The sequence below is a fragment of the Penicillium antarcticum genome (genome assembly GCF_028974205.1).
Source record: "Penicillium antarcticum strain IBT 31339 chromosome Unknown utg000005l_segment0_segment0, whole genome shotgun sequence".
Classification (NCBI taxonomy): Eukaryota; Fungi; Ascomycota; class Eurotiomycetes; order Eurotiales; family Aspergillaceae; genus Penicillium; species Penicillium antarcticum.
In genome coordinates, this window is record NW_026695303.1 from 1,671,189 (window position 1) to 1,793,084 (window position 121,896).

A 121,896-nucleotide genomic window follows, 5' to 3' on the forward strand; every position below is an offset into this window, starting at 1 on the left:
AGCCATAGATATAGACAAATAAGGATACGGACAAATATTAGACGACCTAGACGAAGTAGATATACAAAACGGGGGACGTCCGTATTAGCTTGCCAACCTTGCCTCACGGATCTACTAGGCCATCAACCAAGAGACGGAGAACTATACTGCCATAGTATATCCGCGTTAGGGAAGATCATTCTACCCTAGACACGCCTAAATCTGGCACTTAGGAAGAAGTCTCTGCGGCCCATAGAGATCTAGTGTAGGCGGCTAGAACACCTTTAGGGTTCACTAGCAGCAAGTATAGTCGTCTACCCTATATATTCCCTGCAGCAGTTCGATTCCACGGATTAGGTCTAATATCCGACTACTTAGTTGGCCGCTCTCGGTGGACAGAACCCGGTGTTTCCACAGAACTAGACATCCTTTTCGGCGAAGATAAGCAATCCGCTGCTATATATATTGCTTCATAGAGAGCTAAGGCCTAGCAAACCTATGCTCGTCTATTCCGTGAAGTAGTGAAAATAGAGAAGAAAGCCTTCGGGAAAGATTCCTTCTTCCGCCGAAAGGAATTGGGTCTCACTGTCGATCCGCCCTCTTGATATCCTGCTGCAGGAGCATTATGGTCATGTTTTGGAAGATATCCTGTTGTCTAGGCCCGCTACTAATCAACCAAGGGACGGTTGATTCAAGAGGGGGGGTAGTATGTAGTGGTGAATCCCGTGACAGTAGTATTTTAATGGCCTGAGGCATCTATGATGTGTCGGAACTTGCTGTCTTCCGTAACTTGCTCAGCCAATGAGGGCATTGAAATCTCTGTCATTTATTACTTGCTATTTCTTGCTATTTATGCTATGCTCATCCTTAGTAATCCGCTCATTCGGAGTTACTATAATTCCGGTTCTCAATCCGTATTCATGAATGCAGCACTGACATTATGTTGGTACCTGAGGCACGAGTGGTGCCTCAGGAATCGTGGCAGTATAGTACTGCTCACCGCCCGGAAGCTGGGCCAGCCTGTATTTAGTTCATCCCCGCTGACCCTGGGAAGGGTCAGCGTTCAGTCTCTTCTACAATAGAACCATATTGTACTACACGTCAGCTGAGGCTTCTACTTCGCTTACCTAACTAAACCGGAGACTCTGCGTGGTCTCACACTTAGCCGCTGCAAATAATAGAGATACGTGTGATACCTAAGTGGCTTTATGGGGTGAGTAGCTATTTTAGAATAATATAAGTCTGGCTAGCGGCAAATTGGCATATTGAGTTTGTCTTTCTTGAATTTCAGTCTAACGGAACGACGTGGTAAGGAGACACGAGCCATGAATATATCTTCGACAGAATATATATTTGCCGAAAATACGTCGTTAAGTATTGCTATTGTGAGCACAAGAACAATGACGTCGAAGATAGGTTGTTTGACTTTAGACATTAGGAAGATTTTCCTTTTAGAAGAATTAGCCTAGCGTAGAACAGAGCCTTGCCAATTACTAACCTCTTTGGTTTGGTATAATAACCCTTAGTATACTTTAAATCAATTTCTATCACAAGATAGTCCCGGAGTCCTCTAGGATTTGGGAGCAGAATCAAACTAATCTGACCGTAGTATAGTGTTTTTAGGTCATCTTCTCTAAGGTCCCAATCTTTATTATCTTCCTTATTTTTATCTACGCCACCGAAGAAATGCTAGATATTAGTCCGCTCGTTTTGTTTAATATAAACTAGTGCTCCTAGTCGACTAGCGGTATATGCTAACACTAAAAGGAGGAAAGCGAGTTGAATTATTTGACGACTATCGGGATAGGGAGTTGTGTCTCTTGTCCAATAGTGGTGGAGAACGATATACAAATCATTAACGTTTATTACGGGCTTCTCCCTAATAGATATATCGAGGTTATAACGTGCGACTAGATACTCTTTTATATACTATTATATTTTAGTTAGAAAAGTCACAAAGCGAACAAGTGGAAAGGCAAAATCATACTTACGTCGTTGATATCCTAATAACTCTTCGTATAAAGACTTCGCCCTATAGCTTTGCGGTATAGCTAGCACTATTGCCTCTAGTTCTTATGTAAACTACTAAACTTCTTGATCTTGGAGTTGTTAAGAATCCACTCTAGAAAAACTATAACGTCGCCCTTCTATACTACAATAAGAGATTAGAGTGGGTCTTCCCCTAGATATTCACAGTGCCTAGTTAGGTTAGTCTTATATTAGGACAAAGAGTTAGGCAAATAATTACCTAATCTATCGTCTTTTAATTTTATCAATATTGTTCTTGGTTAAGATAGCATATCGTTTTTGGATAATGCCTTTCTCAAGCTATTGACGACGTCGCCGGTAATAATTAGGACTATAGGCCTACTTCTTTCCCTTCGTAGTAATATCAAGAACAGACATAGCATAAATTAGAGTAGGAACTAGGTAGTGAGAAACCAAGAATAGTAAGAGAAAAGAAGGAAAGAGAAAGAAAACCGTAATGACTAAGAAACAGAAGAGGCCTAGGAATTGGAAATTGACGATATACTTGCAAGTCTTGGACGAAGTACTCTGAGCAAGCCCATGGGTTGACGGAGGGCAGAGTCTCTTTAAATATTAGAACGGAATGCTTGGAGTGTGGGGAGCGTTCAGCATTTAACAAAAGGACCTTTCTATTTTTGCAAATAGCGGCTACAATCGGTCAACCTAGTGGGCAAAACAATATGACGTCCCTGATTGTCTACCATAAGTACCCTGAGTGAAGGGTGAGCTGATCCCTGAGCAACCATGAGTGCTCAGGGAGCGCTCTCTGAGCACTCAGTGAACAAATAGTAAGAGTGGGCAGAAATGAGTCACGTGGTTGATTAATGACTAAGAACTTGGTAAATAGGACGCTTAAAATGGCGTCAAAACTAGCCGTTTTCGGCGCCCAATTTACCATCACCTAGCGTTGTGGTGTATTTAATAGAATTGTTATCTCCTGATTTACAGAACCGGAGCCCGAAAAAGTGCGTTCTGGCGGCGTATTAAAGAGTCGAAACCAAGTAAAACGCTTGGAAAAATGTGTTTTAAGGTTTCATATTCTCGGCATCAATCATATACTCACTCTTACTTCAGTCGTCAGTCCCATGTAGGGTGTTAAGAGTTTCATGAGGCGTAGTGGCTGGAGAAGCGTCTTGACACGGGGCCAGGATTTTCCCTTCGAAACATCATGTCAAATAACAACATGATCTATGGAAACTTTCCAATAATCAGGCTCCTCTTGAGTGGTCGGCAGAAACCACAATCGAACGGATCCATGCCAGGCTTCTATGGTCCGGTACAGCTATGCAATTTGAATGCTCGACAATAGAGCCAACATATGACACGGCTATAAGTGCATGGCCAAATGCGACGTGCCTCCTGTCCTCCAGTAAAGATAAAGTTAACCCGACTCTTTCAGATATAGGCATCAGTTTGAAAGCCAGCGGCACACCGAGGCGGTTTGCGCTGGCCCAGGCCGCGAGTACTGTGTAATTTTTGGAGTTTGTCACAAAACCTCTGACCTTAATCAACTTTCAGCGTGGGCCAAACTCCTTTCCAATGCCACTAGAACGATTGCTATAGCTTCTTCGCAACTAAAGGACTTCTGAAGCGCCATGTTGATACCCAGCATGTCTCGCCGGGCTCTTTATTTGTTCTGAATGTGGCCAACGGGTCTACCGTCGAGGCAACAGGACTGACCATATGGGAAATGTTCATGGCATATACACATCGCGAAGACGTTGAGCTTGCGGTGTATTTTAAGTTGGGTGTTTGGCGGAACCGTGTTCTTATGGAACCTGAGCCATGCTTAGCTTTTGTTGTACGATGGAAGGCGCCTCGTGTAGTACTTCTCACTTCTCACGCGTCGGGGATAGCACATTTGAACATGTTTTCTGTCTTCGATGAAATAATTTGCTGCAAGCTATACCTGATTCAAACCAAGGCTCACGAGAGGATTTTGGCTGGCAAGGCTACCCACTGGTAGTTGCCCTAGTCTTTTCTGGTCCCCACAGTGAATACTGCAAGGGCAAGTAACAAACATGCCGAGAATGGTGGAAGTTCTCCTAAAATAAGGGATTCTTTTGCAGCAAGTCAGATAATTGAAAAGAAATCTCGGCTCCGATCAGTCATGGCTCCGGCCCTCAGCTGAGCCGCGCATGCTTAACGCACTGCACGTACTTTTGTACTGCTTCCCCTTCCGGTCAACGCATACAGGCGAGCACCAATCATGATGGTCATCTTTTAGCTCGATAATCCGGAAATCAACCCCTATCTGGTTTATCTGGGGTAAGAACTGTTCGGCGCTCTGCCTCGTCATCCCGTTTCAGAATATCTCAGTCGGGACTAAAATGTAAGATGTTAAAGTATTTCAAATTGTCATTACTTAACTATGGCTGTGGGTCAGGCACCTGTAAGACTTAGGCGACGTCACCAACAGTTCACTCTTAATTGAGAGATCCCATTTGATGCAATACAACCCTAATCCCTGTCTCAACGATGCATGTTCTCGGCCTTATTCGGACAAGGCATTTTTGTTCCCCGGGTCTCTCTCGGCGAAGCAGGAGAGAAGCGCTACTGTACAGTACACTGCCTACAAGAGGAAGGTAGATTAGTGGGCTTTGTCGATCTCCGGTAAGGTTGACATTCCCGGCCCCCGGGGCCAGCCACCTTTGCCCTCCGGAGTGTACTTTGATCAGCAATTTTGATGGGTTTCTCGTAGTCGCTCATTCTAGTACGCACAGGAACGGCAGTTAGATCTATCCGTCCTTGTCCATGTCCATGGTCCTGGTACATAGTGGGGTATGCAGGGAAATTTATGATGTATATGATAGCACCCGGGTGCAAATGAGGGCCCAAAATGAATCAATGATGACATGCCGACCCTCCTTCTGCTTGCTTTTTCAGGTGTCTATCAGTCCGCTATATTGCCTGAAAATGACTATAAAATTCTGTATATATCGTCCAATAAGACTTTCTTTAATTCTGTAGGGGTCCCTTTTAGTCCACAATCAATGCGCCTAGTCGCAATTTCCGGTTACGAGTCTTGCATGAGCAGTAACCGGGAGGGGGGCCGTGCATGCAGTAGTTAATTTTTGCGGGACAATTTGTCCAAGGAGAAAGAAACATTGAACTGTCGGAAGCAGCGGGGTAGCACTAGAGCCAGAAGTAAGATTATATTGAGGAAAATCCCGTGCAGTTTCTAGAAGCCAAATCGAGGCTCCCAAATCCCAAGAACCATTGCATCGGGACACTGAGCTCTTATTTAAGTCGCTGGGGGGAAAGCTAGATGAGGTAAACTGGGGTGGACAGTGACTGACATCTGTTTTTCACCTGGATTTCACTCACCTCTGGTGTACGAATGGTACCAGGTGTGTACTTGGACTTTGTCAAGTCCTGAAGCCCGCCCTTTGCCCGCCGATCTTTGGGGCTTTTAATTCGTTCTCTGCAGTCCATCCCCTTAATCTTTCTAGACTCTAGGCCACTCTTGGGCCATCATAGTGGTCTACATTATGTCAGTCTATAAATACAGAGTGCCCTCGCCCCAAAAGGCTTTCCCCATACGATTATTCAACAACTAAACTAGCCATTTCTGTCTATCTTTCACAACATTCTTCTCACTAGGGGTGTCCAAGCTGTTTATCTTCATTATGGACCGCCCAACACCTAACAATAACTTGGAAGACACTCCGTGGCCAAACACAGGGTTGGAGAGCTGGAGAAGCGATGTGCTCAGGGAATCTGCATCTTTCTTCGTGACCCCATCCCCCGAGCCCTTGGCCGCCCCGAGAAGCATACCAGCTGTTGGAGGCCCCTCGTATAACTATCAAGTTCAGTATCCAGCTATTCCAGTTGCCCAACCTTTTGTTCCACCTCCTATCTCGGTTCCATCCGTCTACCTGAACCAGAACATCTTCCCTAAGCCCATCGACCAAGGTAACCCAAACCACGTCCCCACTCATAGCAACATTACAGCTTTTGCTCCAGAAAGTCCCTACCCCGATGGCTATCCAAGTCCTTGGTCTGAGTTCCCTCCATCCCCGTCGACGCCGAAAATTGGGGGCCCTCACAAAGATACGAGCCACACACCTATGGCAAAATATCTATGCCCGAATATGAGACCTACCAGCAAGAGGAGCTTGAGCTTAACGTCTGTCCATAGTGGAAGCACTGCTCTCTCTGCCACAAGCACCTGCGATCCCGACTATCTAAGCCCTCGGACCGACGTCACTCCATCGCCTTCGACGTCAAACCAAGATAATCCTCTGGACGAGGTTGACAAGGGGCCTAGCAGGGCTAAGAGACCCTGTCTTACTCGTGGGACATCCAAAAAGAAGTAAGACCCACCCTAGCCGGGCTCCACTGTATCTCAGTCATCACATTTTGACCATATCCATCCTATAGTGACGGCAATGTTGGCGGCACCTTCCAGTGTTGGTGGGTAGGTTGTACCTACGATCGACTCTTCTCACGCAAGGGAACCCTGATGCGGCATATTGAGACACAGCATGTGTCTCCGCGCGCTTATAAATGTCCATCGTGCCCTCACGCTGCCAGTCGGAAGGAGAATTTGAGAGCACACCGACAGTCGATTCACAAGGAAGATTTTTGAGATGAATACTACGTTAGATGTTGGCGTTGGGTTTGGGATGTGGGATATAAATGGCTTGCTTTACGATTTACGTTGTTCATGCTTCTATACTTCGGGATATGTGGAGTTCAGGTCCAGTTATATGTTTCATGCATTTTTCTCGATCGACACAAACAAGACGTCGCAATTTTTCAAAGGAGTGCTGTGGCTGTAGTTGGTTATCACCCTCATCGTATACCGCAACCTTATAGAACCAGTGCAATTCAATCATCGGGGTGGAATATGGCCGCCCCGCCGTTTTCCCACACACAATCCCCACAACAATATCCATATGAGGCATGTCAGCACTGAGAATATCTTGAGTTTCAATGAACCATATTATATATCCCACAGATCGGCAGGTTCTTCAACGATTTGATAGACAACGTGCAGCCTTTTGTTACATTGGCCAATCGCACGAATAGGCTTCCAACTGCAGTTCAGGTGAAAGACTGCTCTGGTTGGATTAAACTTCAATTTAGCATGTGTTGTCGATCACAGATCTGCTGCATACTTTAGGACCGGAGTTATTTTCCCAGGCCTACCACAAATACCCCGAACAGCGCCCCTTCTTTTGTCAACACACTCGGATACATACTCAAGAGAAATCTTCTTGCATCACAACATTTACCTCAATTTTCTACAAATGCAGTAAAAATTAAACATATTCCCAGCGTAGTTCAAGTTTCTTGGTCCGTCCCATATGGTCTATGAAGTTAGAAGGACCCCCCATACCCCGCTTGAATCGTCCCTCTTAGATCATCGTGTGTGTCAAGGCAAGAAACATACACTGAAATGATCAACCTGAAGACCTTGCCAGCGAAGGAACCCGGCACAAACACTGTTCCTCAGAGGCCGCAACAACTTGAGGCTTCTTTTGTCCCCGGCTTAGGGAGTCTGGTATCGGTGCGGTGAATCCAAATACTGACTTTGCCGTAGCAGCGTAAAACCAAGGCTCCTGTACCGCAGATCACACAGCTCCCGCTCTTGATAACCCTGTTGGAACTGTGGCTAAACGTGGCCTTTGTACTTCGAAGATAAATAGTCCTCCTGGTCTTAACGATGACCTGTCGGCCGTGGCGGATGGGACAAGTACCAATGGGATCTGGTGGATTCTGTTGAGGTCAACATATGAATGGGAGTTGTTTTTAACCCTCGGATACAGCCGAGAAAGGATATATGACGGTCAAATGGGGGATCTGTCTTTGAAATAAATTGTCTTGCAATCGCAGGAGAGCTGGTACATGAAAATTTGATCAGAAGCACTTAACCATTGCTCGGGACGCTAGAGAAGAACCCCATGGGGATACAATTGCCAGTATGAACTAACATGCAAAAGTGTGGCAAAGGTTGAAGGGTTGCATGGGATTACGGCCCGGGACCATGTCAAGAGGCCGAGACCGAGACCCCTGAGAACGCACTAGTCACCATATATCAAGCGTTTGAGGCGTGCGATCATAGATCCACCATAGCTACGAGTGGTGCAATCTACATTTCAGGGTCATACGGGTCGCAAAACATGTAGTTGCCAGAGCAAGAAAATACAATTCCTCTAAAACCAAGACGAACACAAAGATGCGGATCGATTGACCGGTTGAAATTGAAATGGTATGGAATTTGGTGCGTATTAGCGTCAGATACACAGTGGGAGAAAGTGACGCTGCGCGACCAGACACATCATGCTCGCCAATTTGTAGGAACAAGGAGAAATATCGAGACTAAGCTCTTCCCGGTGCCTCGGGGCCGACACAGCTATGAAAGTGTAAATTTTTTGATTCGTAGGGCATGGTGGCCCTGCCTTCTCCCACGAATAAAACGTTATCAACCCATCAACTCCATCACCTCAAATCAACATCGGCTCGTTCCGTCGACTTTTCCTTGCCTGACCGACCGTCTGCGCGTAAAGGGAATCGCCCACAAAAACAACACAAAGAAGCCGTTTAGATGTTGGAGGGGTAGAGCATAACGCGGACGGTAGCGCCGAAGGACTTGGGGGGGAGGTTGTTGCGGAACTTAGCGCGGACAACACCGGAGTTGCCTGTAACAAAGTTAGATATGCATTTTCGATGGATTTTGAGCAGCTCGTCGGTTGCAGACTGCGGCTTTTGAGACTGCTCGATCATTCACGTACCGTGCGGGCGGGTGACCTTGCCCCAGATCACCCGAATGTTGGAGCCGCGGACCTCACGCTTGGCCCGGTAGACGAAAGCGACCTTCTTGCCAAGGTAGAAGTTGGCGGACTTGGTGTCATCAACACCCTCGATCTTGACCAAGCTGTAAAACCATGTATCAGATTTCCATTCTTCCATTTCACATTTTTGGGCGCAGGGTGTAAGTACCTCGTGTTGGGGTTGAGAGCGTGCTTGGAACGCTGGTAGCTCAGGTGGCGACCCCTGCAAAAAAAATCGTATTAATGCTCTGTTCTGATCGGTGATGATTCGAGTTGGTTGCGATGGGTTTTTGGATCCTCCAAAATCGGTCCTCCATGTCTCCATTTTCGAACTGATGTCTCTCGTGTGCGATGATGGGAATTTGCGATAGTAACTTACTTGACGTAGACTAGAGGAGAAGAGAGTGTTAGCATATCAGGTCATTTGTGTCATCGCACACAGGGTCTTCGTGCGCCATCGCGAATTCGAGACCGCCATAACGACGATCCAGTATTCGAAGGGATTCACTCACGGCGGTGTCCTTGTTCCGAAGGCATTGTGTCGGCTTTTTTCTGGGAGCGGGCAAGGAAAGAAAGTCGAAGGAATGACCCGCAAGATCGTTTGTCGTGTTGTCGTCGGATCGAGATAGTCTAGCGATAGAGCGCACAACCAATGTGCGCCGTGTATCAGGTGACAGGGCTTAGGGCTAAGCGAGCCCCTCGGCTCTGGGTTGTTCCTGCCCGCCACACCGCCCTGTGTTTTTCTGTCAGATTAGGTCAGGTCATTAGGTCAGCAGCCCTGGAGATTAACGTGATAACGTATTGCCCGAGCGACCGAATTGACCGAGCGGCCCCACCAAAAAGCCATCTCAAAAATTAACATCTCTTGTTTACCACAATGATAATGCCCCCCCAACGGTCTGATCGAAGGAGAAAATTATTAGAACAGGAGGGTCGTCTTTTATTAGCTATAAAAGCTATAAAAGATGGTAAATATCCCTCTGCTGCAGCTGCTGCGCGGTCTTTTGATTTACCAGTCTCAACTTTGAAGGCCCGCCTTAAGGGGCGTGAAGCTGCTTCTGAAAAACGACACAATCGCTTTATTTTCTCTGAGGTTGAAGAGCAATCGATTGAAAAATGGCTCTTGGATATGGATACGAGGGGTGCTGCTCTTACATTGCCTATGTTGAGAGATATGGCCAATTTACTCCGTCATGCCCAAAAAGCAATCCCCTCTACTGTTGGTAGAGATTGGGCATCTCACTTTGTCAAACGACATCCAAATTTGTCCACACGATTATCTCGAAAATACGACTATCAAAGGGCTCTTTCAGAGGACCCTCGAATTATCAAACCATGGTTTGATTTGGTCCAAAATACCATTGAAAAATGGGGTATCACTTCGGATGATATTTTCAACTTTGATGAGTCTGGTTTTGCCATGGGAGTTGGTACCACACAAAGGATTATTACCTCAGCTGAGTACCATGGGAAAAGAACCCTCTTACAAGCTGGGAATCGCGAGTGGGTGACTTCAATTGAGTGCATTAGAGCTGATGGAAGTGTTCATCCTCCACTCTTCGTTTTCAAGGGGAAACTTTTTCCTGAACATCTACGCATCCCCCTTGATTCAAATCAACCTGGATCTCGATTGACTGTGAGCAAAAATGGCTGGACTACAAATGAAATTGGTTTATGGTGGTTGAAATCTCAGTTTATTCCAAATATTGGGAAAAGAGTTGGAAAATACTGCCTCTTAGTCCTTGATGGTCATGGGAGTCATTTAACTCCTGAATTCGATCGAATTTGTGAAGAAAATGATATTATTGCTATCTGTATGCCTTCTCATGCCTCGCATCTTTTACAACCTTTGGATGTGGGTTGTTTTTCGGTTTTGAAGAGGCTTTATGGAGGAGCGGTTTCAACCATGATGCGGAATGGAGTCAATTCTATTGATAAGGAAGATTTCCTTGAATTGATTGCAGATGCAAGAAAGGGAGCTTTTAAGACCTCTACTATCCAGAATAGCTTTTTAGCTACTGGATTAGCACCATTCAATGCTAGTAGAGTCTTGGAAAAGCTTAATGTATGCCTGGATGAACTTCCTCCTCTTGATATTCTTCCTAAGCGACCACTATCTTCTGGCAGTGATAGTGATCCAAATACTCTCTGGACTCTCTCAAAGTTCTCAAAATCGCAATCTCGGATCAAAAAAGGTCTGGAATCCTCTTCGTCCATCCTTTCTTCACCAACCAAACGGGAGATTGAGAGGACCTATGAAATGACCATAAAAGTGGTCCATCATCATATTTTTCTTCAGAATCGCTGCGACCAATTGGAGGCTTCAAATAAGAAACAGATCAAAAAACGAGCCATCAAACATAAGTTCACTAGCCAGAGGGGTATTTTCGGGAGTCGGGAGGATGGTCAGGATGATGTAGTTGTTGAGGATGATGGTATCAGTGAAGATATATCTTTGCAAGAGTTGCCTGAAGAACCACCTGCAGAACCTGCTTTACCGTCTATGCCTACGGTTAGGCGGCAGGTCACCTGCTCTGGATGTGGGATTAAAGGTCATACCTATGTTAAATGCCCTACACGTATTAAATAGCAAAATTTGAGTCAATTTTGTGGCATTAGTCGTGGTTAAAAATTGAAGGTTTTTTGATTTTTGGTAGGGCCGCTCGGTCAATTCGGTCGCTCGGGCAATACGTTATCACGTTAGTTAGGTCAGCTTAGATAAGAATACTTTGATAAGCAGGCTTTCCGGAACTCTTGTTTCTCCGTTCCGACTATCCCACCTCGGGGAACAGTAGTCCGAACCGGTTTGCCCGCAGTCTCAGCTGACAAACCTCAGCATGACGACAACTCTTCATTCAACAATGTTATACACGGTCTTTGGGTCTTTTGAATTGGGGGAAGTGAAATTAATTGTGCTGGAATAGAGTTCAAATTGAACATATTGCTCTGACAATACAGTAGCTTGACAATGCACCACTCGCCCGCGATATCTACACCTGCACATCTACATACATCAGACCGAGACCACTTATTGGGAAATCTAGAAAATCCCCTGCCCCACCATGTTGGGATTACACTCAAGATGTAATCCCAGATTCGGGGAAATTCCTAAGCGGTCGCTTTTCTCACTCACCGAACCGGACTAGGACATATACCGAGGGGCAGGTCACACTCAACGGTTAATATGCTCCGGATTCGGACGTATAGATTGAAAGCCTCACACCTCAACCGGACTTAACAGTCGGGAAAATAGAATCCGTCTGGTATGAGAGATGACAAATGCGCCGATCGCTCCCCACGATTTCGGTCACCGGTATTCCGTAGAGCTCTCTTATCACGTTGCGTGCTCGGTATTTGAGTGTTTCTTGATACATAGGCTCAGTGGAGATGTCACACTTCAAGGTGGCTTGCCTATCATGCAGTAGCTCCACTTCATACACCCCTTGTACGTAGATGTACGTAGTTGACCGCAAAGCTGTTCAATACGCTCCGCTCCACCCTCGAATTCAGCCTGTTCGGACAATGTGATCCGCGCCTAGTGAGTTGACTTACCAGATGACCACCCTGGAGTTGAGGACTTGAGGAACTGTCTGAATAATTTGAATTGGTCCGGCATAAGCAACGTCACGTTGCACACCCTCGAGGTGAGGTAGGCCGAGTCTAAAGTAAGCTACGCGGGGTCAGTGGTATTTAGATAGACCGGGTAAGATCCCGTGGGATCTTAAAGTGGCCCTCCTAGACCAGAGTGGCAATGGGTCATCCTGAAGACCGGAGTTAAGCAACAGAAAGGCATATAAGTCGGCAGACCGGCAATTTCCTTGAGAGGGTCAGGCCAGGAGTAGGGCCGAGACTAAATAGTTTAAAGACCAAAAAAAGCAAAGGATCAGTCATAGGCTATCGTCATAGAGAAAAAGGGCAGTAATTACCCTGAAGTCATAAAACACATAAAATACCCCCCCCCCCCAAGCCCCACCAGCCGAAGCTGTGAGAGACCGTAGAAAAAGTACTCCGCCGGATTCTGTCTTCCTCTTCCTTTCCTTTTCATCTTTCCCATCAATTTTTCATTCCTATAGCGATTTCAATATGTCTGGCATGGTCGCCCAAGCCGATGATCGCCAGAGTGCTGGGTGAGTTGTTCCCCCTCCTGTCTCTGACATCACTCCCCCCTCCGGAAGCCCACCGGATACCTCATCTCAAACACCTGGTCCATTGCACTTGTGAGAGGACACTTTGCCTCCATCTTGAATTTCTCCGATTTCTGCCCTGGGTACTTTCGCAAGCATTGTCTACTCCGAGAGCTCCCTGCTGAGCCCCTCTACTGCCGCCGTGCACCGCAAATTCTTCCTCGGTCGATTCGACGCAACACCGCTAACAATGGATATCGCATTAAGCACCATCGAACTCAAAGATGATACCATCATTGTCGTACTAGGCGCGTCTGGTGATCTGGCGAAGAAGAAGACCGTTCGTACCCCTCCCCCGAGGATATGACGAGCATTGGCTAACTTCGTTCCAGTTCCCTGCACTCTTCGGCCTTGTATGTGATGTTTCTACTGATCAAAATAGTTCCAGTCGACTGACGCTACGAAATAGTTCCGCAACAAATTCCTTCCTAAGGACATTAAGATCGTCGGATATGCGCGGACGAAGATGGAGCACGATGAATACCTCAAGCGCGTTCGCTCTTACATCAAGGTTCCCACCAAGGAGATCGAAGAGCAATTAGACCAATTCTGCAAGCTTTGCACCTACGTTTCCGGCCAATACGACCAGGATGACTCCTTTATCAACCTGAACAAGCACCTCGAAGAGATCGAGAAGGGCCGCCAAGGAAAGGAGTCCAACCGTGTCTTCTATATGGCTCTTCCTCCCAGTGTCTTCATTACTGTTTCTGAGCAGCTCAAGCGCAACTGCTACCCCAAGAGCGGTCTTGCCCGTATTATTGTCCGTCACCCAGGTGCTTTTTGTTGGATCACATATTGATACGATTGTTCTACAGGTCGAGAAGCCCTTCGGTAAGGACCTTCAGAGCTCACGCGACCTCCAGAAGGCCCTGGACCCCAACTGGAAGGAGGAGGAGATCTTCCGTATCGATCACTACCTCGGTAAGGAGATGGTTAAGAACATCCTGATCCTGCGATTCGGCAACGAGTTCTTCAACGCTACATGGAACCGCCACCACATCGACAACGTTCAGGTATGTTGATGGGTATGTCGGTCTTGATTTCGACTTCTGACCTCGACTACAGATCACATTCAAGGAGCCTTTCGGCACTGAGGGCCGTGGCGGTTACTTCGATGAGTTCGGTATTATCCGTGATGTCATGCAGAACCGTAAGTTCCAATTCGCATTAATGAAACAGGGTGAAACAGGGCCACGCTAAACAGTTTTTAGATCTTTTGCAGGTCCTCACATTGCTCGCTATGGAGCGCCCCATCTCCTTCTCTTCCGAGGACATCCGTGACGAGAAGGTCCGTGTTCTCCGCGCTATGGATGCCATCGAGCCCAAGAACGTCATCATTGGCCAGTACGGCCGCTCCCTCGACGGCAGCAAGCCCGGTTACCTCGAGGACGACACCGTCCCCAAGGACTCGCGCTGCCCCACCTTCTGCGCGCTGGTCGCATATATTAAGAACGAGCGTTGGGACGGTGTTCCATTCATCCTCAAGGCCGGAAAGGGTAAGAACTGATTCCTCTGGATATTTGGAATAATAGCTAACACTCAGCAGCCCTGAACGAGCAGAAGACCGAAGTGCGCATCCAGTTCAAGGATGTCACCTCCGGTATCTTCAAGGACATTCCCCGTAACGAGCTTGTCATCCGTGTCCAGCCTAATGAGTCCGTCTACATTAAGATGAACTCCAAGCTCCCCGGTCTGTCCATGCAGACGGTGGTTACCGAGCTGGACTTGACCTACCGCCGCCGCTTCTCCGACCTCAAGATCCCCGAGGCCTACGAGTCCCTGATCTTGGACGCCTTCAAGGGCGACCACTCCAACTTCGTCCGTGATGACGAGTTGGATGCCAGCTGGCGCATGTTCACTCCCCTCCTCCACTACCTGGATGACAACAAGGAAATCATCCCCATGGAATACCCCTACGGTACGCATCTCTCCTTTGACCTGTCCTGGCAAATAACTAATTGATATGTAGGCTCCCGCGGTCCTGCCGTCCTCGATGACTTCACTGCCTCGTACGGCTACAAGTTCAGCGACGCCGCTGGCTACCAGTGGCCTGTTACGAACTCTGCCCCCAACCGGTTGTAGATCAGTGGGGTATAAGCTGTTTACGACGATTATGGGAAGCGGATTTGGGATATGAAGGAATTAAAATCTCTTTTTTCTCCTGTTGGGTCGGCCGGCCCTAACAGGTGGCGCTTCACACTGTGATACTTAAATTCGGTTTACAGATCCAATTTACATTGGATGCGACGCACGCAATGAAAGAACTTACGCTTGTTATATGCTCTCTTCATACTTCGATACTTAGACTGTATCCCTTTTAGTCCCACGTTCATCCCGTGTGTTTCTATAATTGGCATCCAGGGACCAAGATTATGTCATCCGATCTCATCTCAGCCAATGAAGTGACAACTGACATGTTCATGTACAGCTCTGCAAACAGACAATAGCCAGCTCCAGACAATAGAGCTGAAGCAAGTGCCCTAATGTAAATCAACAGAAACAAATGTAGACCCTGAAACAGATCGGCAGATGCCCGTGGGGTTAAAATAAATTAATAATAAATCGATAAGGGCCCGCTCAGGCCATGCCGATTTTCTCTCCTTCTTTCTCTTCTCAGCTTGACAGCTACAGGCAGCAGTCCAGCCTCCCTCCTATCGTCAACTCGCCCATAGCCAACAACACAACTTCCGCTACCGCCACCTCCAATCCAAATTCCAGTGGACACGCGCCAATTGCTGTCATTAGCCCCCCACGAACAAGCCCCATCCTCACGCGACACACCCCAGACGCCAAAACGAACGCCACACCATATCCTACACCACGGAAGACCCGGTCCATACCTCAGTCTCTGAATTCAATTCCGAATAGCGCCTATCCAGCCGACGACATCACTGGCGACATTCTCGTTTGCGCTCGCATCCGCATACGAATCCGCATACGGACACTGTTTCCTCGGATACCTAGGTAGAGGTGGAGGACGCTGAGCGCATGCCAACCCGTGGATAATCAGAATGCCGCAGACTGCGAGGTGGGCGGGGACGCCCTCTATTAAGGGACGGTCTGAGGCGACCCGGATGGCTTTGTTGACGTTTAGTTTGGTTGGGTTGCAGTGCGTATCTTTCTTCCCATCCCCCGCCCCCGTGGACTGCTAGGGTCTTGCGTTATGCTAGTTCACAGGTCCTGGAGGATAATTGATTGGGAAGAATGGTTTTGCTGACTGTTGTGTTTGGAATAGGTTTACTTGGGGTACTGAGATGACTTGTAAGATCCACCATACCTTATTTGAGGTTGATCCTGTGGATTGTCACTTTTCGCTAACTCGTTTGTCTGAGTAGATTGTACACCTTATCTTCTACAGCTTGGTTTGACCAAGTCTAAGACTTCGTTGGTGTGGATTGCTGGCCCTCTATCTGGGTTGATCATCCAGCCTCTTATTGGTGTTATTGCCGATCGGTCGCGGTCGAAATGGGGTCGTCGGAGACCTTTCATGGTCTTTGGATCTTTTGTTGTGGCTTTTTGTCTGTTCATCTTGGGATGGACGGCGGAGATCGTTGGGTTGTTTGTTAAGGATCCTGAGAAGGTACATTTCCATACCGTCTCCACTGGATGAAGTATGTTTTAGAAGCTAACATGTGTTTCATTAGGCTAAGAATGGCACAATTGCCTTGGCCATCATCAGTATCTATGCGGTGGATTTCTCCATCAATGTTGGTAAGTGGCAGACTTCATTTGTCAAATTATGTACAATAGCTTACAATTGTATAGTTCAGGCGTGTTGTCGCAGTTTGATTGTGGATACGCTACCGATTCCATTGCAGCAAGCTGGATCCGCATGGGGTATGGTCTTTCCCCATATGTCTCAGTCTAAAACACTGACAGTTATATTAGCCGGCAGAATGTGCGCCATTGGCCAACTCTTTGCTTATGTGGTCGGCTCCATTGATACTGTCAGTATCTTTGGCAGTCTCCTTGGAGATACGCAATTTAAGCAGATGACCGTCATCGCTGCTTTGTCCTTGGTGGGCGCCGTCGCTGTCACTTCTTATTCGGTGAAAGAGCGTGTTCTCATCTCAGCAAGGTGGGTTTGCTCGAAAATTTCAAATTGCCTCAACTAACTGGACATAATAGGGATGGTGATGGAAAGGCTGGTGCTTTCCAGGTCCTTTCCCAGTTGTTCAAGACGACCTTCGAACTGCCGCCTCGTATTCAAGCAATTTGCTGGGCTCAATTCTGGGCTTGGATCGGTATGAAACTCTTGTGCTACGTGAGAATCACATTCTAACATTATTAAGGCTGGTTCCCCTTCCTTTTCTACAGCACGACCTGGGTTGGCGAGACTTACTTCCGCTATGAAGTCCCTAAAGACGACATGGCCAAGGCAACCGATATGCTCGGCGAAGTCGGCCGTGTAGGCAGTCTGTCATTGACCGTCTTTTCATCCATCACCTTCTTAAGCTCCGTTCTTCTACCATTCTGTATCCAGCCGCCTGACACTAAGCGGACGCGATTCACCCCACGACCTCCTCCGGGCATTGCAGCTGCTCTAAAAGCTATGACTGCATTCCGACCCGATCTCCAAACAGCCTGGTTAATCTCACAGATCATGTTTGCTGCAACAATGATCTTCGCTCCCCTGGCCCATTCCCGAGCCTTCGCAACCTCCCTGGTAGCAGTGTGTGGTATCCCTTGGGCGATTAGTGGCTGGGCTCCCTTCGCCTTCATGGGCGTAGAAATAAACAAACTAACCATGGGTGCTGCAGCCGCAATGCCCAGCTCGCACTCTGGCGTGACAATGATCACATCGGCCAGTCTACGCGCCAACTCATCGGCCGACACGGAGCTGGATGTGCTCAGACTCAACCACCGCGATTCATTCGACAGTGACACCGACGAGGAGGACCCATCATCCAACACTCCCTCAACAGGCGAACTGGCCGGTATCTATCTAGGCGTTCTCAACGTGTACACAACCCTCCCCCAATTCGTCGGCACGATGATCAGTTGGATCGTCTTCAGCATCCTCGAACCTGGCCCCGGGGCTGCAACAGACAACACCTCTGATACACAGTGGATGAACCTGGACAAAGACAGGCCCAACGCCATCGCCATCTGTCTCTTCATCGGCGCGATCAGCGCGCTGGTAGCTGCCGAGGCGACCCGACGACTGCGGTACATACTATGATGTGAGCCAGCAAATCAAAGGTGGCATTTCTTCCCACCCCCTCCAAAATTACGATCCGTTGCGACGATAGCCATTGGTTTTTGATCGATACCCGATGCATTTGCATACGAGTCTATCCCGACTGCGGGTTGGAATGCTCGTTTGTGTACTTTTATCTAGATGTACAGTGGATTGAGTTTCTGACCTTTTGACATGACCAGTTTCCCAAATGACTTTTCTGTTCTGGCAAGTTTTATGCCTGACATCTGCACATACACTGATGATATACATTACAATTTAATTATTAATGACTGAAGATTCGAAATATTCAATTTGCAAGGTCCCCTCGGAGACTTTCATGTCTAGTTCTAGTATGACATCATCTTATAGTTGAGTCGGAGGAACATTCGAGTAAGCTACACAGAGCCTAGCCCACCGCATTTCTGTAGAGGTAGAGAGATGTCCTCTATACATCTTTCAATTGGCTCGAGTCTGCATGGTTCACTTAGCGGTGGGGCAGTGACGATATAGTGATATATGGTCGCCCCCAGACTCCCCGCAAGCGGGCAATCCAAAACCCATAAAGTTCTTAGCTACTCCGTATTGCCTTCTAAATCCTATTTCTTCTCTCAAACAGATATACTAGTCACAATCTTCAGCTCCCATCCAAGTTCATCCCCAGAACATCCACCAAAATGACCCCCAAAGTCCTCGTCGTCCTCACGTCCCACGGCAAGATCGACGCCACTGGTAACCCAACCGGCTGGTTCTTGGTATGTAACCACTAAACACTACATAGCTATACACACAGTGTATCAAAAAAGAAGAAAACTAACACAAATACGAGCCCGAATTCGCCCACCCCCACGAAGTCCTCAAAAACAAAGTCTCCCTAACAATCGCCTCGCCAAAAGGCGGCGAAGCACCCCTAGACCCAGCCTCGGTAAAGATGTTTGAATCAGACGAGCTATCGCAAAAATTCCTAAAAGAACAAAAAGCTCTCTGGCAGAACACACACAAGCTGGAAGATATGATCCCGCGCGTCGGCGAGTTCGATGCTATTTTCTATGTTGGTGGTCATGGACGTATGTATTCAACACCATCCCCCCCCCCCCACACATCAAAAAAAGGAAAGAGAAAAGAAATGGATATACTAACGACGACATCAAATCAATAGCAATGTTCGACCTGACAACCTCCAAGACTTCCCTCAGTCTAATCCAGTCCTTCGCTGCCGCAAACAAACCCGTCGCAGCAGTCTGCCACGCACCCTGCGTCCTGCTTAACGCAACGGCACCCTCGGGTGAGCGTCTCATCTCTGGCGTGACGGTTACTGGATTCTCGAATGATGAGGAGGATGCTGTGGCGTTGTCGTCTGTTATGCCGTTTATGTTGGAGACGGAGCTTGGGAAGGTCTCTGGTGGGAAATATGTCAAGGCTGCTGAGCCTTGGGGGGAGAAGGTCGTTGTTGGGAAGGCTGCTGGGACGGGCAGTGTGTTGATCACTGGTCAGAATCCTGCTTCGGCTGGGAAGGTTGGGGAGGAGATTTTGAAGGCTTTGGGACTTTAGGGTAATCTTGAATATGTATGTTCTTGATTGAGTTAGCTACTTTTGACTACTCAACTTGACTTGACTTAGGGTTAGGATTGGGTTATAAAGTAACATTACGCCAAATATGACTTGTTTATGAATTATCCTAGTATTATTATCCAGGCTTTTGATTGTATCCCTCCAAGTAGGATACAATCCAAATTAAAGGTGTTGTGTGTGCCAGATTTCAATCCGAAAAAAAAAAAGAAATTAGAAAATAAACCAAAGACAAAAACAGAAACGATTCATATTGGTAGCAACTAGCAACCTGAACCCCATAGTAACATGGTAGTATGAACAAAGCAAAAGGGGAATAGAACAAAGTGACAGACAGTAATAACCAAATAAGAAAACAAAAATTCGGTAGGTTGGGAGGGGAAATCAATCGAGATCAAAATCAAGTTCAAGGATCAAGTTTCAAGGTAGGGTGAGAAAGGGGGATATCTGACCAGATTAGGGCTGGAGAAGATTTGAAGAGAAAGGAAAAGTGTAGAAGGACAACTGTCACAACCAAATAGTATCCGTTAATCGTTTAGCGAGATTCGTTAGTCTGCCCATTGCTGTAAATGGGTCTTGCGGTCGTTTAGCAGACTAGGGTCGAAAAGCACAGACGACCAAGATGGCCTGGTTGGGAGAAGGGTATATGCTGGAAGGGGGGCTGATAAGACGGGTTTGTCTTGTCGGTGGGATTGCAGTGACTGGAGGTAACATAGGTTGGTACAAGTAGCGTCTAAGAGCGCTGCTGCTCGACCTCCATGTTGCCTCCGGTCAACTCAGCCACACGGGCCTTGATGCGGGCGACACGGGACTCGATGGCTAGATAGAATGGTTAGTATTGCGCGCTTAATTGACAGAAGTACTGGATACTCACTCTCTTCTCCGCTAGTATCTCCCTCGTCAGTACGCTCTGACTGACTAGTCCGGGTCGTAGTCTCAGTCTGCTGTTCTTGCTCCTGCTCCTGCTCTTCCTGAGCAGCGGCAGCCCGCTGGGCAGCAGCCTCACGGATCGACCTCCACCGGTCCTGTTCGGGGTGAGCGGCTTCAGACGAAGTACTAGTCTCAGGTCTGGTGGTGTGGCCATTGGACGGGGCCTGGGGGAGCTCGGTCTTCTCTTCTGCGTGGGTGGGATGCTCATGCGACACAGGTGACTGCGGGACAAAGGCAGGCTGGTCAAGAAGAGGGCCCTGGTCGAACTTGGAGAACTCTTGGTCGGCGGCAGCGCGTTCGTGGGTGCCAACGCGAGACAGGGCATCGTATTCGACAGCACGTCTGGTCTTTGGCGGCGCACCGTTCCCATCCTGGGAGATGGAAGGTCGGGTAGGGGTCGGCGGCTCAACCACAGATTCCGCCTTAGCTTCCTCGACATGATGGGGAGTTGAGGGCTTGGACTCAGCCGCTACGGGCTCGACCACGACGGCAGCTTCCTTTGGGAGGGGCTTCTTCACCACAGGTGTTTCCTGGGCTGCCTTGGTCTTGGCTTCGAGGGCTGCACGGGCTGCTGCCACGGCTGAGGTCGCACCAGTGTCCTTCATAGGAGGTTGGTCGGCCTTTTTCTTGGCAGTGAACATGCTCTTGAAGCCAGAGTTGCCGGTCTTCTTCTTTATCTTCTTGCTTGAATCCTCTGATGACTCCTTGGCTTCGACGGGCTTTTCAGCGACAGCGGGCGTTGCGTTAGCCGTTTCCTCTTCGGGGCTGGTGACCTTGACAGTCTTCTTGGCTGGCTCAGGGGATGGAGGAAGAGGGGTGGCAACAGGTGCAGCTGTGTCTTTGGGAGGTGGTGCTGGTGCATCCTTGGTAGTGCTCTCTACAGGAGCAAGAGTGCTAGGCTTCTCAACGGGAGCTTCAGGGGTAGCAGGCTCAGTGGGAGGGTCAATTTCATCCTGGGCGCCGGTACCAGCGTGGGTGTTACTGAGGTATGCCGCTCTGAAGGCACCCTTATCGTAGTTGGTAGTCCACTTCATGGCCTGGGAAGCCTCGTTCATAATGCCCGGCTGGAGCGTCATGACCGAGTTAGTCTTAGTTGAATAACGATTGTTAACGGCGTTGGCAGGGTTCTGGTTCGCCTCTGCCTCCTGTTCACGGTGCTTTTTTTGAAGAGCGGCCGCAGCTGCTTGAATGCGCTTGTGCTGATCAGGACCAATGCTGGTCTTGCTCTGAGGGGCTTGGTTGTTAGATCGCTTGTAAGAGTCCTCAATGGAAGAGACCTTCTTGGCAGATGACTTGCGTCGGTTGAGCTTTCCCTTGCGGCTGCCGAAGCTGAAGAATCGCTTCTTTTCGACAATCTGCGCACCAGCTTCAGGCTCGGGGGCAGCGCCCTTCACCTGCTCCTCGAGGATCAACCATTTGGTGTTGCGGATGACGGTCTCGAGAAGGGCACATCGGCCGAATACTGCCTTACGGGCCGAGGGCTCATCGCCAGACAGACTGCTGATCCACACCCACCAGAAAGAGTCGTCCAGATCCAGGGTATTGATACTGGCCAATTCAGCGGGCTCAAGATCGGGCTCAATGTCCAAGCTGCGCTTGTGGGATTGAGAGCTCTGGCCACGAACAGCAGCAATTGGAGGCAGCTGCTTATCAGGAGGCAAGAGCAGGGGGGCCACATTGTTCTTGAGGTTGCCGTTCTCATCCGCAAATCCAGAGGACATAAAGTCGGCCCACGAAGGAGTGGTAGGACGGCCAAGATCACCTGCTCCAGACTTAGGAACGGTGTTCATTGAGGTAGCTGCACTCTTGGCAGTAGCGGGTGCGCGGTTCTCCTTAGTTTCCTCCTCGTCTCCGTCAGACTCGATCGATCCACCAAATCCAATATCCTCGAAACGAGACCAGGATGCGTCGCGCAGACTGGTCGACTGCTTGGAGCTGGAGACACTGGATTCGTTCGCAGACGAGATACACTTCAGAACACGGAGACACTCGTCGGTCAATGCGCGGATAGGGTCCTCGTAGTTTGCGAATTCCTGCAGGTGCCAGTCATCGTCGCGGTATTCAAAGTTCTTTGCGCGTCGCAGCAGAGAGAATGGTGTCGGGGAAACATTCTCGACAATCATCACCACCTTTGTGGTTGTGACCTGCAACAAGGTAGGTGTCTCTGGGGGGTATTCGGTAGCTTCGACGAGGGATTGGAGAGAGATAGGGAGCGAAGAGATGCCGGTCACGCCGCGAGGCACATCCGGGGAGAGCGAACGAAGGTAGGCGAAGAATAGGTGACTTGTAGCATCAGCAGCCCTGAAGATATGAATATTAGTATATCCTCTAGAATCATCTGTAGGAGTCCATACGCGGCCCAGTTCTTGTAAGCAGCTTCGAATCCATTGCCCGTGTCGACATGCTCGAACGCCCACCATCCAGCGTAACGAGACAGCTTGCGACCTCCCAAGCCATTGGACTTTCCGTGAGCAGCAATGGCAGCTAAAAGATCGAAGAAGTCGAAGATGATCTTGGTGCGCGCATCCGAGTCGACACTGATGGGGATGAAAGTCGAGAAAGCATCGCGGGCCATATCCGAATCTGATCGCATCAGCTCAGCTCCTCCCCGCATTTCAATCGCACTCACCTTGTTCGCCAACCTTGAAGAGTTCATATGCCTCCCAAGTGACAACTCCGCCGGGAAGCCTGCTCCAGCACCATTTCATCACACTGCACAGAACCTATCCACATTGTTAGTGGTTGTTGGCATTCCCTTGGCTTGTAATCCTCACCATGGGCTCCGTGAGCCGAAGCTCCTGTGCCAAGTCATCGCCGCTAACAGGCGAACCCTTCTCGAACGACTGGTTGAAGTAATTGCGAATGAACGTGCGAGCCGCACTCGGATCGGAGCTGGGACGGAATGGCAGGAGAAGGAACGGGGTGTCGAGGGCTGCAACAAATTATCAGCAATCCGAAGAATATGTACGTGTGGCAGCTAGCATTCCACGCGGTCAAGATATAAATTCACCCACCTCGAGCCTTTAGTTCATGCACGCAACCTCGTACGAGGTCTTGCACTTCCTCCGGCGCGACATCTGTCCGCTGCCACGCATCGGTCCATTTGGGCTTTGCAGGGCCCAAATCTACAGCTGCGGTGGGCTTTGCCTGTTTCTTCGTCGCATTGGAGTCCTTGCTTCGGAAGACTCGCGAGAAGAACGACATATTGAGGGCGTCGACTTCGGCGTGTCAATAAACGTGGGGGAGACGTGAGTTCCGCTTTTTTTTTTTTTTTTTTGCTTCTGCGCAGACAAAAAAAAATTAGTGGACGCTTCAATTGTGCGAAGATGCAGACCGACACGTAATTGAACCAAGCAGGTAGATAAAAAAAAAAAAAGTCTAGGCGTGTCCGGGATGTCCTGCAGCCCCGGGAACAGGCTCAGAATAAGTTCAGGATCCCTCTAGAATCCGATGTTTCTAGCAAGAGCGAAAACCAGAGAGTCCCAAGAGATAGGAAAAAGGAGAGAAAAGACGTTGGGAGAAGAAAAGAAAAAATGAGGAACACGAAGTCGCGATGCTCAGGGGTAAACGATAAACGGTAGACTAACTTACCCGGTCTCGACTTAGCCACACAAAGAAGGAATTCACGTTTAATTTCCCCCAAGATCTCAAGATTATGGAAATGATCGGAGACCGTGCGAGAGAGAAAATGGATGATACCGACGTTGATCATACATGCAGTCGAGGATCCGGGTTTGTAGACCCAAGGTACTATATTTCACGCCTAACCGTTGATTTCTTCAGGTCAACTTGTATTTTCTAGACCTATGAGATTTCTATAGCCAATCTCCGGGCGACGATCGCGACGACTGGTCAAACAGTTGTGCCGCGCTGGAACCAATCAATGGTTTCAGATGAGTGACTGTGTACAGCAGGTATAGTGTTTATTGGTACCTAACGAGAGCATGTTCTCTGGCAGCACATTGTACTCATGATGCAATCATTCTCATATCAACATTGTACCATCGCAGATTCGAAAGCAGGCAATATATGTAGGGCTGGGTATATCACGCGGCATTTGTCAGTCTCAGGAGAAGGAAATCAGGAGTCTACAGTATGGACTTTGTAACAAGGCCTGCCATATACAGTAAAGTCACATAGTGGAACATAGTAGAATTCCAAATTATATTCGAGAGCATCTACTAATTCATATAGAGATTATATAGATCTAATCTGTGAACTTATGATAGTCTAATACCATAGTGTCTATATCTCCTGACATCATGGACCCATGCCTGTGACCTTGTCGAGCTCCAGAAGGCCAGCGACAAACATACCAATAGGAAACGAAAGGGTCGACTCCACTGTGACAAGCCACTGCAGGGCCAGGGACTGAGACTTGAGATAATTATAGCTCGGCGCCTAAGGCCACGGGGCTGAGTCAGCACGAATCTTCTTTTCTCTTTCTCCCTCGATTCTATCTTTAGAACCCTGCCCTGCATCGTCAATCTCTCCCCATACTTTGTGTTTGGATCTTCCTTCTTTTTTGGTTCTCCTCGGGTTCGCTTTGTTAAGAACTCCGAGGGGCCTTGTTCTTCCATCCTCACTCGAGTCGCGTTGTCCAACCGCCGACCGAGTCTCTAGTGTGTTTCATCCGTTCTTCAAAGACATACCTTTGACGTTCAGGGTTCTTTGTTGGCCGATCTGATACTCTCAATTCAATCGGCGCGAAAGGGCGAAACCTCTCTAGCTTTTTGCGCTGTTCGCCATCGCGCGATCACGATCGCCATCGCGTCGGGTTTGCATCAACTGTGAACAAAAAATAAGCGCGCAAAGTAGTTCACAAGTCGCTCCGCAGCTGTCTGGGCTGTTTCCTCTCAATTTTTCTAGTGGTGCGCAGTTTGTGCGCCCATAGCCCTCCATCATGGGTCGGAGAAAGATTGAGATCAAGGCCATCAAGGATGACCGCAACCGCTCAGTGTAAGTTGAGCTATCGAGTATGCGACTGGACTCATAACTGACTAGAGCTTTCTCATTCAGCACATTCTTGAAGCGAAAGGGTGGTCTTTTTAAGAAGGCGCATGAGCTCGCTGTTCTCTGTTCCGTCGACGTAGCCGTTATTATCTTCGGTCACAACAAGAAACTATACGAGTACTCCTCGTGTGATATGCACGATGCTCTTGGTCGCTACCAATATGTGGGTTATCATACTGCGCTCATTTTGACTCTTCTGACCGAGTGTGATATTTTAGTATGGCCCTCCCCATGAGCACAAAGGACGGGAAGACTTTGCGGGCAAGAGAGACGACGATGACGAAGAAGACGAGGCGTCGCCAGCTCCCGAGGATATCCAAGCCGTTCAACAGAACCACCCCGCCATCCCCCCTCATCTCCAGAACCAGCCTGCTTTCCAACATATGAACCACGCCCCGTCCGCATCTCCTCCGATCCGTGGCATGCCACTAACGCGACATGGTACACCTCAATCACAAGCATCCCGTCCCTCTTCCCGGAATCACGTTCGTCGAGTCAGTTCAAACTTGGGCCCGCAACAGCATGGCACCCCACCGCCACCCCCTGCTCCCCAGAACGGAAACTTTACTTACATATCCAATCCACCGATGTACAATCAGAATGTTCATCCGATGAATCAACAGCCTCGACCTGGACAATACGCACACTTTGGACATCCACCAGGACCGCATCAAGGAACACCTCCCATGCACGCACACGGCCTGCCACAACAAATGCCACCTCAACATCAGCCGCCGCAGCATTTCCCACAGCATGCTCACGCTGTAGGAATGCCTCCGGGGTCTCATGCACAGGTGCAGCAGGTGCAGCAGGCTTATATGCAAGAACATGGTCGAGGTTCAATGCCCCCTGGATTTGCACCCGATGGCCAACAAGAACGACCTTCGATTTCTCAACCCCAGGATGATTCAGGTGGTATGAAAACAGAACACAGCCAGTCGCCACCACAAGTGAAATCTCTATCCAAATCGCGAAGCATTTTCACGCCTATTGATGATCGAGGCTCCGTGCTTGCCCGCCATTTTGGAGCCGGAGCATCGTCATATGAGCTCCCTCACAATAGCCACTCCCTTCGGTCTGAAGCATCGCCTGGGACAAGATCGATGCCCGTTAGGGCTGCTACGGAGACACCACGTCCACCCTCGGTCGCTTCTTCGTCGGATATCAAGCCACCATCCAGAACAAATAGTAGTACACTGCCTTCGAAGAGACCACAGCTGAAGGTTCAAATCCCGAGCGAAAACTCCGATGGAGGCAGTGCTACAGCCGAATCATCGCGTGATTCTGCTGGTAACAAGTCTTCTACTCCGGCGAAAGGAAGTGCAGAGAATGGTCCCTCAGGTGTGGTGTTGCCCCCTCCGTCGCCCTCAGCCGGTGCAATATTAAGCGCGGGGGCTTCGGGCCCTCCAAATCCATTTGCACGCCCACCTCCGCCCGTGGTAGCAACTCGAAATGATTCCTATGGAAGCAATAGCGGAAATCCAAACAACAACGGGAACTCAAATAATATAGAGACCCCTATATCTGCGCTTCCGAGCCGCTTTGTGTCCGATGCCCTACTTCCCTCGCCATCCAGCTTCTTCCCCGAATGGGGCTTTGGTCGTTCCGGTCCCGACTCCAACATGCTGCCGAGTCCTCTCACTTTCCCAACTCCGGCAGTACCCAGTGGACCCAGCTTTTCTCGAGAAGACGAACAAGACAAGAAAAGGAAAAGCCCAGACAGTGGGTCCACAAGTGATGGTACACATAAAAAACCAAAAACCTAAGGCCTGATCTTCTCTGGGTATCAACCACTTGTCAAGTGCCAGTGTTTTGAGCAAGAGACATAACACTTAATTTCTTGTCAATACTCATATTCTTCTGAGAACTTTGAAATGTCTTTCCTCCTCCGGCCATCTCTCTATACCCTCGTCCTTATTCGTTCCTTGATCCCCTTCTCTCTTGTCTACTCTTTATGACGTTTCTCACATGGATTTATTTTGAAGTGATATACCAGTGCTGTCTTGTGTCAACTTGCCTTTTTTTCCTATCTCTGATTTTTGCGTTGTTGTGGTAGAAACCGGCGTTGGACCATTCTTCTACTGCTTTTATCGTTGTACATAAAGCAGGATCTTATTTTTCGAAATGATGCCAATCTTTACCCGCCTGCTCATTTAATCTCCCGCATAGCATCAAGTAGGCACATAACGTACCTTGGCTTTTCCACGTCCTTGACAGGTCCATACCAAGGCAATAAAGCTGTGCAACCCTAACCTCCCAGAACGCAGTCCCATTGTCAACTAGCCCGACTCAAACCTCCTATTTCCCACCCAGACTCAACAATCCGGTCCCAATCTCGGGGTTCGGTGATTGAAGCGCGGGGAGAACAGGAACAAACACCGAGTGGAACACGGCAAGTATATAAGGGCACTCTCCCCGCTTTTCTGCTTTGATTCCCCTAAGGTATTCCTCCAAGGTACATCCCCAAGCCCAATCAAACCATGACTCTTGCCGGAAGCTGCCTGTGCGGCGGCGTTACGTACGCTGCTGATGGTAAGTCTGGATATAGTTGCTGGCCACAACTGGGTTAAGTTTAACGTTTCTAGTCGACAAGTACCTGTCCGCTCTTTGCCACTGCACTGATTGTCAGAAGGTATGTCAATCTCCACCCCGGGATACTACCGAAGAGACTCTAATACACATATCTTGTTATAGTGGACGGGCGGTGCCTTTACCTCCAATGCGGTCGTTCCCCGCACCAGTGTGAAAGTGACCAAGGGTAAAGCCTCCCTTTCCAGGCCATCTCACCCACAATAATGTATATCTGACATGATTTCTTTTGATCTCACATAGGAACAACAAGCTCCTACGACGCCATCGGCGCCAGCGGCAAAATCAACAAGCACTTCTTCTGCCCCACCTGCGGCTCAAGCCTCTACACCGAAATCGAGATCATGCCCGAGATGACCTGTATCAAGGCGGGCACTTTGGATGGTGGCGAGGCTAACCTGGGCGGAAAGATCGATATCGAGTTCTATGTTAAGGATCGCCCTAGTTATCTGGCTCCTGTTGCTGGTGCTAAGCAGGAGCAGACTTTTGGTTAACCCTGGTTTGATGTATTTGGTGAGGCACACAGCTCCAAGAGGTAGAAATCAAAGGAACAATAGCCAATTGAGGTGTTCAAAGTAATCGTAGTACAAATATCCTCCGTACTGTATAGAAAATTGAAGAAATGCAGGATTCTGATCTATTCTCCACAGCAACATTTGCGGGGTAAAACTTTGTTAGAACCTTCCACTTCCGGGATACCCTGACGAAATTACAAAAACGACAATAGATATACTCATTCCACATACTTATCCATCCCCAACCTTCCATACAAGGATAAACCAACCCCCAAAAATGCCCCTCTCAACTCTCTCAACACGCGCCCAAACAGTCGTCACAAACGAATCAAGCAACCCATTCCACGAAATCATCAAAGACACATGGAACCCAGAAACCAACCCAAACGGCTACATAAACGTCGGCGTAGCCGAAAACACCCTAATGCACCCCTCGTTCCTGGAGCACATCAACAAGCCCCTGACTCTACCAGCAAAATACCTAACCTACAACGAAGGCGGGTCAGGCTCGACACGACTAAAGAAGTCCATGGCGGCATTCCTGAATAGACACCTGAAACCAGTCGTCCCACTACAGGCAGAGCACCTCCTCCCAACGAACGGTCTCTCCTCGGCTCTTGAGCATGTTTCTTGGGCATTTGCGGATCCCGGTGAAGGGATTCTTCTTGGAAGACCGTATTACGGGATGTTCATTCCTGATTTGTCGTTGCGGACTGGGTCCGTGGTTGTTCCTGTCAAATTCGACGATGTGGATCCATTGGCCATTGACGCCGTGGGGAAATATGAAGAGGCGATTCTTGATTTCCAGAGGACGGGGAAGAGGGTTAAAGTGCTGATGCTGTGTCATCCGCATAACCCACTCGGACGATGCTATCCTCGGGATGTTCTTGTTGGGTTGATGCAGTTGTGTCAGCGGTATCAGATCCATTTCGTTAGTGATGAGATCTATGCGCTGTCGACGTTTGAGAATACCGTGGATAATGGGGTGCCGCCGGCTGTGCCGTTTGAGTCTGCTTTGTCTGTTGATTTGACGGGCGTTATTGATGCTAGTTTTGTTCATGTGCTTTGGGGCATGAGTAAGGATTTTGGCGCGAATGGGATTCGAATTGGGGTTATTATTTCGCAGGGGAATCCTGATGTGCATTTGGCTTTGGCGGGGAGTACGCTTTATTCTTCTGTTTCTGGGCCTACGGATCATCTTGCTTCGGTTATGCTGGAGGATATTGAGTTTACGGATTGGTACATCATGCGGAATCAGGAGTTGTTGGCTGAAGGGTATGCTTATGCGACGAGGTACTTGAGGGATCATGGAATTGAGTATGCCACTGGGTGTAATGCTGCGTTCTTTGTTTGGATGAATCTTGGGAAGAGGTTCTGTGACTTGCATCCTGGGGAGAGGGGTGGAGATGTTGGGGAGAAGGTTATGCAGCGGCTGTTGGGGAAGAAGGTGTTTTTGGCTAGTGGGGCGCTTTTTGGGTCGGAGCAGGATGGGTGGTTCCGGATTGTTTTTACACAGGGCTATGAGGTCTTGAGCCTGGCTTTAGAGAGGATCGTTGCTGCTATTGAGGGGTGATTTGCGTCTGTACTGGTATGGACTTGGGTTGACTTGGTTAATTACTTGAAGATCTGACATGCACTTTTTGGTGTGAGATGGCCGCGGGTATCAGAAAGAAGTAGATCCATGGTATACATAGAAAGAAATGACATTGAGTCAGTGACTTGTCAAAGATATGCCTCTTACTTTTGAACAGAGAATTCTACAGGTGTTCTCAATCGTAATCCGTCTCACTCTATCCCTGCGATGATTAGGGAGCGAAAGACCTTTTTCTTGATATATCCTTTTAGTTTAAATCTTGGACGGCACAGATCTAGAGGTGTATGGCTGTGGATCGCAGTTTGGGTCGATACCGTGATGCCTGATGATCTACTTAGGGTTGGCCTAACACGTGACCGTTTTCCAGAACGCACCTGGAAGCCAAACGAGCCATCGACCCTCCAAACATGTATTAAAATGTACAAAAATAGAACAGGAAATTTGATTTATGAATGTGGAATAGAATATTGATCATCAAGTTTCATTATCATGTCTCAAAAAATCCCAAATATGGGTCCGAGATCTAAGTACCAACTCCGTGTATGTACAGGAAGGTGAAGTTGGGGAATGCAAGTAAGTACATTAATACTTTTCGGGGGATTGAATCACCCACAAACAGCCAAGGAAAACAAATCGCTAGGTCATGAGAGGTAGAGGTATCACAAGAACGCCCAGGGTATGCAATGGAGAAAAAAAAATGCAAGGCAATAAGCAATTAAACAGGAGCCACTTGGGACTGCAGAGCCTGAGATAGGGCTTCTTCCTGGCGCTTGCGTTCCATCTCCATCAGGTACTGGGCATACTTGGAGCGAGGGTTGTGGATACCACACTCGGTCTTCTGCTGACCCTTCCAGCGACCGGACCGCTCGTCCTCGTTATCGGCAACGGGCTGGGTGGAGTGCCAGTCACCAATGCTCTTGTAGCCACGGTCGAGTAGCTCGTTGTATGGAACGTCGTGCTCCTTGACGTATGCCTTGACTTGGTCGAAAGACCAGTTGGCCATGGGATTGATCTTGATAAGGCCAGCCTCGTCAACTTCGATGATGTCGAGGTCACCACGCTTGCCACCCTGGCTACGGCGGCGGCCAGTGAGGACAGCGTGGACATTCATTTCACGGTAGGCACGCTGGGCAGGCTCGACCTTGGCAACCCAGTCGTAGAGAGCATCGTCAGTTTCCCAGAGGCGGTCACTGTACTTGGCCTTGAACTCTTCGGCGGTCTCAGCACCAGCAGGCTTGTACACGTGGATGTTGTTGTTGGGGTAGCGTCTGCGGACACGGTCGACCAGAGACAGGGTCTCGTCAAAGTGGTGAAGAGTGTCAAGGAAGATGAGGTCGACCATCTGGGGGCGGGGCACCTCCAACTTGGATAGCATATCCAGGGTAACAAGACCAGTGAGACCGAAAGCAGTGGTCTGGAAAAGGTGGGGCAGAGAAGTAATGCACCATCTCAGGATCTCTATATAATGAGTCAGATACAAGGAACTAAAGAGGGGGTATGAACATAAACGAACCTTGTGGCTCAAGGAATTGTAACTGGCGGTTGAGGAACTGAAGATGAGGCTTGGTAAAGACAATCTCGGGGACGTAGTCCTCGCTGGAGCCAGAGCCAGCACTAACATAGCCAGACTCAGTCATGGCATCGTGAGAATCAATGCCCTCCATCTCAGAGGGGTAGCTAACAGGCGTCTTGGCCGGCATTGTGATGTATGTGTATGAAGTGTAAGGAAGTATGCAAAAGGGTATGTAAAGAACAAGAGATGAAGCAGCAAGTTCAAAGAAGATGGTAGGAAGAAGGATGACAAGAGGGAATATAAGAGCCGGGGGGCAATCACGACATCATCTCGGGGTTCAGTGCCTGGCATTCTCTCCATCCGATAGTTCCAGCATCATTCTGCCGCAATCACGACATTGCTGACTACCGCCTGCCCAAAACGGCCGAAATTGCTGAAAAATTTGGCCGTTGATGAGCACGCAATACTTGCGTCTTGGGTCCGAGTGGCTGTCCGTACAGCAATTTGTATGGGATTCCAGCTGATAAATCTATCGACTTGCCCGGTCGAATGCCGATATCTTCGAGACAGCTGTAGAATCATGCAGTCCTTGCATATATTTGACTTTTTGAGCCCCGTTGGTAATGGACGCTGACCAATATGGGGTGTAATCATTCCGATCACCATCTCCCTAGTCTATGATGTGTTAGCCGGTTTCTAGAAGCTCGGAGCAAAACATACCCGGACTTATGATGGCCCATGCTGTAATATGAGGCAAAGCCTGTTCATACATTATTCGATATGTCATGGTGGACCTGGACGAGCTCTCTCCATCGCTGGAGTTTGGTTCCTCATCACCTCATAATTCTGCCCGGCGGTGGATCGGAGGACATCACGTGCAATAGCATCACGTTTGTCTGGATCACGTGTATACTCACCGGTCCTCGTTCTGCCAGGCGGTGGGCTTAGTGGGACCGAATCCACGTGCCCGATCGACAAAGGACGTTTTTGATCTTCCAAAGTGCGGGATCACGGTTCACTGTAACTTGCGATATTTACCTACTTTCCAGACCTCGCTCCTTGTAGGCCATCATGGCAGAATCCAACCGTCCCACGCGGCCATCCCTCGGCCAGATGCGCAGCAGCTCCTTCCTACAGGACCATCAGCAGTATAAGCCCATGGCCCCAATCAACCCAATCAACCAAAACATTGGTGAGGTTTTGGCAGGCCAGGTGGACGAGAACCTGACAATCAACTCGAACCCAATCAAGCCAGACCCCGAACGTGTCACCGACAGCGGCGTCATTCACAGCATCTTCAACCATCAATCAAACCCGCTCCCTAGCGGTACATCGCAAATCGTCGCGACTATCTACTATAAGTCCTCTCACCCCGTCCACCCCAACATTCATCCCGATGTGCCGTCTACTTCCAACCCGCTCCCACCGCCCATCATCCCTGAGGGCTCGGCTCCAACAGAAGATATGGACAAGATGCCCCGTGAACCTCCCGTCCCGGAGCCGGAACCTCTGGATCACCTATACGGGCCTTACGTGTCGCAGCTGTGCTTGACCAACTTCCTTCAGGTTCTGGAAAGCCTGCCCACTCCCTATCAGCGTATGAACACCTCGCACCGCTGTCTGGACCGCGACGAGCACCCGCGCGTCGTGGAGGTTACTTTCTCTCCCCCGCCAAACCCGGACTATCTTTCGTTCCCCGATCTGCGCAAGCACGAGAGCATCTGGCGCTTCGAGCGCGAGTGGAATGTTGAGGTTGTCCTGCAGAAGGAGAGCGTGTTCCGCCGCCATAAGCGTCTGGCTGTGTTTGATATGGATAGCACTTTAATTGACAATGAGTGCATCGATGAAATCGCCAAGTTCATTGGTGTCGAGAAGCAGGTTTCTGTACGTTCTCTTGAGCTTGTGTGCTTGTATCAGTGACTAACATAGACATAGGAGATCACCGAACGCGCCATGAACGGCGAATTGGACTTCTCCGCCTCGCTCAAGGAGCGCGTTGGTCTTCTCAACGGGGTCCCCGCTGATGTCTTCGAGAAGCTCAAGTCCGTTCTGAAGATTGCCAAGGGTGCCCGTGAGCTCTGCCGCGCATTGAAGGCTCTAGGTTACAAGATTGCTGTGCTGAGCGGTGGTTTCCAACCCTTGGCAGAGTGGCTTGCTGAACAGCTCGGCATCGACATTGCCGTGGCCAACCACGTAAGTAAAACTCCTTTTTTTTTTCAACTTCGGCCTTGATCTGACCTGTCACAGCTTGAAATCGATGAGGCCACCCAGACCCTCACCGGCAAGCTCGTGCCCTCGTACCCCATCGTCGACGCCGCACACAAGCGCACCCTCCTCAAGTCCATCGCCGCTGAACACAACATCCCGCTCTCACAAACCATGGCCGTCGGCGATGGCGCAAACGACCTCCTCATGCTTCACGCCGCAGGCCTCGGCGTCGCCTGGCGCGCCAAGTCCAAGGTGCAGCTCGAAGCCCCAACCCGCATCAACGGCGAGAGCCTCGTAGACATCCTCTACCTCCTCGGCTTGGACAACGAGGACATCGCAGAGCTGACCTCCGAAAGCCAATGAAGCTTATAAATGGGCACGGATGAAACTCATTCCAGTAGACCATCAGTATACCATATGCGAGAAACTGTGCCCTTTCGTTCATGCAATTCCCATGGACAAATTATACCCCCACCCCCACCATGATCCGGTTGAGCCCAATGCAGCACCCCACAGAGCTGTAGTCAAGGCTGGACCTGAACTTCTTCTCATATAGTGTTATTCGAGATTTTGTCTGTCCTTTACCTTTATATTCCACCGTGAGCGGAGCAGAGAGAAGAGTCTGGAGCAAAGAAGGGTAGTGCGTGACATCTGTCCCTTATAGAGCGTCTGTGTCTATGCCAAGGATGTAGGCTACCTTGGTGGCTAGTACATCCACTGGCGGGTCCCGTTGATAGAGTTGACTTGAGAATTGAAGGTTTGGAGCAGGACTGGAATAATGATTCTATGATATTGATACACCCACGGACTGTAAGTCCTTTCGCGTCTCCCTGTTTTATGACAATGATAAGTGAAGTGAAGGTAAAATAAGTGAAGTGAAAGTAAAACACGGCACCAAGTTGATTTCTAGTGCAGCATGATATTGAAATTAGATAACAAGACAGGAACAACCCACAAATGACTGCAATGATACAGTAGTTTCCTGTGAAGTGTTGAAAAGTTGAAATGACAGAGCCAGCAAAGAAGAACAGAAAAAGTCCCCTATATGAAAACCCCAAACCTACAACCCAAAAGATGCAAGATTGCTAGCGCCAGCAGGTAAGATGATATGAGCACGAAGTCGAAACAAAACAGGATGGGACAGGATAGGATAGGCCAGGTGGAAGTGTATAGGTAGTTTGGATACCAAAGACGGAAGTTTGTTCAGAGTGAATGGGAAAGAAAAGCACTTAGCGGGTAGCATCGGCAGTAGCAGTGCTCTCGCTGACAGTACCCTCAGCAGCACCGGAACCAGAACGACGCTTCTTGAGAACATTCTCAATGAACGACTCACCAGCCTTGTAACTGCTGCGCACCAGAGGACCAGAAGCACAGTACAAGAATCCCATGTCGAGAGCGCGCTGGCGCCACATCTCAAAGCGGTCCGGAGTTACATACTCGTGAACGGCCATGTGACGCTTAGTAGGACGCATGTACTGACCGAAAGTCACGACATCAACATTCACAGCACGGAGCTGGCGGAGAGCATCCCAGAGCTGCTCGTCCGTCTCACCAAGACCAAGCATGAGCGAAGTCTTAGTGATAAGATCAGGACTAGCCTTCTTAGCAGCGTCGAGCACGCGAATCGACTGTTGGAAGGTAGCACGGCGATCTCGCACGAAAGGCGTCAGTTCCTCGACCGTCTCGACATTGTGCGCATACACATCCAACCCAGAGCGCGCGACCAATGCCGCCATCTCCAGGTCTCCGCGGTAATCACCAGTCAGACACTCGACCAGCATGGAAGGCTTCTTCTGCTTGATCTTGATGACTGTCTCGGCGAAGTGGCGCGCACCACCGTCGACTAAGTCGTCTCTGTCGACGCTGGTCAGGACCACGTAGCCGAGACTCCAGCGGGAGATAGCTTCAGCTGTGTTCTCGGGTTCGTGTGGGTCGAGCGGGGGAGGGGCGCGGGAGGTCTTGACGCTGCAGAAGCGGCATCCGCGCGTGCAGGTGTCGCCCATAAGCATGATTGTTGCTGTGGCGGAGGATTTGTCGCTGCCGCCCCAGCAGTCGGAGATGTTGGGGCAACGCGCTTCCTCACAAACTGTGTGTAGGTTCAATCCACGCAGATCCTTCTTTAGGCGCTGGTAGTTCTTTGAGTCTGGGATGGGGGTTTTGAGCCACTCCGGCAGCCGGGTCATTTCCTTCTTGCGGCCGGCTGGGCCGACCATTGCGGTCTTGAGAGCGTAGGCTTCGGCTGGGTCGAGGATCTCATCTTGGCCTCCGGATACAAAGTCTGCGAAGGAGGGTCCGGCGTTCAGCTTATCTTGGAACTTTGTTGCTCGCCGCCGCGTGGTTCCCGGTGTGCTGGATGTGGCGGATGGGGAATCCGTTGTGGCATAGGTGCGGCGGGCGAAGGGGGCAATTGAGGTTGAGGCGGGGGATACAGTGGTTCGCAGGTATGACAGGTGTCGTAGGCTTCTTGTAGGGGCTGCCATGGTGTGTAGGTGTGAGTCTCTGCTATCGAAGATCGCAGGTGGAAAGTTGAGGCACGCAATTCAATTCATGCAATTCTGCCCGGCGGTGAGTGTTTCCCGCGGAATGACAAAGCATTTTTGCCTCCCGGTTCCGAGTGACGCGGGCAACTATGGAGCTTCCGTGGGTACAGATAGGGGACTACAGGTGTGATATGAATCTGCTGGTTGAGAACGCCATTATGATTATTGTTTCTATGCTACTTGAGTAATTATACAAATCTGTTTCCACAACGCGAAATTACCAGGACCAGTTCCAAAGAGCGAATCGCAATGCAAGGGTATGAAGTAGAGGAAAAGAGACGAACAAGATAGAGAAAGGAGAAGGTTATCATGAGCGAGGGTTTCGGTATAGTACCGATGGGACAAGGATGTTAGGATCCAGGATGAGAAAAGGAGATAAGATCAAGCATAGTAGAGATGCGGTTAAGGATAGTAAAAGGAGATGATTATCAAGGAAGGAGATGAAAGGAGAGTGGAAGGAGATTGGAAGAAGACGAAAGGAGATAATGTAGGAAAGTCTCGAGAGAAGGACTGATAGAGGCAAGGAAAGGTAGATGCAAGGAGCTATCAATTCTATGCATTGGTTTCAAGAACCTGTACAAGAACTTCGACGGCCGATTTGAGGGTAGGGTCGGACCGTCCACATATGGCGAAGAGAAGGTTGTCAATGATTCGCTCCAGCTCACGGCGGAGGGCAGTACTGCGAGATCCAAGGACACGGTTATTCATTTTGGCAGGAGACCCAGAGGGAATCTGAATCCCTAATGTGCTGTAGGCTTTTGTTGGTACGGCATCGACAGCGTAGGACTCGTTCCTGTTCGAAACGGAGGGTTTGCGGCGGTGGATAGATGATAGAGAAAGAAGATAGTTGCGTGCTAGGAGAGCAGCGCAGAGACAGTCGAGGAGATTTTCGGTGACATCGGGGAAAATAGTGCGGAACGGTCTTAGTAGAGCCTTCTCGTCGTTTTTGCGAAGGAATACAATGACAGGCGAGGTGAGGCGAAGCATGTGTCGAGGGAAGTCTTTCACGGAATGATCCAGCTCATCAAGAGTCCATTCGTGATCGTCCAAGGTCCACTCGTGGTGCCATAATCGTTGCTTCTCGTCCTCTTTGTCAGACATGTTGGATGATCCCACCGGTGAATGGAGTGACCGTTGGGATGACGCTTTGGGGCTTACACTGCCCGACCTAATTTCGGGATGTGGGAATGCTTCTCGTTCTTCGTGCGAAGATTCGGGTCTTTCGCAGACGACGGTAGACGTAACGCTGTCCGAGGTCAGTGACCCTGGATCTGTATAGGCGTCGTCATAATCTTTGTTGTCATCGTAACTCTCTATTGAATAACCAGAATCACGGGTACCATATCCACTGTCAGACATGTCGAGTGGAGTGTCTGGGCTAAAGGCAGACACTTCCTCTTGGCGTTGATCTGGTGTTGTGGGTACAGGCTGTGGCAGCAGAGATGGAGGTGGAGGTAACGGTATTGATGGTGAAGATTGTCGAGCGATGTCAACAAGTTTTGGTTTCGTTTTGCTAGCAACAACGAAGCGCTATAATAAGGTTAGCTATGATTCAGGCAGGAGCGGAGGATTACAGTAACCTACCACAGGCTCTTCTAGAGCTTTAGCACCTGGGATGATATCCAGCTTTGGCATCGGTGGATCATTTTCAACAATTTGGACCTTTCGCCGGTTGACAACGCGTGGAGGTGTATCCTTGTCATCTACCCTATCAACGGGCACGTTTTGTAACCAGCGCTCACAGTAAGAGAAGTTACTCGGCACCCAGCTGGCTTCACTTGAAACTGTTGCAGTTCTGGGACGTTGAGGTCGCGGTGAGCTCCCTGGCGGGAAGTTCTTCTCACTGTAGACTGATTTCGGAGACGTGATCGGAATCGATGAATTATCCGGTCCTTTCAATTCCACTTCCTCGTTGGACTCACACTGTCGGACAAACTCCGAATGTGCTTCGTGAACATTCATCACGTCTGTTCGCGGCTGTTCCTTCCAGTCATGAGGTCGATAGGCTTGGTAGCTAGTCTTTTTCTCGTCAGATAAGGCAGCCGGGGCTGTTTCCTCATCTCGCGAGGTCTTGGCCTTGGTCTCAGTCACATTTTTAGGCTCAGTTTCTGTCTCGACCTCATCCTTGGAGTCGTCTGATTCGGAGGATGACCTGGAGTCAAAGTATGAAGACTCGGGCCCCGCGCTGGCGGGTCTTGACTCTGATATCGGTGGACTTGGGAGAAGACCAAATGCTTCCATACTTGCGCAGGTCAAGTTTTGATCTGAACGCCATGTTCGCAGACTGTGGCCGGCCGGCGGCTTTGATGTCTTGGTTGGCTTTTCAGGAAAACAGGGTGCACTATCAACCGACGCTGGAGATGTCGGTAACATTAACTGAAATGGTTCTTTCATTCTTCGAACCGATCGGAATGGCGACATGTAAGCTGGGCCTCGTTCTAACGGGCGTCGTTGTAACGAGCTTGAGTAGTCATGCGATTCTATACGAGGCATGACTGGCGACGGGACAAATGATAAAGAAGGTATTTGTCTGCTGCGCCTCCGGGGCTGATAGGTTGGCGACCATCGGCGTGGTGATGGGATAGGCTCCGCAAATGTTGACATTGCATCGTGGCTCATACAAGACGAGTTCGAATTCTGATTCTTTATATGAGTTTGAATGGGCGGTAGAAAGCATGCATTGTTAGGCATATTTCTAACACCATAGTCCATAGTGGACAAAGGTGCACGCGGTTGGAAGAGGCAGTCGTGTTGGAAATGCAAAAAGCAAAATAGGTTGCACAAGAGTTACCCAGATGAGAATGAGATCCAGAAAGAGTCTAATATCAGCCAAAACAAACAGAATCTCCGACACATGCAGGGGCTGGATATGTCCTTATACAGAGACTGTGGCGCTAGTCAGGTAGCTCAAGGTGGGTAGGGTCAGGCCCAAGTGGACATCCCTTGACAGGACCAAACCCTGCCATTAAGAACCCCGAAAATGTTCAGCACCATTCCCCCTTCAGGCTGTAAAGAGGGTCCGTCGTCAAGCACAACCCGAACTTCAGTTGTACTAGGCACGGGCCAGGGTAATAATAGTGAGAATGTCGCGTCGTCCTTGCATTCCAAAGAAAGATGATGAACCAGCGAGGAACGGACAACCATTGGATACAGAGTTCGATCTTTGTCCTGCAGGAGCCCGTCAACGTGGAGAGACCCTCATCCGTCCCCTAATATCGTCATCGCTAGGTGTCGGGTGGGCACTAGGAATGAGACAAATGGGATGCGGGAGGGGGCAAAAGGAAGCCGGAGCGAATCAAGTCCCTGGACAAGGGGAACAGGATCGGCCAGAGGGTGTACTGAAGTGGGTCTTCATTGGATGTTGTGTCTCGTTGCAACGGCAATCCATCCCTTCTTCTCGTTGGGGTCTATCCCTTGCAGTCACCTGGTTCATACCGATGTTATTGTTCATCTAGAGCTTGGATATAAATGCTTGAACCAGGCTCACATTCGTCAGACTTCATTCTGGGTGGCAAGAATAAGATGACAGACCGAATCCGTTTGATTGATATGTAGCAAAAGCAAGTTGATACCTCATACCTGAGAGGGTTCTAGGGCTTTATCGCTGACTAAGGAGGATAGGTCCAGCTTTCAGCTCTTGTAAGGACCGCCCATTAGCAGGTGAAACATTAGCTACATTAGCGTTGTGGGCTCTGAATTAGATATCGGAGAAATCTTAAAAGGTTGCGTTAGCAGAATCCAATGCCCACAGTCGATATATCACATACTGCACTCCAAACTCGGTATAGATCGTGGTCAAACAGTGCAAACATCCCGTTATCGATTAGAAAAAAAAAGCTCGGCAGGAATGAAACTTGAAACTCCTCTACAGCCTCATTCTCCAATTTAGAATTCCTCATGCTTTCCGAATCATTTGTGGCGTCGGTGCTGTCATCTGCCAAATCTCCGACAGCCTCGCTCAGAGATGTAGGGATATGCGTCCACGAATTGCAGCCTACGTCCATACTGCGATCGACTTTCAAGAAGAGCTCGACCTCGCCCAACTGTCTCGCTGTCAGCCCCTCGCATATTTTCACGGCCCAAGCCGACAAAGCGGTGGTGCACGTGTACAGCCGCGAAAAGGGAAACCAAGAGGCCATCGTTCCATTTCCGGAGCGTATCCGCAGCATTGCTGTCGCGGGGGGCAAGTATGGTGATGTCTTGGTTTTGGGCACTGAGGGTGGCCGATTGATCCTATGGGAGGTATGCTTGATCCGATTTATTCGTTCCACCATGTCATCATGCGTCTGACAACTTTTCTAGACGTGTACAGGTCGTCAAGTCGCCTCGACAGCTTCCCATCTACAACCAGTGACTTCACTCGTTGTCGACCCTACGTCCAACTTTATTCTTTCCGGCTCGGCTGATGCTAGTATACATGTCTGGTCCTTGCCTAGTATTTTGTCATTCTCAAAGCCCGCTCTTAGCGCCACTCGTCAACCCACGAATTCGCCTATCCGAACCTTCTCAAACCACCGCGCAGCTATTACCTCCCTTGCTGTAGGACATAGCAATGGCCGACACAACATTGTGGTTTCAACCGCAAAGGATAATACCGCATTTGCGTGGGACTATCAGACTGGCCGTGCGATGAGAACCTTCCTCCTGCCTTTCTCCGCAACATCTGTGGCTCTGGACCCCGTTGACCGCGCATTCTACGTTGGATATGAAGACGGCAGCGTGCAATCAGTAGACTTCTACCGTGGCCAGTCAGTTCAGCATCCTCTTCACGATCCCTCAGTACAATCTACGCCTGCGCAGATATCCACCGAAGACAGATGGCTTCCTCCTTCAGCCGAGTCTGGCTCGGTTAAGACTCTCTCCCTTACATATGACGGCACCACACTACTCTCCGGCCACGAGAGTGGCAAGGTGTTATCATGGAATATTGCGCGACACAAGTATACTTCATCGGTTGCCGACTACACCCACCCGATCACAAACCTTGTTATGCTTCCCCCAGGTGGCATTCCCCACCCTTCCTCAGACTTGAAGCGAACTGCACACAACATTGTCAAACCCCGCCATGACAATGGCCTTTCGGCTCCGACGCATGCCCCTGGCGCCGTGCCAGCAGAGTACATGTTCCATACTCACATCATCGCACCCACTGAAACCAAATTTCGCAACCCAACTCAATTCTCCCAGGCGCTCACCCACGCCTTCTTCCCCGACTCCATGATCGAAGACGGTCTCGCCGAACTGGCAGCATTCCGCCAGCCCGGCGCAGACGTTCGCGTCTCCTCAAGCGCTCCAGTCGCCAGAGAAAGCGCCGAGGTTTCAGCTGCTCGCGAGTCGCAAGTCACCGAGCTGGAAAGCGAGTTGTCCGTGCTCAAGAAAAAGGTTGTAGTGAATGAGACAGCTCGCCATAGTGCAGATGATGAGGTCGTCAAGCTGCGCTCAGACCTTGCCAATCTACAGGATTACATCAACGAGCTCCATGAGAAGCAGGAAGCTGCCCAGCAAGACAAGGTCGTGCGTCAAGCAAAGAAGCAGGAGCACGCGACCAAGAGACGGGAAGCATGGCTCGCTGCAGAGAAGAAGGGTTGCAATGGTGATGCGGCTATCAAGAAGATGGAGATCGATGATGGCGCTTTGACCAGTGACTCGGATGATCAGAGTGATGAATAAAAGTTCGGCTTTGGTTTTTGGGCATGATTTGCAGGATCGGCGCTGTTTTCGTACATATATCATCTTGGCTTCAGGCAAGTAATAAGATGCTACGTTCATTCCATGAATAAGCAATTCAATTACACATCTCCTTACCTTTGGCAGTAACACTTAGTTCTTTGGCTAATAAAATACCTCGACGAAGAGTCATTGATGTATAGATCACTATATCGACATCTACACATACTTCGTGCCCATCATATCTCAACACTACAGTCAAAGTATAGAAAAGATCAATGCCATTATGCCTCAACTATAAACCACACCCCACACCACGCCCCACAACCCAATCCGGGGTAAATCAACCCAAGATCAATAAGTAGCATGACTAGTCCCCTGCTCCAAAACCTCCTCGTCATTGACCTCATGCATAATTTTAACGCCAGCACTCGTCCCAATCCGATGCGCCCCAGCCTCCAACATCCTACCAACATCACCAGCACTCCTAATCCCCCCACTAGCCTTGATCATACAAGACCGGTCACACATATCAGCCGCAGTCCTCATAAGCGTAACATGCTGAATAGTAGCACCCCCATTCCACCCAGTACTAGTCTTAATGAAATCCACTCCAGCCATACAAGCCACGATCGTAGCATCAATTAACTGCTCCTTGTCAAGCACAGACGCCTCAAGAATTGCCTTCAGTACAATCGGCGACGGGGCCGCCTTCCGCACAGCCAGGATATCATCATAGACTTCCGTATACCGGCCCTCCTTGAGCAGTTCATACCGAATGACCATGTCCAGCTCGCGCGCGCCTTGCGCTACGGCTTCTTTTGCTTCGCGCACTTTCTCGACTGTTTCGTGCGTCCCCTCTGGGAAGGCGATTACGCATGCTACTAGTGTGTTGGAGTCTTTGACCAGTGCTGCGGCCCGGGAGACGTGCTCGAGTCGGACGCAGACGGCTGCAAAGTCTTGTTCTAGGGCTTCTTGGCAGAGGGTGTCGATTTGGGAGGCGTCGATTGGTGTTTTCAGGAGGGTGTGGTCTATGGTTCGGTTGATTCGGAGGGGTATTGCTGGTTGGCTGAGGCTTCGTGCTGGGAGCTGCTGTTTCATGTTTGATATCTTTTGCGCCCATTCGGCGTCTGTTGTTGGTATGGCGCTCATTTTGGTGGTTTCAATGTCAATGGAGTGGCAATGTCGGTTTCAATGGGTGTTGAATGGGTCCTTGGGTATATTGAAGTAACCACGCCAGAGATTAGGGATTTAGTGCCCTGTTAGCTCGCTATTTCCCCTCTTCTAGATGAGGGGATGTCACGTGTATAGCATGCTTCTCATATTGACGGCCCGTGATTCAAGATAATGAGAGGCGGTGTGGCGGTTGGCTGTGTTTATACTGGGCTATACTAGGTATGTAGTAGACATAACTTCCCATAACTGTACATCTATGGAATATCCGAGGCAAGGTCAAGACCCCTTTTAATCTCCAATGCATTGCAGCAGCATTGCAGCATTGCATATGATGAACAAATCTCCACCAAGAAAAAACAGTTATCCAGAGCCCATGCGACATAGGGAAACAGTTTCCTTGCACGAATGGACCACCCCTTCTCAAGCATGCACCCTCCCTGGCATTGATATTATGCAGCAGAGTTTTCGCAAGCCCATCGATCAATATTTATCGACAGCTTCCACACTCCGGTGCGCGAACATCGTCCACACGCCCCACGCGCCTCGGACCTGATCCCGGACCACCGCCGCCACCACCACCTCCACCTCCATATGAGGAGCTACCTCCCCAGCGAGGACGTGTGGTGTAGCTGTTGCTTGAGCGGTTGATATTGAATGAAGATTCCTCGGCGGCTTTGTAGGAGTCGAGCTGAAGGGGTGGGGTTCGTGTTAGCCTAATCTGGGTGCGCGAGGAACGTAGAGAGGAGGAAAGATGCGAGACTAAGCTGAAGATGAAGCTTCGCATGGTAGAGACACATACTGAAAGCAGACTAACGAAGTACAGGCCGAAGAAGAAGTAGATGCTCTCCGCGAAGCGGCTGATCCGCACTGAGATCGGGGGGCTGTTGCGCACCAGTCAGCGGGTTCTGGTCTGGATTTGTAGAATAAGGGAAATAATTACGTCTCAAGGACTTCCCCGTTTGAAAAATAAACTGGCTTCGCGGGTCTGTTCGACATTGTTGACGGGTGGAAGGTAGTTGTCAGAATCGAAGATACGAGTGAGGTGGAGTGATCAGCAAGGCCGGACCGGGTTCCACTATATATAATGACAATCGGACCCTGCACTTTCGCAGTGTTCGACAGACCCCTTTCACTATAACATATAATTGATTTTCAAGACTCATGTCTATTTCGTCTCTTGGGGTATCTGAATGCTTATCTATTTACATATGCAGCAGCTCCGTCGCTTGGAAATCAGAATGTCATGGGGGAATCACGCTTCACGCTTTCTCTTCTCCCCTGAGACTGCAACCACGTCTACTTCGCTGCGCAGCTCATCCAATCCATGGAATCCCTCCTCAATTAGCCAGTTTTGGCCTTGAGGGTTATGCAATACGTGACAGCTAGCTCCAACAACCAACAAACCTGGTGGTCGCGATCCTGCCTCTTCAAATGCTAAGCAGACATGCTCCAGCGTCGAACGAATGACGCGTTGGTCTGGGCATGATGCGCGCTCGACAATCGCACAAGGTGTCTCCTTAGGCCAGAGGATGCGTGATTGAGAGCCAGAGCCCTCTGGGAAGGTGGTGAGAGATTCAATGAGAGCGGAGAGACGGTGCAGAGCCATGAGGAACACCACTGTCTGGGTGGGTACGTAGGTAGGGGGGTTTGGAGCAGCGCCCTTTCTGCCAGTTCCCGTGCACACGAGGACCTGGTCCGAGACGCCGCGGTGGGTAGCGGGGATATCGGCGAAGAGGGATGCGCTCATGGCGCTGGTAATTCCAGGTAACACGACCGGGGAATAACCTTCGTTTCTGAAGAACTCGAACTCTTCGGCTCCACGGCCGTACAGGTAAGGGTCTCCCTGCTTCAAGCGGAGGACCTGGCGTCCATTTTTCAAAGCTGCCAGACCCATCTGCAGGAACTCTTCTTGGGCTTGGTCTGCGTTACCTGGGAACTTGCGTGCAATGTGCACTTCTGTTCGGCGGGGGATCAGATCCAGCACTGGTGCTGGGACCAGCTTGTCTGCAAGAATGATGTCGGCGTTGTGGATTGCGTGATACGTCGCACGGGTGAGCAAGTCTGGGTGACCGGGACCAGAGCCAGCGAGAACGATTTTCCCCTTCTTTGAATGTGCTTCGATGCCATTGATGTCTTGGGCATTATCCTTTCCAGCAGAATAGGCCTCTAGGATGGCATCCATGTCGGCATCGGTGATAGAGACCAGCTTTCGCAGAGGCCAGTATTCACAGATCTGGGACAGCCAGCGCATTCTTCTCGTCTTTGCAGCAGCAGCGTCGCCTTCCGTAACTAGGTTGTTGAACATGTGATTTTGACCTGTTGTGTCGTCGTCTTCTCCTTCATATGCGGCACCTCCTGATCCAGCCGCGTTGTCTTCTTCCCACAGCCGCCTCCGCACGGCGCCCAATCTGTCAATGGCCGTGCCGAGGTTCTGTGGGAGGAAAGCAGAAATCTCCCTGCGCAAGCGGGATGCAAGCTTGCAGCCACGGCCCGAAGTTGTGATCCCAATGTGGAGGGGTCCGTCCGAGTAGGTGGAGAGTAAGGTGAAGGAGCAGAGTTCGGGGGCATCTGACACATTGATAGGGATTCTTAGACGCCGACAGAGCTTCGAGATGTGGGAACCTATACATCAATCAGTATGGATATGTTGAGGGTCATACAAGGAGGACATACTCAGCGGGTTACTTCCCCCCAAAGTGACGAAGACCATGTCCACAACGTGGTCGACCTCTTCTCTTCCTAAGGTTGTCAAGTCACTATCTTGGAACTCACGACGCACCCATTGAGCAGAGCCCTTGGAAATGTGCTCGGATAGAGTATAATGCATGTCCACAGCCTCCGGCGCAATGATGATCGGTTGCGCGCCGACTTCGAGGGCCTTCGCACATCTCGCCGCAGCAAGAGGGTTAGAGCCCACGATCAAGTGCACTTGTGATTCGGCATTCCAAGCCGCCATCAATGGTGCGGGAGATCCCGTGGTGCATGATGCGTCCTTCATGGTGAAGTATGGTGGAACGAAGCGCGATGCCCCTCCAAATAACTTTTGATAGATAGACGCTTTCGGATTTGCAATCGCGAGCACACTCCGGATTAGTTTTGAGTGCGCAATGTCCCGGGAGACCTTTGGTCTATATCGAATGATCACAATCACCCAATGGCTTGACTTGCCACACTTCCGCGGAGAAAGGAATGAGTAAAGGGCCTGTCGCGATTGGTGATAACGATAAGGACCCTCGATATCACTAATTTGCTCGGGCAAAATGCTGATTCAAAGAGAGTGTATACGAGTCAACAAATTGACTGCTGGCACACAAATATCAATCCCCGAACGTCCATCAGGTGACTCACGCCTATATCGTTTTTTTTTTCCTATACTTCTTCGTGGCTCAATGCGGTTAAAGGCAATTGCGTGCTTGCTTAAGTAATAGGACCCGGGGTTTAGTCTTCACTTCTGCATTTGGCTGTTTAGTGTGTAGTCTGGAGTTACAGTATGTCTGATCTTATAGGTGGTGACAGGTCTCTATCATAGTACACACTTTACTATACAAGACTTGCTAATATTTAGCTTATGTATTTATACACCTATTTACGTACCTCTATCTGCATACCTGAATGATATTTGACTAAGTCGTGAAAATTAAATTAGATATCAAGTCTGTATTTCATTGATCTCTAGTCCAGTTCGTCTTCTGTAATAAATTGAAAGGGTACTTACTCTACTTCGTGACTGTAGAATCTTCGAAAGTGATGTTGGGTCACGTGCGCCGGAGCTTCCAGCTCGTAAGGGCGCAACATCGGAGCTACAGCATCACCTCCATCACATCTGCCATTCCACGAATCTCACGCCACTCTGCGCACGAAACGAGAACAACCCATCCCCTATCATCCTTAACTTAACTTCTTTCGAATCGACAGCTAAATCAACACATCGTCATCATGTCCGGCGGCCTCTTGAAGCCCGAGAAGGACTTCACCAAGGATGCCGACAAGCTCATCCCAGAGGCGGAAGGTCTTGCTAAGGTGATTTGAGCGAAACCCAATGCACCAAGACCGTTGTTAACGTATCTTTAGACCGACGTCCAGGGAGCGATCGATAAGCTGTTGGGTCTGGAGAAGCAATCGAGACAGGTATGACTCCGAAATCCCATCACTTTCACCGCGCATAACAGACTAACCGATACCCTCTCATCCAGGCATCGGATCTTGCCACCACATCGCGACTCCTGGTTGCCATTGTTACCATCAGCAAGAATGCCGGTGACTGGAACCTTCTCAACGACCAAGTGCTCCTCCTATCCAAGAAACATGCCCAACTCAAACAGGCCACAACGAAGATGGTGCAGACGGTGATGGGATTCTTGGAGGAGACACCAAGCATGGAGGTTAAGATGTCTGTGATTGAGACTTTGCGGACAGTGACCGAGGGAAAGGTAGGCTGAGAACCCTTGCGACTGACAGGATCATTGCTAATGGCTATCGAAGATCTTCGTTGAAGTAGAGCGAGCCCGTGTTACCCGCATCCTTTCGAATATCAAAAAGACCCAAGGAGACCTCAACTCGGCAGCAGACATCCTGTGTGAGCTGCAAGTGGAGACATTTGGATCTATGACGAGACGGGAAAAGACAGAATTCATTTTGGAGCAGGTCTCTTTGTGCATTGAGCGTGGAGACTGGACCCAGGCCCAGATTCTCAGCCGCAAGATCAACAAGCGCTACTTCAACCGCAAGCCCAAGAAGTCCGCCGAGCAAATCGAGAAACTCAAGAAGGAGGCTGAGGAGCGAGAGAAGACCCGTGGGCCTGATGAGGCTCCTATGGAGGTGGATGACGATGTCACAGATCTCAAGCTTCGGTACTTCGAACAGCAGATCACTTTGGCCAACCACGACTACAACTACCTTGAAGTTTGCAAGAACTACCGGGAGGTTCTGGATACGGAAGCCGTCGAAAACAACCCAGAACACCTGCGTGCTGTACGTGAACTCATCTACATTTTGGATGTGCGCTAACCTAAATATAGTCACTCGCCCGCATTGTCTATTACGTTGTCCTCTCCCCCTACGATAATGAACAGTCCGATCTCCTGCATCGCATCAAGCAAGACTCCCGCCTGTCGCAAGTCCCCGAGGAAGCCCGCCTGATCAAGCTCTTTACCATTCCCGAGCTGATGCGCTGGCCCATGGTTGCGGAGCAGTTCGGCCCCCACCTGTGCAACACCGACGTCTTCGACACCGAGGCCAAGCAAACCACCGAGAACCAAGCTCACCGGAGATGGCAAGACCTACGGAAACGGGTCATTGAACACAATGTCCGTGTGGTCGCCAAGTACTACACTCGCATCCAGATGGGCCGCCTGACCCAGCTCTTGGACCTTACCGAGGAGGAGACCGAGAAGTACATCAGCGACCTGGTCACATCGAAGACCATCTACGCCAAGATCGACCGCCCCGCGCGGTTGGTTAACTTCGCCAAGCCTCGCGATGCTGATGATGTTCTGAACGAGTGGAGCAGTGACATGAAGAGCTTGCTGGGTCTGCTTGAGCGCATTGATCATTTGATTACTAAGGAGGAGATGATGGCCCGTATCCAGCCTACTCGCAGTGACATGGGTAAGGCTCATTGATTGGAATATGTCGGATTTTGAACGCTACCGCGTGTAATATCCTTCGCCGGTAGACTATAAGATGTGAAGCCATACATTACCTTCCCATATTCCACCAGTGTATCTATCGTAGCAGTCATAGTGACAATAACAGTCGTCAATTCGTTGATTTATCAATTGAGAAATGCAGATATATACAAATCTAGTCTAATCTAGTATAAAACAAACCCTCAAAACGGCATATCCATATCATTGACATCAACCTCCTCAGCCTTCTGCTTATCCTCCTCAAGCCCAACATACTCTCGAATAAACTTAACAGCAGCATCCAAGTAAGGCCGCTGACTAGGCAAAAAGTGACCACCAGGATGCCAAACAACCAGGCCCTCCTTCTCAGGCTCCCCAACACAAGCCTCAATCAAAGCACGACTCCTCCCCTCCTCAACAACAGCATCCAAACTACCAAGCACATGCAAAACAGGCGTAGAAATAGCAGGCTCCTCGAAGAAACCCCGGTACCTAGCCCCAGGCGCCCTAAAACCAGAATAACAAATCGCAAACTTAAGCGGCGGATGTTTAAACCCAGCCTGCTCTCCAAAAGACTCAGGGAACGGCATACCAGCCACACCACACTCTCCAACAATCTTCTCGAAATGCTCAAAGCTACCCTTCCGTCCAGGCTCAAGCAACGACACAACCATCGCTGCCAGCGCAGCGCCCTGTGAGAATCCAATCACACCGTCGAAGGGTCCCTCTTCGGTGAGTGTGTGCGCTACTGCTGCTAGCCCTTCCTCAATGCCCGTGTATAAAGGTGGATTGGCGGTGTTTGAGCGGCGCCACCAGCCGTAGGCTTCGATTGAGGAAGTTTCGTTGCTTGTTTCTGAGGGCTCGTAGCCTGGGATGTCGGCTGGGAGGAGGCGGAGAGGGGCTGTGGGGTAGCTTGTGCTGACATCGTGCAGGGGGAAGGCTTTTTGGATGTGTTTTGTTAGGGCGCGGCTTTTGGCGTGGAAGAGGGGGCCTGATTGTGTGTAGCCGTGTAGCATCAGTAGTTTTAGGGGTTGGCGTTGGGTTGATGGGTTTGGCGCCATTGTTGATAGGTATTGAGGGTTGTTGATGGAGGGGGTTCTGGGTGGGAGAATTGCTCTTGAGGAGTTTGAGAGAAGAGCCTTGGGCGACAGGGCTCTTTTATACATGAGAGAGAGCGGGGAGGAGAAGTGACTCTTTTTCTCTGATAAGCGATAAGCAGGCGGAGTCCGCGATAGGAAATCATGTAATGCTGCCTGCATCAACAAACATCTGCTTCAACAAACATCTGCTCTGTTACATTACTTAATACAATACTTCACCAACCCCACCATACAAGATTCCCCCTAAGCCTCAATTACCCCCTAGACCATACCCAATACCAACCCCGTGACACCAATATAACAATACCCCAGAGCCTTCGAAGCCCACCCCCAATTCCCCGACCACCCAACAATCTTCTTCTACGACTTCGTCCGCAACAGCCACAATCAACTTAAGGCAGTTGAACCGGCCAAGTTCCACGCCTGCGACAAGATATCCCGTGACGCCGAACAGGAGATCATCGGTCGAAACGGCTTTGTTTCAATGCTTACCGGCCATACTAGCGGCAAGCCGGCCATGTTGACTGGTGCGGATCCGTCCAGCCCGGTTGATTTCGGCAAGGATGTTAAGGCCAACTCTAAGATCATGGCTCTGCATGTGGAATGACTTTTCGTCTTTTTTCAACCTTTCTGCTTGTTCTTTCGTAGATGGCGCTGAATTCGTCTTTCCTTCGGGGTGGATGTACATACTGCGCTGTACAGACTTTCGTGCAATACTCAATAACCTTGTCTATCATTTGATCTAATTGGATTTGGGTAAGGGGTTTCCTCTGAGCTGTATTGTGTATACTGTATACAATTAAGTGTGGATGGAGATACGTTTGCACGGACTATAGTTTATATTTCGTGGATACTTGAATGTATATTTTAAGGTCTTGGGAAACAGGGAACCGTAGCACGACCGAGGCAGCGGAATCCCCCCTGTCAAACGTACTGGGATAGGAGCAGATTGCTCCATATGATTGCTGCTATTCTAGACTATTCTATCTGCATATGTACTCTGATGTAATTCGCTCCATCTCCATAAGAAGAAGAAAAACATGATGTCATGGATAAACTGTTCCCTAATGGGAATGTTAGACCCGACCATTGCTGTAGCGGAAGGTAGCACACGATCGAGGTGGTGTATCTCCACATGATCGACTTCAGGAACAAATTGGGGTGGGACGAACTAGGTTGCCACGGTGGTGGAGGGTGGAGGGTGGAGGGTGGCTACAAACCCAACCATGAGATTGAGCGGAAAAGATAGACTACCCGTGAGACATGACTTGACCTTACGTGCAGGCTACTAGTCTTTCTAGATCCAAATGGGCCTGGTATCTTTGGGGACATCGTACATGTAATCTACACCCAAGGGTTCAAGGTCTACGAGCCGAGGTCTACAAGCTCGAACTACATGCCAGACTAAGGTGCAACTCTTAAATTGAGTCTAGAACCTTTTTGTACAAGTCGCGGATACATTAAAACACAAGAAACCAGGAAATCGAAACATCAAACATAGCACAAAGTCAAGCAAAAGAGCTTGGTGCCTTTTTGTGCCAGATATCCGGAACTCCCTGAGCAGAATGCTGTTGCCATTTTTTTTGTTGTCGAATGCTTTTTTGGTGTTGTCGTTGGGAGGGCGGGTCATTCCATCTTCTATCCGTCATCAATGCATAGAAACACAAGAATTCAACGCTGAGATATTAGAATCATCACCGTGAAAAGGCAAAAAGAAAAGAGTAAGGAAACAGTAGGATGAGCAATGGGTCCTAAAGGCCACATTCAAATTTTGTCTTTCTCAAAGATGCAAGATGTAGATACGAAGGAATCATATCACACCATCTGCATCTCCCATTCCAACCAATCGAAGAAATTGTAAAGAGAATATTCCATCCATTTTTTTTCGAAGGGGCAAGGGTGACATTGAAAAAGGGTAGTTTGGTATGTGACATTTTGAAGGACCAGAAGAGACGGGCTTAAACCGTATCAAAAAAGAAGAGGTAAGAAGAGGTCAACCCCGGGATTGGTATTTTCATCCTAATTTCTCCATGCTAATTCTCTTTGACGTTTCAACCGGAACATAACAAGAAGAAAAAGTTTTTCATTCGTTTCTCGTTTACTTGCGGCGGAAAGAGCAGCCCTCGGTCAGACGGGCCTTGCCACCGGTGGGCTGGCAAAGGACGGTGGAGCAACCGGCGCAAATGACGACGGTCTGGGCGTGCGAGAAGACGGTGGTGATGGTGAAGCAACCGGGGCACTTGACGTCCATGAAGAAGGAGCGGGGCTGGGGCACAAGGGTCTGTTGGGCGAGTCGAAGAATCAGCCATTTGTTCCGATCATATGTCCATCCATTTCCATTCCCGATATCGATGTCCTGTTGTGTTCCTTCGTCCATTCTGCTCGGAGAGCATCCATGTCCCAGGTCCCCAGTGCAGGTGTCCATCTCGGTTGATTTTTCATCTTTCCTCCACGTATCGTCTTCGGAGATCGGTTGGTTCATACCTTGAGCTTGTGCTTACGGGCCTCAGCCTGAGGCGTGGGGTTAAGGAGATCGACCGCGAGAACCTGAGGACGGCATTGTTAGTCGATGTGAAAATTCGATGATAGTCGACCCTCCATATGTAATGGGGTTGTTTTTGGAAGTCGAAATCAGGGCGAAAAAAAGGGGGCTCACCATCTTGACGAGTAAAAGTCGATCAGCGAGATAGTTGATTAATGGCGCTGATGGCGATGGCCTTGTGTGTAGCGGATGAGGTGGTCTTCCAAGAGAAGTTTGAAGGGATTTGGACCGGGCGTCCCGTTTGGGGGGTGCTAGGGTTTGTGCCCGCTTGTGCCCTCGCTTGGTGTCCTCTTTCAGGAAGGCGGCAGGGTTTCCACCAATCAGGGATGGTGCCATGAGGTAAGCCATGAGGTAAGCCATGAGGTAAGCGCTGATATAAGCAGAGCCATATCTGGTTCCCCGTGTGGAGACTTCCTTTTTAGGTCTAGTGGAGATTCCGCGACTAGTATGTAGTCACTCGACTCTTCTATACTTCTCTCCAACTCTCTATACCTCTCTTTAATCGTCTAATTCTGTCTAGAAACTTCTACGGTTGTCTTTGCAAAAATTGGAACAGCATTCTCCCCAACTAGCTTTCCAAACGTCTCACAAATTCTCTTCCCAAGGGTCCCGACTACTCTTTCTGGCACTCGTTCCAGCTCTCTTTCCAACTCTCTTTTGAACTAAATTTTATTCATGACTAACATTCTTCATTCTTAGAATCTTCTTCGACAGCAGCTATCCTGCACAAGCCAGTCTACATTTCAAAATGGCACATCTTGAAAGACTCAGTCCTACTGAGCTACTGGAAATCCTGGATGCATACCTTCAGAACTACCAAACTCGCATAATGATCACCTGGATAAAGGTATAATATGCCGGGTAATATTCGGCACACTCGCCCCCCATCTTTACCCAGAATCCCCTGAGCAGCATTAGCTGCGGCAGAATTGCCTAGAAAGATGACCATGCCTTGCCACAAAGTCTTGGAATATCCCCATTCTCCAAAGGCAAATCACATATTAGTACGGGCAGATCACATTCTGAATACCCAGAATCAAGATATTCTGCGATATTTCCCGAGCCTCCGTTCACCTCTCAACATAATGGCAGGTGAAACCAACACCGTCGAAAACATGCTATCGATAAGCCAGGTTCTTGGCCAAGAGTTCAAGCGGTATTATTTCATATTCAAGACGACTCCAATTCCTAATCAATATCGACTTAAGACCTTTCCGCCATTTCCTCCCTTTTGCATTAGTTGGTTCCCGGATGGCCGAATCCTCACGATAAGTGACCATTCGCAATTTGGCTCTCCGAACCCCAGCACCTTGCAGTCCATGCTGCAATCGGGAATATCCTGAAACTCACTGGCCGGCGCAGAAATATAGAAGACCTGGCGGATAACCTTCACGATTACATGCATAGTGACTTGTTAACCCCTGATGAAAGTACTGACATTGGTGCTTTGCTTGCTAAACGCAAGCAAATGCTTTGCACCACTAACCAAAATGCAGCTAATGATGAAGATGATTGAACATAAGATGCTACGAAACCTTTATGTCTTAGCTTAGCAGCAATGAAGCACAATGCAATAGCTTTCTGGATAGCCCCGTATTCGGCATCACCATGGGTAGTCATGGTTTTCTGTATAGACTGCTTATCTAGGCCTAGTAAGTATAATGAATCGTCACTTCACTCATGTACATTTCTTCAAAACACCCTCTACAACGTTGTATAAAACATATTACACACTCATATTCTATCGCTAAATCGCCTTCGAACCCTGAGAAACAAAACAAAATTATGTACTGAAAAAGATCATTAGCCAGGCATCATTATCCGTGCTTTTCCTTTCGAGCACTCTTAAGATACCCGTTTCCACCACAATGATGCTACTGAATAGTGTGGAGTGAGGTGTTGAACTAGTCCCACCCACGCATCAATCACCAATCAACACCAGATTGCACCCGCGCCACTCCCTTACTTGGTCTTCTTTGCGGCACCGTTCTTGTGCTCTGTCTCCTCGGTGAAAGGGTGCTTAATGGTCAAGCACCAGATGTCGATTTCATCACATATCGTGGTGATGACGTCGAACTAAGGGAGAGAGGGTTAGTAAGTTGTCGGGCGTAGTCAAAGGAAGAGGAAGGGAAAAGGAACATACCACAAAGCTACCATAAACACCAACAGCAAGACCCAAACAAACAAAGACGAAAGCAACCTGGCCGACACCATACCCAAGCACAGGAGCTTCATAGAAACCCATAAGCGCACCAGCACTATCAAGAACACCCAGCGCAAGGGGATAAAGCAGCACATTTTGATAGGGGAAACCCGACTGAACAAGATGCCCGACAATCATCCGCCCAACAGAGTAAGCATTAACCAGACTAACGAACAATCCAAAGGGAATGGTATAGTTCTCTAGGATGGCAGGCTGCAGGTACAGATAGGTAGGCACGAGCATCCAGATCACAGCAACGGGTAGCAGACCATACAGCGGGGTGAAGGGATCCTGGCCGCGCTCGCGACGCACTTGCATGACGTGCATGATGCTCGAGCCCGTTGCGAAGATGAGTACGAAGGCGCCGTAGACGAGGTACCACTGTGTGAAGGGCATTTCGTAGAGTGTGTTTGAGAGGAAGCTTGGCTTCGACAGGCCGAAGGTCTGCAGCATGGGTTGGTGCCAGAAACTGCCGCCGCCTACGTAGGCTGTGAAGGCGTACACGGTGCAGATTGTCAAGAGGCCTTCGACGGGTCCGGAGATCACGCCTAGGGTTAGGATTTGGGTGTAGTATTCGTCCCATGTTTGGACATAGAAGGTTAGGGTTGCTGGATTTGTCAGAGGGGGTTCACTTGGCTGGTGTATATCGGGGACTGTCTTACATCCGAACAAGGTAATGAATGTCATCCAGCCCTGGCCGAGGTTCATTACTGATGCGAAGACCAGCACGCCGAGTCCGGTGTTGCATGCGTCGACACCTAGAATCAGACAGTCAGTCACCTATTCTATTTCACAGGAAATGCAGATATAGATCCAGCAAAACATACTGTGATCAAAGAGCTCTCCAAGAGGCCCACTCTGTCTCGTCCTCCGTCTAACCCAAAACTAAATCAGCAAAGCTTCCCTCAACCGGGATGGTAACCACATACGCCTGCATGCCATCTACAGCATCAAAGGTCTGGTATAGGAACAAGCCCAGCGCGCAACTGGCATAAACCCAAGTCGGGCAATCCGTATCGAGGTTCGGGTTGTACCACATGACAGTGATGAAATTAAGAACGACGAACATGAAGCCGGTGAGGGTGATCTACCATGAAAAGAAAGAGATTAGGATCCATGATTCTTATAGTTGGGTGCATTGGACTGGAGAGATGTGTCGCATGGGCAAAACTTACGGCATTAGGTCTTTAAGGCACGAAGTAAAAGAGCGGGAATAGGTCAGTCATACTGCTCTTGTATAATTTGATCGGGAGGGAAAGAAGAGAGAAGAGAAGAGGAAAGAGACTTGAGCAGTGTGCCTGGTCCTATTCGAGGTACGGGGACCCAAGCTCGAGGCCAATTCTTCTTGCAGATAAAACCAAATGCAGAGGGAATACTTACGCCATCCCCATGGGAAAACAACCGATAACACATTTGTTGTAGAACGGCTTGAGGATGTACCGACTAATAGGCGAGTGGTCGACACCAGCGTACTTGTAGTTCTTGAGGTTTGGAAGGTGCTTCTGCCGGATGTACACCATTCTCCCTGTGATGCGCGTACTAGCTACGCGCTGTGATTATTGGGGTTGTGGTTGTGCTTGAGGCATATAAGTTATTGGGAACCTTGAAGGTTGGCGCGTCTGGGTTACGCGCAGTGGTTGCGATTTTGCGCGCGATTGCGATGGGATCGGGATGGGACTGAGCACGAGCTCGACTTCGACTGGGTATGTAGACACTGGAGATGTGTCCAGATGGCGATGGACTGAAGATGTAGACAAGGCAAAAGGGGAGAACAACAAAACGGAAAAAAAGTTGGCGGAAAACTGGGTCTCGGGGGAGATTTGGAACTACTCAACGGAGATGAAGATCTTGACACTTGGTCTTGACGAGTCTCGTCTTTTTTTTTTTTTTTTTCCTGCTCTTTTTTATAAATATATGTTTTTCTTGTTCTCTGCTTTCGTGGCTTTGATCTCTGGTTCCTGGGAAGATCAGAGGTTAAATACCTTCTATTTACACTGTCAAGTATCATAGAGAGGGGCCCTGTACTCCGTACTCGGCGACACGTGCCCCAACAGTCGCTTGGGTCTCTGCATTGTTGCCAATGAGATACCTCATACTATGCCGAGAGTGCTAAGATCGTCGAGTATACGAGTGGGGTTACCCGACAGCCGGGACATACGTATTTTGTTCCTGATTACTGTATAGGCTAAAGACGAGTTTGTAATGCTTCGTGTTCAATGCTAAGATACAGATGCAGATGAGCAGATGATCTCCCCGTGATAATATATGGGGATCTGCCTGACAATTTGCTTCAAGATCCTGGGATTAAATCTCCAGGATCATAAAGGTCAGGGCGAACGCGGCACTGTCAATTTAACCGACAGGACTCCAAGGCATCGGAACAAGAATCCGACTCTGCATAGTCTGGATAAGAGGTACCGTCTTGTGTACAGTCTCAGCCCATCCTTCAACACCCCACGACTGCTCACGGCGAATCTTGCGCTCCTCCAAATTGGCGAATTGCCATAGGTGGTGGACTGTGTTCAATTCGCCAATCTGCACAAACCACGCACCCACACCTTCCATCACCTCGCGACGGGCGGTCAGACCGCGGCGCCAGTGTGTCTCCCACTCCAGCAGGTTGCCCGGGTGCAGGGTGTACGACCGCAGCTCGAACAGACCACCGAGACGGCGGGGTGGGGTTGTAGGCCAGAACGAGAACTCTTGCATGAGGGAAGTCTTCTTGCTCTTGATCAGACTTTTGAGCTTGCGATCGAAGTCCCGGAATTCGGGATGTTCCGAGATGTTGTGAAGGGAGGCATGGTAGCCTTCGTAGCGTTGGTATTCCCAAATATGGACTATTCAATCAAGTCAGCCAACAATCAACTCAATCGCTCGGTCGGAGTTTGTACGCACTAAAAGTATCATTGTCCCCGACTTGCGTCCGCCAGCTGCCGACCAAATTGACGCGGTTCTCTTCGGTGCCAGCCATGCGTGGATACCACTGGCCCACCAGATCCACATATTCATCGACCTTATCCGGCTTGACGTCGTGCATGACGATAGAGTGAACATATTTACCACGAGCCAGCACCTGCGAAAAGGAGCGTTCTATGTCCTTGTCAAAGTGCTGACCTTCCTTGGTACCGTAGATGAGCGAGGACAGAGGACCACGTTTGGTTGTGGCATCCTGCTGCTGTTCTTCTCCTAGATAGCGGTGCATCGACAGTGAGCCCATTGCCATATGATCCAAGGTTTGCGCAGCATCGAAAGAACGGGTTCGACTCTTGCTGCTCGCATTGCTCACTTTCGGAGCAGTGGGAGCGGACTCACGGGAAGGGGTAGAAGAGGAGACAGAAGCATTGGACTGACTCTCTACCTGTTGTTCTTTTCTCAAACGAGCCTGTTCCAGGTTCTCGCGGAATTCTTTCTGTCGGCGGAGGAACTCCTCCGTCGACTCGGCCGTCACATCTCTGATCGAGGGTGAACGATAGGCCACGGCTGATGTACTGAAGGGTCGCAACAGCGAGGTTGCTGTGCGGGCTACGCGTGGAGCCAACATGACGAAATACAACAAGACAATGAGGAGGACGTCTCGAGGGAGGTACAGTAGAGTATCAAGGGAGAGGAAGTCAAGAGTGAAAAGGAGGTAGTGAAGTGAAGAAGTAAAGAAGTGAAGAGGGGAGAGTTGGTAAGGGTAGGGAGTAAAGAGGAAGGGGGAGCCAAGTATGTAAATGTACCAGTAATAATTGCCGACAAAGGAGGATAATCCGCTTTTGTCTGTGAATTGATTTGATCTCTCAAACTTGAGCTCAGAGATGTGCGGGGAAAGGAGCTTCCCCCAGTCGATCGGGTACTGGGGACGGGCTGTGTTGGTACTATTTGCCCCAATTACTGCCTATCACTCACCAAATTGTGGGTAATGATGACATGGCTGATGCGTACTTGGTACTTACTTGTAAGAGAGCTCTTACGAGCTAGGGTTTCTATGGTTGGGTCTATTTAGATCCATGACACACCTATGAGACATTGCTCTTGTGATCGATGGCCTGATATTGCAGTCGTACGAATAATTAGCCGTGTGTATCCTTGTGATGTACATGATGAAAGTCTCCACGTCCAGTCCGTGTATAGGCGCAGGTGTAACGTACGACTAACCAAGTCGAGAACGGTAGTTAGTCCGGCTAACATAGTTGCAAGTGACACTTTCGCAGCCTAAGATAAATAGCCAACTGTATTGATGGCCTGTAGCTTAAGCTGAAGATGATGACGTAGTTCCGGACAACGGCGATCCGGCGATTGGGCAATCAGACACCGCCCGAGTATCGGCAGATCTCGACTCTTCACCAAGCTTCACTTCTGTAAAGCATCATGGCCGAATCACTGAACCCCCCATTGTCCTACGAGGCATCTGCGACAACTACTCACCCCCATGTCGCAACTTCCCTTCCATCCGAGGTGATCCAATGCCTCAAGAACTCCCGCTTTGTACGTGGCACCACCAAGATCAAGACCAAGATGAATCACAAACTAACTATCACCAGCTCCATCTCGCAACATGCGATGACAAAACCCCCCATATCTCACTCATGTCCTACACCTATCTCCCCTCGACACCCTACGACCCCCACCCCACCATCATCATGACCACGAACCCCGCATCGCGCAAAACAAACCACCTGCTGTCCAACCCGCGCGTTTCCCTGCTGGTCCACGACTGGGTGTCACATCGGCCCCCGACCCGCGCTACAACCGGTGAGCGCGAGGGTTCGCCTCCTCCCGCGGCGACCCGGTCGTCTCTGGCCAGCCTGTTGCTCAACTTGAACACGAGTGCGCTGTCGAGTATCTCCACCACTATCTGTGGCGAGGCGCGGTTCCTGGAGTCTGGGTCTGATGAGGAGTCTTGGTGCAAGGAGCGTCATCTCGAGAATAATACCTTTGAGGAAGAGGAGATCAATCTGTTTGGTCAGCAGCAACAGGATCCTAATGCTAGACGACCTAGTGTCTCTATTGATACTGATGTGCGGGTTGTTACGGTTCGTGTGACTGAGGGCCGTATTGCTGACTGGAAGGGTGGTGTTCGTGACTGGGTTTTGCTTCCGGCTGAGGGTCAGGATGCTGGCCTTGTTAATGGGGTTTCCTCATAGTGGCTCGGCTTCACCAGTATCTGGCCAACGGCGCCACTTCCTTTGAAACATGTTTATCGGGCATTTCAAAAGTTGTAAGTTGTCTGTCCAGCAATATTCCAACGATTGAATACGTTATCTAGTTTGGCATTGCCGCGCTTGTAATATAGCTAGGTTGGCTAGACTTGATAAGTAAGAAAATACGAATAGAGAATTTTAAGTAAAGCAATCCAACACAACCAGGTAAGTCTCCATCAATATAAACAGTGTACAGAGTAAACCGCAGAGAGAACAAAGTAGTAGAGACCCAAGGGAGACAATGACGGCTATCAAACCTTATCGGAGCCAAAGCTCGCAGCTTCTCCGCAAACCGCCTACTCCTCGGAAAACGCAACCTCGATGGGCTGACACAAATCCTACCCAAACCCTGAACTCAAAACCCCCAATCCCACCGAAAAAGCATCGTCAAAACCAACTCCCAAACCTCCAACCAAAACAAAACAAAACCCCCACCAAAAATGCGCCTCGCCCACCTCCACCTCCCAAGCACAACACCCTTCGCTAGAGTCTCGCACCTCCAACAAACCTTAACAACGCGACTCCTAGCCCACAAAAAACTAGCCTCACCAGGCTCCCTCTCCTCCCAGACGCCCCTCGACACAACAAACACCCTCTCAAAAAACCCCCCACCCCCCCCCCAGACCCAACAATAATAACCTTCACCCCAAACCCAGTCTACACAACAGGCCGGCGTGACCTCCCACCGTCAAATACAAGCCCGCCACCCAACACGCCCCTCTCCCTCCCCCCAGCTCTCGAACCAATCCGCTCAATCCTCGCACCGGGACAGCATGGCACATCCCCATTAGCGGAGTATCATCCCACCCTCCGCGGCGGACAGACAACCTACCATGGACCCGGCCAGATGGTTGCATATACGATTCTTGATTTGAAGAGGCTGGGCTTGACGCCTCGGTGTCATATCCGCGTGTTGGAGAATAGTGTCATTGATTTGCTGGGTGGGTTTGGGGTGAAAGGATTCACGACTGAGGATCCGGGCGTCTGGGTGCGAGACACTGCCAATGGGAATGGGGGTGGAGAGGGGGAAGGAATTGCGAAGAAGATTACTGCTGTCGGCGTCCATCTCAGGAGGAACATTAGTTCTTTTGGGATTGGGTTGAATGTTACGCAGGAGCCTATGTGGTTCTTTAGGCAGATTGTTGCTTGTGGGTTGGAGGGGAAAGAGGCCACTAGTTTGCAGGGTGTGGGTGTTGAGGGGGATGGTGTTTCTGTTGATAGTGTTGCGGATGCGTTTGTGAGCAGGTTCGTTGAGCGTGTTAATGCTGATTTTGCTTGTGGGGAGAAGGCTTCGGGGGAGAGAATTGAGGAGGTTTATCGGGTTAGAGAGGAGGATTTACTTTAGATGTAATGTTTTCGGTGTCTTATGGGGGTGGGTAAATATGGATTTGTATGGTTACTTTAGATGAGGATAGTCAATGGAATACAGTAGATGGGATAGATGTGTATAGTCCAGCAATGGTGGTTCCTTCGTGTGCTATTGGTTTATTGCTCTGCTGCTTGGTTTCATACGCTGTGGACATGATAATGTCGTGGTACTGCGCGAATGGTTTGACTGGATGGCCCAAATCATGATTGTATGCATGTCAGCGCCGACGGGAACCTGCATGTCAAGTTGGACTGCTTTGTGAAGATGTGATCTTGCTGCGAACCATATCACCGGGATAGTATGTACTGGCAAAGCATACGGTAGACCAATCTTAAAGTTGACTATCGTTGAAAGCTAAGATACCCACATATGAAGTGCTCTGTCATTTTGATTGGCAGCATCTGTACCCTAGTCCGATGTGTCTCAGGTGGTATAGCAAGGCGGCATAAAGAAAGCCATATACAAAGAGCTCTAGAAAACAGATACCGATTAAGTAATGTTCAAACATGCATTTCCATCAAGAGTATATTTGTATAAGGTTAGAAAAGACGAGAGCCAACCTCGCTGAAATGCTGTAAAACCACATAAGCCTGTAAGAGCTATGCAGAGCACCCATGCTCCATACTACATAGTACTGTATGGAAGGGCGTAGAAATAAGGGAAAAATCAATCGCGCGCAAGTGAAAATAAGTCTTGAAGAAAGCTCATAACACCAAATGCATGGGGGAATCGATAAAAGACGAAAAGCGGGAGAGAAAAAGGGGGCGCGAAGACGGGATACCTAGATACTCGAAGATACCGTGGATACTAGATACCAACTCGATGCGAATACAAGAAATGATGAGAAGAGGTGTTTATGCAAGTCGGACAGGTTGGCACCGGAACTCCAGTTAGAGGATGACGCATTTCTGGCTGGAGGTGGAGGCCCCGGTTGGCTTGACCTCCATGGCGACCTTGGCTGCTTCGTAGAAGCTTTCTCTGATGCCCCTATTTTGGACGGCAGAGCATTCTATTTGATTTAGCTGGGTTCCGCGCGTGTATTCCACTGCCAGTGCAATTGGAGATAGAATGAACCCACCGAGGTACTTCACGGCGCCGATTTCCTTGGCCTTAGCTAGGCCCTGGTCAAAGGTGATTGCATCGGTGTCGTTCTGGTCGTCGTCCTTGCGCAGATCACACTTCAGTGCTGTCAGAACGACGCGCACGCCAGGGCAGTTATCGTTGATCTCGGCGATCCACTTGGAGGATACATTTTCGAACGAGTCAGGGCTGTCGACCTATATTCATGCCCATTGTCAGCTTCTCTCTGGTGTAGTTGCAGCGACAAATTCTCTTACACTAAAGCACAGCATCAGGACATGGGTGTCTTCGTAGGAAAGCGCGCGCAGACGGTCGAACTCCTCCTGACCCGCAGTATCCCAGAGAGACAGCTCCACATGTGTTCCATCGACGAAGATATCTGGAGCGCATATAAGTATCGCGTATAACGGATAGAGGGGTTGGGGGTAATACCGTGCACGTAGTTCTCTATATTCGCAGTGGTTAGTACCTGGCACCAAATGAAGTTTGGAGTTTGGGGGATGCGCGCATACCAAAGACAGTAGGCTCACTGCGAACAGAAGAGACAACAGTTAATAACCTGGAATAAAAGACCTGGGCCGAAAGAAAAGGGCTCTTACTAGACCGTTGGGAAGAATCTAATACGGGGGTTAGCTATGTCATGCAATGTGTCCAGGTGAGGGGAAATGCGCACCCTCGAGTAAAGACGTTCAACGCCGATGTCTTGCCGCAGGCTCCATCGCCTCTATTCACCCGTTAGTTCAATTGCGTCTGGCTTGCGACTTGCGGCTTGCGATTTGCGATGAGGGAACTGACAGCAGCACCATCTTGCGCTGAACGAGTTTCTGACGGCCACACAGCTGCATCTTGGATGGAGTTCAGAGAAGAGAGGGGGACAAAGTGAGTTGAACAAGTTAAGTTGAACAAGTTAAGTTGAGTCGGGAGCAGATTCCATCGATGACGCCTAGGGATCGGCGAGGGTTGCCCCCTGGTCCACTTCTGTCTGTCTATGGTATCTATGCCTATGGTGTTTATGTGGCTATGGTATGGCTGTGTCTATATGTTGTAGACTGCGATTATAGGCGATACGAGATCTGACTCTTGGCCTTTTACTTGATCCCAGATGAGCCCGATAATTAGGTTCAATTAATAGGCATGTTAAGATTGCCAACATGCCTAGCCCCTGAGATTATGAGTAATTCGGATAATTCTGTGCTTGATTGTATATTAGACCTGTTACATGTACTTGGTCGATGCTCAGTGCCTTAGCTCCTTGTGCTGGCTATAGCCTACCGACTTAAGACATCTAAATAGGCACATATATAGACTTGAGAAGTTAAGTCACTACTCAAGGAACCCCAATGGTCAAACAGATACCGACAATGGAATACTCTTGGAGTTAACATAGAAACGATAGGGCGAAACAACAGACACAGAATAGAGGACAATAAACAGTGTAAGTGAATGTTGACTTCAGAGAAAGGCGGGAAGCTCACTCGCAGCTATCCAAGCTTCTCCAACACCCCACCACTTCGACCCATCCACTCTACTCCTCTATTTTACCTTTCACACATTCTCAGTTACGACCGCCAATATGTCGGACGACGATGATTTCATGCAAGACTCCGGCGACGAAGAGTATCCGCCCCTTCTCCGCTCCGCCTGACCGCGCTAACCTCCGCAGTTATGACTTTGAATACGAAGACGCAGACGACGATGACACCGGCGATATCGGGATCGAGAACAAATATTACAATGCCAAACAGACCAAGGTCGACAACCCGGAAGAGGCGATCGACGAGTTCTTAGGCATTGCGCCCATGGAACAGGACAAAAGCGAATGGTACTTGCTTGGCCATGGCGGTGACCACGACCAGCGCTGACTGGATACAGGGGATTCAAAGGCTTGAAACAGTCTATCAAGTTGGAATTCAAGCTTGGGCGATACAGCGATGTGAGTCTGTCTGGAGAGGTCTGTTGTCAACATACTGACCTCGGACCGTTAGGCCGTCGAACACTACCGCGAACTCCTCACATATGTCAAGTCCGCCGTGACACGAAATTATTCCGAAAAGTCCATCAATAACATGCTCGACTACATCGAGAAGGGGTCCGACGACGCAGAAGCTTATCAATGCATGGAGGAATTCTACTCTCTGACCCTCCAATCGTTCCAAAACACAAACAACGAGCGCCTATGGCTGAAGACGAACATCAAACTGGCTCGCTTATGGCTGGAACGCAAGCAATACACCCAGCTGAGCAAGAAGATGCGAGAACTCCACCGGGCATGTCAACATGAGGACGGAACGGATGACAGCAGTAAGGGAACATACCTACTCGAGCTCTACGCCCTGGAGATCCAGATGTTCGCCGAGACAAAGAATAATAAGCGCCTCAAGGCCCTGTATCAACGGGCCCTCCGAGTACGTTCGGCAGTGCCACACCCCAAGATCATGGGAATCATCCGTGAATGTGGAGGTAAGATGCACATGAGTGAGGAGAACTGGAAGGAAGCCCAGAGTGACTTCTTCGAATCCTTCCGCAACTACGACGAAGCAGGATCCATGCAACGGATCCAAGTACTGAAATATCTGGTCCTGACAACCATGCTGATGAAATCCGATATCAACCCTTTCGATTCACAAGAGACCAAGCCCTACAAAAATGATCCGCGTATCTCGGCTATGACGGACCTGGTCGATGCATTCCAGCGGGACGACATTCATGCATACGAGGCGGTTTTGAGCAAACATCCCGATGTGCTTGCCGATCCCTTTATCACCGAGAACATCGACGAGGTCAGCCGCAATATGCGCACCAAGGCTGTTCTCAAATTAATTGCCCCCTACACCCGCTTCTCGCTGCAATTTATCTCCAAACATATCAAGATCTCGGTCTCGGAGGTCCTGGACATTCTGAGTTTCCTCATCCTCGACAAGAAACTCAATGCCAAGATTGACCAGGATAGCGGGACAGTCGTGGTAGAGAGTTCGAGTGACGTGGAGCGCCTGCGAGCTGTAGGAGAGTGGAGCTCGGCGCTGCGCACACTCTGGCAAACAACATTGAACGGTGAAGGATTGCGCGCCGACGATGGAGTCGGAGGGATGTTTGCTGGGTATGGAGATGAGGGGAGATCGTTACGCAAGGATAGGGCCAAGCAAGCGCTTGCGTCCAGAATGGCCTAAGATCAGCCCTGGCTCTTCCACACGTGTGTACCTGCGGTTGAGCCGCGACTTGTGCCATTCACACCATTCCCAATTCTACGAGGCAAATGAATCTCTCTCAGACCCGCTATTTAGAGTTGCTCTGACATAAGACGCTAAATCCCCCATGGATTCCAGCTTCTCTGTCCTCGCGGCTCTCTATACTTGTATCGAGAGATGTATAGATGTAGTCTCACGTAAACCCTTCGACCGCCCCGACTGTACAGGTACAGTATGGCCTAGGCCTTAGCAAACAAAGAAATATCTACCCATGTGAACTTGGCTTATCTCGATTCAGCTCAGGTACATCGTACATCGGAGTCCTTTGCCGTCGCATGCTGTGTGGACGCACCGACAACACAGCTGAACATGCTTCTATTGGCTTCTTTCTAACCCGACCTGTCTTTTGGGAGGCCTGGATGCACAGATCTCGATTTCCTTGAAATACCGATATGGAAGCCTGTGATACACTCAGCTCATCACAATCACAAAGAAAAGTTCAGACTATCCGAGCACAGTCGGGTGATAGTTCCCACAGCCCATACCCACAACCCACACCATATAATCATGTATAGTTATAGCGACCGTAGAAGATGAATATTCCATATTTAAACCCCGCTTTGGTTCAAAGAATCCGATTCGCAATCGGGGGAGAGAGGAAAAAAAGATATGGAATTGGTAAACCGACCGAGGGGTTGGCGTTTACGCGAGAGCGTTTGCTTTCCTTTCCCTTTTATTCCCCCCTCTCTCTCTCCCTTTTCTCTTCAACCCTTTCCCCCCCCCCCCCTTAACTCTCGGAGATTGATTCCGGCTATCCCTGTGTGAGATGCCCTTTTCGGCTTCCTGCTTTTTTATGGAGAACCTCCCCTCTGACATCACCCCTACAATGTGATTGTGTTCTCTACCCTACACACACTCACTCCCACCTTCACACCTTCATGTCTCCCCTTTCCCCGATTGGCGTACACACACATTATTTGATCGTCATGCTGAGACTCTTGACAGAAGTCCAATCCGCTGTGCCGGGTCTAGTGTTGCACAACGACGTAAATGTCAAGAGTATGTTCTCGTCCTTTATATGTAGGACTCCCATCTAACTACCCTAGACATAAACTTGACTTCACGTATGCGATGTCCATATCAAAACCCTGGAATCATCACTTCGGTCCTCACCCGTTCCCGAAGCAGAACCTGAATCTACATCTCTACCGGGACGCCCTTTCCTCTTCTCCTCTTTCTCCAGTAGCCCTCTCTCTACCTAGCTACTCTCACTCTCGTCACTCTCGTCACTCTCCATCCACCATGTCCAACCTGAATGCCCTCTCTGCCGATGAGATGGAGCGTTTCCAAAAGCTCTCTAATTCTTACGAACCTGATGTTCAGGTTGGTTTATTTCCCCCACCCCGGCTTTGCCTTCACCGCTGACACTGACACCGACAGGGTCCACTGGTCTCGCGCAAGGAGCCTACCCAGAGCGTCGCGTTGGAGTATGCCAATGCAGACCCTGCATTCTCGTCAAAGACTAATGTAAGCTTTCGTGGGTTGTGCACCCTCCTCCCATATCACCCACATGGAGAATGTCTCGCGTCTAACGTGTGCTGTCTAGGCGCTGGCCATCACCCATCCGGAGTATCGTATCATGAAAGGAGATGGCAATTGCGGTTGGAGAGGTATGTCCGTTCTTGTGTCACCCGGCATGGTTTGTGTTTGTGCGTGTCTTCGCATGCTAATCCATACTCCCAGCGGTGGCTTTTGGGTATTTCGAGACGCTGTTTGCGCTGCGTGACCCCATGCGCATCCAGCGTGAGATCACTCGCTTCAAGTCGCTTGAGATGCTTTTGAAGCAGGTTGGGCATTCGGAGCATCTTTATGAAATCTTTACCGATGCTACGGAGGATCTGTTTACGCAGACGATCAATGCTATTCAGAGTGGGGCGGGGGATGAGTCTTTCCTGGTTGAAACTTTTAATAATGAGTTTGCGTCCAGTGCTGTTATTACTCATTTCAGACTTTTGACCAGCTCTTGGATGAGACTGAACCCGCATCGATACCAGGCTTTCTTGTCTGTGCCGCTGGAGCAGTATTGCGCCTCGCAAATAGACCCATTGAAGACTGAGATTGATGAAATTGGTCTTCAGGCTCTGGTCGACGGAGTCATTGAAGGTGCCGGCTTTGGCGTGGAGATCCTCTACCTCGACCGAAGTGAAGGCGATGCTGTCACACCTCACCAGCTGTCTCCTCACAACCCAAGTGGTGCGACAATCCGTCTCCTCTACCGACCAGGCCACTACGACCTTCTCTACCCAGCCGACCCAAATGTGAACATGGAACCAATAGTCAACTACCAGTACGCAATGACCTCCGACTACTCCAACTGGAACGAAGGCCCCCTCGGATTTGACGTCGACTCCTCCCTAATGGCCATCCCAAATCTAATGGCCGATCCATCATTTGCAATGGGCACCCCCATGTCGCCCATGCCATCAGTCTCTCCAGCCCCAACCAGTCCATTCCGAATGTCCCCCCAACAGGAAATGTACCAGTCGCCCATGCAGACTCATGCGCCAATCCCATCTATCCCTGTCTCGTCGCCGCCGCCACCAATACCGCCCCCTTCTGCTGCACCACCCCCGATGACTACCTTACCTAGTAGATCTTCCGACGGCCCGCAGATCAGACTCAACCCCTTGGTTATGAAACCTAATTTGAGTCGATCGCTGCCTGTCACGACGCCTTTTAAAAAGTGGGTTCTTCACACCTTTACTCCTGTGGGATGACATTGTATGACATAAGGTGACTGACGTGTTCTATAGTTCTCCTTACAACCAAGCCCATTTCCAGAATTCAGACTTTGAACCGATTCATTGGGAACCTCATGATCGACGATAAACATGCCATGCGTACACGATTTTTTTTTTTCTGCCTTTTTGCCTTCCTCCTTTCGCCTTGCCTTTTCTCGATCCCCGGCTTTGGGTCGGGATTTGGTTCACGTTTCACTACCAAGTCCAGTCCCTGAATTCGGGGTTTGGATTTATCAAGTACCTCCTCTCATGATCTCCCTTTTTTTCCCTTTTTTTTTCTTTCTTCTTCCCCCTTTTCCTATGATTGTCCTCTTAGCGTGGCGCAGTGCGTTGCATGGTACGAGCGTTTCACCCAGATTGTTCCCCCCCCCTTTCCTCCACTGTTTTATGCTTCGTTCGAGCCTCGGGATCTTGCGCCTTCCATTTGATTTGCTTAGTTTCTTTCTTTCTATTGGTCTAACAACGAAAGCTAAAGAAATGCACGTTTATGATACTCACTGCCTACAATTCCCAGTCTTAGTATCAGTATAAGTATGACTCGTGTATGCCATTCCTGCTATTGATAACCAACCCCCATAAAAAAAACGCCAATCCCCAAGTCATATCATACAAACAAATCATATCTTTACACCTCCACAAACCATATAACTCTATACAAAGCATGTACATATAGTAATCAAGCCAAAACCTCCTCGTCCCCAGCTTCCATAATAACCTCAATCATCCTCTCCACCCCCAAATCCCTTGCATACCCACTCAAATACCCCTCAAGAACAAGTCTCCCCAGAGCATCACCGACCCAATTCTGACTGTTCCAATCTTCGTCTCCGTCAACGCCTGTGTCACCATTGCAGCGGACGGGCGTGGTGGATATTATAGACCTGATATGGCTGATTGGATCGAGATCGAGATCGGGATTGTGAGTTGGATCAAGATCGGAATCGAGATTGTATTTCCGATGGCGATTGCTCGCAGGCGGTGTTGGTGTTGTACACTCACCCGATTCGTCTAGGTCTAGGTCCACGTTCAGCGTATCTACACGTATGACGCGGGCTATATCTGTGGATAGCATACCACAACGTTAGTATGAACGCGGAAATTTCAAGGCTAACTTTCTTCATCGGTATGCATAAGTAGTTGCAGGTATGTGTTTGCATATCTGCTGTGTAACACACACAGGCAGTCCATGCACAGCAAAGCAGTGTCAAAGCCAAGAAGGGAGGTATTTGGATTGGCGGGTTCAAGTGACGGTTTGACATATTGCATATCGATGACAGATATTTTCGGGGGAGCCTCACCCGTTGAAGAAGTCGGGATATCCCAATTGAGTCGTTCGGCAAAGGTAAAAAAACCGGTTGAGCCGACTATTTCTAGGACGGAGGATTTGAGCTGTAAGGCGGGGTTTGTTACTGCTTCGGTATTTGGTTTTGGGTTTTTCTTTGCAGGTGCTTTTGCATTTGCTTCGGTATTTGCGTTCGCGTTTGCTGTTTCGGGTGATGATGCTTCTCCGCTCTCCAAGTACAATGCTGCGTGTCGATAACGTGCATAATCTAGTGGCGAGGCGACATAGATTATTATTGAGAGAGTTATCATATTTAATATATGTTTTTGACTGTTGCTTTTTTGGGGGCATTGCTTAAAGAAATGGAGAGATCGGGGAGAGCTGGGGAACTTGATGATCGGTTGACTTTGGAGGGTCTGATACCTCGGGATGACGTCGGTCGTTCTTGGTGTAACCATCCTATACTTCGATTTAAACTCTGACTTCATCTTCTCGTACTTCTGCTATGCCATATTCATTTGAGGACTCTGATATCATAGTTTCTTACTTCCTAAATACCCGAAACATCGTATTCGGAAGTGCTTTGATCATTTGCCAGAGGACATACGCCGCATTGACCGTCGCCGGACTACTGTAATGCAGTGGCCGGGGTGTAATATCCGCCTGATCGATGATGGTGTTGACGAGTAGTTCCGGATAATTCTCGCGGAGATACTTAATAACAAGGTCGTATCCATTCGTGACGCCGCCTGCGTGAGATCATATCACATCAGTCCAACCCAACGCACCTTGAATGGGAGGCCACAAACAAGTACAGTAAATAGAAGCGGAAGAGCAAAAGGAAGAGAAGAAGGTCATACCGCTAGTCCACAGATTCCCATCCCTAGCAAGCCGAACCCCATCATCCCACATCCTCGCCTCGGGAAATAACTTCCTCATCTCAGGAACCAACAGTCTAGGCGCCGTGACATACCGCCCCTTCGCAATGCCCGAGTACCCAATAATGTACGTCCCCGTACAGATCCCCAGAATTGATGTCCCCGACGCATAATGCCCGCGTAAGAAATCAAGATGTTCCTCTGCTGGCGGCATGGCTTTCAGCGAGGGGCCCGGTACAATCACGACGTCCAATTTACCCGGTGAAACAGTCTCGTCAGTTGGTTTATCCGTCAATTGGATAGGCATCTGCGCTGTTGCTGTGCTTATACCACCTGCGCCTTCTTGGCCTATATAGTGGATTTGACAAGGCCGGCCCATATCGATTAGGGTTTGTGTGAGCGAGGAGGAGTTGAGGTATTCTGGCGTGGCCATGTAAAGGAGATCTACAGCTGCCAGATCGAGGAGTTGGACGTTTCCTACGAGGAGGACTCCTATTCGGAGGATTCGGGACATTGTCGAGATGAGAGGGCCGATATAGGTTCGAGTTCGGTTGAGTTGTTGGAGTGGTTTGGTCCATTGCTGGAAATTGGTCGGTATATATATTACTGCATTGGCAGCGATACTTCCACGGGTATATTTCTCTTCTGTTCAGCAGGAAAGGCTATTTTCCCAGCTGACAGGTTTTCGTGGTATCGATCCTCCACAGATAGGCGCGATTGCAACTAATCCATGAGATTGAAGCAACGTTCCGCAGGTAAACCTGCACATAACAGCGCAGACGAAGGGAGATGGGTGGCACATGTGCAGCGCACACCAGTCGATAATGGCCCGACGAGTGGTGGCTTGGTTGTCCTCGGGGAGGAATCCGCTCATGGGCGGCTCATATCTCCATCATCGGAAACCATGGTGTTGACCCTGTCCCAGGCAATTTCTGTCCAGACTATGAATTGGGATATGAGTATGGATATGCAGTCAAAGGAGGTATCATCGGACAATCCCCGATGTCTAGACACCAGAGTTCCACTCTACCCCAAACTCCACTCGCACATGCACAGTACACAGTGTGCAGTACAATGAACCATCGAGGTCTCGGGGACAGACTTACACAGAATTTAGAAAAATTTAGAAAAGGTTTGAGGCTCATACAAGGATGTCAGGTCTGTGTCACCGAGTCAAAGATGATGTCTGCCTGAACCCGCAGGCTTCTCTCGGGCCACGCTTCCCCGCATTATCAAACCGAGTCGGCCCACCATCTCGCGAAGTATAAGTCGGAGATCTTCCCGGATTCGGGCTCGGAGTGCACCACTCCGTTTCTCCTCTTCTATGCCTCCTGTATATGACGGAGTACTGTGTTCCTATATCAGGAGGTACACTGTCCGACATGTGTCCAGCTACATGGTCAAGCCTATATAAAGCCCTGTACAGACTATCTTTCTCTATATTCATAGCACCTCAACCCTCAATTTCTAGTTCTCTATGGCTTCAGATGATACTAAGCACAAGGGTTTCGCCCTTGTGCTACAGAATCCCTATCTCTGCGGTGTTGCATCGGTAAGATCCAATCACACATCGATACCGTGCCATAGCTTTTAACACCGAGAAAAACAGTTCTCAACCCTAGGGGGCCTATTATTCGGCTATGACCAAGGCGTCATTAGCGGTGTCATAACAATGGAGTCCTTTGGAGCTCGATACCCGCGCGTATTCACAGATAGTGGATATAAGGGATGGTTCGTATCAACACTGTTACTAGCAGCCTGGTTCGGATCTCTGATCAACGGCCCTATCGCCGATCGAATTGGTCGCAAATTATCGATCAATGTGGCGGTTGTGATTTTTACTATTGGATCCATCATCCAGTGCGCTGCGATGAATATCCCTATGCTCTTTGCTGGTCGCGCTATTGCTGGTTTGGCTATTGGTCAACTTACTATGGTTGTTCCGTTGTATATCTCTGAGGTTTCAATTCCTGAAATTCGGGGAGGCCTTGTTGTTGTGCAGCAATGTAGGTTGTCTCGGGCTTCCATGGTTGGCATAGGATGCATTTACTGACGGGGGTTTAGTATCCGTTACTATTGGAATTCTGGTCAGCTATTGGATCGACTATGGAACAAATTATATTGGCGGTACACGCTGCGCTCCTGATATCCCTTATACGGGTGGAACGACAGCTAAACCTGCCTTTGATCCTTACCATGATGTCCCTTTATCTGGATGCACGGGACAATCAGAAGCGTCGTGGCGTCTCCCTCTCGCCATCCAGATTCTTCCAGCAGTCATTCTGGGTATTGGAATGCTTTTCTTCCCGGATTCGCCGCGTTGGCTATTGATGAAAGAGCGTGATGATGAATCGCTCAATGCACTCTCTAAATTGCGTCGGCAGTCGAGGGATAGTCCTGTTCTTTTGAATGAGTATCTTGAGATTAAGGCTTCTATTATGCTGGAAAATACTTTTGCTCGGGAACATTTCCCTAATTTGTCTGGGTATAGGTTACATGTTGCTCAGGTTCGACTCCTAACCCTTTTTCGTAATTGGGATATATTGACGTTTTCTCTAGTACATGTCCTTCGTGACGACCTGGGCCCGTTTCAAACGGCTGGCTATTGGCTGCATTGTCATGTTCTTCCAGCAGTTTATGGGATGCAATGGTAAGTTCCATTATGTTAATTCTCTGTCTCATGCATAGCATCTAACTCCTAACTTTATAGCAATTATCTACTACGCACCCACAATCTTCGCCCAGCTAGGCCTAGATGGCAACACAACCTCGCTTCTTGCAACTGGCGTATACGGTATCGTCAATTGTCTCAGTACACTCCCAGCGCTATTCTTCATCGACAAAGTCGGTCGTCGAGTTCTGCTCATGGCAGGTGCCACGGGAACCTGCATCTCGCTCGTTATTGTCGGTGGTATCCTGGGTGGCTATGGGGCACGCCTAGTGGATAACAAGTCCGCTGGGTGGGCTGGCATTGCCTTTATCTATATCTACGATATCAACTTCTCTTATTCATTCGGTAAGAGCACCTCGTTCTGGTGCAACTTTTTCCTTTGGGGTTGACTAACGACTGTTTCTATTATAGCTCCCATTGGCTGGGTTCTACCATCTGAAATCTTCAATCTCTCGATTCGATCCAAGGCGATCTCTATTACAACTTCGGCGACATGGATGTGTAATTTGTAAGTTGCTGCTTTTCCAGATAGCTGGTACTATGCTGATATCTTCTGCTTCAAGCATCATTGGTCTTGTCACGCCTGACATGCTCGAATCAATTACTTGGGGCACATACATCTTCTTTGCAGCCTTTTGTTTGCTTGCGCTATTGTTCACTTATTTCTGCATCCCCGAGACACGAGGAAAGGTACATTCGTTCTTCTCCCATCTTTTGATTATATTGTCCTCTCTTATGCGACAATTACTGACTTCTCCTCGTAGACCCTCGAAGACATGGACCTCATCTTTGGCGACACAGCCGCCCACGAAGAAAAGAAACGCATCAAGAACATCGAAGCCGAATTACGCGGAACCCCTATCGAAGAAGATGACGACCTCATGAAGCCAGTCGATCAACATGCAGAGATTGTCGACGTGTAGCTTGCTTACTTTGAAAATATGATATGCAGCAAGATCGTTCATCAACCACACTCAATTCATAAATTGAAGTTCAAGTAATTGCTAATGTTATACCAATGACTATTTCCATTGCTGTTGCTGTTCATTTCATACCAGGTTATCATTTTCCACATGCCCATCCTACAATGCAAGATACACACCCAAAAGAAGAGACACACATCCATAACCATGGACAGGTAACATCAAATAAACCAAAAGAGAGAATTGAATAGAATTTGTGCAATCATTCTGCAGGCGGGAAATTCACCCATTCTGAAAAGTCCATTCCGGCGGGACTATGCATCTGCATCTGCTGTTCGACGGGGAATAAACTCCCGCCGAAACCAGGGTCATTAAATAGCTGCCCGGGGAACGGCATGAAGTTCTGCTGTTGCTGCTGGGGCATCATTTGGAAAGGGGGTTTCTGGTCCTCGTGCTGCTGGGCTCCCTCCGGGAGGATTCCTGGAGCAGAGAGGGCTGATGGGCCGAGGAGTCGGTTGATTACTTCGTAGCAGCGGGTTGCGAAGCGGTTTGTGCCGAGGGAGGGGTGGGTTAGAAGGGCCTTGGTTGTTTCAATGTCTTGGACCCAGGATGCGGCTTCTGGGTTTGACGGGTCTGTCATTAGGAGGACGACTGGGATTAGGCCGGCTTGGAAGAGGAAGTAGCTGGTTGCATTTTAGTCGGGGTTCTTTAGTATTAGGATGGGTGGGTGACGTACAGCATGTACCAGGCGCCTAGTCTGGTGCAGATGAAGTTTTCCATGTACTCTGAGATGGAAGATATGGTTAAACGGGCATTCTGAAGACAGCGCATTCGGCATTCTGTCTCGCAAGGATCTTCGCCTCCTATTTCTGGAGTGCCTGGATTACTGCTACTATGCGGGGCCCAGCGTCTGGCGGCCCACCGGAGAAGAATTGGTCTGTATATCAAAATGGTGAGATTCCAGTTTCTCCATAGCAGACGGTTTCGGACGAGTGCGAAATCGGGGTCTGAATTGGCGGGCTGCGTGGAGAGAGGCCCCTGTGCTTGGTGTTGCAGGTATGATGGAAGACCGTTGTACCACTCTTCAATTGGTTTTTGCAGATTGAGAGTATCTTCGGGTGTGAGACTAGGGCTCGAAATGAGGCGCTGGTAAACGCTATTGGTGAGGAGATGGAAGCGAGATTGAGCGATCAACCCAGAATAGATAGTTGGACCCGGAGATTCGGCGGGGAGAGTGGCTGTTGTAGGGGTCAAGGCATCATCTTGAATATTGAGAACCTGTTTTGCATCCATGACGCTGTCCTCTGGGAGAAGAATAGGTCGCCCAAAGGTTTTGGCGGCACCGCTGTCAAAGATGAATACTCCCCACCACAATCTTCGTCGAATCTCTCTTTGCAGCAGACTGATCTTCCAACCAGGAAACTCCTTATGAAGACCCAGACTCATGGCCATTCGAACCGCCAGACCAAGATAGTTCCATCCGGTATTGGGCTTGTTCCGTTTCTGGGCATAGTTGCTCAGCAACAATAAGCCTTGGACCAATGTAAGGTTACCAGTCTCGAAGACGGATGCCTGCTGCAGGTATCCTCTGGCTTCTTGGTAGAATGTGATATCGAGATCTGAGCTGTCATCGCCAATGCTCCAAGCTCCAAGGGCCAGGATAGTGTTGAGGAGAATGTGCCAAGCCGTCCCATGTGGGCGCAGGGATGGCTCATTGAATTGTGCCCTGAATGTAGGCTCGTGAACGAATGGATAGCTAGTGTGATAGTTGAGGAAGTATGCGTCGATGAAAGCTTGTTCGATAAGCCCTGACGGGGCACTTTCGAGCAGCTGTGCTTTGAGCGGTACACCCCCTGACCTTGCCGAGCGGACAGGTATATTGAGATCGAATCCATGATCAAAAAGTGCTCGCAGTGGTACAACACTTGACGAGGCACCAAAGTAGCCAGCTCCTTCAGGCTTGATAGACAATGCAGCCATGCCGTCGGTCAAATCACCAAGGGTGATTTCCTTCTCGGCCCAGTCAAAGCCATCGGCTTGCTGGGGGAGAGCTTCCGGTGCTGGTTCAGCCCGTTCTGGTTCATGCTTGGCCGGGGTTGAGTGCCTTGAAGAGGACTTGGATGAGGGAGCCTTTGGGGGGTCCGGGTTCTGAAGAAGAGATCGAAGGGTGGCATCCAAATCTCCACCTGGAAACAGCCTTCCTAAAGCTGTTTCAAACGAATGGAGGCGATCTTCAACATAGGTCAAATGTCTGAAGCTGTTAGTATACTCTGTTTATGTCAATTTTCGTAATACTTACTGACGAGTCAGAGGGCTCCTGCTGACTTTGGGGCTGTATATGCATTCCTTGTTCAGCTGTCTGCACTGCAGACAGACTGGACGCTCTTTGGAGCACTATAGAAGCCAGGTTAGAAATGAATGGCCTAGAAGGACTTGTTTAAAAAGCCACCTACTCTTGACTTGCGCAAACGGCATTCATCGCACTATTTCAATGGTCAGAAAAGGTTCTCTTGCTGGGTATGACGGCTAGGTCGATACATACTGCAAATGAATGGGAATCACGAGTGCTTGCCATCTTTATCGAGGCAGTTTGAATTTCTCGTATTATGTACCCAATGCGCTCTGATCATGACATAAAGCGGCAGTCATCTGCAAAGGTAGTTAGAAAAATGATGTTTTTGATATGTTAGTGAATGCATGTGCTTCGCACGAACACCCTAGGATCGCCGCGGGTATCGATGTATAGCACAAGGGTACGGCCAAGGTGGGATATGCATGCACAAAAGACTCATCGAGTAGACTCAAAAACTGGGGGCAGACTCACGATCGGCGCTAAAGTAATCATTGATCTACCTTAGCCTCTTGCAATGCGATGGATAAGACGCATCGAGGGGATGGTGGGGAAGAGGTCAGGTGATGCGTAAAAAACTCGCATTGGTGCCTCAGGCATACACTTTGGACTTTTGATCGAGGTTCCTTCTAGCTGTTTGAGGTTTGAATAACGATATAAGTAAACAAAATGTTGCTTTCGGGCTCCGCTGGGGCTTCTAGATTTGGCTTTTGTGGGGGCATTGCCAGGAGCGTTGGGATTCAGTATAGTAGAAACGAAGTATATATTTTGCAGAAAGAGATCTCTCGTGCCTTATCCCAACCCGGGAAGTTCAATTTCATGGAGGCTGAAGGGAAATCACAGATTAATCCATTTCATTCTTCCTAAGTAAACGTAATTTCCAGAACAGCACAGTAAAACCAGACTGATTTCATTCAATATCATTTCGATATAAATCTTGGCATAGTGGGATAGATGAGGGGCCAATCACAAGCCGCAGACAATTTTTCTCATCACCTCCACGACTCGACCAGCACAGCCAAACAAGAATTTGAGAGTCCGAAACCTGTGGATGATAAGAAGAGAAGCTTGTCATAGATATTCGGAAGCCACAAAAGGCAACACCAGCATTGCATTCAGGCGCAAACATGCCTTCTCAACCCCCACTACCGCCCCTCCTCGCGCCATATGTGACATTATTGCCTGAATCATCTCTGACACTAGCCTCTTCTATCCTCGGTGCAACTTCGAATTGGCTAGTACTGAGGTTCTTGCATGCTGCCCTAAGCTCGCCAAGCCTGAATCCGGCATTCGGCGCAGATGAAACGCAAACTGGGATCAAGAAGAAAGTGGTACTAGTCAGCTTTTTGCGGAGTTTTGATTTCTGGAAGACAGAGGCAAAGCGATTGGTAAGTTTTGTGAAGCTTTAAAATTCAAGAGGCCGGAGATGTCATTACACATTGATTCGGCTTTCTTGCGTTATCACCGATACCTTGATCCATGTACCGCGATTCTCATACTAATGACCTCGACAGGGCCTCGATCTTGGACGTTTGGCAGAAAAGCAGCAATTTGCATTCATAGATGGTTTATCTGAGCTATTCTATGCACCAGACGCATCCACTCCTAATACCTCCCCGGCTGGTCTTGGGAGCAGTCCACGCACAACTCTTCCACTCCGCTCTCCGCCAGGGGTTATGCCTGGAAGGGGTCCACCACCAGCGGCGGCACCCCCGAGAGGGAACATAAGTGTGACGCGAGCCCAGGCAGAGCCGGGCATTGCCAAAAAGCTGCATTTTACTGGTCGTGGTCTCGCAGCTCTCGATCTAATTGAGAAAAATATCATTGCCGTTATTGAACAGCAAAAGTCTTCAGTGGAGGAAATTGATGAGCTAGTTCTCATTTTAGACCAGCCTGACCTACTGCTTGCTGCGACGGGACCAACTATGGGTATTGGAGCGACAGAGATAGCAGAGTGGGTCACAGGGCTACAGCAGGTATAATCACATATCCGTGGAGGAATTAAAAGTGTTACAAGTTACATGACTGACTAATTTTGACAGCATGCACACGCTACGGTTTTAACGCTGGCTACAGATGCCCCGCTCATACACAATGCATCTGTATCAGCAGGACAGCCGGCTACGCCGATTGAGACGGAACATGCGACATTCGCTATTGGGCTGGCGCATCGGGCTAGGTCGGTAATGCAACTCCGCACTCTGGAGACTGGGGCCGCGAAAGATGTGAGTGGGGTGCTCAGGATCAGTCGAGGCGGCGGATGGAGTGCCGGCGAGGAAGAAAGCTGGGAGGAGAAGGAAGTCCTCTACTTCATTCAACGGGATGGCGGCGTCAGCGTGTTTGGTCGTGGGGAATCATAATCCGAGGCTGTATACTATGGGGTTAGGTACTCTCAAAATACGAAAAAGCCATTGAACGTCAACAAGTTCTTCTCTCCATAGGCAACACCTCATACTGATAGAACAGATCATGAAACGTTAGGAAGAGTCTTCACATTGTATCTGTCACGACATGGGAATAATCGCCAGTCATAAGGAAAAAGGAAATTCATGCACGCTTTCCCATGTTTTTTTAATCCAGCTCTTCTCCGTAGAGAAGAGCCCCTCCAACGAAACTTTTCCCACCGTCTCGCAGGTTTTTACTTTGTCATCCTTTGCGTGGCAAAGAGAAACAGACGAGATCGACAGTTGCACACACCAACTCCAGGGGAAAGCGTTAAGATTCCGGAACTGCCATTTGCATTTCGAGTAATGCTAGCCCGTAATGCTAATTCATGTCATGCCAGGATTCCTCCCCATTTCCTATTCCAGCCTCTCCGAAAACGAAAACGCGACGCCGAGCGGACGAAAAAGGGAATCTAGTTGGTCTCGGGGCCACGGGCACCCTTGGGGGTACCGGTCTGGAAGCCGTTCAGGAAGCGGCGGTGGACATCGCGGAGGGAGCGCATGCGGCCGGAGCCGGTGGTCTTGCGGCGCTTAGCCTTCTCACCCCAGTTGACTGTTATCGAAAAAAAAAATCCATGTAAGCCAGCGTTCTCTCATTTTGGTGTCCATGTTCCACATAATGGCTCATCTCATGTCACCAGCATCATCGGAAGGGGTATTTGCGTACACTTGCGGGTCTTGGCGGCAGGGTAGCCACAGTTGGCACAAGTGGACTTCTGGATGTGGAAAGACCGCTTGCCTATAGTCGAAGAAATATCATCGGTTAGCCCTATCTCGTGCGTGTTGGGTGGAAGTCTTCGCCGTGATCGCCAATTCTGTATTTCGACAAAGAACAAAGAAATTTGCGATTTCGGGTCGGATGGGAAGAATCGTGAAAAAATGGTGTAATACGTACCACAACGACGGCAGAGAGTGTGCGTCTTGTTGTGGCGCTTTCCGAAGCTTGAGGTACCCTTCGCTGCAGTGGTTGTTAGTTTTAACTGATTCGAGGTTGCGGAGGATCGCGGTGCGATATTTCGACATCGGACGTACTCATTTTGAATTATGGAACTGCAGGAGAGAGACGGTGTTAGTAAATTGACGGGTAGAGTGGACGCAGAGGAAAGGAACGGCATGCAAACGTACCTGGCGATTCCGTTGAAGGGGCTGGTTGTCGGTGTCGTCGTCGCTAGGCGTATCAGAACTTCCCGAGATCTGGTGATGTGTTGCTAAGCGAGTGCGGTCGGTAGGGCTTGTACCCTGTCCCGTGACCTGGTACCGGTCTAACCCAAAGTGGAACCCTCGTTACATGGTCTGTGCACCAGTGGCTCCACGTGACCAGGTGCTTTTCTACTTGTACAGAGTAGATCGGTGTTCACTCAAATGGTCATTACAATGGTACTAACCTAGTGGATTGTGACCTAAATCCACATACTTAAAAATGAAGTGAAGACTAACATGATGCATTTGTTTACAGTTTTAGCAGCATATGAAGAGGGTATTTTAGTACATCCGAACGCCCATGCAAATGTATGAAGAATGAAGATATCAGAAGTCATCTTTCCCGATAAAATTGGCCATCGGGTCATCAGCAGCCTGCCGCTTTCGCTTATAAGCCTCAAGCTCTTCTTCTGTGATTCCTGACTGAAGCTCCTCCAAAGTTCGCTTCTTTGCATTGGTTTTTGGTTCCTTCTCTTCAATCGGGCTCTTATGGCCAGACTCTTGAGGAAAATCTGCATCATCAGTATGCTCTTCGATCTCGGCATTTGCCTCGAGCATCCGTAGCATGTTGCCCTCTTCCTCAAAGGCTTTCTTTCCGTCTTCACCGGTGCAGTAACTGTTTTTGACAGTGGAATAGCAGCAAGCATATCCCCATTGGAACTGGTACCACCAGCTACCAAAGACTGAAGAGTGGTTGTTGACTATAATGTCCTCAGGATACTTGGATTTGGTCGCTTTCTTGGGTGCGCCCTTGATGGCACCGCTCTCGTCATATTCAACAAAGCGCTCGTTTTCAACGACCATAGTATCGCGCAGAGCACTCGGCTGCGAGTGCTCACCACCACCATATTTATCCAGAAGAGCCTTGCGGTGGGCTTGACGCTTCGCCTCACTATCCTCCTTCTCTTTCTTTCTGAGTACCTCTCCAGAGGTGGGATTGGCCTGGATGTGAAGTTGCGGGTGACCCTTCTCTTGGGATTCCCAGGCATATTGCTGAGCTTTCTCGAATTCCGCAGCATCGCCTGAAGCTCGGACAAAGTTTTCCTCAGCGACAAGTGCTGATGCCTGGTCATCCTGTGCGCCCATGTCTACCATTCGGCGTGTCTTGGGATCGTATTTGGCGGAATCGAGATCCAGATTGAGCAGATATTTTGCGGTGTCTTCTCGAATACGTAGGTTGCGGGTTGCGGTGCTCTGCTGTCGGCCCATGTCGGACTCTTCGGCGTATCGGATATCTTCTTCGGGGCCATCATCGCCATCTTCCCCATTTTGGAGCTTTTTGAGAGCCTGGTCATCCTTTGCCATTTTCTTCAGTGCCTCCATCTCTTCGTATTCTTCGACAACTTGACGATATTCGCTAGCATCGTAACCATTCCATCGGTCTCTCTTGGCATCCCATCCCATATCAACCTTCTGAATAAGCTCATCGGCTTGAATATCTTTGCCAGTCCATTTAGCGCCATGCTTTCGCGGCCGACTGAGGCACTCTTTAGTCTTGTGTGTCATCGCGCCGCAGTTTTCGCATGCGCCTTTGCGGTATTTCGTGGCCGCCGGGCCTGCGCGCTTGCCTCGGTCATACCATTTTGATTGATCGGCACTTGTCTTTTGGAGACGTTGATGCTCGAGGTAGTCGTTGTCTTGATCATCGTCGACGTAGAAGGGTTTCTTCGAGATGAAAGCGGGAATGTATTCGTTGCGCTCTTTCGACGCCACGTCCGCGGGCTTTCGTGACATGGTGCTGGTAATCTGAAAGGGAATGGAGCTGAATGTGAAAGGTAGAAAATGCGGAGTGCAAATAGACCAGCCACCCGCAGCTGTCGCTAGAGTAATGTGAAAGTGAGGTTGCGATACAAAGCTTGGCGGCTGGAGAATTGATAGCGCACGTGATCAGGCGTATCTCGCGTTCTAGGTTTATGGCTCGGCATACCTCAAGTTATCGCGTTCTTCAATCAGATATCAATATCCTTCATGCAATAACAAACAGGCACCATACGCAATGTCGCTGTGGCTTTTGATCGCCACACACCACAGCGATGGAGCCATTTCAGGTGCGCCTCAACTGCATCGATCATTATCAGGCGACTGCGTCGGAATTAGATCCTCCACTGCCTTTTCGCGATAGCGGGCCTGAGAAAGATTTCAAGCCCAAAGTGCCCGTGATTCGAGTATTTGGTGCCACCGAAACTGGCCAGCGCGTCTGCGTTCATGTCCACGGCGCATTTCCATATCTCTACATTGAATACAATGGGTCACTCACACCAGAAGACGGTTCGTACTGTATAGCCAAATCTGATTTGATAGCTTACTCACAAAGGTTACAGTGAACTCCGCAATCCGAAGTCTTCATCTCTCGATCGACCATGCCCTGGCCATCAGCTTCCGTCGGAATGCATACGACAGGAGGACCGCTTTTGTGGCGCATATCACCCTGGTGAAGGGTGTTCCATTTTATGGGTACCACGTGGGATGGCGGTTCTTCTTCAAGATCTATCTTTTGAACCCCTGGCATATGAATCGCCTCGAGGACCTCCTGCACCAGGGTGCCGTGTTGAAACGACCACTCCAACCGTACGAGGCGCACATGCAATATGTCCCGCAATGGATGTGTGATTACAACTTGTACGGATGCGCAATCATGAATTGCAACAATGTCAAGTTCCGAGCACCTCTACCTGAGTATCTCGAACTCAGCAACCTCGACCATCGCTGGCACGACCGCTCAATCCGACCCGAGAGTATTATTCAGGACCCAGCGCTTCAGAAACAAAGCAATTGTCTACTGGAGGCCGATATATGCGTGCAAGACATCTTGAACCGATTTGATACCAAAGAACGACCACTGCATCATGATTTCACAGAGCTTTTGAAACCGGTTGCATTCAACGAGCGACTTGTTCCGAGCATGGCTGGATTATGGCAGGATGAAACTCGCAGACGTCAGAAGAGGATGGGCATAATTGATCCCGGCAGTACTCCGTTTGGACCCGAAGAATTGATTTCAATGTCAGCAGATCCCAGAAATCAATCAAGGGGTGGCTGGATACACGAGGAGGAATTCCGGGAGCTGGCCTCGCAACTTGCTGCCAACGAGAAACGCGAGGATGGCAATAGAGATATTTCATTTGAAACACTTCTGGATATTGATGACCACGAGAAAAATGTCAAGACAACTTTGGACAGTGTCGAAGACTTTTATCCTGACAAGATCGGTGTGTCTGGTTTTGATAAAAGTCTCTACCAGGAACCAGCTGGACAGACTGCACCAGAGATCTCGGTTGATGAGAGCCTCGCTTTATCCTCTCAAGCCGATGGTCAGTATCGTTCAGACGATGGCATTGGAGGCGAGTTTTCTGGCGAAGAAACAGAACACGAGCCCGACTTGAAGGATGGGCCTTTAGGCGATAGCTTCTATGATGGAGTTTTCGATGAATTTCCTCTTGCAGATGTTGTGGTACCCGCAGACTCCGCCAAATCAGATGTCTTGAAAACAGCATTCAATGACACATTCAAGGAAGGGTCTTCGACCGGAGTAGGCGGATCTCACGAGATGCGAACAAGAAACCACAGCCACAGCGGAACCGTCGCATTCAAGAGGCAACGCTTCGAGATCTTCGAGTCCGACAACCCCCCAAATAAAAGGTCTAGGCCTATAATCAATGGCGAAACGTACGGTGGTCGAGAGCGAAAGCACGATGAGGACCAGAAGCAGCAAAGTGTCACATTTGAGAACAATCTTGATGCGCCTACTGGAACTCCATCGGAACCCAAGTCATCTTCCTCGCAAAGAACAATTCGCCCAAAATCGCACAGTCATAACGGCCGGCTGAAATACCCGGTTGTCAAAGACCCAAATGATCCTTTGACCATCATGCGCTTTAGCCAGGACGATGGCCATGGTTCCCACAAGGGCTCCGAGGCCTCCCCACAATTGCCCAGCTCGTTTCCTTCGGAATCTGCTACTGACACTTCAAGCAAAGCCAGTGGAATCGCGAGGTCTTCAGAGCTACGTTCCTCTTCAACTGCGATGGGCCCAATATCACTTGATCCACATCTTGCCGAGGCCATCAGAAACATTCACAACGCATTTAACCTTTCTCTAAGCACGTCTTTGAGTTTTTACAGATTTGCAAGCCCAACTTCGAAAGAAGTTGTCTCGACGATACATAATTATGAACGCCCCTCCGTTGTATACCAGAAAGCGTACTACAGCGAGGAAACTGATGTTCCTGAACGACCTAGAGAATACGGTGGCAGAGAGTTTCGGCTGGAGAGCAACACCATTCACTACCTCCCTGACTTTGAGACTACAGCAGACGCTCCTGCGATGTTCGGCGAACAGCTACCGACAACCCATGACCGGGACCAGCAAGCTAAGACTGATCAGCAACTCAGAGAAGAGTGCACTGCGAGAGTCTGGGAGTTTGCTCCTGTTCCGCCTAGCCGGTCAGAAGTCACCAAGTGGTTCGAGGAAATGGAAGCCCTACAAGCATCTAACCCAAGGGAGCCTGTTAAACACAGGCCTGTTGAAGATAAACCAGAGGCCCTCTCGCAGATCGAAGGCCCAACGCAGAAGAACCCGTATGGCTTCAAATACTCCCAGAAAGGAAAGTCCACCAGCGTCGAGCATCAGACTCAATACATGAGCACGATGAGCATGGAAGTGCATGTGAACACGCGCGGAACCCTCTTAGCCAATCCAGAGGAAGATGAGATTACGTGCATGTTCTGGTGCATTCAGTCTGATGATGATGACCTCGAGGTCAATAGCCATCTTCTCGGCGTTCATGTTGGAATGGTTTACCACGGCGAGGGAGAAAGGCCGGAAGGCAAAATATCCAAAGTGCTGACCATTGACGCTGAGCATGAGCCGACCGAACTAGATTTAATAAACCGACTGATTGACATTGTTCGGTACCATGATCCGGACATCCTCACAGGTTACGAAGTTCACAACGCCTCATGGGGTTATGTGATAGAACGGGCTCGTAAAATGTACGACTTTGATATTTGCGAGGAGCTGTCCAGGACGAAATCTCAATCCCACGGAAGATTTGGCAAAGAGGCAAATAAATGGGGATTCGACCATTCATCTTCTATTACTATCACTGGTCGACATATGTTCAACATTTGGCGCGCTATGAAAGGCGAGTTGAATTTGCTGCAGTATACCATGGAGAATGTTGTCTTTCATCTCCTGCATCGCCGTATCCCCCACTATTCTCCTCGAGACCTGACGCAGTGGCACCAGAGCGGGAGGCCTCGCAACCTACTCAAACTAATTGATTACTTTATCTCACGTGTGCAGCTGAACCTGGAAATCCTTGAGGGTAACGAGTTGACACCACGAACGAGTGAGCAAGCGAGATTGCTAGGTATCGACTTTGCTTCGGTGATGTCTCGAGGCTCACAGTTCAAAGTTGAGTCCTTGATGTTCAGGATTGCAAAACCAGAGAACTTTTTACTTGTTTCACCGAGTAAGAAGCAGGTCGGGCAACAGAATGCGTTGGAATGCTTGCCACTTGTTATGGAACCACAAAGTGATTTTTACACTAGCCCACTTCTAGTGCTTGACTTCCAGTCACTCTACCCGAGTGTCATGATCGCCTACAATTACTGCTATTCGACGTTCCTCGGCAGAGCAGCACTTTGGCGTGGAAGGGACAAGATGGGCATCCTGGACTACCAGCGACAGCCCAGGCTTCTAGAGTTGCTCAAAGACAAGATCAATATTGCACCGAATGGTATGATGTATGCGAAACAGGAAGCACGTCAATCATTATTGGCCAAGATGCTCTCAGAGATCCTCGAGACTCGACTGATGGTCAAGAATGGCATGAAGGCCGACAAAGATGATAAAGTATTGCAACGACTTTTGAACAACAGACAGTTGGCACTCAAGCTCATTGCCAATGTGACGTATGGTTATACATCTGCTTCGTTCTCTGGACGAATGCCCTGTTCAGAAATTGCAGACAGCATTGTTCAAACTGGGCGAGAAACACTGGAGAAAGCCATCGCCTTTATTCACTCGGTCGAACGCTGGGGCGCCGAGGTGGTTTACGGCGACACAGACAGTCTATTCGTCTACCTGAAAGGCCGCACCCGAGACCAAGCCTTCGACATTGGCGAAGAAATCGCGCAAGCAGTCACAGATATGAACCCACGACCAGTAAAACTCAAATTCGAAAAGGTCTACCACCCATGTTTACTGCTAGCCAAAAAGCGCTACGTCGGCTTCAAGTATGAATACCGCACACAAACAAAGCCCGAATTCGACGCAAAAGGCATCGAAACTGTCCGACGCGACGGCACACCTGCGGAGCAAAAGATCGAAGAAAAGGCTCTGAAAATCCTCTTCCGCACAGCAGATCTCAGCCAAGTCAAATCCTATTTCCAGCGCCAGTGCGCCAAGATAATGCAAGGCCGCGTCTCCATTCAAGACTTCTGCTTCGCGAAAGAAGTCCGTCTTGGCACATACAGTGACCGCGGTCAACTCCCTGCCGGCGCAATGCTCAGCACAAAACGCATGTTGGAAGACCCGCGCTCGGAGCCACAGACCCACGAACGAGTGCCCTATGTTGTTGTCACCGGTGCACCGGGATCAAGACTCATTGACCGCTGCGTTGCGCCTCAGACTCTCCTACACGACGCACAGCTGGAGCTAGATACGGAGTATTACATCACTAAGAACCTCATTCCGCCATTAGAACGAATCTTCAATCTCGTCGGCGCTAATGTCCGTCAGTGGTACGATGAGATGCCGAAAGTACAGCGAATCCGGCGTGTCGATGCGTCGGCCCTTTCAAGACCAAACCCGAACCCGAACGCTGGTTTCTTTGGTGCATCAACTCGGAAGACGCTTGAATCTTACATGCGGTCGTCCTCATGTGTTATCTGCAAAGCTCGACTGTCTGATACTACCGTTCCAGTCTGCGGGGATTGTCTCAAACAGCCGCACCTTTCGCTTTTGGATGTTGTTTCACGGTTACAGAGGGCCGAGAAACGGGTGGTTGATTTGGAGGCTGTTTGTCGCTCTTGTATGGGTGTCACTCCTGCCGATGAGGTTAGCTGTGATAGCATGGATTGTCCGGTCTTTTATTCGCGGACGAGAGATGCTGCTAATTTGAGGCATTCTCAGGCTGTTTTGGAGCCTGTTGTTGAGTTGTTGGAGCAGAAGGGGGATGAAGGGTTGGATTGGTAGGATTTATTTTCTTTTCTTATGGTTGAAATTTGGGGATTTATGGATTTGGATTTGGTCTAAAGGAGTTGGATATACCCTTGTACAGCAGACATGGCTGCCGGCGTATGGTTTGAAACGAATTAGTCAGGCTGTCTATGAAACGAATTGAGGAGAAGGGGGTTTTTTTTTCTGTTCTGTCTAGGTGTCTTTCTCGGCCTCCAGCTTGAATCTTTCGCGCAATTAGTCTCCTGCCCTCAACCGTTTAGCCAAGCATATCAAGCAGCTCATCAAGCGGATTACGCTTGAAATTACTCCTCACCCCAGCATCTTCCACCATATCAATCTCGACGGGTTCCTTCAAGCAAACACCCTCGTCACGTTCTTCATCGCCCGCGGAAAACTCGTCACGTCGCTGAACCAGTTCATACCAAGAGCCCATTGAGCGCAATGATCCCGTGCCTCCATGAACGCGATTCTCGTTGTCACAATCAAACCGGCAGTTCCTAAGGCTGCCCGTAATGGCCTCATCGAAAGGTGACTCCATTCTGAAATATTCAATGCCGTTTATTTCTTCGTCAAAAAGCTCATCCAGTGGCTCCCAATAGCCCGAAGGACTTGGGGATCGCGCAGATGCAGTAAGCTCAGGAGATTCCACCGTGTCCAGAACCTTCCCGCCACTCAGAGGCTGGGTGGCTATTTGTGCTTCCGTGGCAGTGAATATGACATAGCCTTTAGGCTCGTCAGGAAGGTCATCAGCAGCAACTTCTTCTGGCCCTGCAGGCTCCCTGATCTTGCTCTTTGCAAGATTGCCAAGGACTTCGGGGAAAATCCAGGGGAAACTGATGAGTGGGAGCTTGGTTCTGGGCACATCGAGGTTTGAAAGGTCTTCTCTCAACATCTCCTCTTGCCGATGAGCCGTAAATGCTGCAGTCATTTCTTCATCAGTCACACGGTACATGGCGAGCACCAACGCAGCAATGTTGCCCTCGGTTCTTTCGACTTCGTCGTAGCACTGATGGCGAAACCCTCCACGAAGCGTCCCTGAGATCCGACCCATGTCTTCTTGCATCTTGTAGTCCTTGCCCGGGAAGCAATGATGAAGAGTAAACCCCGAGACAATTTCGAACTCGGTTTCAATCTCGTATTGTGCCATGATCTGTCGCATTGCCATATCATACTCCTCTTTCAGCTCTTTGGCGAAGACCATGTATTCCTCACTCGCTTCGAGCTGTGGGGACGTCAAGATCCGAGCATCAAAAGGCTTCTCAAGATTGGGAAGAAAGGCAGGGACGTTTACTGCGTCATACAGCTGGCCGAGGATCTTCTTGGACCTGTAGGTCCGTGAAAGCGGAACATGTCTCTTTTCCATGAAATGTGGCCACTTAGTGGGCCTCAAGTCTTTCGTCATGACTGCAACAGCCCCTGTCTTGTTAAAGTCGACGGCATCTGAATGGAGTTGAGCCAGGCGCAGGCATTTCATTTCCATAACGCCCTTTGGAAGCCAATCAGCCAATGCCAAGTGGGCATGTGCAATTTTTGGCAGACAGTCATTTTTCATGTAAACGACAAAGAAGGAAGTGATTGCATCAACCGTCACGTCGTGGAATAGATCTGGGACTCTTCTGCTGGCGTAATCTATAGGATTTGTGAACCATTGAGCTGGAATCAAATCCGGATCCCAAATGACAAGGTAGTCATCGCCATCCAGGTCACCTCCAGAGCACATGCTTGCAATATCACGATCGCCAGTTTGGGGAAGGACAACCACATCACGATAGTCTTCCAGCTCAGGACGATTCACTGCTCGGACTACACGGATATCTCCAGGGTGGAGGGAGGGATTGCGAGCCAAGATGCAGACACCTTGGATGATTTCATACTTGGCATCTTTGTCATCCTGCCTTTCACAGCGGCAGATTTGCACAAAGATCTCAGGAAGAGCTGCCAGTTTTTCTTCCAGTGGCGCATCTTCTTTGGGCATTTGGTCTTCGAAATAGCCCTTCAGGACACCGACCTCGTCAAGGCAGCCGAGTAGGTTAGCTCCTTGCTCAACAGTGATCTTTGCCTTCTCCTTGAGATGCTTCAAATGCCAGGCTCGCCATAGCTCAAGAAGGGTACAAACGTATGGCTCGTTGGCTTGTCTGAAACCGTCTGTAATCATCTGGGCGATTGTGAGAGTCATTTGATTTGGGTCGATCCACTTTTGAAGCAGGTCGTTTGCCTTCTGATCGTCTTTCATGGCATCATTAAAGCTGCTCAACATAGAATCGAGCTTGCTCAATAAAGCTCTGTCTGTGATTCCCAGGGCCGAAAGAACGATGATAATCTGGCGGTTCAGAGCTGCAAACGAAAATTGGGACCAGCGAATGATCTCCAATCCATTGGACTCGGCGCTGAACTTGTATTGACTGGGACGGATATGCACTTCCCGCGGGCGTGGGTCAGGTGAAAGGACAAGCATTCCCTTGGAGCCTCCGAGACGAAATTGGAAGGCAGATGGAAGGTGTTGAGTTGGGGTCTTGATGTTGAGTTCGTTTTTGGCCATTTGCGCAAGGAACTTGGATATCTTTCCAACGCCATCGGAGAATAAATAACCATTGCGAACAATATCTTCGCACCGAGCAACATCGACATTGGTGCTGGAAAAGGCACGGGTGGTCGAGAAACACTGCCCTAGTCTTGCCGCATACTTGGCCACATTTCGAATGTGACTGAATTGACCCATCCAGGCTCGGATTGAGGCCGCTGTGATGGGTCCACCCTTGGCAAAGAAATAAGCGCCATGTTCTCGGAACTGAGAATTTCCAAACGCGAGGAACTCATAGTGTCGGTCTCCAATGGTGATGCCATTTGACAATGTCCGCTTGACATTGGAGAAGACCTCATTGTTGTTATCATTCATCGAAGAGTTGATGCGACCTTCTGTCTTCTCATCCGTGAACCGTACACGAAGGAAATGATCAGCCACTTCAGAGTACTTGCGTACGATGCGATTAGAGGCGTCCACAGATGGAGTGTTGTAGTAGATGGTAGTTGGAGTGACTCGTGCGGTGCGCATGAAGGAACAATAATCCGGGATTTTCGTATCGGCTGTACCTTTTGAGGCCTTCAGATCGAATATTTCCATCGGATCAAAGTATTTCTTCTTCTGTGTTGCAACGTGCTCCAGCAGTCTTTGAGCCTCGGCTGTTTTCATGTTGCTCAAGGTTTCAACAAACTCGCGAGTCATTGTGAACTCGGACAGGTATCCATGAGACATGCAGACTTCAAGCTGGTACCGAACATGCATGTGAAGGTGCACGTAGTTGTCATTCTCCATGTCCTGTAACAGAAACAAGGATGCCTTGCTCGATTGAGGACCAACGTGATCGATCCAGTGCCACACTGGTAGCGGCCGGGTCCTTCTCTCGCTTAGGTGGTGCCCTTCTTCTATCGAGATATTGTAGTCTTTCAACATGGCTCGAGTCAGATTCAAGGCTTGGCCGTCTTGTTTCAGTTCAGATGCAAACGTGATCTTGAACACATTCCATCGTCCTGGTTCAAAGGGAAGCGTTAGACGTCATAAAAGCCAACGGTGAAGCGTGTATAGTACTTACCCGTATCAATGATATGCCCTGACTTTTTGAGGTTGTTGCTGGAAGTCTCGATGACGTGTGGGTTGCGACGCACAGATGTCTGGCGATACCAGACATCCTCCTCTCTCCAGTACCTCTGCTCTGTAAAAGACAATGCGATATTTTTCAATCTTCGGTGAAAGGTAGGTGAGGAATCCAGGATTATCAGAAAGGATGTTAGTTCCGTAGTAGTATCGTACTGCTCAAAGATTTGAGATAATTGGAGGAAGGTAATTCTGACTCGATAGTCGTGTAGGGACATTTCGCCGGCCTTTGAGCGAATGCCTATTTTAAAGTAGACATAAAGGCATCTGCGCAGGACATCAACGACAAACCTGGGCCCAGAAGTCTGGTCAAAGTTGTGCATGGTATGAAAAGCCCTAGCATCAACAAGAACGCCAATGCCCACTTTGGTAGTCATGAGTTCCTAGTATCAGTCAGTATTCAGCACACGTTGACTGCTCGTCCTTGTTCTCTCACTGACTTTCTGAGCGGGAAGATGAATCTGCGAGCGGACTGGGCTGGGAACAGTCTCGCCATCTGAAAAATGATTCAAGCTCAGTCCGATTAACACCACAGGGCCGTTGCGGAGGGGCACCTCGTAGCAGCCATCGGACCAGAAATCACGCTCAGGGGGCGGGCTATCTATGGTTAGATTTGATTCAGAAAATTGTGACAGAACACCAACCTAAAACGCATAAATGCTCTGGTAGTTGTGCGGCCATCGGAGGTCTCGTAAAGGTCAATTTTCACGATGGTGCCCTCCTTTTGGAAGGCATCGTAGATATCGTGGGTTGAAGCAGCCCTGGGAACTTGTGAGAGGTCAATTCCAACCGATTCATGCTGCTTCCAGGAAGTATAAACTGGGGATCGAGGCCCTGTAGGATCGACCAGTTCAGGCATTCCGGCTTCTACTGGTCTCGGAGGTTTCTGGGGTTTGAGCGGCTGAGTGGCGAAAGGCATAGTTGGTTGGAGTTGAAGAAGAAGAAAGGAAAGGAAAGGGAAGGCAAGCCAGGACAAGAAGATGTTTGTAGAAGCAAGAAGCTTTGGAAGCTGTAGATGTCGGAGTAAAAGCAAAGTGAGGCGATGAGAGCAAGAAAGAAACGAGAAGGATGGCTCAGAATCGAAGTAGAACAAACAATTAAAAAAGGCCGAGACAAACGTAAAAGAGTTCAATCTCAATGGAGGAGATGGCGTGGGAAATCATTATGTCGTTCGAATGTGGACGGTCATTTTTGATTTGGGGGATCGAACTGGAACATTTGCTGGACAATCATAGTCCTTCACAGACCATTTGTCTCCTATGCATGAACAGGTATCCTAGAACCAGTTTTGTACTATCAAAAACCCGTCCAACGGTTGTAGGTCGGGTTTCTTGCTTGGTCGGGCATGGAATGGGCCGGAGGTTACCACGATTGCCCATGTCTGTCCTGACCACCACAAGAGCAAAACAGGCCATGCCTAGCCTAAGAACATTTATCACCCATAATAAAAGTCCGAGACCGAAGGGATATCTATACACAAATCATGCCTCAAAGACAAGGTGGCAATTTGTGCTGCGTGTACAAGAATATCTCGTAAATAGACGAGATGAGTTAGTATAAAATAGCGAAGAGAGAACATAGATGTTGTGAAAAATTACCGCCATTTTACATAGTTGGTTTGTTGTCGTTCTGACACCCTCATCTACCGGTAGGATAGAAATTAAATTTCCGCAGAACAGGACGAGGTAAGAACAACAAAAGAGGAGTCGTGTGGTACAGAAGACTCGTAAATGAAGACCAATTAATTGGGCGTTTTGACGACGCCCTTGTTGCCCTGATACCCTAAGATGTCCTTTCAGCGCCCTAGATCGTCCTGTAGGACACTCCTTTAGCACAAATCATTCCCAGCAAAAAGAAGCAGAGTCCTCAAAACACTCCATTCTCACACGACATTCTTTTATCTTTTTAATCTCCTATTTGCCTGCTTTTCCGTGGAAAATCAAGAGCACCTCAAGGTTGTAAAAGTCATTACTAGTCATCAAACTATGGCACGGCCTGATCATTCGATCCCGTAAATGCAGTACTTGAAAAGAGGAAATCCTTCGAAAACTCAAGATCCATATCCAAATCAAAATCCTGCAGCCGGTGTCCTTCAACATTCTCCTGAGCCTGACTTTGCTGGAACGAAGCATCAACTTCGCTGTGCTTTGATAGATTGCTCGCTTGGGGTTTGATCGGGCTTTTGTTGTTGGCAGCTGCTAATGGCTGCCGGGCAGATTGAGGCATTCCCTTAGTGGGTGATGGACCCTTTGGCCGAGGAACTGCTGAAGGAGTAGTAAGCGCCTGCGGTGGACGATTTCCTCTTGGCCGTTTGGGTGTGGGTCCGTTGAATGACGCCAAGGATTCAAACGACTCTGCTAGCTGTGCGTCTTCGTCATCACTGATTGGTTGCTGGGGACTTGCAGCTTCGATCGGGTTGATACTTGATCTGGCCCGTTGATGTTTGGGACTGGTGGATTCAGGGGCATTGGATGAGAAGCCCATCACACCCATGAGTCTTCCGATATGTTGCTGGGCTTCGGAGAACTCGCGAGCCTTGGCGGCACGTTCGTCACGGAAAGCTTGAATCTAGGATCATATGTCAGCATATAGAAATCTTAGCAGTTGGTTAGTTGATGACCTTTTTCTCCAAATGTGCGATACGTTTGTCCTTGAGCTGGGTGTTTCTGGAAGCATCCAGGGTGGCAGCATGCATAGCGGCTTGCAACTGCCGGATCTGGTCTTCCTGCTTGGTCATCTGAGGATTGCTGCTTTAGCTTTCTCGCGTCTCTCATTTGATACGGGTAAAGGCATACCTCGGATGTGACCCTAGACACCTTGACACTATGATCCTGCTTGATCTTTTCAATCTCACTACTCATCTGTTCCTCGGATTCTTGCAGCACGTTTATAAGTCTTTCAACTTCTGTGTTCTGTTCATTCGTCTGGGATATATCAGTTAGTACGTATTGCCTTCCATAGAGAATCAATAAACGTACTGTTGATTTTAGAGTCGCCACTTGCATGCGTAGATCATCTTTCGCAGCCAACAGACGCTTGATTTCATCCTCTTTCTGGACAGCGAGAAGCCTGCTCTGTTCCAGACTATCCCTCATACCAGCAATTTCCTCTCTCATAAGTCCAGAGGTATCCAGAGAAGAATCCTTTTCCTTGGAGACTTGGTCAAGGGTCTGACGTATTCGTTCATGCTCAGTTTGCAAGAGACGCATTTCTTCCTGGAGATCTTCAATTTGATCATCTTTCTCGGTCAGAGCAGCCATCATTTCCAACTCCTTTGATCGAGCCTGCTCCTTTTCGAGACAAATTGCCTTCTCAGATTGCCATTGCTGCCCCTGAAGCTCCTCCTTCACAGAAGCAAGAGACTTCGAAAGCTGTTCAACTCGTGCGGATTCACTCTGCATTTGCTCCTCGAGGCGGGTATTCTCGTCATGGAGGCCAGCAAAGAATTCTGAGAATTCACTCAGGCGAGTCTCTTGTTGTTCAATGTGTTCTTTCAGCTGATGATTCTCTTCAGCGATCCGATCTCTTTGTTCCTCGGCAGCTCGGACTGGTCCCTCCACGTCGTAGCAGCGACGCTCTAACTCGAAGCATACATCTTCGATCTTTTGCATCATAGTCGTGTGAGTGTTCCGGGAAGTCTCCATGAATGCTGATGTCATATCTTGGCGCCAATTGCGGGAAGCGCGACGCGATGAGAAGTCGTTTCTGTCGGGCAAGTGGAAGGATCCAGCGCGATCTTTCTGTTCAATTTGTGAAAGAGTACAGCTTACACTCGGCAATGATCTCTCCACATACCCAACAAGAGACTGCATGAGAGTATCACCTCCATTTTGCGCCGAAGAGACAGAGTTGTGAAGCTTGATCAAGGATACGAACAGCTCGTTCTGCAATTTACATTGCTGGGACAGACACACATTCGACTCATTACAGCTATCCTTGCTTGGTCTCTTAGAGAAGCTCTCAAGCATTCCCACAAGGCCCTGCTTGAAGGCAGCCATTGAACTGGAGATGTTGGAAAGCAGTAGTTTTGGATCAACTTCCCGTAGGCCAGCCAGTACTAGGCTTGCAAGGCGTAGCTTGCTGACTGTTTTCTGATCCTGACTGTCATTTTCCTTTAGAGTGGAGCATGCGAAGTTCAAGAGGTATTGGGTCGTCGATTCTCCGGAGGTCTGTTATTGTCAGAATTTGACCAATTTTGAGGACTTCTGTACCTACAGCTAATAATTTAGAGAGCCTTGAGATAAGTTGTGGGGGTACACTCGCCAGAACTGCCTGGCTGTCCTTGTACAAAAGAGCATTTGAGCCAAAATCTCGTACTTGGGATGGCAGTGACTTTGCTGGAACGAGACCAAGCAGAAATATGATAACCTACGACAAATTATTAGCGGTATTTTGCATCCCAAACAGGATGTGGCATACCATTGTCCGTATCTCATCATCAAGCCCATCTCTCCCAGCCTTCTCACACAGTTTGGCAAGTTTGGAAGAATTGCTAGCCATCCAAATCTGTTTCTGATCAAGCTGGATCGCATCAACGATGTAGATAGCCAGCTTAATACTTTCAGCAGCTTGGGATGGTCCCAGGTTGCAGCTAGATGAGCAAGCGAGAATGACGCGCAGTACTACCAAGTCCAGAGTCTTCAGACCACGTTTCGGGCCGAAGAAATGGTTAATATTGAGAAGCCAAGATGGAGCTTCTGATCCGTGTTGATTTTGTGAAGGTGATGATCGTGCTAGCGCGATCTGAGCGAAAGTCCCAAGGCACAAGAGATTGCCCATGTGGTCATCAAAGTTGCGTAAAGTCTTGGTGAATTCCACTTGGAGATTGGACATGACCTCCGAAGGAATGTCATCGAGAATTTTTGGTGAGCCTTGTAAGCCTTTCATGATGGTGTAGAGAGGTGTGATTGTCTCCGCACAAGGGTTGTCAGGCATCATGCCCACCAGCTTCGTGATGAAGGGGGCAATGCGGGCTGGTGGCACTGCATCTGGTGGCAGGGGTGAAGATAGCAGGGCAACGCATGCAGGGATGTACTGAGATTATCAGCCAAGTTGCTTTCAATGATCAACCACAAATGTCTCACCTCATGCTCGTGAGTCTCTAGTGCCTTTTGAAGAAAGGCATCTAAAATCATTTGACGGCGGTTTAGCAGCGCATCGCGAAATGACGAAGCATTTGCTACCGTAGGTTAGCCTCGTATTAAATGGCCATCCCAATAAAACCATACAGAATGCAGTAAGCAGAGGCAAAGCGACGCGTGATCGCGACAAAGCTTCTACTAGAACATCGCCCAGCGCGCTAACCTGGCAAGGTTTGCAGAATGCCCAGGATTCGATCGTCGACAGAGAACACTGCTGCACAACTCCATATAAGTCCTGTGGCCATATGTTATTCTTATGTCCGACAAAAATGCTTGGTCTCAACTTACCTGTAGCGACGGCACGTAAGGCGCGGTCACGAGACGTTCCACCTCGCGCACCACGAGAGCGAGTTGCTCAGCCATTGCGTCAAATTTGCATACAAATTTAGTTCCGTTCTTCCCGGCGCTGAGGGTAGTACACAGCTCTCATCTGACTTTAATGTCCTGATATCGCTATGTTGTAGGTTCGGAGGTTCTTTGCGGGCCTGTTGCCCCATCAACGGAGTTTATGCTCTGAGCCAATGACATTACTAGAATTCTCTTTTCACCTAATGTACAAATTCTTTTTAGAAGACTATACTCATTCATTTCATTGTAGTATAGAGGGTCATTATTAATTGTCAAAGTGTGATATACAAAAAGGAGAATATAAAATGGTGTTGCAGACAATCTACAACGGCATAAGCCGTGCATCCCCCACCCCCACGCTCTTTCTCCGCACTCTTGATTCTTGGCCCTAAAATCGCGGAATTAAAGAAAGTAACTGCGAATGTCGTAGTGAGACTCTCGGCCGAATTCCGACGGCCGAAATCGCTAGATATTAGCCCGAGTACAAAAAGCCCGTCACACCATGCAGGCCCGCAATGTCGCCAAGTTAGCTTCGATCACTTGACCTCACATCGCTATGCGATAGAACTTACTGCTGGACCTCCAATCTACTTGAATCTGCATCTATATACAGCCCTATCTCTTCAGCATGCAACCAGTGCTCAGGGTCTCGCGGGCGCTGTCCGCCCGAGTCTCTTGTCGGCCCCGGATCTCGCCTCGCCAGGCTATTCTAGCTCGTGGTGCTCGATTGAATAGTTCGAATGCAAAGTCAGAGAAATCAAAAGAGCAGAGTAGCTCCTCAGCCTCAGGGTCTTCAACAGCTTCATCTTCGCCATTCTGGACGCCGACGAAGGCGCTCCTCGTCTCTGCATGTGCTGCGGGGTTGGGGTACGGGTATGCTTCATACGGCAAGGAATCAGCACATGCATCCAAGAAGCCGCAATATGGCTCAGCTAAGGATTTCACAAAGGTAATTAACCCAATTACACAATGCGTTGACTGCCGAAGTGAATGAAACTGAGACGAGTATACAACCAGGCCATCAGCGAACTAAGAGCCAAATTAGGCGATGACGCAGTCAGCACCGAAGAAGACGAACTCCAACATCACGGATACTCAGAATGGTCTAGTCTCAACGCAGAGCGTTTACCCGTCGCCATTGCCTACCCCACGACCACTGAAGATGTATCCGAGATCGCTAAGATCTGCAACAAGTACCGGATGCCCATGATCCCCTACTCAGGCGGATCAAGTCTAGAAGCCAATTTCTCCGCACCGCATGGTGGTCTGACCATCGACTTCGCCTTCATGAATAAAGTCCTGGATATCCATCCGGATGACATGGACGTCGTGGTGCAGCCATCGATCCAGTGGATGGACTTGAATGAACAGATCAAGGAGACGGGCATGTTTTTCCCTGTTGACCCCGGTCCTTCTGCTATGATTGGCGGTATGGTTGGTACAAATTGTAGTGGTACCAATGCCGTTCGGTATGGTACTATGAAGGACTGGGTGATCAACCTCACTGTCGTATTGGCCGATGGACGCATTATCAAGACACGCAAACGCCCCCGCAAGACCTCTGCTGGGTATAACCTCACTGGGTTGTTTGTTGGCTCTGAGGGTACCCTGGGAATTGTGACTGAGGCTACTTTGAAGCTCGCCCCGATTCCTGAACAGACTCGTGTTGGTGTGGTTGCGTTCCCAACTATTCGAGATGCTGCTTCGACTGCTATTCAGTTGATCCGAAAGGGTGTTTCCGTGCAGTGTATGGAGATCATGGATGATGTTCAGATGGACGTTATCAATCGTGCTGGTGGAACTGGTCGCTCATGGAAGGTTTCGCCAACATTATTCTTCAAGTTCTCTGGAACTACTGCGGGTGTGCAGGATAGTATTAACCTGACAACAAAGCTTGCGAAGAACAATAATGCTGAGTCGTTTGAATTTGCCCGCGATGACCGCGAGGCTCATGATTTGTGGTCGGCACGGAAGCAGTCTCTGTGGAGTATGATGGCACTGCGGAAAGAGGGATCAGAAGTGTGGTCAACAGACGTGGCGGTTCCCATTTCCAGACTACCTGATATCATCGGTATGGCTTCTTTTCGGCAATCTGGACTCCGTTACTGACTCTTACAGAAATCTCCAAGAAAGAACTTGTCGACCTGGGTCTTTTCGCCAGTATCCTCGGACACATTGGTGACGGAAACTTCCACGCGAGCATCATGTACAATCGAAATGACCCTGCTGAGAGAGAGCGAGTCGAGAAGGTAGTATACGATATGGTTGACCGTGGGCTAGACATGGAGGGCTCTTGCACAGTATGCATTTACACGGATATCCTTCGCTTTTTGACGCTCGCTGACCAATTACAGGGTGAACACGGTATTGGACTGGGCAAGAAGGGATCATTGAAGAAGGAACTCGGGTTGGAGACGATCAATGTCATGCGCAATGTCAAGCGGTCATTGGATCCACATTGGCTCTTGAACCCGGGCAAGATCTTTGATCACTCAGATGATATCTCTGGGCCCGGTCATTGAACATGATTTGATACAGCACAAAATACATAGGCTCGCGTTAGATTTGAGTATAGATGTATAGCAATAACGTCATCGGTGCAAACAGACCAAACCTTGGGACGTTAAACTTTGACCTGAACACTAAGCAATTTCAGCCAATCAAAGACTCGCAAATTCTTGTCTCACCAGAGGAGGCTGACTAATCGCGGGGCAAGCGCAATTGGCCGAGAGCGATATCGCAATCATGGTCAATTGCCACTAGCATTTAACTCCATCAACAGCAAAGTGGTGAGTGCAATTCTATGTTCCAGCTGTTATCAGGCTGTACTTGTGTCTGGGGTCCTTTGCCAATGAGATCTGCGAAGAATTGGAGCTTGCAGAGCCTCCTACATACCGCATGCGGGGCTCTGGAGACGCTTTGACTCATACAGGTCTCTTGTGATATATGGCCCAGTTCACCAGGCAGCTGGTTTCTTGTGTCTCTTGAGAGATCAATTGGCAGCCTTGTGAATTTCGAATAACCGGGGTTACTAACATATACAAGGTGGATTTGTCTACATATAAAACCTCCAAGATGGCTCCTGCATTCCCCAAGAAGAAGTGTGGTATGTCCTCAACATCTAGGATCTTATATACACGAATCACTCTGACAATTTATAGGTGTTCTCGGCGCCACCGGCTCCGTTGGTCAGCGTTTCATTCTCCTACTGGCAGACCACCCCTTCCTTGAGCTTCAAGCAATCGGTGCTTCCGAGCGTTCAGCAAACAAGAAATACAAGGATGCCGTCAACTGGAAGCAGGCTCGTCCCATGTCCGAGAAGCTGAGCAATCTTGTTCTGCGTGAGTGCAAGGCTGAGTTGTTCTCTGACTGTGATCTTGTCTTCTCTGGACTGAACAGTGACATCGCTGGCGAGACCGGTATGTGATATCCTATCCCGAAGTACTAGATCATGTGTTGATGTATAAATTACAGAGATGGCCTTCATCAAGGCTGAGATTCCTGTGTTCTCTAACGCAAAGAACTACCGCAAAGACCCCATGGTCCCTCTGGTGGTCCCCACTGTCAACCCCCAACATCTGGACCTGATCCCTCACCAGCGCAAGCAGTACGGCCTCAAGAAGGGCTTCCTGGTCTGCAACTCAAACTGTGCCGTCATTGGCATTGTCATCCCCTTCGCTGCTCTCCAGGCCAAGTTTGGCCTTGTTGAGGAAGTCGAGGTTTTCACCGAGCAGGCCGTCTCAGGAGCCGGCTATCCCGGTGTCCCTACCATGGACATCCTGGACAACGTTATTCCTTACATCAGCGGTGAGGAGGACAAGCTCGAGAACGAGGCTCAGAAGATCTTGGGCTCATTGAACGCCAGTGCTACCGGTTTCGACGAGCAGTCTGGTCTTCGCATCGGTGCCACTTGCACCCGTGTCGGTGTCACTGACGGCCACATGGCCTTTGTCTCTCTCCGCTTCAAGAACCGCGAGACCCCTAGCGCAGAGCAGGTCGTTGAGGCTCTCCGTGAATACCAGTCCGAGGCACAGAAGTTGGGTGCTCCTTCCGCACCGCAGCCCGCTATCAAGGTCTTCGATGAGCCCGACCGTCCCCAGCCCAGACTTGACCGTGATATCTCCGGCGGTTACACCGTCAGCGTTGGCCGTGTTCGTGAGGGCGCTAAGGGTGGTCACTTTGATATCCGATTCGCGGCTCTCTCTCACAACACCGTTATCGGAGCTGCTGGTTCATCCATCCTCAACGCCGAGGTTGCTGTTATCAAGGGTTACATTTAAAGATGATACGAAAAGTGGAATTATCAGCGCATGTCAAATAGATATAACTTTGGTACAAACAAGAGTTCCATTGATCTCCCAAATAGGAAGGGGGCCGTCAGATGACATAATCATATGTAAAGCTTGTATGACCTAATCAATTACTAATATAACCCAATCGGGACTAGCTGGGGCTAGGGCTCAGCCCACACAATCACTGACCGCTAAGCGAAACCCGTATTACAGCTAGCATTTCTCGGCCCTGACCTTCTCTTTCATCGCGACACTCCGACCACTTACCTACCGTCGACAAATCAGTCAAAATGGCTCGCGGACCGTAAGTCTAATGCCATCGCCCTCTCTCCCTCTTGCGCCTGCGCACTGGCTTCGTCGACCTCCCAGGCGCGATTTGAGCCAGCGTCTTGCTGCAACCGAGATGGAATTTTTTTTGGATCATGGACAACATCACTAACTACAATGCCTTGACAGTAAGAAGCACCAGAAGCGCCTTAGTGCGCCCTCGCACTGGCTCCTGGACAAGATGTCCGGAACCTATGCCCCCAAGGCCTCCCCCGGTCCCCACAAGCTCCGGGACTGCCTTCCCCTGATTGTCTTCATCCGTAACCGGTACGAATTCGGGAAAAAAAAAACCTCGACACGAAGAACAACAACTGACATGGATCTCGCAATAGTCTCAAGTACGCCCTGAACGGTCGCGAGGTCAAGGCCATCATGATGCAGCGTCTGGTCAAGGTCGACGGCAAGGTCCGCACTGACTCCACCTTCCCCGCTGGATTCATGGACGTCATCTCCCTCGAGAAGACCGGCGAGCACTTCCGTCTCATCTACGACACCAAGGGCCGTTTCACCGTCCACCGCATCCAGGCTGAGGAGGCTGAGTTCAAGCTCTGCAAGGTCAAGCGTGTTCAGCTCGGCAAGGGCGGGATCCCATTCTTGGTTACGCACGATGCGCGAACGTGAGTTCACTCTCCACAAGTTCCGTGTCATTCAGTCGTTGGACCAGGCTTTGGTTGATCGGCGGAGGACAATATGAGAACTAGTAAGATTCCATATGACAAGAACAAGGTTATGCTAACGCGTGTTTCTTTACAGCATCCGCTACCCCGACCCCGCCATCAAGGTCAACGACACTGTCAAGGTCGAGACTGCCACTGGCAAGATCGTTGACTTCGTCAAGTTCGACACTGGTGTTGTCATCATGGCCACCGGTGGTCGTAACATGGGTCGTGTTGGTGTCGTCACTCACCGTGAGCGCCACGATGGTGGTTTCAACATCGTCCACGTCAAGGATGCTATTGACAACACCTTCGCTACCCGCGAGTCCAACGTTTTCGTCATCGGACAGGACAAGCCTTGGGTTTCCCTGCCCAAGGGCAAGGGTGTCAAGGTATGTTATCTCCACTACTCAATTCCTACACGAACCATTGCTAAGTCTTTTCGCAGCTCTCCATTGCTGAGGAGCGTGACCGCCGCCGTGCCCACGCCATCTCCAACTAAATGTCTTCTGACATAGGGGATTTCGCGAGCCGGACAAAAATAAGTAAAAAACAGTAGCTGGGAAGCAGGCGTCTTGTCTTGTTATGGACTTGGACGCATCACTCCGTAGGTTCGAACCATAGCAAACAAAACTGGGATGGGATAACTGTCCCGTTTCCGAGTGATATGATACCATTTAACGTTACCTCTTTTCGAATGATTTAATGACCGTATTCTCTTGATTTCCTGGATCTTCAACCTCCCTGTCTTGTCTCATCTATGTCTTTCAATTGGTTCTCCTGAACATTGCTCGAACCAATCCCCTAATGAAGATCTAAGGAGTCGTAGCTGTAGCTTGGTCTCTGCCTAGGCCTTCACCCCGTGCCCTTCACCTCGCAAGCATGTTGGCCACCTCGTACACCCCCCAGTCGGTCTAGAGCAACAGCTCAGCCTACCCGCTAGAGTGCACGTACGTACAAAATCGGAGGCTAATGCAAGCTCGGAAGGCAACCCAATCCAATAAAAGCATCAAGACCCAAGATGCAATCTCTGCAGCTGAAAGCTCAGCTTCTCGCTATGTAAATGACCTGCGCCTTCCACTCCATATACATATATATAAATATGTATACCCGCCGACGGCGAAACCCGCCAGCCCCATACCCACCAACAGTAAACCTATTAACCTCGGCATATCCGAAGCGGTAGCAACCTAAAGCTTAACGCTCGCAGGCCAGTAGTAAAGCGGATCTTTCAATGTGATATCATAGATTTTAAATATATCAACCCAACGTTACGAGGCGATACGCGGTGAAAAACACGGTTCCCACCTCCGCGCAAGCCCCAAACCCGTATGTGGGCGATCAACGTACGGACCGTATACAAGGCAATTCCTGTCTCCTGATTCATCCACTAGAGCACCAATAGTAGCAAGTCCCACCTGGGAATAACAAATATTGAGTTTACTGGATGCTTTCGAAGGGGATGATCTTCTTCAGAATCCAGTACATGTACGTTTACGTATTTCGCGGAGATGATCAGCGCTCTTGTATGTCCATGGCATGTAACCCCGACCTGTCGGCGGAGAAACCGCCTGCCAACCCTGTTCAGTACAATGGTCGACTAGAGTAGAGTAAAGCGACGATCACGATCATGATGTATCCAAGTGGCAATGATCGTGCCGTTTCATTGCATGAATATATAGCTGCCGTGCTGTAGGCCACGGAAAAAGAAACTAACGCATGCAATGGACTAATAGGAGAAAAATATCCCGATATAGAGTACGTCGAAATTAAAATCGAAGGAGCAGATCGACGGCGTTCTCCGTGATCATTGAGCCATATCCAATCCAGTTTAATATACTATAACCTACACAACACATCAATGGCGTACGATTTTGATGTAGCCAAGGGACAGGATCAGGACCGGGTGGAGAAACATACATGGCATAACCAGCTGGATTTAGTCATAGGCCCCCCTTGGGCTAAAGGATAAAGCGAGAGCGACACGGAGGACAAGGTTCATCTCCGGTGCCAGAAGTGCCAGAGTCCATTTTGTGGAGATGTCGGCACTTCTTTTTAACCGTCCAGTTCCGTGGTTGCAGAGTGCGTTGCTTCGATCGCGGCGATCGGCGTATGAGCTCCGAGAATGGGTTCATCTAGACGGGCATTGGAGCATCGCTTGGAATTGGGGGGTCGGGCCGTGGGCCGTTCTAATTAGTCTGAGACCACTCGGTGGCATCGTCGCCTTAGGGATGAATCAGTATCGTGATGATCATCACAAGGAAAGAGGGAAAGAGGGAGGAACGGGGATAGATAGGGAACAGGGGAATTATATCCACTCCTCTCCCTCCCAAGAACGACGCTCATTTCTTCTTTTTCTCTCCGATGGTCCTATCAAGGGTTAAGGCAATACGGAGTATAGGAGCCAATCTGATAGATCCAAACTCTCCCGCCCATACCCACGTTCGCCCCGTCTCCACCAGGAAGAGGTCTCCGCACCCAAGCGCCGTCCTGCTGGAACGGGACGCAATCTGCTGGAATCCTGATCACCGGATGCAACATGAGGATAAGCGAACTTCTTTTGCAGTGGGGTTAATTGCAGTAGGGGGTGGGTGTGGTTAGCGGTTCGTGGTAAGGGGGTGCCACTTTTAGTGATAGGATAGGATAAGGGGGCGAGGAAATATTACCTGTGGTCCTCTCTCTCTCCCTGCATTTTGGACTGGAAATTGACATGTGGTGTAGGTCTGGGGACACAATTTTCGCCCAATGTTGCGAGGAAAAGCATTGTGTGCTGATGATCGCTGGGGTATAATGCATTTGAAATGCACGACGAATCCTCCGATCAGCTGGGCGATCTGAGAGCCTGGAAGGAGGGTTGAGACGTGTGCGATCATGGAATTGTTTAGACTTGGGGTCTAGAACATGAGGTTAGTCACAGTCCAAAAAAATTGAAGATGAAGTTTGGGGATATCAAACTCAACCTTGGGTTCTCTCCCCCACAAACTCAGGAACGCGTGGATCTACCGAGCTATCCGCAACCCAGTTCCTCGGGCCTGGGTTCTGGGTTCTGAAGTTTGATGTCTGGGATTTGGAATCAGGTATAATTTTTGGAATACCTGTTTTTGAGATAGCGGTGTAATCAAAGAAGGCAGCTTAACTTGTAGTATATCAATGCCCATAGGCTATAAAGTTTGCCTTCAAAGAGACAAACTTCAGCGGTGTATCAATTTTCAAAGAGAAACTTCGAAATCGGCCACTGATATCATTGAAATTTACCTATTAAAGATAGTTGACCGCTCCCCCCAGGCTCCCCAACCGATTGAACAATCATCCACTCACTTGTCTTATTGACAACTGAGCCGTCTGCAGCCCAACGGGTAGAATTCGGCCACAATAGCAGCCTAGAAGAGTTCCGATCACCCCTTTTCGCCTTCTTCCCGGTCTTCGGGATCCCCAGTAGGCTGAAACTGGACCCTCCCCAAACCCAACGTGGAAAATCTGATGATTTAAACCAATCATCCTTACCTTACCGGACTCTCAGTGTTTTCTTCACCTTTGCTTCCGTGTCACATAAGCGCCAGCCTAATGAGTTGGCCTTAAACACAAGTGTCCCGAGTCTGTTCAACTCTAACTTTCTCCTTGGACATGTTCGTGATGGCTTCAGACTTGAGTCCGTCTTACCAGTCCATCTTCCAGTTGAGCGTGGAGATTCCCGCCTTCTTCATGTCCTATCGCTGGTGGGAAGATGAAGCGACCCCGGTATTCTGGGCCTTTGATATTCTGGAAATTAGCAGGGTAATTCGATTTGGACTCTTTCTTGACGAGAATTTCCCGCGAACCTCGCTTCGCGCTCGACGACTTGATACTATTGACAATTTCTTATTTGCCATGTCCCAGCCCCATGAACATCAACTTCTGGGAAGTCTCTCCCACATGCAGAGAGTGGAGGAAATATTGCGCCGGTCGAGTATTGCTCCTTTCGACCCGATTCCTTGGAGTTGGCTTCCGCTTGAATCGAACCAGTCTCACGATGCCCGGGCAATCGCTATGGCCCTTGAGAACGAGAGCCATTTTCAATTTAGGCAGATTGATTTTGAAGAGTTGGTTCGCGCTTCTCTTGGGTACCGTGCCATCAAGGTCGAGTGGTTCTTACACCAGCACACCGCTCTATACATCATTCTCCTGGAACATTTGAGGGCGTATCCAGAGGACATCCCTCTATACACTGAGGTAGAAAAGGTGTGTTTCTGATCTCTCCACTGGAACTTAGTACCATTCGGATCATACGCTGACTATTCCAGCATCTTCGGTCGCGTAGTCCATTCGCGCACCGAGCATTGGTCCAGTCCTTGCTGGCTGTGCGACCTGGAAACCATAACATGGCCCAGGCCAACGCTGGATTCGACTTCATCGCAGGCCCGATCCAGCGCCTGTTCAAAGATGAAACCGGTAGACTAGCCGCCATGCTGAAAGTGCTGAGCGTGCTAGCAATCCGATTCCGACGACAATACATGCATGCTTCAACTATGGACTGGAAAACGCCATTCAGCACCTCAATTCCCTTCCTAGAGGACTGTCTCATTTCAACATCTGGGTCTGATTTGGCCCGCAATTTGAAAGCCCTGGATGAGCATCAATTTGCCGAAATGACCCGCCAAAGCCTCGTAGCAGAGGATGCCGTCGTGGGAAATCTACTTCGCCATTGGCAAACGCTCAGCGTCTCCGTCTGGGAATGTTGCTCAGCGCTTCCAGACCTAATCCCCCACATTCAAGAATGTACCCAGGTAAGTGCTTTTGCTCACACTGTATACCCCAAATCGTCAAAACTCGCTCTAATCGTGTAACACTAGAGCCTCCTCATAGCCCGTGATTACCATTCCCTCACGGCAATTCTCCATGGTCTATACAATTACACCATCTCGACAATGCAAGCTGACGGATCAACCATCACTCTGGAAGCCCTGACGCCTCCGGAAATCGGTCTCCTCCTAAACCCAGTCCAGAACTACGCCTCGTACCGCAGATATTACAACGATCACCCCGGTACCCCCTTTCTGGTCCCCCATCTCCGTGATTACAAACAAAATGGCGAGTCCGTCCTCCAGCCCGTCTTCCAATACCTGCAACGAAGCCGATGATTACATTACAAATTGAGCAAAATGGTGGTCATCGGGTTAAAACAATCTGGATATACGTCGCCTTTGAGAAAAAGCTACAGGGGTGTATACTTGGCTTATGTGGCTGCAGGTGGCGAGACCGGACTAAAGGCCAAGCAAGGGTGGTGTGGACAGGTGTGGGAGAGAGAGAGAGAGAGAGAGAGTGTGTGAGTGTGTGAGTGTGTGAGTGTGAGTGTGTGTGTGTGTGTGTGTGTGTGTGTGTGTGTGTGTGTAAGTGTATGTGGGCTGGAACGCGTCTCAAGAGCCTTTTCTTTGTGTTCCCCTGGGTCTTTTTCAATGCAGTGATGTATGTGTCCCTGGCAAATCATCGGCCAGGGCACCTGCCTCCGATTTACACCTTGGAATGCTTCGATTTATGATCTGTATTTCTACTTTTTATATACCCATGCTAGCGTCCAGCAGTACCGGGGAGTCCGGCGTTGCATTATGCTAATATGCTTTGATTTTCTTTGTGTGATTTTTTTTCTTTTTCTTGGTTTTTTCGTTTTCTGTTTTGGTTAGAGTCAATGGCAGAGATATATACAAGGTTGCATAACAAAGCTCATTGGATTTCAAGAAACCCGTAATCGGACCTGCCATTTTGACCGTAGCGCCCATGGCTTTGCTGTCGAGCTGGCCCGGCATATAGTACTCCATGACTGTAATGCAGCTCACGCGGCCTCCCCCTTTACAACCCTGTCGTGTGGATAGAAACCTTACAAATCAAACAGTACCCATTGCATCCGAGGAGCCACACCTAGCCAGAGCAAGACGCAAAGATAGACCGCTGTTGTATGCAGGTCGATGCACCAAGAGAGGCAAAAGTGACGAGAAGAAATGATTTTACCAGAAGAAAAGCAAGAAAAAGAAGAGAGACGGTGAATAGTTCACACGAGTCTCAGCCAACTAACATAGAAGCACACATCCTAGTCTCTTTTAGCAGTCGCCTTAGGCGCCTGTGCATACCCAAAGACACCCAAGAGATAAGCGATCCTATTAACGAAAAGGAATGCCGTAGCTCCGATATTACCCCATGTCAGAGCATTCCACGCCGCGACATCCGCAAACGCATCCCAGCCCATGCCCAGGTACGTGGCGTAGACGTGACCTACGTCAGCGATGGCAAGGCCGATCAGGTAATTGCGCAGCACACGAGGCTCGGTAGTTGTGTAGCAGACACCCACGCCGACGAGGAAGAGCAGCGAGTAGACATTGCCTAGTTGGTAGGCGAGGGCCACGCTGCTGGGGTGAAAGGTTGGCGGGGAGGCAACATTGGGGGTTTGGCCGGCTATAAAGCCTTGGAGGTCGTATAGAGGGAAGACGCTGCCGAGGGCCCTACATGGAGCATGTAATGCGTTAGTTGTCGGTGATTAGGTGGGATGGGCATTGTTGTTGGTTCTACGTACAGTGAGATGGGCTCAAGAATGCCGAAGATGATGTGTGGCCACATTGGGAAGATAGTAGGCATTGTTGGAGATCTACGGCTTTGTCAGTGTTTTGTTTGTGCTTCTGAGGATCTTCTTTGAGCTTGGTTGAAATCGCTTGGAGCGGTCTGCAGAGTGAAGCTCGTGGGTTTGCTGCAATGTACGGTACTTGGATATATGCACTTACTTTTCGGGTTACCGCAACTGATGTCAAATAGTTAACTTCAAATAGCGGTGGGAGTGTAAAGAAGAGAAATAACGCAGAGAAAGTCAATTGCAAGAAGTAATCGTCAGGGGATCTTCAGGGCGATGGGCGCTGACGTATGCGCCTTTACTGACAGCCGACACCGCCCCTTGTTATCTATTGCTTATCGCGACATCGAACAGGCCAGAACTTGCAACTACTTGCATTTCCTTACAGGATGAGGATGATGTACTCGTGATTGGCATACTGCAATGGAGCTATCTAGTGCACTACGCCCCCTCGATGAATCACTTCTACGCGAACTCCCCCAACTCTCTCTTCGTATCGCCCCTCTACGAGAACCGGTTTCCTCCCGAACCCTAAGCGTCCCATCACCTCTCGAACCAAATGCCAGTGGTGCTCGAGAGAATAATATATCTAAGGGGAACAAAAGCAATGGACATGTCTCTGCAAATGCCAAAACAGGCCTACCAACGGTGACGGAATTCCTTAATGCTGCGCGGACTAAGAAGACCGAACTATCCGCCGATTCGCAGTCAAGTGTTGAACGCCTGCCGAGACCGATCCTTCCAGCATTCGTGAACCTTCGTGCCCTTGAAAAATTTCCATTTTCATCTTCTTTCGATGATGATGCGCTCCAAGGACCCCGAAAGCGTCGCCGGTTAGATCTTCAGACTGATTCGTTCAGTGAGCATCTACAGCTGCCCATCCCGCAGGCCCAAAAAGAGCAGCGACCTCCCCCATTTGGGCCATTTGCTATCTTGAATGGACTGAATGAGCCACCACCTAATGCTGCACTTCTTCCACCTATCGAGGCTGGGTCTAATATTTCCCAGCTTCTGAACAAGCCATCTGGGCGCAGTGCTTCCATTGACCCGGGAGCCTTGGTATCCGCTCAAGTTGTTAGCGCTGATGGCCAGTCCGTGGAGAGACGAGATGCGAGACTAGAAGAGATTCTGAGTACCTCACTCAACGACGACGAAGACAATGATCATAATGATAATGACAACAACACTATTGAAACTACCAATACTTTGGATACGAATGAAATTGACCCAGCAATCCGTGATGCAAACGTTTCTAAGACCAATGCCTTGCCTCCCGCACCGAAAGAGAAAGCGCCTATCCCCCCCAAAAATCGCGGTCGATCTCGTAAAAACCTGAGAATGTGGACCGAGGAAGAAACGTCTGCCCTCCTTCGGGGTGTGGTCAAGTGTGGGATTGGAAATTGGACTGCTATCCTGGCTCAGCCGGAACTGGAGTTCAATCAGAGGTCTGCCTCTAATCTGAAAGACAGGTATGATCGTAATCTATGACCGCTTGATCTTGTGCTAATCATCCGCTTTCCTAAAGATTTCGAGTGCTATGCCCATGGGCCTATCGGTAAGTACTTAAATCCCAACTATATACGGCCATCAGAACAAGTTTATTGATCGTTACTCAGTGCTTCCGACCCCAACGAAGCCGCGAAACAAATCCACGACACCCTCACCAATGCCCTAATCAAGTCCAACGACGCTTCAGATGTAGCATTTGGCAAGATCTACCTCCCTCATCCAAACCCCTTAAATCAAGGCTCCGAATCAGCCTCTAGCTCCGGAAGTCCAGCAAACAAACCACACAATTCCTCAACCCCAAGCACTCTCTCGCCTACACCCGATACCGATGCTCGGAACAGTAGCAACACCCAATCAAAGTCACCCTCATCAGATCAGAGCACTCCTGCGCCTTCAGACAAATCCCGCCTCGCATCCATTGCCCTTGCATCCTTTGGAATCCCAGAACCGCACGTAACAAAAGCCAAACGACGCTCTCGGCGCCCCTTCACCCCAGCCGAAGACGAAGCCCTACTCAAAGGCTACGCAGTCCACGGATTCCAATGGACCCTAATACAACAAGACGCACGACTAAATTTGAGCCACCGCAAATCAACCGACCTCCGCGACAGATTCAGAACAAAGTTCCCAGACGCCTATCGCAATGGTGGCTCCGTGAGCGGCAAGAAACCCACCGCCCAAAGCCCAAGTCTCGGTCTGTGCTCGGTTTCTGGTCAGAACTCGCCGGCAGGAGGGCCAACGCCTTGGCCACATGCTGCCAATACTCGCGAACAAACTCCAACGAAGGCCAATTTCAATGCTGTGACGCCGAATCTCACCCCGCGCCATTTGTCGTCCAGGAGTCGTCATGTTGCTACTCCTTCTCAGCAGTCTAATGTTGGTCCTATGGATTCTGCTTTCTTGCCTCCGCCTCCACCTCCACAGGTATTCTTGGAGACTTCTATGAGTCTTCCCCATACCGGGGGTGTTGGGCTTTCGTTTTCTTTGGATGAGGGTTCTGGGACGGGTACTTCTTCGGGTGTTGAGACGCCTTGGGAGGATAATACGCTTGCTCCTATGAATTGGGATGAATTGGCTTGAAAAGTATGCTTTGATGCTTTTTTTTTTCTCTTTCTATGTAATCTCAACTTTTGTTTTATGTTAGTTTCATTGCTTTGCATTCCGGGTGTTTGGTGGAGGATCTCTTCTATCTTGTTTGTTATGCTTCAGCTTCTGTTTCTGGCCTTGTTTGATTCTTAATCTATATCCCGCAGTACACGATGGTTCTCTAAAATCTCTATCAATCAAAAGTCTTGTTTTTCTCTCTACATACCTAATAACCCACCATTGATGCATCTAAGGATTTACAGTCGAAGGTAGAAATGTACGTGGTGATATTCATAAGGAGACCGACTCGCTCTCGATATGCACAAGATCGAACAAGAAAGCTGGCAGAAGGAGACGATAAATAAAAAGGTGCGAAGCGGAGCATAGCAGAAACCAGGAAAAGCGCCCGTCCAACCAGTGCAACGAAGAAAAAGCGGCAAATTCGGATATCGAACGAGCATAATAAAACCAGGGAATGATCATCACATAGCATACAATTGCCCGTGCACATGTTCAATCGCGAGTGCCGAAGGATGTCTGTCACAAAAAGACAAAGCTGAGAGTATGAAGGAAAAGAGGTAGATAGATGGAGAAAAGGGCATAGCGGAAAGAAAGCACGCTTCTCGTTAACGAGGAAAAAGAATATCGACGCTATCGTATTCTACCACGCATTGCGGTCCCAGTTGGGGTCTATGATATTATATTAGCATATTTTCACTGACGGCCCGCTCAGAAAATATAAAACTCACCCTGGATAAAGCTAGCCAGGACCTTACTGCCTGTCTGCAGAAGAGGGTGCCCAGCAACAATCTGCAAGAAGCGCTGCAGACCCTCGCGGCGGTGCTCGATCACATCGTCGCTGAATCGGTTTGTGAAGACCTTGCCCGGCAGCGGGGGTATCGTGACCCGTGTGCTTTCACGCTCAAGGATATCGCGGAAGTATTCAAAGTCGGAGTACCGGCGGCGCACCACGGAATGTTTCAGTTTGAAAGCGGGGATGTTGGTTTTGCACACGATCTCGTACGACGTGTACATATTACGCGAGGTACCGTGCGTTTGGGGGTTGATGACCTATTTATTTCGTTAGTCTTTTGGTCAGGGCGTATGGTTTTCGAGTACATGGTGCTGTATGGGGGGTGGTTAGGCAAGATATGTGGGCACATGACCCCCTCGAAGATCGGGGTGGACAAGCGATTCGGGGATCTGAGGTAGCGATTATCGATGGTATCACTCACTTCGATCTCGAGAAAGTTCTCGGGAGGTCCATAGATCTCGTCAAAGGACTGCTGTCGGGACTCAGGGACGGACTGCATTGTGGTGGGGTGGGGTTGCGGAGAGGAAGTTGAGGAAGACGCGGGCCGGTAGCTATTTGAACTGGGGCCAGATGATCGGATGCCGCTCGATGTAAAGTCTGGAACCGCAAATCTCAATGTGACTGTCTTGAACTGATGTTCAGCAAAGAGGAGAGAGCAGTTCGAGGGAACTTGGAGACGCATATCAGTGGGGTTCGGTAAATGGTTGATCCGTTTACCTTATCTCCTATCTTTTTGACGTTTTCCACAGCCCTATATACTTCCCCTGCATATGCCTCAACAGAAGTTGATTCCACAAAGGCAAACAATTGGCCACAGGCTATGGATCTAGTGAAAAAACTAGAAATTAGGGCCTTTGTGGCCACTAGCCGGCAATTGTGTAATTGTCGCTTTATCAGTGCAAACCTTTGCCCAGAAGAGCCCGAAAACGACCAAGTTGGAAGGATAGGGCTATCATCAGACATACCGTAGTGCTGCTGGAACTATCTTTTGGACACCCACATAGTATTCTTCCATTATCCGGTAAAATCGGAACACATGCATGTTATGCATATGTACCGCATGTAGCCTGACACTGGAAACCTTTCCCCCTGTATAGGGCTTCCCTCTCTTCTCGAGCCCTGATCTTACTTGACAACATCCAAAGAAATCCACGATCGAGATACTGCCAGTCTATAAGGGTGACTAAACCGTACTCTGATCTAATTCTTCACATTTTGAATATGGCTCCACATCGCGTTAAATGGGTCAAGCGTTTCGCTCCAATATGCCCCGCTGGTTAGTCGCTCCACGGCGGTCTGTTGGTTCCATCGGCACTCCAAGTACACTGTTGGACTTTCAGTACCCCATTTAATCCTTGCCGACATTCCGTGAGCGCTTATTTTCTAGAAGTCTGACTGTTTAGTTTTTCACTCTTCTCGTCTACATGATACTGTACTTGGGAATATAGTTGAACTCCAAAGGACATGATTGATTAAGGCTAGGCTCTACGACAGCTCAAACCTACTAATTTGAAGTACAGTAGTTGATTTAATCCGGAGTTTATCGGGGAGATGAGTGAGACTCAATATACTAATGATCAGATAGCCCGTAGGCTGCGGTGCTTTTTAATCTGAATCACACAACTGGTATCTATCAATGGATAGGTTTGAGGCCTTGGTCCTTGTTATAAGTATGTATAACCCGACACTGAACTTCGAGTAACTTAAGGAACGGCTTGATCCGCGAAATGCATCATCAGGGCACATGCATTGGAGGGGAACAAGTTCAAAACAAGTTCAGCAATCATGACTATTTCACGTGTCCTCGTATAGTTCACATTACCAAGTCCCAAGTTAGTCGCGGAGAATTGTGGGGCGAAATTACTCCGGGATACTCGGAGTGTTATCGGGACGGGTGGTGCGCTTCCGGTGACTTGACTACTTTATATCAGAACAAGAAAGTCCCTTAGCCGTGGTAGACAAAATAATTTGACATCGCTCATAACTGAAAAGAAAAGCAAGAGAATGGCAGACAACGTTTATCGAGGAAGCTGCCTATGTGGTGGTATCAGTTTCCAGGTTCACGGCAGCCCTGAAAAGGTCTTCATGTGCTACTGTCAAGACTGTGTCAAAAACTCAGGAGCACCGTATCAAGTTGTATGTATTTATTTTATTGCTTATATTTATCATCTGATCTCTGACGAATGCTCAATTTCAAAGTGCGCCAAATTTCAGAATGCTCAGCTGCATGTTGAGACTAGCCTAAATGCCACAGAAGGCAACTTTGTCATCACAAAGACAACAAGCGGTGCAGAGAAGCACAAGAGATTCTGCACACGGTGCGGCTGCACATTGTGGACAATTCCAATGACCCATAGCGGTGAAGCCGTCATCTTACGTGCAGCTTTACTTGATCAAGGGTGAGTTTACTATGTGAACATGGGCTCTAAGAATTTTTAGTATATTGATACTTCCTTGCAGGCTTGAGAAGCTACGACCCGAGGCGGAGTTCTTTGCTTCTTCTAAGCCTTCTTGGGTCAAGAGTCTAGACAACGTGAAAGCGTTTGATACGATGCCTGGTCGTTGACGCACATGTAATTACTAAGCATATATGGCGCGTGAAGAGAGTATTCATACTTCCCCACGTTCTATGTAAATTCTGTATGAAATTCCGGGGAAGTAGTTATGAGGTATTCGAAATATCAATTAAAATGACGTGTTGCTGAATCTATGTGCTTCTCGGGTAAGACGGATACTTCGGTTGTAATGAATACCAATCCAGCTAACCAATTAGATTAGTCTAAATAGCCGAAGTACCTCGGATCTGTATATTATTACCGGAGAGAAAGGCTCAATACCGGGCTGCATGGAGTACGCATTACTTGACCCCGTACATCAGCCCATGGGGCTATAAGTATAAACCTAACTCTCCCTCCCTTCCTTCTCATTGTTGATTTAGATTAACAACAGTGTATTCTCACAACCTTGGAAGGGACATATCACTGCATGAACTTTAAATAATACATGCACAATGGCATCGATCACGCAGACAGTTGATCATGTAGGCGAAGACCTGACGATGTTCCCCAGCGAGAAGCATTATGCACCTCTCTGGACTGTTCTCGACAAGATGGTACCACCGAGGCCTAATCCTCGTGCTGTCCCAACTGTCTGGCGATATAACGAAATGCGACCAGATTTGATGAAAGCTGGCTCCATTGTTACCGCCGAAGAAGCCGAAAGACGAGTGCTGATGCTCGTGAACTCAAACATAGGTATACAGCCAAGTGATTTGAAGCTCATGAGAAAGTGTCAACTGACTTGTTCACCCTAGAGCCTCCTTACACCACAGATACCATCTACGGAGGGCTCCAACTTGTTCTTCCTGGAGAAACTGCTCCGGCGCATCGACATGTCGCATTTGCCTTGCGATTTATTATCGAAGGAGAGCATGGATTTACAGCCATAGAAGGACAGAAGATTTCTATGGAAATAGGAGACGTGATCCTTACACCGTCATGGTGCTGGCACGACCACGGCAACGAAGGCACGAAACCAATGGTCTGGCTTGATGGGTTGGATCTGCCTTTATTTCGTAATGTGCCTGTCAACTTTGCCGAAAATTATACCTCGAGCCGATATCCAGCAATGTAAGTACGTGGATCGTGGAGAGCAACAAATACGGAAAGCTGACTGGCACTGAATTTTTAGCGCTTCTGAGGAGAGCCCTATACAATTTCCCTGGCGAGACGTTCAGAATGCCCTGGACGGCGACAAGCTGCCGTATACAATTTACCATTACAGTCGCAAGGGGCAAAGGCACTTATCAAATACAATCAGTGCACAAGCAGAGCGGTTGGACGCGGGTTTTACAGCAAGCCCCCGGCAAGAGACTTGTTCATTCCTTTACCACGTTAAAAGTGGAGAGGGTGTGTCGAATCTGATAACATCAGATGGTAACAAAACCGAGATTCGCTGGAAGGAGAAAGACACCTTTGTAGTACCTGCTTGGTGTCGGATTGAGCACACATGTTCGTCAGCTGAGCCTGCGTATCTGTTTGCAATTAATGACCGTCCACTCTTGGAGTCATTGGGACTGGTCAGACGCGCTTGAATCGTCTGTATTTTACTTGAGCATCTAGCAAGTAAGCACCTACTGAACATTACTATGCTTCTTAAAAAAAACACAGTGCTTGAGAGTATGTAACTGAAGGCAGCACAGGTTTATCGTTTTTTCTTGTATTCCAAGAGCTGTATGACAATTTGTTCTTTGGGTAAAGAGGGGCTCCAATATGAGGGTCCCCAAACTCAGAAATTCTTTTTACTGCGACAAGTTGGCCATAAGAACAAATGGAAAAAGCATAGCTATTTGATATTAGATGGGCTCCAACAGGTTAATAGAACTTGGATTGATTGATTGATAACAAATGAGAAAAGTCAGTGCATTTTATTTGAGACTGCGCTTCCTTAAGGCTATGCCCTCTTATTGTTTATGCTGCCGTCATGAAGACGAAACTCGCTTCAAAGCATAATTGGGTGGTCGCTGCATCTACGTCAAAGTTTTATAGATTACAGGACAAGGTATCTCTCTAAATGGTTATTGAATATCATTGCTTTCTGATAAGAATGGGCCTCTGACTGGTTTCTTGTAATTGACAGTGGTGGTTTTTACTCAAACACTATAAGATTCTTGGTGGACCCAAGTTTCTCAATACTCACTTCTACCACGTCGCCATTCTTGAGATATTTCGGAGGAGACATGCCCATTGCTACGCCAGCTGGTGTACCAGTCATAATAACAGTACCTGCTTCGAGGGTAGTTCCCTGACTGATAAAGCTGACGATGTGGGGGACATTAAAGAGCAAATCACTTGTAAGTGTGTCCTGACGAACCTCTCCATTAACCAAAGTCTGAAGGCGAAGGTTATCAGCAGCACCAACGACCTAGCATCTTGTTAGACTGAAAAGTATCATCCTGGAAAGCGAGACATACCTTGGGAGACACAAGAACGGGACCAACAGGGGCATATTTATCGAAGCCCTTGCTGAAGCACCACTGGGGCACACCACCAGCAAATGCCGGATCTTTTTGCCAATGCCGACAGGAGACATCGTTTGAAACAACATAACCAGCGATGTGGTCAAGTGCGTTCTCCTTGGAGATGTTTTTGCCAGTCTTACCGATCACGATGGACTTTATAAATCAGATTAGAAACAGTAACCATAGAAATAAGGAGAGGCTTATGATGTACCATTTCGCCTTCATAGTCTACCGAATCTTGGGCAATTTTAGGGATAGGAATGTCCTCACTGTAGGAAGCAATGGACGTGGCCGGTTTGATGAAAATAGATGGGTGAGGAGGAGGGTTGCGACCACCTTCCTTAACTTGAAGTACATGTTAGCTGAATTAGCTATACCGGGCTCATTATTTCGACATACTGTGCTTCATGTAGTTCAAGCCCACGCAACGAATGATAGGAACATCTGTGGGCCGAAGGATGCCTAGAATTTCCTTCACTTGCAGCCGACGAGTACCAGGAACGACAGCCATGGGGCTCTCTCCGATAAACTCCTGGGCATAGAGATTTCCGGCCAGGCACTCTTGTGCCAGCTTGGTGATGTCGCTGATTTCCGGCTCGCCAAAGCAAGCCATACCGGCGACATCAATGAAACGGATGAGACGTGACCAAGACATAGCGAGAAATAAAGATGGGTAAAGACTCAAATTAGAAGTAAGATTGAAAAATAAAAATAGCTTTATTCTAGTTCTGTTCTGAGACGAGAAATATTGATTTAAGTACTATATGGATCAGCATCCACGGGGTTATAATGGCGTAAGTTTCGGGAACGGGAACGGGTCATTCGGGTTGTTCGGGATGAGCGGACCAGGGCTCCGTCCATGACCACCGTCCCGAGGATTCCGTCCGTTCTCTCTCCATCACCATTTGTTCCGATTCCACACAGCACCTGATTTACTTACATACCAGTTAGCATGGACCAAAGCAGATGGAATGATCCGCATCTGCCTGGATGGGACCCGAATTCCTCTTTGCTAGAACGTCGGAAGAGGCGCAAGGTTGCTTTAGCTTGCGGAGAATGTCGAGCTCGGAAAGTTCGCTGTGATGGGAAAAGACCAGGTTAGTGGGATTAGTGGGACGTTCGCTGAAAGTCCTCGCTCGCTGCTGATATATGTCAAGCGTGTGAGCCGTGTCTGGACAGAGCCGAACATCATGGGGTGGAGGTAAACTGTGAATATAGCAAGGCCTCACATGGTGGCAGACCTCCCCAGTAAGCCTTCCTTGATAACAGGGAGATAACACAGAAGAGTGACTCGAGAAGACCTCACAGCCAGGGGCTTAAGCGAGCTAGTATTTTGGGAGGAAGTCACCCACCGCAACAGGAAACTAGCCAGCATCTGACTCGCTTTTCATATGGCGAGTCACAGATGCCCACCGGAAGACCTTTGGGTGGAAATCTAGTAGAAAATTCAAGATATCGGCCAAAGCCAAACTTGCCGTATAATGCCTACGATTCACCCGCCTCAAGGTCTCGGGTTCAAGGACATACCCCCAACAACCGACGGAAACGCGGAGATATAGCAGATGGTGCTAACGCGATGGTGGGAGAGGTAGAATCAGATGAAAGGCAGCCAACAAGTGGGTTTTTCGGAAGCTCAAGTGCAGCAAACTTTATGCGACAAATCCGGGTCACTGTCAATAAACAGGTGCCCGCTTCAGAATCCACCAATATGGGCCCGTTGTTATTTCCTCATCCTAGGGAGAAAGAAACATGTTCACCATCATTGATGAGCACTCAGATACTTCCTCCAAGAAGAATGGCAAATCAACTGATGGAGATATACTGGAATGTTGTCTTTCCGCTTTATCCGTTCTTCAACCGAGAAGAGCTGAGTGCGGAGTACCGGAAACTCTGGAATGGAGAAGAAAGTTTGACTTGCGACGAAGACACGCTCATGTGCACATTCAATGTGATTTTTGCCCTAGGTTGTCAGTTGGCCGATTTCATCAAGCCTGAAGATCGGGCAGATATGGCTGGTAATTTCTTCGCCCGCGCTCAAGAACTTCTCCCGGGCAATATGTGGCACTCGGGACCTTCTTCAGTGATCCAATGTTTATTGCTGGTGTCACAGTACCTCCAGAGTACAGATTCGGCTGATCAATGTTGGATGGTTACTGGCATGGCTATCCGCAGTGCTCAAGGCTTAGGCTTGCACTTGCCAGAGACAAGTTTACACCTCGAAAATTCTCACGAACAAGAGCTTGTGAGGAAAATATGGCATGGTTGTGTTTTGATGGATCGGTACGTTGATACAAGCTCACATTCTCAACTTCTTCTAAATCTTTATAGTGTTGTCGCATTGACTCTTGGCCGACCTGCCATGATATCTAAAGAAGCAGCCAAGGCCGTTCCATTACCTGTTGTGGTAGATGAGCACCGCTTACAGGTGCCTCTAGAACAAACAGAAGAATCACTGTTTTTGAAATTCTACACAAAGTCGCTGGAGCTATATGAAATTCTCAACGACATTTTACTTAGCTTATACAAAAGCCCAACCCCTCCAAGCAAGCCAGAAAATTCTCATAATTCCTACTTCAACAGCTTTGATGATGGACAAGTGGCAGTTTTCCGATTGGATCATGCACTCAGCACATGGTCTCTAGATCTTCCGCCCCATTTACGCACCTCTTCTCCCCTATCTTCCAGAGATCCCATCAGTGACCGACAGAGCATTGTGTTAAGGTTAAGGTATGATATCAATGCTTTACATGATGTGAAACCTTCTTTTATGGCTTACTTTGTTCCTCTTTCAGATTCCTTCATGTCCGAATGGTTCTTTTGCGACCCATACTATCTAAATACTGCGACCTGTTTACAAGAGAGCGCTTAATCGTATCTGATGATTCTCTTCCTCAGCGATTTGCTGTCCAGTGTTCCATACTCTGCGTGCGCTCAGCACAAGACCTCGTTGATATGGTCTACAACAATTTTCCTCCTAATGGAAAGATTGGAAAACTTCCATCGTGGTGGTACAACATCTTATGTATGTCCATGATGCCTTCTATGCTCTCTGGAGATGCTATTTGCATACTAACAAGCCAAGACGTATACACTGCCGCTACTATCCTGATAGCCGGGCGTCTTTGCCCGGCTATTCTTGCCGAGGCAACGGAAGAGTCGGTTTCTCTTTCATGGCAGCGTGCACTGAACATTTTACGAAATTATCAAAGCTACAGCTCCTCTGCTCGCCGATGTGTATTAGCGCTTGAACTTCTCTATGAGCAGATCAACCCATCTGCTGCAGCTGTAGTATCACAGCGGTCGCCAACATTTTCTCACCCTGTCATGAATGACGTGTCATTGGGGGAAGGGGTCTCTGCTGCCGTTATCGATGGATTTGATCTGCCAGACTTTGTTGACATGTCCTGGCTAAATAGCGTCCCCAGCAACTTGTATTAGATGCACACCTCGTGTGAAAGAATACTGTAATCTTGCATAACTAAGATTATAGGCATATTAGCTCGGTTTTGCCTCCATTTCCTCGGCTACACGCTGGAAAGGGCGGGCGGGCCGTAATCATGTTTTCCGATTGTTGTATGAGCCTCGTTGGATCATTCTCGATAGCCGCAGTGGCCACTCACATCTACCTCAAACTGAACATCAAGCCCAGATAGCTGTACCCACAAAAATCACCCATATTCTTCGGGTCATTAAATTTAGAACTGGATACAAATATCAGAGCAATCCCCGCCTCCAGGTGTCTTTTTTGTTGAGATCACATTTGTTTTCTGAGCCCTGAGTTTCCCCGAACACTATCACTGACTACATCATGATCAAAGCTGTTTATCAGCCTTTGTTGTGTCGAGAAGAGTCAGCCTTTCAATCCATGACTGCTGAATTGGACGCACTCCAAAGCCAAAAGGTCTTAATAGGGCTGAAAGCAACTGGAATCTGCCACACCGATCTTGCAGTCAAACAAGGGAAGCTCCCGATACCTTTACCTGCTGTTCTAGGTCACGAAGGTGAGCCTCACTTTCATTTTCGCAGAGAAAAGCTTTCCCCGGCATGACTTATTAATTTGAAAGCCGCCGGGATAGTCAGCGCAGTAGGATTGGCGGTGCAGGATCTCACAGTGGGCGACCATGTGTTGCTTTGATACAATTACTGCGGCACATGTATGTGTTGCAAGACGCTTAACACGTTACCCTGCTCGGAAATACATGCACGAAACTTTTGAGGCCAGCGGCCTGATAATTCTCAATCCATCCTCGCGGAATCTGGGACGATGAGTACGTGTTTATTTGGGCAGTCTTTATTCTGTAAGCCAGCAGTGGTACAACAAGCGTCTTGTATCATGATTGACAAAGGCCTGTCACTCAATATCTTGTGCGCCTTGGACTGGGGGCTTCAAACGGGTGCCGGTTCCATATACAATGTGGTAGAGCCCATCAAGCGAGGAACGAGAAATATTGCTGTGTTTGGCTTGGGTAGTGTTGGCGCGACGGCAATCGTGGCTGCTACACATCTTTCCCAAGATAATTCTGATTCGATTGGTACTATAGTGGCTATCGATGGCAGGGGCGACCGCTTAGACCTAGCCGTAAAGCTTGGGGCAACCCATGTGATTAATCTAAAGAAGGAAGACTAGATGGACCGCATCTCTGAAAAGACAGACCGCCATGGCCTCGGAGCAGCGGTTTATTTCACTGTGTTAGTTAGTATTGTGAACTCTATGGTATAGTGCTTCGGCCTTGGGGATGTCGCCGTCTCAGTGGGAGGGCCATCTCCATGCCTTAAAGTGTTCATTGACGTTTTTTTATGCTCAGCAATTGCAAAACATACTGTGGGTGTCGTCAGGGCAACTCATATTTGAAGACGGTAATTTCTTGGTCTAATCTCGCCACTGCTGTTTCTAACGGCCTTATCTCAGCTAATGCCATACTTGATCCATCTTTATGCTCAAGGCAAGTTTCCTTTCAAACAATTGCAGAAG

At 49.1% G+C, this 121,896-nt stretch overlaps 48 protein-coding genes across 48 annotated transcripts; 26 read left to right on the forward strand and 22 right to left on the reverse strand.

The window, feature by feature from the left end:
* Positions 1–5,636: 5,636 nt before the first annotated feature.
* Positions 5,637–6,598, forward strand: N7508_005272 (uncharacterized protein; the record flags this gene model as incomplete). Its single annotated transcript, XM_058463338.1, has 2 exons — positions 5,637–6,322; positions 6,391–6,598. The coding sequence occupies 2 exons, from the start codon at positions 5,637–5,639 to the stop codon at positions 6,596–6,598; spliced, it is 894 nt and encodes a 297-aa protein (XP_058319816.1).
* A 1,958-nt stretch (positions 6,599–8,556) lies between these two features.
* On the reverse strand, positions 8,557–9,323 carry N7508_005273 (60S ribosomal protein eL33; the record flags this gene model as incomplete). The annotated part of the gene is made up of 5 exons (XM_058463339.1): positions 8,557–8,654; positions 8,748–8,890; positions 8,956–9,009; positions 9,166–9,175; positions 9,299–9,323. The coding sequence occupies 5 exons, from the start codon at positions 9,321–9,323 to the stop codon at positions 8,557–8,559; spliced, it is 330 nt and encodes a 109-aa protein (XP_058319817.1).
* A 3,546-nt stretch (positions 9,324–12,869) lies between these two features.
* On the forward strand, positions 12,870–15,052 carry N7508_005274 (glucose-6-phosphate dehydrogenase; the record flags this gene model as incomplete). Its single annotated transcript, XM_058463340.1, has 9 exons — positions 12,870–12,913; positions 13,178–13,250; positions 13,303–13,323; positions 13,380–13,730; positions 13,786–13,983; positions 14,036–14,120; positions 14,182–14,466; positions 14,517–14,888; positions 14,940–15,052. 9 exons carry the CDS (start codon positions 12,870–12,872, stop codon positions 15,050–15,052), a joined length of 1,542 nt encoding a protein of 513 aa, XP_058319818.1.
* A 929-nt stretch (positions 15,053–15,981) lies between these two features.
* On the forward strand, positions 15,982–18,152 carry N7508_005275 (putative sucrose transporter; the record flags this gene model as incomplete). Its single annotated transcript, XM_058463341.1, has 7 exons — positions 15,982–16,083; positions 16,329–16,550; positions 16,615–16,681; positions 16,736–16,807; positions 16,850–17,048; positions 17,099–17,214; positions 17,263–18,152. 7 exons carry the CDS (start codon positions 15,982–15,984, stop codon positions 18,150–18,152), a joined length of 1,668 nt encoding a protein of 555 aa, XP_058319819.1.
* Positions 18,153–18,826: 674 nt separating this feature from the next.
* On the forward strand, positions 18,827–19,700 carry N7508_005276 (ThiJ/PfpI family protein; the record flags this gene model as incomplete). Its single annotated transcript, XM_058463342.1, has 3 exons — positions 18,827–18,904; positions 18,979–19,216; positions 19,309–19,700. 3 exons carry the CDS (start codon positions 18,827–18,829, stop codon positions 19,698–19,700), a joined length of 708 nt encoding a protein of 235 aa, XP_058319820.1.
* Positions 19,701–20,451: 751 nt separating this feature from the next.
* N7508_005277 (DUF1708 domain-containing protein) lies at positions 20,452–23,852 on the reverse strand (the record flags this gene model as incomplete). Its single annotated transcript, XM_058463343.1, has 6 exons — positions 20,452–20,537; positions 20,593–22,949; positions 23,003–23,231; positions 23,278–23,371; positions 23,423–23,580; positions 23,663–23,852. 6 exons carry the CDS (start codon positions 23,850–23,852, stop codon positions 20,452–20,454), a joined length of 3,114 nt encoding a protein of 1,037 aa, XP_058319821.1.
* A 1,699-nt stretch (positions 23,853–25,551) lies between these two features.
* rlmA (SRF-type transcription factor RlmA) lies at positions 25,552–27,427 on the forward strand (the record flags this gene model as incomplete). The annotated part of the gene is made up of 3 exons (XM_058463344.1): positions 25,552–25,607; positions 25,668–25,824; positions 25,880–27,427. 3 exons carry the CDS (start codon positions 25,552–25,554, stop codon positions 27,425–27,427), a joined length of 1,761 nt encoding a protein of 586 aa, XP_058319822.1.
* A 714-nt stretch (positions 27,428–28,141) lies between these two features.
* On the forward strand, positions 28,142–28,744 carry N7508_005279 (GFA family protein; the record flags this gene model as incomplete). Its single annotated transcript, XM_058463345.1, has 4 exons — positions 28,142–28,193; positions 28,247–28,293; positions 28,356–28,419; positions 28,494–28,744. The coding sequence occupies 4 exons, from the start codon at positions 28,142–28,144 to the stop codon at positions 28,742–28,744; spliced, it is 414 nt and encodes a 137-aa protein (XP_058319823.1).
* Positions 28,745–29,042: 298 nt separating this feature from the next.
* Positions 29,043–30,338, forward strand: N7508_005280 (pyridoxal phosphate-dependent aminotransferase; the record flags this gene model as incomplete). The annotated part of the gene is made up of 1 exon (XM_058463346.1): positions 29,043–30,338. One exon carries the CDS (start codon positions 29,043–29,045, stop codon positions 30,336–30,338), a length of 1,296 nt encoding a protein of 431 aa, XP_058319824.1.
* Positions 30,339–31,074: 736 nt separating this feature from the next.
* On the reverse strand, positions 31,075–32,059 carry met16 (phosphoadenylyl-sulfate reductase (thioredoxin); the record flags this gene model as incomplete). Its single annotated transcript, XM_058463347.1, has 2 exons — positions 31,075–31,817; positions 31,873–32,059. The coding sequence occupies 2 exons, from the start codon at positions 32,057–32,059 to the stop codon at positions 31,075–31,077; spliced, it is 930 nt and encodes a 309-aa protein (XP_058319825.1).
* An 884-nt stretch (positions 32,060–32,943) lies between these two features.
* Positions 32,944–34,443, forward strand: N7508_005282 (phosphoserine phosphatase SerB; the record flags this gene model as incomplete). Its single annotated transcript, XM_058463348.1, has 3 exons — positions 32,944–33,756; positions 33,808–34,065; positions 34,120–34,443. 3 exons carry the CDS (start codon positions 32,944–32,946, stop codon positions 34,441–34,443), a joined length of 1,395 nt encoding a protein of 464 aa, XP_058319826.1.
* Positions 34,444–35,309: 866 nt separating this feature from the next.
* N7508_005283 (lipoate synthase) lies at positions 35,310–36,560 on the reverse strand (the record flags this gene model as incomplete). The annotated part of the gene is made up of 1 exon (XM_058463349.1): positions 35,310–36,560. The coding sequence occupies one exon, from the start codon at positions 36,558–36,560 to the stop codon at positions 35,310–35,312; it is 1,251 nt and encodes a 416-aa protein (XP_058319827.1).
* Positions 36,561–37,172: 612 nt separating this feature from the next.
* On the reverse strand, positions 37,173–38,861 carry N7508_005284 (uncharacterized protein; the record flags this gene model as incomplete). The annotated part of the gene is made up of 2 exons (XM_058463350.1): positions 37,173–38,150; positions 38,205–38,861. 2 exons carry the CDS (start codon positions 38,859–38,861, stop codon positions 37,173–37,175), a joined length of 1,635 nt encoding a protein of 544 aa, XP_058319828.1.
* A 1,656-nt stretch (positions 38,862–40,517) lies between these two features.
* On the forward strand, positions 40,518–42,290 carry N7508_005285 (putative ribosomal assembly complex component Ipi3; the record flags this gene model as incomplete). The annotated part of the gene is made up of 2 exons (XM_058463351.1): positions 40,518–40,862; positions 40,923–42,290. The coding sequence occupies 2 exons, from the start codon at positions 40,518–40,520 to the stop codon at positions 42,288–42,290; spliced, it is 1,713 nt and encodes a 570-aa protein (XP_058319829.1).
* A 351-nt stretch (positions 42,291–42,641) lies between these two features.
* Positions 42,642–43,439, reverse strand: N7508_005286 (2-deoxyribose-5-phosphate aldolase; the record flags this gene model as incomplete). Its single annotated transcript, XM_058463352.1, has 1 exon — positions 42,642–43,439. One exon carries the CDS (start codon positions 43,437–43,439, stop codon positions 42,642–42,644), a length of 798 nt encoding a protein of 265 aa, XP_058319830.1.
* Positions 43,440–43,950: 511 nt separating this feature from the next.
* Positions 43,951–44,247, reverse strand: N7508_005287 (uncharacterized protein; the record flags this gene model as incomplete). Its single annotated transcript, XM_058463353.1, has 1 exon — positions 43,951–44,247. One exon carries the CDS (start codon positions 44,245–44,247, stop codon positions 43,951–43,953), a length of 297 nt encoding a protein of 98 aa, XP_058319831.1.
* Positions 44,248–44,715: 468 nt separating this feature from the next.
* N7508_005288 (putative siroheme synthase) lies at positions 44,716–46,461 on the reverse strand (the record flags this gene model as incomplete). The annotated part of the gene is made up of 2 exons (XM_058463354.1): positions 44,716–46,085; positions 46,137–46,461. The coding sequence occupies 2 exons, from the start codon at positions 46,459–46,461 to the stop codon at positions 44,716–44,718; spliced, it is 1,695 nt and encodes a 564-aa protein (XP_058319832.1).
* Positions 46,462–47,378: 917 nt separating this feature from the next.
* Positions 47,379–49,084, forward strand: N7508_005289 (proteasome regulatory particle lid subunit RPN5; the record flags this gene model as incomplete). The annotated part of the gene is made up of 5 exons (XM_058463355.1): positions 47,379–47,483; positions 47,535–47,591; positions 47,657–47,893; positions 47,946–48,434; positions 48,482–49,084. Exons 1-5 carry the CDS (start codon positions 47,400–47,402, stop codon positions 49,082–49,084), a joined length of 1,470 nt encoding a protein of 489 aa, XP_058319833.1. The 5' UTR covers positions 47,379–47,399.
* Positions 49,085–49,293: 209 nt separating this feature from the next.
* N7508_005290 (alpha/beta hydrolase) lies at positions 49,294–50,151 on the reverse strand (the record flags this gene model as incomplete). The annotated part of the gene is made up of 1 exon (XM_058463356.1): positions 49,294–50,151. One exon carries the CDS (start codon positions 50,149–50,151, stop codon positions 49,294–49,296), a length of 858 nt encoding a protein of 285 aa, XP_058319834.1.
* Positions 50,152–50,254: 103 nt separating this feature from the next.
* N7508_005291 (uncharacterized protein) lies at positions 50,255–50,797 on the forward strand (the record flags this gene model as incomplete). The annotated part of the gene is made up of 2 exons (XM_058463357.1): positions 50,255–50,277; positions 50,503–50,797. 2 exons carry the CDS (start codon positions 50,255–50,257, stop codon positions 50,795–50,797), a joined length of 318 nt encoding a protein of 105 aa, XP_058319835.1.
* Positions 50,798–52,288: 1,491 nt separating this feature from the next.
* N7508_005292 (40S ribosomal eS27 domain-containing protein) lies at positions 52,289–53,092 on the reverse strand (the record flags this gene model as incomplete). Its single annotated transcript, XM_058463358.1, has 3 exons — positions 52,289–52,471; positions 52,675–52,737; positions 52,847–53,092. 3 exons carry the CDS (start codon positions 53,090–53,092, stop codon positions 52,289–52,291), a joined length of 492 nt encoding a protein of 163 aa, XP_058319836.1.
* A 1,602-nt stretch (positions 53,093–54,694) lies between these two features.
* On the reverse strand, positions 54,695–56,455 carry N7508_005293 (aminoalcoholphosphotransferase; the record flags this gene model as incomplete). Its single annotated transcript, XM_058463359.1, has 7 exons — positions 54,695–54,808; positions 54,876–55,543; positions 55,598–55,693; positions 55,763–55,809; positions 55,865–56,022; positions 56,111–56,120; positions 56,316–56,455. 7 exons carry the CDS (start codon positions 56,453–56,455, stop codon positions 54,695–54,697), a joined length of 1,233 nt encoding a protein of 410 aa, XP_058319837.1.
* Positions 56,456–57,287: 832 nt separating this feature from the next.
* N7508_005294 (NIPSNAP family protein) lies at positions 57,288–58,476 on the reverse strand (the record flags this gene model as incomplete). Its single annotated transcript, XM_058463360.1, has 2 exons — positions 57,288–57,772; positions 57,831–58,476. 2 exons carry the CDS (start codon positions 58,474–58,476, stop codon positions 57,288–57,290), a joined length of 1,131 nt encoding a protein of 376 aa, XP_058319838.1.
* Positions 58,477–59,285: 809 nt separating this feature from the next.
* On the forward strand, positions 59,286–60,061 carry N7508_005295 (pyridoxamine 5'-phosphate oxidase family protein; the record flags this gene model as incomplete). The annotated part of the gene is made up of 2 exons (XM_058463361.1): positions 59,286–59,402; positions 59,459–60,061. The coding sequence occupies 2 exons, from the start codon at positions 59,286–59,288 to the stop codon at positions 60,059–60,061; spliced, it is 720 nt and encodes a 239-aa protein (XP_058319839.1).
* A 298-nt stretch (positions 60,062–60,359) lies between these two features.
* Positions 60,360–61,463, forward strand: N7508_005296 (lipoyl(octanoyl) transferase LIP2; the record flags this gene model as incomplete). The annotated part of the gene is made up of 2 exons (XM_058463362.1): positions 60,360–60,504; positions 60,742–61,463. 2 exons carry the CDS (start codon positions 60,360–60,362, stop codon positions 61,461–61,463), a joined length of 867 nt encoding a protein of 288 aa, XP_058319840.1.
* Positions 61,464–62,377: 914 nt separating this feature from the next.
* On the reverse strand, positions 62,378–63,412 carry rho3 (Rho family GTPase RHO3; the record flags this gene model as incomplete). Its single annotated transcript, XM_058463363.1, has 7 exons — positions 62,378–62,764; positions 62,825–62,946; positions 63,000–63,014; positions 63,080–63,096; positions 63,167–63,184; positions 63,241–63,291; positions 63,363–63,412. The coding sequence occupies 7 exons, from the start codon at positions 63,410–63,412 to the stop codon at positions 62,378–62,380; spliced, it is 660 nt and encodes a 219-aa protein (XP_058319841.1).
* A 728-nt stretch (positions 63,413–64,140) lies between these two features.
* Positions 64,141–65,734, forward strand: N7508_005298 (uncharacterized protein; the record flags this gene model as incomplete). The annotated part of the gene is made up of 4 exons (XM_058463364.1): positions 64,141–64,184; positions 64,231–64,389; positions 64,440–64,500; positions 64,553–65,734. 4 exons carry the CDS (start codon positions 64,141–64,143, stop codon positions 65,732–65,734), a joined length of 1,446 nt encoding a protein of 481 aa, XP_058319842.1.
* A 1,125-nt stretch (positions 65,735–66,859) lies between these two features.
* N7508_005299 (OTU family ubiquitin thioesterase) lies at positions 66,860–68,529 on the forward strand (the record flags this gene model as incomplete). The annotated part of the gene is made up of 4 exons (XM_058463365.1): positions 66,860–67,135; positions 67,193–67,279; positions 67,359–67,422; positions 67,496–68,529. Coding segments are annotated over 4 exons (1,461 nt in total), but the record flags the coding sequence as incomplete, so codon positions are not given.
* A 1,849-nt stretch (positions 68,530–70,378) lies between these two features.
* Positions 70,379–71,227, reverse strand: N7508_005300 (DJ-1 domain InhA-type; the record flags this gene model as incomplete). Its single annotated transcript, XM_058463366.1, has 2 exons — positions 70,379–70,584; positions 70,696–71,227. 2 exons carry the CDS (start codon positions 71,225–71,227, stop codon positions 70,379–70,381), a joined length of 738 nt encoding a protein of 245 aa, XP_058319844.1.
* Positions 71,228–72,184: 957 nt separating this feature from the next.
* N7508_005301 (uncharacterized protein) lies at positions 72,185–74,307 on the forward strand (the record flags this gene model as incomplete). The annotated part of the gene is made up of 8 exons (XM_058463367.1): positions 72,185–72,265; positions 72,323–72,719; positions 72,778–73,220; positions 73,273–73,363; positions 73,424–73,729; positions 73,796–73,892; positions 73,948–74,074; positions 74,149–74,307. Coding segments are annotated over 8 exons (1,701 nt in total), but the record flags the coding sequence as incomplete, so codon positions are not given.
* Positions 74,308–74,569: 262 nt separating this feature from the next.
* On the reverse strand, positions 74,570–76,882 carry N7508_005302 (putative C6 transcription factor (Gal4); the record flags this gene model as incomplete). The annotated part of the gene is made up of 5 exons (XM_058463368.1): positions 74,570–74,990; positions 75,044–76,558; positions 76,607–76,701; positions 76,761–76,790; positions 76,850–76,882. 5 exons carry the CDS (start codon positions 76,880–76,882, stop codon positions 74,570–74,572), a joined length of 2,094 nt encoding a protein of 697 aa, XP_058319846.1.
* Positions 76,883–77,784: 902 nt separating this feature from the next.
* N7508_005303 (uncharacterized protein) lies at positions 77,785–79,017 on the forward strand (the record flags this gene model as incomplete). The annotated part of the gene is made up of 3 exons (XM_058463369.1): positions 77,785–78,045; positions 78,172–78,633; positions 78,700–79,017. The coding sequence occupies 3 exons, from the start codon at positions 77,785–77,787 to the stop codon at positions 79,015–79,017; spliced, it is 1,041 nt and encodes a 346-aa protein (XP_058319847.1).
* Positions 79,018–79,514: 497 nt separating this feature from the next.
* Positions 79,515–80,137, reverse strand: N7508_005304 (60S ribosomal protein eL37; the record flags this gene model as incomplete). The annotated part of the gene is made up of 4 exons (XM_058463370.1): positions 79,515–79,654; positions 79,769–79,840; positions 79,997–80,059; positions 80,134–80,137. The coding sequence occupies 4 exons, from the start codon at positions 80,135–80,137 to the stop codon at positions 79,515–79,517; spliced, it is 279 nt and encodes a 92-aa protein (XP_058319848.1).
* A 491-nt stretch (positions 80,138–80,628) lies between these two features.
* Positions 80,629–82,035, reverse strand: slu7 (mRNA splicing protein SLU7; the record flags this gene model as incomplete). Its single annotated transcript, XM_058463371.1, has 1 exon — positions 80,629–82,035. The coding sequence occupies one exon, from the start codon at positions 82,033–82,035 to the stop codon at positions 80,629–80,631; it is 1,407 nt and encodes a 468-aa protein (XP_058319849.1).
* A 299-nt stretch (positions 82,036–82,334) lies between these two features.
* Positions 82,335–87,502, forward strand: N7508_005306 (DNA-directed DNA polymerase zeta catalytic subunit REV3; the record flags this gene model as incomplete). The annotated part of the gene is made up of 2 exons (XM_058463372.1): positions 82,335–82,569; positions 82,623–87,502. The coding sequence occupies 2 exons, from the start codon at positions 82,335–82,337 to the stop codon at positions 87,500–87,502; spliced, it is 5,115 nt and encodes a 1,704-aa protein (XP_058319850.1).
* A 241-nt stretch (positions 87,503–87,743) lies between these two features.
* On the reverse strand, positions 87,744–92,058 carry N7508_005307 (RNA dependent RNA polymerase; the record flags this gene model as incomplete). Its single annotated transcript, XM_058463373.1, has 4 exons — positions 87,744–91,015; positions 91,078–91,522; positions 91,580–91,736; positions 91,784–92,058. The coding sequence occupies 4 exons, from the start codon at positions 92,056–92,058 to the stop codon at positions 87,744–87,746; spliced, it is 4,149 nt and encodes a 1,382-aa protein (XP_058319851.1).
* Positions 92,059–93,122: 1,064 nt separating this feature from the next.
* On the reverse strand, positions 93,123–96,643 carry N7508_005308 (uncharacterized protein; the record flags this gene model as incomplete). Its single annotated transcript, XM_058463374.1, has 8 exons — positions 93,123–93,707; positions 93,760–93,876; positions 93,935–95,308; positions 95,355–95,507; positions 95,559–96,173; positions 96,224–96,318; positions 96,368–96,515; positions 96,569–96,643. The coding sequence occupies 8 exons, from the start codon at positions 96,641–96,643 to the stop codon at positions 93,123–93,125; spliced, it is 3,162 nt and encodes a 1,053-aa protein (XP_058319852.1).
* Positions 96,644–97,256: 613 nt separating this feature from the next.
* On the forward strand, positions 97,257–99,150 carry N7508_005309 (uncharacterized protein; the record flags this gene model as incomplete). The annotated part of the gene is made up of 4 exons (XM_058463375.1): positions 97,257–97,577; positions 97,646–98,699; positions 98,747–98,928; positions 98,983–99,150. The coding sequence occupies 4 exons, from the start codon at positions 97,257–97,259 to the stop codon at positions 99,148–99,150; spliced, it is 1,725 nt and encodes a 574-aa protein (XP_058319853.1).
* A 553-nt stretch (positions 99,151–99,703) lies between these two features.
* On the forward strand, positions 99,704–100,908 carry N7508_005310 (aspartate-semialdehyde dehydrogenase family protein; the record flags this gene model as incomplete). Its single annotated transcript, XM_058463376.1, has 3 exons — positions 99,704–99,734; positions 99,790–100,047; positions 100,103–100,908. 3 exons carry the CDS (start codon positions 99,704–99,706, stop codon positions 100,906–100,908), a joined length of 1,095 nt encoding a protein of 364 aa, XP_058319854.1.
* Positions 100,909–101,210: 302 nt separating this feature from the next.
* N7508_005311 (40S ribosomal protein eS4) lies at positions 101,211–102,405 on the forward strand (the record flags this gene model as incomplete). The annotated part of the gene is made up of 5 exons (XM_058463377.1): positions 101,211–101,224; positions 101,377–101,514; positions 101,580–101,864; positions 102,001–102,295; positions 102,352–102,405. 5 exons carry the CDS (start codon positions 101,211–101,213, stop codon positions 102,403–102,405), a joined length of 786 nt encoding a protein of 261 aa, XP_058319855.1.
* Positions 102,406–105,527: 3,122 nt separating this feature from the next.
* On the forward strand, positions 105,528–107,020 carry N7508_005312 (uncharacterized protein; the record flags this gene model as incomplete). Its single annotated transcript, XM_058463378.1, has 3 exons — positions 105,528–106,121; positions 106,184–106,666; positions 106,733–107,020. The coding sequence occupies 3 exons, from the start codon at positions 105,528–105,530 to the stop codon at positions 107,018–107,020; spliced, it is 1,365 nt and encodes a 454-aa protein (XP_058319856.1).
* Positions 107,021–107,964: 944 nt separating this feature from the next.
* On the reverse strand, positions 107,965–108,506 carry N7508_005313 (uncharacterized protein; the record flags this gene model as incomplete). The annotated part of the gene is made up of 2 exons (XM_058463379.1): positions 107,965–108,373; positions 108,445–108,506. The coding sequence occupies 2 exons, from the start codon at positions 108,504–108,506 to the stop codon at positions 107,965–107,967; spliced, it is 471 nt and encodes a 156-aa protein (XP_058319857.1).
* A 412-nt stretch (positions 108,507–108,918) lies between these two features.
* On the forward strand, positions 108,919–111,084 carry N7508_005314 (telomere repeat binding factor family protein; the record flags this gene model as incomplete). Its single annotated transcript, XM_058463380.1, has 3 exons — positions 108,919–109,964; positions 110,021–110,050; positions 110,112–111,084. The coding sequence occupies 3 exons, from the start codon at positions 108,919–108,921 to the stop codon at positions 111,082–111,084; spliced, it is 2,049 nt and encodes a 682-aa protein (XP_058319858.1).
* A 667-nt stretch (positions 111,085–111,751) lies between these two features.
* N7508_005315 (sorting nexin-3) lies at positions 111,752–112,403 on the reverse strand (the record flags this gene model as incomplete). Its single annotated transcript, XM_058463381.1, has 3 exons — positions 111,752–111,780; positions 111,840–112,161; positions 112,326–112,403. The coding sequence occupies 3 exons, from the start codon at positions 112,401–112,403 to the stop codon at positions 111,752–111,754; spliced, it is 429 nt and encodes a 142-aa protein (XP_058319859.1).
* Positions 112,404–113,908: 1,505 nt separating this feature from the next.
* Positions 113,909–114,470, forward strand: N7508_005316 (GFA family protein; the record flags this gene model as incomplete). The annotated part of the gene is made up of 3 exons (XM_058463382.1): positions 113,909–114,040; positions 114,119–114,303; positions 114,365–114,470. 3 exons carry the CDS (start codon positions 113,909–113,911, stop codon positions 114,468–114,470), a joined length of 423 nt encoding a protein of 140 aa, XP_058319860.1.
* Positions 114,471–114,914: 444 nt separating this feature from the next.
* Positions 114,915–115,997, forward strand: N7508_005317 (cupin domain-containing protein; the record flags this gene model as incomplete). The annotated part of the gene is made up of 3 exons (XM_058463383.1): positions 114,915–115,158; positions 115,218–115,533; positions 115,595–115,997. The coding sequence occupies 3 exons, from the start codon at positions 114,915–114,917 to the stop codon at positions 115,995–115,997; spliced, it is 963 nt and encodes a 320-aa protein (XP_058319861.1).
* A 554-nt stretch (positions 115,998–116,551) lies between these two features.
* On the reverse strand, positions 116,552–117,603 carry N7508_005318 (fumarylacetoacetate hydrolase family protein; the record flags this gene model as incomplete). Its single annotated transcript, XM_058463384.1, has 4 exons — positions 116,552–116,827; positions 116,877–117,077; positions 117,136–117,269; positions 117,324–117,603. Coding segments are annotated over 4 exons (891 nt in total), but the record flags the coding sequence as incomplete, so codon positions are not given.
* Positions 117,604–118,719: 1,116 nt separating this feature from the next.
* N7508_005319 (fungal specific transcription factor domain-containing protein) lies at positions 118,720–120,362 on the forward strand (the record flags this gene model as incomplete). The annotated part of the gene is made up of 3 exons (XM_058463385.1): positions 118,720–119,651; positions 119,717–119,946; positions 120,007–120,362. The coding sequence occupies 3 exons, from the start codon at positions 118,720–118,722 to the stop codon at positions 120,360–120,362; spliced, it is 1,518 nt and encodes a 505-aa protein (XP_058319863.1).
* Between the last annotated feature and the right edge of the window lie 1,534 nt (positions 120,363–121,896).